This window comes from Toxorhynchites rutilus, chromosome 2 (assembly GCF_029784135.1).
Source record: "Toxorhynchites rutilus septentrionalis strain SRP chromosome 2, ASM2978413v1, whole genome shotgun sequence".
NCBI classification, from domain to species: domain Eukaryota; kingdom Metazoa; phylum Arthropoda; class Insecta; order Diptera; family Culicidae; genus Toxorhynchites; species Toxorhynchites rutilus.
Window position 1 is genome coordinate 330,406,767 of NC_073745.1, and position 144,179 is coordinate 330,550,945.

At 39.3% G+C, this 144,179-nt stretch overlaps 10 protein-coding genes and 2 non-coding genes across 18 annotated transcripts in view; 7 read left to right on the forward strand and 5 right to left on the reverse strand.

Moving 5' to 3' along the window:
- The window catches only part of LOC129769112 (uncharacterized), a 159,841-nt gene extending 158,545 nt beyond the window's left edge, over positions 1-1,296 (reverse strand). The window contains exon 1 of the mRNA XM_055771151.1: positions 517-1,296. The gene's annotated coding sequence lies outside the window, so the exon portion shown is untranslated. The remainder of the gene's footprint in view (positions 1-516) is intronic.
- A 7,330-nt stretch (positions 1,297-8,626) lies between these two features.
- LOC129765510 (ubiquitin-conjugating enzyme E2 C) lies at positions 8,627-11,465 on the forward strand. Its single transcript, XM_055765900.1, has 2 exons — positions 8,627-9,410; positions 9,876-11,465. The coding sequence occupies exons 1-2, from the start codon at positions 9,310-9,312 to the stop codon at positions 10,303-10,305; spliced, it is 531 nt and encodes a 176-aa protein (XP_055621875.1). The 5' UTR covers positions 8,627-9,309; the 3' UTR covers positions 10,306-11,465.
- Positions 11,466-22,263: 10,798 nt separating this feature from the next.
- On the forward strand, positions 22,264-30,514 carry LOC129765444 (EARP-interacting protein homolog). Its single transcript, XM_055765773.1, has 2 exons — positions 22,264-22,444; positions 22,509-30,514. Exons 1-2 carry the CDS (start codon positions 22,394-22,396, stop codon positions 23,568-23,570), a joined length of 1,113 nt encoding a protein of 370 aa, XP_055621748.1. The 5' UTR covers positions 22,264-22,393; the 3' UTR covers positions 23,571-30,514.
- Positions 29,343-37,178, reverse strand: LOC129765443 (splicing factor 3B subunit 2). 2 transcript variants are annotated; one of them, XM_055765772.1, is made up of 5 exons: positions 37,050-37,178; positions 36,246-36,944; positions 35,353-36,182; positions 30,157-30,511; positions 29,343-30,100 (listed from the first exon to the last, which is right to left on the reverse strand). In XM_055765772.1, exons 1-5 carry the CDS (start codon positions 37,065-37,067, stop codon positions 29,465-29,467), a joined length of 2,538 nt encoding a protein of 845 aa, XP_055621747.1. In that variant the 5' UTR covers positions 37,068-37,178; the 3' UTR covers positions 29,343-29,464. The 2 variants fall into 2 exon arrangements, with proteins under 2 accessions (XP_055621747.1, XP_055621746.1); XM_055765771.1 differs by having other exon boundaries at positions 29,344-30,100; positions 36,246-36,947.
- A 5,305-nt stretch (positions 37,179-42,483) lies between these two features.
- Positions 42,484-44,850, reverse strand: LOC129768910 (uncharacterized). The gene is made up of 3 exons (XM_055770853.1): positions 44,780-44,850; positions 43,928-44,715; positions 42,484-43,864 (listed from the first exon to the last, which is right to left on the reverse strand). The coding sequence occupies exons 2-3, from the start codon at positions 44,673-44,675 to the stop codon at positions 43,236-43,238; spliced, it is 1,377 nt and encodes a 458-aa protein (XP_055626828.1). The 5' UTR covers positions 44,676-44,715; positions 44,780-44,850; the 3' UTR covers positions 42,484-43,235.
- Positions 44,851-48,682: 3,832 nt separating this feature from the next.
- LOC129768802 (uncharacterized) lies at positions 48,683-61,453 on the forward strand. Its single transcript, XM_055770689.1, has 3 exons — positions 48,683-48,814; positions 49,030-49,918; positions 60,293-61,453. The coding sequence occupies exons 2-3, from the start codon at positions 49,033-49,035 to the stop codon at positions 61,375-61,377; spliced, it is 1,971 nt and encodes a 656-aa protein (XP_055626664.1). The 5' UTR covers positions 48,683-48,814; positions 49,030-49,032; the 3' UTR covers positions 61,378-61,453.
- Positions 61,454-61,621: 168 nt separating this feature from the next.
- LOC129768803 (uncharacterized) lies at positions 61,622-63,803 on the forward strand. Its single transcript, XM_055770690.1, has one exon. The coding sequence runs from the start codon at positions 61,869-61,871 to the stop codon at positions 63,720-63,722; it is 1,854 nt and encodes a 617-aa protein (XP_055626665.1). The 5' UTR covers positions 61,622-61,868; the 3' UTR covers positions 63,723-63,803.
- A 146-nt stretch (positions 63,804-63,949) lies between these two features.
- LOC129765398 (putative mediator of RNA polymerase II transcription subunit 26) lies at positions 63,950-66,084 on the forward strand. Its single transcript, XM_055765681.1, has one exon. The coding sequence runs from the start codon at positions 64,196-64,198 to the stop codon at positions 65,990-65,992; it is 1,797 nt and encodes a 598-aa protein (XP_055621656.1). The 5' UTR covers positions 63,950-64,195; the 3' UTR covers positions 65,993-66,084.
- Positions 66,085-71,459: 5,375 nt separating this feature from the next.
- LOC129769713 (BTB/POZ domain-containing protein 2) lies at positions 71,460-119,662 on the forward strand. 6 transcript variants are annotated; one of them, XR_008741949.1, is made up of 4 exons: positions 82,224-82,359; positions 101,554-102,154; positions 117,769-118,815; positions 119,066-119,662. XR_008741949.1 is itself a non-coding variant. In XM_055772142.1 (3 exons), exons 2-3 carry the CDS (start codon positions 101,844-101,846, stop codon positions 118,643-118,645), a joined length of 1,188 nt encoding a protein of 395 aa, XP_055628117.1. In that variant the 5' UTR covers positions 71,460-71,650; positions 101,554-101,843; the 3' UTR covers positions 118,646-119,662. The 6 variants fall into 6 exon arrangements, 5 of the variants coding, with proteins under 5 accessions (XP_055628117.1, XP_055628118.1, XP_055628116.1 ...); XM_055772142.1 differs by lacking the exon at positions 82,224-82,359 and adding an exon at positions 71,460-71,650 and having other exon boundaries at positions 117,769-119,662; XM_055772143.1 differs by lacking the exon at positions 82,224-82,359 and adding an exon at positions 71,676-71,793 and having other exon boundaries at positions 117,769-119,662.
- Trnag-ucc (transfer RNA glycine (anticodon UCC)) lies at positions 92,348-92,419 on the forward strand. Its single transcript has one exon. It is a non-coding gene; the product is annotated as a tRNA-Gly (tRNA).
- Trnag-ucc (transfer RNA glycine (anticodon UCC)) lies at positions 93,244-93,315 on the reverse strand. Its single transcript has one exon. It is a non-coding gene; the product is annotated as a tRNA-Gly (tRNA).
- Positions 119,663-136,953: 17,291 nt separating the features above from the next.
- Positions 136,954-139,981, reverse strand: LOC129767105 (uncharacterized protein K02A2.6-like). The gene is made up of 3 exons (XM_055767726.1): positions 139,855-139,981; positions 138,883-139,527; positions 136,954-138,311 (listed from the first exon to the last, which is right to left on the reverse strand). The coding sequence occupies exons 1-3, from the start codon at positions 139,979-139,981 to the stop codon at positions 136,954-136,956; spliced, it is 2,130 nt and encodes a 709-aa protein (XP_055623701.1).
- Positions 139,982-144,179: the final 4,198 nt, after the last annotated feature.

Consider the following 144,179-nt stretch of genomic DNA (forward strand, 5'->3'; position numbering starts at 1 on the left):
GTTACCTTGAAGTTTTAGTTAGCTCCTTCGGATAAGAATGCGAAAATACGAAACAACAAGGAGGCCCACTTGTAGAATCTCCAAGCAGCCGGGGCGAAGCTTGGCTTCCGGATGCCAAGTCAAGCGTGGATAATCCGGGGCATAAGCAATTTCATGAATTAGCTCATTGAGAAATAATTGAATAATTCGTTTCGGAAATGGGATTACCGTGTGATGCAACTAACTCTTTCGAATCAGGTACTTTAAGACGTACTTCATATAGCATAGCTTTGTATGTTCCTGAGGGCAAAAGGGAGACGGTACAATCTGGCAACAATGGAACCGATCCCTTATCCTGGAACATAGCAATTATATCATCCACCCACTCCTTATCAACACGTCCGGTTCAATATAAAAATCCATTGATTAGAGCAGCCCTCAATAACATAAATTGTGGACCCTTTCTTTTCTCCTGTGAATCAAAAAGTTTCAGACAAATAAAATGCATTTGGCAATATGTATTGTCAACACACTCACCGTACAATTCCTTGTTTTTTTGGTTCCCTTATTCCTGCTGATGCTGCTCCTTCCGACCCCTACAAACACTATTATCCAGAGCAATTGATAGGGGGAACTTTCCGTGGCGTTGTACGCGTTTCGAAAATTTCGTTTTGCGACCTCTTTTCCTTTCTTTTTTTCTTTTTCCTCCCCGCACTAAGCAACAGAGCCACTGCTTGCGTGAATGGAAAAATGCAACTCAAGAAACTTTTCACCTTCCCTTTTGATTCGAAACTTTTTCAACTTCCATTCAAGATATAATTAATTCGATCAATATTCATTACTGGCACACCCCGAACGTAGCGTAGGATTTTCCGGGCAAAATTTTGCTCCCCTTTTATCCTTCGCCCACTTTCTTCGCTTCGCTCGGAACAAACTTATTTCTCTATTGTATTATTTCTGCGGCCACACACTCTGCACTGTTTCCTTTTCAATGGAACGTTTTCATTGATAATAACGACCAACAAAACGCTGTTGTAACACACTTTTTGCTTCCGGTGTGCACTATTGTGTACTAACTTTAGAACCAATCACGCACAAATAACTTCAGACACTTTGGAAATGTATGTATCAATTGAATGTTTCCACACGTGAAAAACACAAAAAAAAAGAAAACTGCACAGCAGCGGAAGGTGAAACACGGTGAGAGTAAATATATAACTATATGCAACGCGCACGTTGTAAAAACACTGCGATAGCCGATCACAGCGAACGAACTTTTGTTAACGGTTTCTGGAAAGCGACTGGCTGCCGAACCATGCGAAACTACACCACAGCTCGAATGACGCGAAGCCCAAATCCGAACTGCAGTACGCGTACGCGAGAAAGAAACATAAACAAAAAAAAGGAGAGCAAAAACTCACAGCACCGGCTGTCATCTCTGCGGCATATTTTTGACAGTGGGTTTCAGGCGTTTCATGAAAATGACAGCTGTCGCGTTGTCGGCATTAAATTTCGTGTTCCGTATTTCTGAAGCAAAATTGTAACAAATTATCAGGCTAAATAAACAGATTTCTAAAATTAAAAATAATATTGAAGATTGCCTTTTTTGGTACCAAATACGTGAAAAAATTATCGGACACAAATCAATCTTATCCTAGAATCCGAATCATAATTGGTCGGGGTTCTGCCAAAACCAACCAAGCGCCAAAATCATTATTTTGAGATAATTCAATTTGAAGCTTGGGCTCCCACTAATTGACCGAGGCTTATCAAATCTTTAGGCAGAATGAACACCTTTCAAATAGAAATTGACTTCTCCGTATCAAATTATTGTTCAATGTGAATGAAAAGCTTTTTTTTCTTCATGTGGTAAAATAATCTTTTACAAAAATTGTATCTAGAGACTGTTCTAATTATAATTGGCGATCTAACGTAAAGATCTACACCTAGGCGGCACTGCGGTGAAAATGATGATGGTTTTAAATTTTGCAATGTGATCTTATGGAAGGTTTATTTTCTTTCCATAAATTACAATGTTATAATCATAAAAGATTATTTGGTTGCGATGAGTTTGGAAGAAATTTAATTTTGCACAATTTTATATGTAACATGTTATTTTCTTACCTCTTTCAGTAGTGAAAACAGTATAAATATTGACAATGGTTGAATCAAAAAAGGAAATTGGAGAGCACAATCAAAAGCAAGTTGAAAAATGCATGGTTCCTGCATGTGAGAACTACCTTGGAAAGCCCGGAAGTAAAATATATGTGATTCGTTTTTGAGTTTTAGGTTACCATATCATCATTTTCTTAGTTCAAAAACAAAATCCAGGTGGCTCACCGATCGTTTACGTTTTGCGTTAGATCGCCAATAAGTTTTCGTGGAAAACTAATTTCGTATACAAATGTCGACACCGTACCGTTGTCGTCGCAGGAAAAAACCATTTCGTTTTCAGTGTGAAGTGGAAACGGGAATAAGTGTAATTGTGTGTACAAAAAAAAACTGCGCTCAAAACGATCGGCTCCAATATTAATTCGAGAGATTACCAGAAGGATGAATCTTTCAAGCGGTCTACACGGCTGGTGTGGTGCTGCCAAAGTTGGTCGCTTCATGTCGCTATTGGCATCGCTCTATAAACTCGAAGAAGCTGGTTGAGATGAATTCGGGTTTCCTTGAGATATTTCTCACAGATTACCTTATTGATCAAAAGGTTGCAGGTTATATTTTCTCATCTCTCACGGAGCATGAAGAGGCAGCGAACGATCAAACTATAAACTGCCGGGAGAAACGAAATATGTAGCAACAATCTTTATATATAAAAATCGTGTGTCACGATGCTCATGATCGAACTTCTCCGAAACGGCTTGACCGATTTTGATGAAAATATACCCAAAAATTGTAGGCATGAGAATAAGTCGTAAACTGTATATGATACCGCTAGGATACCGATTACTATATATTCGATACCGATAATGGTGGTCCCATGCCAAAAAAAAAAATCCTGAATTTTTCTTTGTATTTTTTATTTAAATTGGGTTAAAAAAATACATATAACCCCTAATTTTAACCCTATTGAAATTCTTGGATTATAAAATGACAATTACGTATTGTCATCAATCCTGATAAAACACCAGCTGGAAAGCACGTGAGTAGATCCAATCCGCATGTTGACATTGCTGGAATCATGATAGGCGACTGCACAGCGACGCGAGAAATTGTGCTACGAAAAAAGCAATAATCTGAAGTTCATCGTCGACAGTATGGTATTCACGATTCTAATGTTCGCCGTCTCAAGTACTACTTGCGTCATTTTTATTCGTACTTAATTTATATTTCTATGTCATACGTCTTGAATGTATGTATTTTGTATTCTTTTGACGAAAAATCCTTCGACCGCTCCGAAGGGTCAACTCGGATATTGCATAAATATTAAACACTGAGATTCTGCCATAGGTATTTCATTCATTATGAACATCATTACTCATTTTTAATTAATATTTATGAACATGTAGTTAGTGGAGATGAAACAAACAAGGGAGTGCACTCGATGGGTTCTTATAATTATTCGACGCGGTCAGGCCTAAACGCATGCATTGCAACGATATTACAGCACCCAGGCCCCGAAATCTTCGAAGGTGAAAAATAAAGACCGACTCTACTCTCAGTAGCTTCGCTTCGATTAGAACTGCTTCGGCAGTCGCCGTCATCAAAAAGTAACTATGAATTGACTAGCGTTGACTAGCGAGGATGACTGATGAGCTATTCCAGTCAGTGGTTATTCTAATTGACTCGACTAATGAATACAAATCTGTTGATACCTTGCGACAATATAATCACAGTAGGTGTCGATGTGAAGCAAATAACGAAGTAGCCTTATATAACTATTAGCTGAATAAAATTTTCATTACTGTTCCAACTGTCAATCGGAGTAGTTACTTCTACGGCTTTAACCAATTCACAAGAGGTTATGGGCCCAGTCCCAGTGAAATCAAGTTTCAAGCAATTTTTTCAAAAACGAACATGAATTCAACAAGTTTCCAGACAGGCGGAGGAGATGCTGCACCAATCCGGATGTACAATCCAACAAGTCTGCCGTCCATACCACTTCTGCTAGGCCGTGAGAACTGGCCGACGTGGAAGTTTGCGGTCCAGACGTTCTTGGAACTGGAAGACCTTTGGGAAGCAGTAAAACCGAAGCAGAATGAAGACGGAACTATGGCGGTCGTGGATGCGTTGAAGGACCGGAAAGCCAAGGCGAAAATAATTCTCCTACTGGATCCGGTAAATTACGTACATGTGAGGGAAGCTACTTCTGCGAAGGACGCTTGGTCAAGGTTGGAAGCAGCGTTCGAGGACACCGGATTGACCCGGAAAGTTGGCCTGCTGAGAAAACTGATAACAACGTCCCTAGCTACTGGTGACTCCATGGAAACGTTCATCAACAGTATCGTAGAAACGGCACACCAGTTACGAGGAATCGGATTTGCAATTAGCGACGAGTGGATCGGAACTCTTCTACTGGCGGGATTGCCTGAAGAATACCGTCCAATGATTATGGCTCTCGAGAATTCCGGAGTGGCAATTACCGGGGACATAATAAAAACCAAACTGCTGCAGGAAATTCGAGTACCTTCGTCGGGAGCTGCATACGCAAGTAACAGGCCTTGGAAGAAACCAGTCAAGAAGAATGACGAACAAGAACCGAATTCGTCGTCATCCAGCAAAGGACCAAAATGTAGGCGATGTCATAAATTTGGCCATATTGCGAAGGAATGTTATTCAAATCCTGCCAAGAAAGGAAATGCCTGGTGTACGGTACTGTCGGCGTTTAAGGAAAATGACAACGACTGGTACTTCGATTCAGGTGCTTCAAATCATTTTGCCAAATCGGAGCGGTTCTTGGAGAGCTCCTCGAGTAGCAGTGGCACAGTTGTTGCCGCCAACAGAGGAACAATGAAGGTAATCGCAAAAGGAAGCATGAAATTGAAGCCGGAATGCTGTCCAGATGACACTATTGTAGTGCAAAATGTCCAAGTGATTCCGGAACTTTCGACTAATTTACTTTCGGTGAGTCAGATTATCAAACGTGGCCATACAGTAACGTTCAGCAAAGATGGCGTTAAAGTCATCAATCCGGATGGTGAAATAATGGCTACTGGAAGTAGAAAGCGTGACCTGTTCAAGCTGGATCAGCTGCAGTCATCGGAAGCCTTGGCGTGTTCGTCTCAAGAGAGCGCGGAGCTGTGGCATAAGAGACTGGGTCATATCAACTATGACAGTCTGCAAAGGATGAAAGGTGGCCTTGTTTCCGGAGTCGAGTATGATACGTCGTCCAGGAGGAGCGAAAAATGCAAGATATGTGCTATGGGTAAGCAAACACGTTTGTCTTTTAGCAAGTCCGGATCACGAGCGTCAGATCTGTTGGAAGTCGTCCACTCGGATATTTGCGGACCTATGGAGGTGGAATCGCTAGGTGGAAGCCGATATTATTTGACGTTCACGGATGACAAATCTCGCCGAATCTTTGTGTACTTCCTGAGGGAAAAGTCTGCGGAAGGCGTTTACAATGCGTTCGAAGATTTTCGTTCCATGGCCGAGCGACAAACCGGGAAGAAAACGAAGGTGCTCCGAACCGACAATGGTAAAGAGTTTACGAATAGAAGGCTGGAAGTCCATTTGAGGCGTTTGGGAATTCGTCATCAGACAACAGCGGACTACACACCGGAACAAAATGGACTGGCTGAGCGAGTAAACCGAACCATCGTCGAGCGTGCACGGTGTATGCTATTTGAAGCGGATCTGCCGAAGACGTTCTGGGCCGAAGCAACAGCAACGGCCGTGTACCTGGCTAATCGATCTCCTACTAAAGGGCACGAGATTACACCAGAAGAAATGTGGTCCGGCAAGAAGCCTAATCTGGCACATGTTCGAGTCTTCGGGTCAAAAGCAATGGTGCATGTTCCCAAACCGAAGCGAAAAAAGTGGGATGCGAAAGCGTACGAATGCATACTCACTGGATTCGAAGAAGAAACCAAGGCTTACCGTTTGTGGGACATGAAGTCCAAGAAAATTGTCAAGAGCCGAGATGTCACGTTCATCAGCGAGAGAGTAGAGCAATCGTCGTCAACTTTCAAAGCTGCCTCTTCATTCAACTGACTTCAATCCACATTTCTACTCCCCTAGGAACCTAGGAAATGTATACCTGCGTACGCAATCTTATTTCTACGTCCATATAAAGAGGAACGAGAGCATGATTTCTGATGCAAAAAAAGAAGTTACCCTATCAATGGACGGTTTATTGTTTACCCATCGTAGTTGCTCAAACCAACGAACTTAGACATTTATCAAGTATGCTATAAAGGTCCTCGCGTTAGTATTAGTAAATAGCGCACAAAGTAGTGCGCATACACACTGCACTATCCTCAGTTGACTATGACTATGCAGAGCCCTGACAGCACCGGTGTTTATTACAGCAGACCTAACAAAAAAAATTAAATGTTTAATCATTACAGTATTAAACGTATTCGGTCCCACACGTTGCTGGATGTATTCGAATGAATAGCAAAGGCGAGAAATACATATACACATATTTAATGTGGATAGTCGACAGAATACGCCCTGAGGAAATCGATAGTGTAATTTCCTTAGAAACTCCAGATCCTTCTGCTGATCAGTAGACTACTCTCCTGTATTCTGAAATCCAATCGAGCTGGAACTACCCGAACGGATCTCAATATTGTATTTGTAATCTCAAATTCGACATAGACAACATTGAGCTTTGTATTCCATTTTTGTGAAGCGAAAATAGATTTTCGAATGAAATAAACACGCTTCATAATAAACATAATAAACAGATTCTACTGTATTGAATTTTTTCATTTTACTTTTCTACTTTACGATAAAAATATGTTACACTTTTCTCATTACATTTAACTTATAAGAGATCAAACATGTCAGTTACGTAAAAAATACATTGAGTTAATAAGTGGAATGGTTTGTGTTTTTATTTTTGTCGGTGGCAATCGTCTTGGTTTCCATTCAGCGGTATGTTGAACACAAGTATGAACACAAGAATAGCGAACGCTTCCAGTTTATTTATCGATTGACAATTCGTATCGTCATTTTCGGCAGCATAGACATCAAACACACTTTCGTTCAATTATTTCATTCGTTATATTTTATCGACCACATTCGATCAATTTTATAGATCGCGCAAATATTCAAACACACTTAGAGTACATTAGTTTTTTTTATTTAATAACCAACATCGGAAATAATTGATATGGCTGAGCAACGTTTGCCGGGTCAGCTAGTAAAGGAATACTATTTTGATTTATTTTCGCCCATGTTTAGGGTATATGTTGAACTGACGTTGAACCGACGGCTTTTACTGGGTTATACTGTCCGGTTTGATATTTGTTTTCCGATGTTATCGCGTAATATGTGCCAATAATTCGTATTGCAAAAATTGACTAATCAATGGTAATATTTACCAAAAAATTCGTCATATATACCAATTTTCCCTGAAACTCTATAGATTGGTACCAAGGCGCTTGTATAAATGTATAACAGGTGAAGCAACATCATCACTTCAATGAGAAGGGGATTACGGTTTGTAGAGCGGGGGTTGTTTGTTTTGTTATTGTCCACAAACGCCTTTTATTGAACCGACGAATCGCTTTCATTGGGCCGATAATGATCCAACACTGAACCAGTAGTACAGTCCGGATCGTAGTTTCGTTCAAGGCACCTAGAAGTATGGTGCTCCCGTGGCCGAGTGGTTAGCGTCATAACTAACATGCCGGGTGTTCGGGTTCGATTCCCGTTCTGGTCGGGGTAATTTTTCGTCAAAGAAATTTCCTCCGACTTGCACTGTGATTACGCGTATTCTAGAGCTTGCTACTCAGAATGCATTCAAGGCGTGTTATTTGGCATAGAAATCTCAACTAAGTACTAATAAAAAAAAATGACGCAAGTAATACTACGTTGAGACGGCGAAGTTCCTCTAGGAACGTTAGTGCCATTGAAGAAGAAGAAGACCTAGAAGTATATCCTAAGGTGGGCCAACTTGCTGAAAGCACTCTTCAGCCATCTTGTAAGTCTACTGTGTTTTGTTTATAAACAAACCACAATATGCTAGTGCCGAAGCTCGCTCCTGATCAGTCTGTCTCTTTCACGCTTCAAGCAAATTATTCCCCTTCTACTTTCTTCTGTACTGTTTTCATATACCGCTCCCCTAACCAACTTAGTGATGAAACGGCCTCACCTTAGGATATATTTCTAGGCGCCTTGGCTTCGTTTGAAATATACGCCTACCATTTTTTTTCGTAGAATTTACAAATGATTAGAAGGGTAGAAAATCACTCGGGAATTGGTAAAATGTACCAATATTTACTCTCAGTGTAGGATTTAACAATAATATCGTTATATTTGCTAATTATTTCTCTCAGTGTATTTCCTAATTATATTTCTGAGCGTAGCTTTATCCTCCATCTTTGCCATCCGTTATAGTGGGACACAAACAGCTGCTTTGTGACTTTTCCAACGGCTTTGGCTCACGAACTATTCCAGCAATTTACATTGCCTTCCAGTGACGCCAGAATATAGGGGATACATATTCCGATATTTTCGGCAGATGGTAGAATTTTGAAATTAAGCTTCAATAAAAGAATGGAATAGCGATTGTGAATTTGGAATTCGCTCTATAATTAAAAAGTGCACAAATTTTTACACGCCGAGTGAGATTGAGAAAATATTGTAACAACTTGTTAATCAACGATTGTAAAAACTGAAACTCCAGACCAATATATTAAAATATCGAACATTGTGAAAAACATTCATCCGCAAAGCTGGCACCCTGCAACTGTTTTCCAGTGCGTTCAATCAAGTATCAACGGCAACGGATGACAGAGTCTGCAAAAGCAAACGAAATTTTGTGAAGCAAACACACGACTGGAAGAGGGCCTCGTCTTCGAAAGCTGTGAATCTGTTATTGAGATTGTACAAAGTCGCTGTTAAAATTGTCAATAGTTGTATTCGATAAAATTCGCAAATCGTGCGCGATTCAATATTCTGCTTGAGAACGGTTTCAAGCAGTGAGAAAAGGGATTTTTCGCCTTGTCTGCGTAAAAAGAAGCGAGTGTCACAGAAAGGAAGGGGAAGACAGAAAACCTCAACAGAGGGAAGCCATCATCGTCACCTACTAACGTTACAAAGCGCCGTCACAAAAGGTGCTAGAGCTGAAGAGTTTTTTTTTCCGATTTGTAATCCACTGGTTGGAATTTTTTTTTGTTACATACATAATACGGAATAGACATTAGTGCACCGAACATGGCACAGAATATTAATCCGGAACGTGCCGCTTCGTCGAATCCATCAAAACAGAACGACGAGACGTTAATAAATAATAACAGTCATGCCGTTAGCAAAAGGTAAGTTTTTTTTCTCCCTGTGCGATGCCTTTAACGCGATTTCAGTTGATGCTTGAATACGGCTGATATACGGAAAATGTCTGGACAGTGGTGCCAGGGAATATTGATTGATGATGTTTGATCTCATTTTTTTCAATTTGTGCTTCATTTAAATTTTTCATTGTTTTTTTGGTCCTTACATATACGATATACGATATAAAATTTCATCTAGTTAAAAATAAATATTTTGGAACGAGTTTTATTGAAAAATGTAGCCCACTTGAATTTCCAATGTGTTGATCCTTTGGAATCAACACATTGAACCTAACCTAAATTTATTATTGTTAATTTGGCCTTGATACAATCGGTTTTCTGCGTTTGACTTCATTTGTACATGGGTTGTAGTACAACGTAATCCGGAACATACATAGTTTGATGCTAGTTATGAATATCATCGTTCAAGTAAAAAAATCTCCATTTCCATAGGCTCCAAAAGGAACTGATGGCGCTGATGACGACGTCGGAGAAAACCATCTCAGCCTTCCCGGAGGGTGAAAACTTCTTCAAATGGATAGGCACCATTTGTGGCCCCAAGGATACGGCCTACAATGGCCAGAAGTACAAATTGTTACTGGAGTTCCCTAATTCGTATCCGTATTCGGCTCCGAACGTGAAATTCATCACACCCTGCTTCCACCCAAACGTCGACCTGAGTGGGTCCATCTGTCTAGATATACTGAAGGATAAGTGGTCCGCGCTGTACGACGTCCGGACGATTTTGCTCTCGATCCAATCGCTGCTGGGGGAGCCAAACAATGAGAGTCCCCTGAACTCGCAAGCTTCCCAGTTGTGGCCCAACCAGGTCGAGTACAAAAAGTATCTGGAAGAGTTCTACGAGAAGCATAAAGATGCATAAGCGGCCAGCCCGTGAAGGCCACCGTGGAAGTATGAGCGCGATACAATGATGATGAACGAATGCGCGAGAGATAGCATATAAACAGTGAGATAACAATTACGGGACGAGAATCGGTGCACACTCACAAATCACAAACAAAACGAATGCAACAGAGGATAACGTAATTACGAAGAGGAAAGAAGAGAATCGGACAAAAGATGGGTACACTGGAAAACGATAAGTGAGGATGTTCAAATATTTCTTTTGGCTGATCCGTAATAGTTTGTAAAATGAAGCATTTTCTTTTTGTATAGAAACATTTAGAAGCTTTCCAGAACAAGTTGCGAATCGTTTTAAATTCTGATATATTTATTCTATAGAATCGACCAGAATGTTTATTGTATGATTGATTCATGTACTATGATCTGTTTTTTTTTATATATAAGTTTTTCAACAATACGTGTGTCTTGTTAGTATTTGAAACAAAACTGAAAAAAGTCGTTAATCATAATAATATAACGGTAAACAAGAAAAAAACATACATTCGAAATTAGCTAAAACAAAACATTTTAAGCAATTCCAAAACCTACGTTCCGAATATTTCGTCACACAATGTGTATTAAAGCAAATTTCATCGACAGACAAACATCAATCCAATATTTGTATGCCCGACTTTGTCAAGAGAATAGTTCGTAATTATCATAGAGCTAAAGTAAAAAAAAAAACAATTTATTTTAGCTTGAACTAAGGAAAACTTGATTGATTAGAGTCTTGCCTGTTGCATTGAGATTTATCTATTAAAGATCAATCCCACGATCGAAACTCGAAGCATAGAATTCTTCGCAGCGTTTTGAAGCTTATAGCGTTTTGATTTGGTTTTGACCACATGCGCAACTTTCATTGAACAATGTACGTGACACAGTTGCTGCCAGACAAAAGTGAATCGGATAAGCGAACCACGATAATTCTTAGCACACCTGCATTTTTGTTTCTCCCTCTCTCCATCGTTTTAACTGTTTGCATATTTTAATTAGATACACAATTGGTCTTTGTAAACGTAAATAAATTACAATTATTGTACTGTAGTATTGTCCATTGCAGTGTTCGATAGATGACATCCTGAAAACCCACGATGCTCCATCGGTGGAAATCAAGTTAAACATGTGTAAGTAAGTTCTGTACTTCTTTTCAATTAAGGACCGTTGTCTATGTAAATTGAGAAATGTCTATTTTATGACCATATTAAAATGATCTATTTAATAGCGAATTCGTTTTTAAAACTGAGTCAGTGCCAAACTGACTCTGTAATAAAAAAACGTTTTCAGTTTCACGAATGCGGTGGTTTGTTGGTGTGCGTTATATAGTCTGATTTGTTTATATTTACGACGGCAAATGTACAGTGTCGACGTCTGGTGGTGATATTAGTGCTTGGGAGGTCAATTGTTCTCCATCAGATCAGAAGGGCCAAGTGCAGTGTAAACATATAAAAGTTTGAATGAAAATTTTTACTTAATATTGTTTGATTACCTAACACATGTAGTTCTGACACTCACTTAACCATTTGTCGATGCATTTCCTGTTTGTTCCACAAATAATTACTATTATAATATAAAACCATCATTAGACACAGTTTTCGTTCAATATTCTGCGATATCGGAAAAAAAAACTTTTATTTAATCACATAAAATAAATATTCGATACGTTAAAGTAAATTTTCATTCATAATTTTGATTTTGAAATTTCTTCCACCTGAATATCCATCATTATTTTCACCTCCCAATGAAAGCACACGTAGCTTAATGCCGTCTACTCTACTCTTCAAAATCAGAATCCGAATTGGATTACGATTCCAATAATACAAAAGCAAAAGCAGCAGGTTTTCCATTTTCATAGTCTTTATTTTTAGATTTTCCAAAACAATATTCGGAACTTGACAGTTCAGTATAGTTGTATTGGTGAACCCGAGTACCAACCCGTGAAACATCTCAGTGCGAAACTAACAGCTTTCTGGGCGAACTAGTGCGAAACTGAGTGAATAAAAAAACGTTTTGACAGCAGTTAGTGCGGCACTGGGGTTGAAACTGAACAAAAACGAATTCGCTATAAGTAAAAATAAATTGTGGGTAAGCGCAAAACCCGAAGAAGGAATAGTCCAATTTGAACCGGCTTTATTTTGTTGTATTTGCCTCTTTCCGTAGATAAAAATCGGGGAAAATTTTCGGAAAAATCGGAGAAATCCTAAGAAAACTCGGAAAATTAAATTCCCATATGTTTTATGGATACATCGTGATAAGCGTTATAAGTTCATTCGATGTTTACATTAACGAAATTGATGTTTGTTCGAAAGTGGAAATGGATTTTCAAGTGAAATAACGCGTGTTTTAACGTGGTTCAAGCATTCAAATAACATCAAGTTATTCAATAGATAGAGTTAATAGCCTGACATCGCCGCATTTGTCGACAGTCATTGTGAATTTATTGATTTTTTCCTCAGCCTTGAAATAGTCCTTTTTGAAGATCAATTAACGAATAGTCCGGGGATTGAAATCATGAACGTTTAAAGAATAAGAAAACTTCAATTTGGGCAGGACGAAGTTCGCCGAGTCAGATAGTATATAATTCCCCTTTAATCCACGCGGCGAGTGACGTGAGATAGCAAAGTTTCTCGCTTCATTGTGGAGGCTACCTCACCTTTCAATTTGTGTTTGATACCCGAGTCGATAACATATGAGGACATGACTTCAAATCTCACTCAGTGATACACTATAGTGTAAAGTGACCAGATGGTCAGAGGTCTAACGCGGGATACAAAAAACAAAACGTTATGTGAACATAAACCATAGTTTAGCGAGTCTAAACTGATCAGTATTATTTCTTTCTGAGTTTCGGCACTCAGTTGTGATTTTTCGGTGGTTTAGATTTTGTTTACGCCCGAAAATCACTCGCTCAATCAGAGTATTTACGCCTGGCAAGCACGATTAAAATTATATAAATTTCTTCAAATTACCGAATGGAATGCTCGAAAATTTCCATTAATTTTTCATCGATTTTAATGTTAACGTATGCTTTAAAAAAAAAATGGACTAATTTCGGATGGCGATGAAAGATAATTTATAGGAACAAATTTTCTTTGGATCTTACGTTTATTAAGTCTACAACAAAAATGATTCAAGAATGTTGATTCGCAGCAGCAGCTCTGTCAAGCAACTTGATGATTTTTCCATACTGCAAGCTCCACCCCACAGCAAAGGAGTTGGACATCCTGATGCACTTTGTGTCCGCCAGATATAGCCGATCTGGTATTTACAATATCATCTCTTTGCCGCTCCTTAAGCCGGGAGATCGAAGCAACCGGCCAAACGGTGGAGAAAAATCTGGCCAAAATGGACATTTTTATGCGGAAGCCGTATCTGAGCAGCAGGCAATCACCCAGAAGGAGTAGCTGGTGAAAAACTTCTTTCCGGCGAAAGAAGTGAAAAACTTCTTTTCGTACTCATAATGAAAGACGAGACGTACTTGATGCAAGAATTCTACGAATGGCAGGGGACCGGGTACTTTACGTTCCCCAGGTAAGCGGTGACGTCGGATATATCATTCACATCGAGTTCTCGAAGAAGGTCCTTCTCTGACAGACGTGGAAGGAATGTCCAAGCCCCTCATCTTTCGAGTCATATGGTGAACGGGGAGATATATAGTACGAAGTGCTTGCCGGAGTTATGAAGATGATGTGGTCTTTATTCCGAATCTGGTATCAGCCCATTATGCCACGATCACTGGAGGATGGATCGGCTGGAGATAAACATTGTCGCGAAGACCACCAACCTTCCCAACATTCCCCAGCTGCGCCCGATCGAAAACTTTTGGGCGAATGGCCAAAATAAAGAGACAGGCGACCACCAAAGCAACGAAAAGGTAAAATAACATGCCGATATACATCTTTTTATCGGCCATGGTTCAGGTTCCGACCAACTTCCGTATGACCGCCCAGTGCCTCATTTACGATAATGCATCAAACAACTCTGCCTCTTCTTGTCGGGTATACACTAGTTCTTCCGGCTTATTTAAAACGTTAAGCCCTGACCGAGGTAGGGGACCAAAGTTGAACTTTTCATCTGACTCACGTTGGTCCCTGTGGATCAATAGGGGACTATTATAAAAATCATTTTCCAATTTTGTTGCTGCTGCTTCTAGTTGACACTCTTTAAATAAAAAGCCCAATGTCGGTGCGATGAAACCAGCTCAACGTATTAATCTTTGGATGCATTAGAAGCGCTCTTGAACAGTCTGCCAAATAATTTTTGTTTTGGGGTTCATCCATTTAAGAAAATCAACATGATCAATTGTGATATTGAAATATATTGATATCGCGGGACATTTTCGTTTCTTTTGCCAAATGCGGGACATTTCGCGGGACGGAATCTTACGCGGGACATTTCGTTGAAATGCGGGACTGTCCCGCGTAACGCGGGACGTCTGGTCAGTTTACTATAGTGGCGCCATTCGCCTACGGGAATGCAGTGACTTGAGCCATCTCACCTCATTCGCTTTGCGGAATAAGGGGTAATATAGAGGTTTTTCTTCGTAGGTATAGCTCATCATCACATGAGAACAGATAGTTATATTTGAGCTGTCTTTCTAATGTTGTGTTTGTCTTCACCCAAATTAGAATGATAGAATAAATTGGAGAATATTGAAGAAAAATAATAAAAATGGATTATGCATATGTTCTTCAGTGAAAAGTGAATTCAATTGGAGTTTATTTCTGCAATAGGAATGAATGTTGACGACATTAAGTTTCGTGTTCAGATATTGTGAAAATAATAGTACGTTTTATTCGTTCACTAATTGGAATTCGAGAGACGTCGATCTGTTATCGGAATATACGAAAAAACAATTTCAGGATAAAACTCAAGGACAACAACTTTTTGCGAGACAAAGTTCGCCGGGTCAGCTAGTAGGTAATATTATCGCATTGAAAACATTATGATTATTTTGTTGTAACGCAAAATAAGTTTAGGCGAAAATCTACCAATTACTCTTGGATTTCAAAGATGAGCAAATAAAGCTTGCAAATAATGATTTTGTAGATTTGAGAATGACAACTTTAGATAAAATTCACTCAAAAAAAAGTTGAATAGACTGAACCGTCTGATACTAAACTTACCAACAGCAACTATTGTGTTTGATGGTAACTACAGGAGCTTTTCATTATGATACGACCACCCTCGTTGATTCGTTTTCCATGCGTTTCAAGTAGAGCCACCCTAAACGAATGATGACAATCGATGGATTGTGACACAAAACAAACAAAAGATTCAAATAGAACGTTTCTTTCGACACGTGCGGTGAATTCGAGATAAAGTAAGTAAATATTTCCGCTTATTCCATTTCTGAGAAATTCATCAATTATATCACTATCCGTTCACAGTACATTGCTAGTATGGGTAAGCAGAAAAAGCTAAGTGAGCAAGAACAAGGACAAATTTTGACCTTCCGAAAGACAGTGAAGCACGGTACTGATTTCGACATTTGGAAGCCCTTCGTTTAATAAATTTGAAGTTCACTTCACGGTGGAAACGGAATGAAAAGCATTCGCGATAACAACGGTACGGTGTCGACATCTGGATGCGAGATTAGTTTCCCACTAAATTTATCATTATAATATCAAATTATCTTCAGATGAAATTTTTGTGTGAGATTATTATATCACATGAAGAAAACAAAGTTTTCCACTCACATTGAATACCAGTTTGATACGAAGAAGTTAATTTTCATTAATGATTTTTCATTTGAAAAGTGCTCATTCTGCCTGAAAACTCATCATTATCTTCAACACTTCACTAACTCGTAAAACGTAGTTCAATGGCGTGCCGTTTATTTCGTTTCCACCGTGAAGTGTATTCGAGAATCAGGCCCACAATCTCACCTGTGTGGATCTCGGTTTCTCCTTTTATTCTATGTATTGGAGTATGACAACGCGAGTGTCGCTACTCTTTTTATATTTGGTTTCACACCCACACCCACATACCAATGCACCTGAAAGACTGATGCTTTGCTTCTTTCGTTTTTTTTCCGATTTGGATATTTCTGAGGTTTTCTTGTTCTTGAAACCTCAAAAATCCGGCTAGCGACTCGACCTGAACTGTGCTCAGAAGGTTAAAGGTGTGTTAGAATATGAGACAGATGTAGGTACAAGGGAACTTGGCGTGACTAGAGTGATTACTAACTTCGTCAATAATTACGTTGTTCCGGTCCTATTGATTAATGCGCTGAACTAAGGACCAAAAATCATGTTCGTCAATTTCAACTCGGACCGTGGACCGAGACAGGAGTGGTGTTAAATTTGCAAAAGGATAGAGGAGACTGGCGAGAGCAGTCAACGAGTACAGACGTGATGTTGGTCGCTCCGATCCTTTTTCTTTTTTTCCCAGAAGAGTCGGTAGTGTGAAGCCAAAAAAAGGACTGTAATTTTGTGAAAAGTTTGAAGCGCTCGTTTGAAAGTGTATTTTCAGCATTGTGGGTTTGAAGAAATGAACGCTTTCGAAACACAACACTGAAACGCAAAACCTGGATCCGTTCGTTTGTTGACCTTTGTTTAAATTTTCAAATTTAAGGTGAAGGTGGAAGCTAGCCACAAATGACTGCCACAATGGCGCTCATTTCTTTCATCTCCCTCCCTCACCCCTAGCCAGAAAATCAATAATTTTGCGAAACAGTGTGAAGAAAATGATAATTTTCGCACACTTCCTATCAAATAATATCAACCAAATTCTAATCGATTACTCACAAGATATTAAATTTTCATCTGCTGTCGCACTGTATAGTGAAAAACGTCGGAAAACTCGAGCAAGTGCTCTGAAAGTTAAATTTTCATCTTTCAATCTTCGGCAATGGTTTTGTTTGTGTTGGTGAAAGCATCGTTATTTTTTCGACACTGATGCCAGACAACATCAGCGAAATTGCTATAGAAACCACTCAATAAAATGTAATTTCTGAGTCATAGCGTATCATGTCATGAAAATCAATAGAATAAAATTGTGTTGATATCAATACGTTATCAATTTTTTTTTACGTTTAATGGGTCCATAATGTAAGTTTTAGAAACTTTAACATTGGGTAAGAAAAGTGTATTGCAGAGCTCGGAACACTGCCACGGCTGCCTATGCTTTCAAAAGCAGTAAACGGAAAAGTATTACATTCAATCAAAATGCCACGGCCAACGAAGAGAGGGGTCATGGCTCTCCAAAGTGAATATGTGAAAACAATACCAAAAGAGCCCCAATTCGTATGTGTTATAAATTTGCTCATGTTACGCTCCCGTATAATCAGAATTTTACTTCATATGCAAATGCACCTTCTATATATATTTATGTTTGCAATTGTTCATCGGAACATATCGTTCATACATTCTACTTTAGTATTGAATTGTTATTTTTTGATTAAATGTATTCAAGACTCGTGTCAATGATGCGCCACACAGTCTGATAAGTGGATTGATCTATTTGCGTGTGCTTTGCTCTTCTCTCACAAACACTATTACCCCATTTTTACACGTGGGTTTACCTATACTACTACAATGGCTAGCTTCCACCTTCACCTTAATGCACCGAAGTGCTAGATTGTATGCGTGTATAGTGCGGAGCAGTTTTCCGAGCGAAAATCGAAGCGGGAGCGGAGAGCGGAGAATGAGAATCAGCTTTACGGCAGTGAAGATGGATTCTACAAAGCTAAAAAGCTAAAGCTACAAAGCTAAATATCTAAAAATTCTAAAATTTAAATATTTAAAAATTTTCAAATTTAAAATTTTAGAATCACATCACTTACCGCAGTGAATCCTGATTTTTAACCGTTCCCACTAACAACTATTCCTTCCATGATAAACGCTAGGGAACCACGCTATAGAGGCGACCCTTCTGGCCTTCGGGCGGCGAATATCATACTAACATTCCTTCCCTTCCCCTGGTGACTGTAAGGACGTGGCCGGCGTCGTTATTGACCATTCAAAGCTCGGATCACCGAAAATTGCACAACGAGAATGATTTGCTAGTCCCAAGCGTCATTCTATGTGTTCTTTGTGCAATTTGGTTGGTTCAGGTCAATCACGGAGAGCAACTACGAATTGTACAGTCTACCCAAGCTCAAGTTCTAGAAAATTTGTAAAAGGATAGATATGAATATTCAAATAAGCCACATCAATGCCACACAATGAGCTCGAAATAGAGTGTTAACCGACGAGGATAGAATACTATCGGTAAAGGAGAGGTTGAATGCAAAATGAAGAGTTAAGTTAGATAGTATAGTCGTAGAATGCAAACCCCATGGGTCGAGGTTAAAACCGGATATATGTTGAACAAAAACAGGAAGTATGGTATAACTGCAAGGGTTATGTAGGACTATTATTGATTTAGTGATCATTTGTTTTTAGTTGCATCTGAATCAATTCGGAATGAATGAATAAATGAATATTTGGAGAACTTCGAAAACGAGAGCGTAACGTTGGAGGCACAATATTCAGTAAAAGAAGCAATCACACAAAAGTTGTATAATACATAATACATTGCTTGTATTGTGATATGATTTGTATTCCATTTCCAATAGACAAAATATTTGTTGCATCAAATCAGTCTACATAATTTTTGCGTTCGCTCATCCTTTCTCACAACACCCATTTCTCGTTTGAGAAATTGTTGAGTAAACATCGTTTGCCAGTGCGCGTAGAGCGGGAATTCCTTCTTAAGATTCATTGCACCTCTAATAAATTGCCGAAAGATGTGGTCTTACGTTAATCGCACTTGATTGAAAAATCACAAAACCAAATGTATCTGGTCGCAGTGTTTTATGGATAGAAAACATCAAAATAAACTCTTTCGCTTGAATGTATTTTTCAATTCAAGACTATTGAAACAAGTTTTTGGATCAAAAAGTAACAAGTATATAACGCGTAGACATTTCATCTTTCGAATCAAGTGTTTATCATACCATTTCGTTCAGTTGTTTAGGAGCTATTAACGCTCAAAATCTCGATCTCCGGCGAAACTTTGATTTTACACCCCGGTATAGAAATGAAAAACGTAGTCCTACGTCAAAATTAAATGCGTTCGTGTTGTGATTATTGGTGTTAAAACATATTTGTATTTTCCGTTTATGTGGGAATGATAAGTTTTGGTTTGATGTAGTTTTCATTGAGTAAAATAAATATTGCTAAGAAAAGATATGGGCCAAAAAAGAAACTGCCAGAGAGAGATGAGTGTCATATTGTTAAATAAGCATCGAGCACAACGATGAGTTGATCGAGAAATCGAGCAAAGTTTGGCGCTTCTGTTCAGACGGTTTGGCGGCCACTGAAACGTTCCCAAAACATTGTATGATCAAAAATGGTTAATGCACTACATTTACTACCTCGAAACAAAGAAGCAAGGTTAGAGTTCGCACACCGGAACATGTCTCAAGATTGGAAAAAAGGTGTGACAAAGTTCTTTAACATTGTGCTACTTCTTGGTTGCTTTTTGATTTTTATGTGTTCAAACCATTTAACATAAATTCTACTGAAATTGTCACAGGAGATTTCCTCAATTAAAAAAAATCAACTTGGATTTAACGGCTATTGACGAGATTTGCGCGAGAGGAATTTAGAAGGAGAGCTGTCATGATCTAATGGAGTATTTTGTGACTCCGGAAAATTAGAACTCCAATTTGTTTCATACAAAATTAGTAGTTCCGTATACAGTGAAGTTCTTGAACCCGGTTTGCTATCAATGATGCACAGAAGACGTTACGGATTGATCGGCATGGTCTCCCCATTGAGAACCTGTGGGGAATGATGGTTCGCCGGATTTATCTGATAATCGTGCATTTTCAACGGTTGATCATCTCGAAACTGCTATTCTTCAGTCGGGGAATGATCTTGAACTGACAACACTGTAATGATGATGATGATGACGCCTCCTTCCCCTACAGAGATTTGAGCAAGACGAGTTATGTAAAAGATAATTTAGTTATTTTTTTCAGCATTGAAATCAGTTAGGCAAACAAAAAAAAACAACGAACTGATTTTATTTACAGATATAAGTTCAAAAAATTGCAATGTCAAATGACAAGCCAATACTCAGTCATGTCCGCAACAGAGCCGAGTTTAGGAGTAAAAAACTTTAGTAATAAACGGTATGTTGGTATAGGTTGGTATAATAGAGTATTAAAGCGAATCCAAGACTTTCGAACGTGGATGTTGCCAACAAACTCGATGCTGTAACAATTTGGATATACACATTCTGGAAGGTTTCTTCAAGCTCTTAAGAAATCGAACAGAACCGGGAATCAAAGCATTACAGCAAAAACTCGGGCCCGGACGCATTATAACCAGGTGTTGACAAAATTCAGTGCATGCGTTCAGCTTCCGGGACAGAAGTTTTATGTAGTCAGGAGTCGGGAAGATGATCCCAAAAATATACATTTATTTTTTGCGGGCAACTTTGCCGGTAAACCGATGTTTTGGCGGGGAATCTGCAGCTGTTGCCGGAAGACTGCACTAAGAACGCATCACATAGGTATCGCGATAACGGAGTAGACGTCATTGAGAAAGAGATGAATCTCCCAAACTGCCCAGAATTCCCCCAATCGAAATGTATTGGAGTTAATCCGTTGGCGAAGGATGCAGTGTATATAAGGCAATCATTTGATGTATCGTAGAGGCTGACGTCGTTTATATTTAATAGTTTATACTCGGAAGTAATTTATTAGTTTACAGCGGCTGACGCCGTCTAGATACTACAATCACCTAACGGTTTGTAAATACATTGGTGGTGAAGGGTTTACTTGCGTACCCAATTCAAGAAATGGTAGCGAACTCACAGGAAGATTTCGTGATCAATGGTGATCGTGTGTTGTTGCTACGTATGACAACGGATTTTTTACGCGGCTCTTTTTTGAGCCGAGACTCTTTCCAAAAAGCTGCTCTTTTTGAGCCGAGACTCTTTTGGAAAGCGGCTCTTTTTTGAACAGCGGTTCATTTGTAAAGAACCGTGGATCGTACGCTCGTTCTGCTGAACCGGCTCGTGAGCGCTCGCCCATCTCTACCCGATTATACGATTCGCACAGCACAGCGTTGGTTTGATCGATTTCGTTCTGGTGTAGTGGCTGTCAAAGACACACCCCGTCCTGGTAGGCCAATCGTCGTGGAAACCGACAAAATCGTTGAAATCATCCAACCATTTTCAGAAGATTGGATTCCAAAAAAAGCTGGATGTATGGGTGCCACACGAGTTGACGCAAAAAAATCTTCTAGACCGAATCAACGCCTGCGATGCACTGCTGAAACGGAACGAACTCGACTTATTTTTGAAGAAGATAGTGACTGGTGATGGCCGGACCCTCAACTCGGTTCTCTACTGTGAGCAGCTTGACCGTTTGAGGCAGGCATTTGACCAGCAGGCGAAGCGGCCAGAAATGATCAATAGGAATGGTGTTGTGTTCCACCAGGACAACGCTCGGCCTCACACATCTTTGATGACCCGCCAGAAGCTACGGGAGCTCGGATGGGATGTCCTATTGCACCCTCCGTATAGTCCGGAAATGGCTCCAAGTGATTATCATCTCTTCCGATCCATGCAAAACGCTCTTGGTGATAATAAGTTGGCCTCAAAAAATGCTTGCGAAAACTGGCTGTCTGATTTTTTTTTGCAAATAATGAGGGTAAGTTTTATAAGAGGAGAAATACGACATTTCTTTTTCCCCAACCCAATATATGATGGTAATTTGCTTCCACTTTATATACGACTTATAAATGCAAGTTATTCGATTTAATATTTGCTGCGACAATCCAGGAGGATGGATTGTTTTGGTATCATGCGATTTTAATATATACAAACTTAGGATTTCAATGTTTGCTGGGTGGGTTTGCATATAGATCATAAGTATATGATATGAGTGTGTATTCTGAGTGAAAATACTGAAGGGCAAACATAAGTTAAGCAGTGACGTCACTCGTGTAAACACCATTGAATCTGAAAAAAAATCAACCGATTTGGAGTAATACTAAAATGCGTTGACTATCAGCTAGTATTTCATATGAAATAATGATAGTTCTCTTCAATAATTTACTCTGAATTATTGAATGAAAACCATGGATGACAACGACTCTTTAGTGTACGGATTGGAATTTCAGGTATAGTATAGTGCTTATCCTACGATGAAACGACAATCTTACTTGTCCACGTTCACTCCAACAGGCTCGTGCTTTGGCCTCTCAGCAAGCAGAGAGCACCGATGTACGATTCTTCGTGGCCACGCAATCTCTCAAACCCAACAACCAGCTGCATGTGGTTGATATCAACGAAGAATCTTTCACCCTTAAAACAAAAGTATTTTCTCATCCCCTGGGGGAGGTATGGAAGCTGAATGCCAGTCCCCACGACAGGCGTATTCTAGCATCTTGCTACAGTGTGCTTAAAGGCATCCAAACTGTGATGCAGACGGCGATACTCAAACTGCCAGAGCAGTTGGAATCGCCAGAGGACGATCGGGAATTCCTGCAATTTGCTGACGTAGATGTTCTCAACACAGAGGGATACGGTAGCGAAATCCGAACAACAGAGTTCCACCCAACGGACGCGGCTCTTCTAAGTACGGTGATTGATGGCAAGGTACTTCTTTTCAACCGAACCGAATCATCCACCAAACTGGTGGCTGAAATAAATGCGAAAAATGCACCGAAGTTCTCGGGTGGCCGATGGTCGCACTTCAACCATGGGAATCAGTTCATAACATTGTTCGATTGCAGCATCCGATCGTACGATGTGAGGGACCCGAATCATTGTGCGTGGGTAATTGAGGATGCGCACAACCAGCTGGTGCGAGATTTGGACTGTAATCCGAACAAACAGTGTCACATAGTGACCGGCGGAGACGACGGTGTTATGAAAATATGGGATTTTCGCAACACAAAGGAACATATTTTTGCCAGAAGTGATCATCACCACTGGATTTGGAATGTCCGCTTCAATACCTACCACGATCAGCTGTTACTCTCGAGCAGTAGCGATGGAAAGGTTCTGCTAACATGCGCCAGCAGTGTCAGCTCGGAAACGCTCGAAGGTGGAGAGGAGAATACGAATAGCAAGGAACATTTAGCGGACGGACTCCTGCAGACGTTCGATCAGCACGAGGACTCCGTGTATTGTGTGGAATGGAGCACCGCAGATCCGTGGCTGTTTGCGTCACTAAGCTACGACGGACGAGTGATTGTCTCGAAAATTCCCAAACAATATAAGTATCAAATATTGTTCAAATAGAAATACATTCCGGCTATTGAAGGCACTATAATCACTATAAGCCACTTTTCTCTATCTGTACATTTGAAATTGCGTTGAGAAATGAACTCTCTGAGTTTAAAGTCTCTTTAATTCAATACCGTGCCGTGAGAAATAGAAAGTGGTCGTAAATTAAGGATTTCACGCCTTCTGACTCTAATTTAGCACTGTCTTCCACATATTCACATGCGTACCACATACAGTGACTCAAACTCGAAATAGTGTACGGTAGAACAGCCAATCTTTTTTCACTACCTATAAAGGTCGGAAACAAACTTTCGAAACACCATTTTGAAGCTTAAACCTTCAGGAATATTTTACGAACATATTTTTAATTCGATATGTGTAGACGAAGCGGACAAAAATATCGGGAAGAAATAAAAAATCGATTTCTTTCTTGGAACTTGTTGTTGAAGGCCAGCTGTTGGAATATTTGAATCGTAATTCTTTGCTAATACCAGAACAATCCGGATATTGGGAAGGCCATTCCTGTGAAACCGCATTGAACTTGGTGTTAGCAAAATGGAACGAAAAACTAGAAGGTAAAGACACGATTGTTGCTGTTTTCTTGGATCTAAATGATTCAATTCCCAGTCCCGTAGGGAATAATCTTGGAGTACCTCAGGGAAGTGTATTAGGGCCCCTTTTATTTATTATGTACATCAATGGGCCTGATCACGAACGTCACTTCACGGTGAAAACGAAGTGAATTGTATACAACGTTATTACGGCTGCCACCGTGTGTGTAGAATCCGGAAGAGTTCATCCGTCGTGACAACTTTGATGAACTCGGTGTTATTATGAATATCACGATACTGTCACGTCACGGGTAAAAACAAGTATATTTGTCACTTGTGTTTTAGATGGTGAAAGCTAGTCACGCGGAATGGAGTAAGTTTAATTTCGGATTTATTTAGCTTTTTTGCTAACATTTTGAATCTTGTCTTGCTCTTTAAGAAAGAAAAGATAAAAAACAGCAATTTACCCGCTTGGTGGAATTTTTAGAACGAAATCTTGACGTTTCCAGAGAACGTAAATTTGTAGGATTCGATAAATGCACTATGGGATGTAATAGAGGACTAATTATGTAGCTCCCGTAGACCGATTGAAACATGGCGAAAGGTCTAATTTCGATTGTCCTAAATGAACAGACATTTTTTGTTTCTATTTTAAGGATTAGACTGACAGAGAGTTACAACCCCATAAAATGGCAATGGAGGCCAGTGGCCCAAAACGATCAATATGATTGATTATGTATAATATTGATTTGTTGATATTTTGAATGTAAAATAATAACTGTATTGTTTTTCCAACATTGCAGAACTGGTTTTTGTAATTCAAACATTCGCAATTGGTGGACAAGACCCGAATCAGGACGATAGTTACAACCAATAAGGCCATTAATCTTTTATTTTTACGTAATAGATATTTTCGGCGATATTGTTTTGAAGACATACTTTGAATGACAGAATATTTGAGTTTCAAATAAGGAAAAAATGAATCTATCATTGCAAAGCTTTTAAATTAATAATTTTTAAATAATTCTCTAGTTCTTTTTCTATAATTTTGATATCCGTCTCAAGAAAATCTGAATCATTTTCTGCTTTTGGCAAATTCCTTGAAACTCATCAGATGTTTCATATGAAAATTATGCTTCTGACCGACGCTACTGCCCAGTTTCTGTTTAAATAATTATATCAAACCACAACCACAAACCGTTTATCAAATCACACGAAAATGGGAACGATAAGAGGATTAAACTTCAGAATCCCATATGGGAGTAGCTCAGATTATACTGATCATGAGATGGACAAATTCGGGTTTATTCTGAGATAGAGAAGATATTATTATGCACCAAAATTGTAGGAACGGTTCTTAAAAAATGATTCTAACGTTGACCTACACTAAATACTTCTCACTATTCAAACGAGTAAGACAGAGCTGAGTACAAGAGTATGCGAGAAATCGATTGTTAAACTCATGATAGTCATGCTTTATCTCTAGATTAATTTATAGAAAGAGAAAAATTACATTCCCATATGTTCAACAACTACATTATTCAAGAGCAACCTAGTATTCCTCCTCATCATTGAACCAGCGTTTGATTCAGCAATCTAACGCACCAAGCAAATGATTCATGGAATGAGTCCGAATAGTTGGCATTGAAATCATCGAGGTAGAATCGCAAACTTGTCATTCTAAAACATACGTTCGTTATCTACATAACGTTCAGACGCCCGAAATTATGCAACTGACATGTCTCTTATAAACTGGAATGAATTCTTTCTCTTCACAACGTTTATTTTTACACGCAACTGTCTGTGACAATGATGATAAACACTAAAAGATTAAGTGAAGTGTAAGTGACGTGAAAGCGTTTGTGACAGTGATGTTCGTGATCAGGTTCAATGACATGCGACGAGTTTTACGTTAATGCGATATTTATCTTTTTGCTGATGATACTGTGTTATTCATTCCAGCTAAAAATGTATAGGAGGCCGTTTTACACTTGAATTCAGATTTGCGTTCTTTAAGATAGTTGAAGCAGTGTTGTAAACGGTCGACATTTCTCTCAACCATCACATACTGCCCTTGCTCAAGAGTTACGGCTCAATATGTATTGCGAATGTAACCAAGAATGCATTGCTCGGTTCTAACAGTCACATCAGAAATAAACGCACAGCCGCAAACACGACTATCAATTGAACGTTTATATGTTTTCTCTTTCTGTCGACCGTACCCAGAAGAGCGATGAAAATATGCTATTTACATTCTACCATTCGTGCTCATAACCATCCCTCAATTCCGGCTAATATGACTGTAGTTTTAATGTCATTTGACATTAAAACTGCAGTGGTGTGCATTCTTTTTCTCCCTTTATTCTGCATTCAAGCGTAGCTGCACATATACATCCACCCGCACATCCATACACGATGGATGGTATTCAGACGGATTGCTATATCAAAGCAACCGTCGAATTCTCCCCTATCAAGTGCGAATGTGTTGAATGAACGTTTTCAGCGGTAGCGTTCCCCGTGAACACTGTTGTTTAATTACGGGGCGATGGATATCTAATGTATAGGACGAAAAAAAGCCGAAATGTCATGACATTTTTAGTTCGACGGTTGTTTGACTGTTCATTTTATGATGTTCATTAATGACACAGCACATACGTCTCCATGAACAGTCATACGATGGTGACCATTAGCAACACTGAGTTGAAGTATAAGCAATTGAAATTGAACATAAGTAAAACAAAATACGAGGGTCGTTCAAAAAATAAGTTTCAGTGCAAGTTAGGAAAAAAACTAGGTGATTTTCGTAATCCATGTTTTATTTTCTACATAATACATAATCGCATAACGTTCGAGGCCTTTTTCATAGCGTGGCACGTGTTTTTCTATTCCGAGCGCGAGGTGCGTAGCGTCCAACTTTTTTAAGTACGAAGTAACTGCGTCACGAATTTCTCTAGTGTTATCGAAACGTTGACCGCCGAACACCTGTTTAATCACCAGAAATAAGTGATAGTCGGCGAGGTTTGGGGAGCAAGGAGGTTGCTCGAACACAGTCCATTTTTTTTAATTGAGTTACGCGAGCAGAATGGGGCCGCGAGTTATCGTGGATGAAGAACACTTTCAATAAACCTTGCCTTTTGTTCTTAACCGGTTTCTGAGGCACTGAAACTTATTTTTGAACGATATAGTAATCACGCCAAATCGAATAAATGAAAACGTCTCGATTGTAATTGAAGATGAGACCATTGATCGCGTTCGGGAGATTAAATATCTTGGCGTGATTATTGATGATAAAATTAAGTTCAGTACTCACATTGACAATGTCATCAAGAAAATTGCCAAGAACTATGGAATCGCGTGTCAACTAAGAAACGATTTAACTATTTGCAGTAAAATACAGCTATACAAATCAATCATCTCTCCTCATCTGGACTTTTGCTCTTCCATTTTGTTTTTGGCCAATGAAACACAAATATCGAGATTACAGCGCTTGCAGAATAAAATAATGCGTTTGATTTTACAATGCAACGGGTTCACTTCCTCATATTTGATGCTGGACGCTTTGCATTGTTTATTCAACTATGGTGTTCATTTAACAGTTTGCTGCCTCGATATTTGTGTGATCGAGTTGAAGGAGGAAGTGACTTTCATAGATATAATACTAGAAACGCGGATGAAATAAGAACACCACATTTCTTAACATGTGCTTCACAAAATTCGCTATATATTAAAGGAGTAATGTTTTCGACTCGATGCAAACACATATTAAACGTACAACACTAGCAGAACTTAAGAGAAACTTTATTTCACACGTTAAGGCTGTATTTTGCTAACAGCCAAAAGTTTTTTTTTTATTGACAAAGATTTTGACTTTTGACGAAGTTTTATATGAACGGATATCTTAATGTCAACAGTTTTTTTTTTTGCTTTTTGTTGTTGTTTTTATTATTTTCAATGTATGACCTGATGAAGTTTTTTTAACAAATTCAAAACGTTCAAAATTGTCTAAACAATATAATTATATTGTTTAGTCATTATGTGTAGTGCATAATGACCAGTGATAGCATCTGGTGTTCGACTGACTGTCGAGGGTGGGCGAGGATGAGGGGACAAGTCAAACAAACTAATAACGAAAAGGAAGAACACAAAAGCATTACATTTTTATCTGAGACATTTTTATATTAGACTCTTTTACAAACACATAGATCGACTGCATATAGCAGATGTCGCGAGTCCTCAACACATCTCTGATAGGAACATAGGGTTGTCTTTCTTGAGCCTCAAGGGTATCCAAAAAGTTCTGTTCTGTCCTTGTTTTCGAGGAGACTTTAACCCAAGGGTCATTCGGCTCTGTATCCAAAAGGTACTCTGGCTGTGTAATTATCCGTACATTGCCAAACTGCGTGATCGATGTCATCATAACAATTTCCACACCGACAGACATTGCTTTGGACAAGATTTATTCTGTGGTGATGCACATCTAGCGAATAGTGGTTGAACATAAGTCTACTCATTACGCGAGTGAAGTCACGACTTACGTCCAAACCTTTGACTCACCCTCTCAAAGACACATTTGGTATGAGTGAATGTAACCACGGCCCAAGACTTCCAGTGTCCTGAGCTGCTGAGAGAAAGCAGAAAAAGCCATACTCCAGAATAGATAGAAACGTTGTTTTATAAAGCGTTATGAGATCTTCCGGATGAGCTCTTCACCACATGCCACAAATCGAGCGGAGAAAGTTGACCCTATTTTGAAACTTTTGCTTCAAATACATAATGTGAGTATTCCAAGTGTCTTTTGAATCAAACAAGGTATTTGAAGGTGATTGGATAATGATTCTGCCCAAAAGCTTAAATTTCAATTGGGCTGGAAGCCGCTTTCGAGTAAACACTACCAATTTCGTTTTCTGCGGCGAGAATTCAATTTCTAAATTCCTTGCCAAAGAAGACAAGTTGTCTAAGTATTTTTGCAATGGTCTATGCAAGTTTTCGGCTTGTGGACCCTTCACAGAACAAAACAACTGTCAATATCTTTCACATAAAAATTATAAAGAACTTATACATGAGCCTTGGGGAAGACCCATATAACTATTTCTGGAAGTTACCAGTTGGCCTTCATAAAATCATTATCAGACACAATTTTGTTTCACCTCAAGGCAATGTTGCCACTTTTGCATATATCGATTGGGTTTGAATCGGATGAATCGGATGAATCGTGCTAATTTCAAATTTGATCGTGTTCCGGAATAAGGGTGAAAATTATTTGGGCCTCAAATGAAAAATTCTCGATTTTTATTGCGATAGCTTATAGTGAGTAATATATGTGATATTTTAATTGATGCTCCTCTTCCAGACGATCATCTAGAACTTGAACTCCTTGTACTTCTTAGTCTGCTTGCTAGTTGTGTCCGTCTGCTGTCGTTTCCGCTTCGATTTCTGTCTTGCCACGTGCTCGGCCAACATATCGGAGAGATCCTCTTTCTGCAAGTGACTCTGCTGTTCGCGCATCTGCTGCTCGTAGCGCTGTGCCATCGCATCGTTGTCCATATCCAGCTCGGATGGATCCAGTGCCAGCTCAACCATACCTTCGCGATCGATTGCTCCTCCGCGAGCGCCTCGTGGACCTCCAGTGGCACCAGCAGCAGTTGCCGCTGCTAAATCGTACACGTGGGTAGATCCCATCATCGATGCACCGATGCGTTCGTTGCGCTTTTCCTGCAGCACTTGGTACAAAACTGGAGTCTCATTGTCCTCCATCTCGCTTTCGATCTTCTTTTTGCGCAGTTCGATCGTGTCCGGTGTTTCCATACCCGCCGGTACACCACTCGTCAGACCGGAAGGCGTAACCAAACCCTCCGCCGGTGTGATCAGTCCACTCTCATCCGCAGGAGCACCCAGATCCTCGCCATCTTCTTCCTCTTCCTCGGATGATTCTTCCGATTCCGATTCGAGCTCACCCCACTGCGTACGATCGATGTCTTCCTCTCCAAGGCCATTCTAAAAACAAAGGAATATAGTTTATCTAGTTTTTCAATTGACGATTAAAAACTTACATCTAGCTCGGTTGCGCTCATTCCGAACACATCACCATACAAAGGTTTGCCATTTTCGTCCACAGGTGGTTTACCCCAACCGCCAGCGTGATAACCAAATGAACACCCTTCCGGAATTGGAGCATTCAAGCCGGGAATCCTCAGATTGGGGTAGCTGGGTGGTGGTCCATAACGTTGCTGGGCAATCAACCACGGCGGAGGAATTTTGTGACAGGCGGGCCCAATCGGCATACCAAGAGCCACTCTCAGTTCCTCAGATAAGTCCCCGGGTTTCTTTTCCTTCAGCCGAGTTTCGAATTCTTTACCCTCGTAATACAAATCGCCATGGATGGTCATGCGAGGCTTTGTTTGCCATCTGTGGAATAAAGACAGTTGTCACGATTATACTATAAATAAGTAGGGTAGATAGGGGCAATATGACCAGGAGGAACGGAACGGGCCACCCTTCGTTCGGACTTGTTATTGAACCAATAACACTTATTTTCCAACAATCGTTTTAGAAATACTTTTATTAAGTATCTCCGTGAAAACCGTATTCAAATTCAATTGTTTTATAAAGATATTGAAAGAAATCTCACACTGACTGATTATCACGAAACTAGGATTGGGCGATCTCGGATCGATTCTTAGAAGATCGATCTTTTCCATTCCGATTTTGACGTAGGACTACGTCTTACATTAAGGGTGAAAAATCAGAAAACAGGTCACGTTTTTATGAAATAAAGTTAACGTTAATAACTATTTTTGCTGCGAACGGATTTTAACGATTTGCATACCAATCGAATCGGAAATTTTCTAAGATTTGTTTGATATGCTATACATTACAATCCCATAGTCTGTATATGGTTTAAATTAATGAAAATTGGAATCATTCCCATTTCCCCATTCTTTTTTTTCTGTCCATTTGTGTGCTTTCCCGAACAGAGCTGTCAATAATGGGCTACTTATGCAGCCGCTAGAATAGAAACAACGAAGGGGGATAGCGAAAAGAGAATATATGCGAAGTAAACTCCACCCTTGCATAGTAAGTGAGCTGTCGCTAGCGTATAAGTATTGTATGTCTTCTGAGGAAAATCATCAGAATCTTTCTGTGGTCAAAGGTCGCTTATTCTGCTCGTTTTTTGTTTTATGTTTCCCCTCGAGCTTTGAACGCTAGCAAATATTTCACTTGAAGTGCATCTGGCATTGCAATTAACACAACCATCCGAGCCATGGCAAAGCTTGCAAAAAAAAAAAGAGAAGAGTGCAAATGATTACAGGTCGCTTCTAGCCATCAGTTTTTGGCTTTGTGTGTGTTGCTTGTTTACGTTGCACGAAACTTAGAACTTCATTTCCTGTACATAGCATAGCATAGCACACCTTCGATACTTTTAGTTGCCATGAGTATTTGCTCTCGTGCGCATAGGCTCTGTTCTGATGTTTCATTTTTATCGCTGTAACTGTGTGCATCTGTTAGCCGCGTGTTTGATGCTTGTTGAATGGCGATGTACGGAAGATGCTTCTCATTAAATACTCAGTTCCATGCCTGCATTGATATAAAGAGAAAAAATTGCAACATACGACCAATAAGTGTATTGTTCTCGTAAAGGCAAGAAAGAATCGTTGCTTCTCGAAATGCAAAAATCACGCAAGCCTTAAACCTTTTCGGGGCCTCCGGAACTTTTTACTAAAGAGTTATTTATGAAATTTCGACGTATTCGCGAATGATATCCGAAATGATAAACCAACAAATTTAAAAAAAAGATTGCGTAGTCCTAAATCGATTTTTTTATTTCGATCTTAGAAACACTAGATTTGTTTTTCTGTACGAAAACAAAAACATCGAAACATTTATCTCATCAAAAGTAACATTTTTTCAAACATAATCGCTTCGCTTCTTCTACGATTAATTTCGGTACAAATGCTGACAGAGACAGAGCTAGCGGCAGCTACTGAGGGGATGTACTGTAACCAGTTGCACATAGGATCATACAGCGACTCAAACTCGTAATCGTACTCCACCATTCAGATCTCTTTTCCCTTCTTTTGAAAGTCGCAAACTACCTTTCGGAACATTCTATTTAGATAAAGCTATAGTGTCATATGAGAGTTGAAAGTTTTGCTATCTGTTTTCAGAATGATGGTTTTTATTTCTCTAAAAATTACGAATGTATGTGCTAATGTATGAAAATTGACTCAAACTCATAATCGTACGCTGGTTGAAATCTCCACTCGATTTCGAAGGCGTTGGCCAATTTCCTAATTACATCATTAGTATGTTCATTGTAACTATTTTTAGCTCTCTTTGGCCTTATCTACGAGTTTTTTTTGTGTACGGAATAAATATTTATCCATTTTTTCATTAAGTGGTTTTTAAAATCGTTTTTTTTTCAGAAATTAACTTCCTCAGTTTTTTTTACTGGGATTGATGTCGGAAGACTGTAGAGGAATGTCAATAACTTTTGAGTAACTTTAATGTAACCATGTGGGAACTTTATAGGTCTTGAGCTTTGCGACATTGTCTTGGCAAAACTTGTAACCTCGATTCCATATCTCATTTTGTTTACACTTTGCTTTATATTTTCATTCAGGATGTTCAAGTTAACTTTCTGATCCAATACACCATCGATGAAAAACAAATTGCTCATACATGCACCCTTATACCTTGCCTCCACCACCACCATGTTTAAACGTTACTTTCAGATTTTTGTTACGTTTAATTCATCGTTGGCTTCCTCCATACGAAACGATAACCATCGGAGCCAAAAATATGAAATAAGGACCCATCTACGGAAATAACATCTTACCAGTAAGACATTGATGTGTTTCATGCTGTTTGGAATAATCAAATTGGAGTTACTGATTTTTTTTGCTGAGATACTGTTTGTCTCCCTGTGCTCGGGCATTCAAGTTGCCCTTCCTAGGCACATTACAAACTTTTTGTTTACTCAATTTGATTTTTATCGATGGTGTATTGGATCAGAATGTTTACTTGAACATCCTGAAGAAAAATATAAAGCAAAGTGTCAACAAAATGGGATGGAATCGAGGATACAAGTTTTGCCAAGACAATGACCCAGAGCTCAGGACAGTTGCTCAAAAGTTATTGATATTCATCTACAATCTTCCGACATCAATCCCAGTAAAAAAATTGAGGATGTTATCTGTGTAAGAAATTTAAAAACCATTAAATTTCTAAAAATAACGATTTTTAAAAACCACTTAATGAAAAAAATTATAAATATTTGTTCCGAATACACCAAAAACTCGTAGATAAGGCCAAAGAGAACCGAAAATAGTTGCAATGAACAAGGGATACCATACTGATGATGGAATTCGGAAATTGGCCAACGCCTTCGAAATCGAGCAGAGATTTCAAGCAGCGTACGATTATGAGTTTGAGTCAATTTTCATACACTAGTACATACATTCGTCATTTTTAGAGAAATAAAAACCATTATTCTGAAAACAGAAGGTAAAACTTTCAACTCTCATATGACACTATAATCTACAATTATCTAAATACAATGTTCCGAAAGGTTGTTTTCGACTTTCAAAAGAAGGGAAATAGTTCTGCATGGTGGAGTACGATTACGAGTTTGAGTCACTGTAGGATCATGTTGACATCAATTACAGGTGAAATGTTGTTTTTAGAACTGGCGTCGTATATGGCACGATTGGCTCTTATGTGATCATTGTCAGCTGAGTTGAATTTCTTATAATGCTTTTCCAATTAATCTAATCAGACGGTACAAGACGAACGCCCTGTGGCTGTGGCATTCATGCTGAGGAACAAAACAGAATCCTTTCGATGTTTGAATAAAAATACGAAATTGGTATACCATGTTGAAAGAAAAGACGACATTCTTATAGAATAAGCAGATAAATCGAAAAAAAGCTTTTAATTTTTAACAAAGAGGATTCTTTGGTATCGATTTATTCAGTGGATCGATCCCTAGGCCGTTCGGAAAATCGATTCGACAAGATCGATCTTTCTATAAAGATCGCCCAATCCTACACGAAACCCATATGAGAAAAGCAAAAAAAAAACCCTGTACGCTTCATACTAAAATATATGATATTGCTCTTAATATGAATTCGTACTGGTATTTTTTTGAACATTTCCACTGATTTATTGCGCTGCTCTGCCGTTTCATGTAAAAGATCAGCAAATTTTTATTGAGCGTAAATGTACGAGACGGAATGAGCATACCTGCTTGGGGCAATATGACCAAGTATTTTTTCAACATAACCTGTAAATATAGTTGTCAAAATTTGTAAACATAGTTGGAAATAGCTAGATGTGGAATCATGGAGAAAGAAGTAAACTAAAAATTATTATCTTCATTCAACAGGTGCAGACCAAAAATTCCAAAATCCTAGCAATGCGGGAAAAAGACAAATGAGTGCTGGGTGCTGAGCACGGAATAACGATTATAAAATCTTCCACAGACACCCTATGTTGCTACTGTGGGACACAATCCAGCTCTTCTACGGACAACGATGGATGGAACCAATGCTATCAATGCCACTGACTTCAAAGATATTCTCTGATCCTGGATCAAAACCAATGAAATATACGAGATACAGTAGAACCCCGGTTATCTGCGGAATAGTCTGGCTGGCTCATCGCGAATCACGAAAATCGCGGATAACGCAATAAAGGACTAAAATGAGTGCGAAACACGAAAAAAGATATTTCAGCATGAAAACTATGTTTTTCAATACAAAATAATTAAATTATCCATCTACAAGGTCGTGTACATCAGTGGTCAGATAATGTGAAAGCCATGACCAAAACAAAAGTGAATGAAACTATCACCCGGAAAGGCCTATGGATTTACTATGGAACTCGCTGTCGCGCATAATCCGCACCGCGGGGTTCCACTGTAGTTGCAAAATAGATTAAACTTTCCTTTTATGAACTTGTTACGTTATTTCCTAGCGATAACATGATTAAAAGATTGAATCAACTAACATGGTCATATTGCCCCGTAGTTCTTACGATCGACGGAAATGGAACACTTTTTTAAAAGTGTAAATTTTCCACATAATCTTTTTTAAAGCATATTCATACCATGTACATCGATCAATAAGGTTTCAAATCGTGAGGTTTTAACATGTAGCATAATTTAAAACTGTTCCTACATGATTTAGGACGTTTCGTTCTTTGGGGGACCATATTGCCCCTATCTACCCTATTTATATTATACTAACTTGAAAAAGGCATCATGTAGCTTTTGATAATCGATATCGATTTTGCCCATCTTCGGTCGCGCGCGTTCTCGCATCTTTGCCTTCAGAGTCTTGGCCTCGTCCTTCTCTTGCAGCGAGGCACGCATTTCCATGATACCAGTTTTCTTGATGAAAGCTGGTAGCTCAAACGGAGGCTTTTCGATACCTCTCTTACCTTGAAGATACTTCCGCTTGAAGCACCAATGCCTTGGAACTTGTACCGTGTTCCGATGACTCTTCAACTGAATCAGCAGTTTCGGGTCGCGAGCCGTTACGTCATGCATTTCCACAACATCCGGCCGTGCCACCAGCTGCTTCAGCTCGGCAACACTCAACCGGGTCAATTTCTTCATCTTCCGCTTCGAAATCTTCTCCTTATCGTCCTTATCATCCAGATCCATCCCATCATCGTCGTCATCATCATCGTCCTTCTCGTTAGCCTTTTTAGTAGCAGCGGCTTTTTCACTTTCCGTGGTTTCAGATTTAGCAGCCTCTTTTGCCTTTGTTTCTAGTTTGAATATTTCAAACACTCGATAAAACTGACGATACATTGGCGCCAAGTCCGCGATTGTTACTTTCTCGGGTACGTATTCAATCTCAACTTTGTCCAACTCGTCCTCGATCAGCGAACTGTTCTTTTCTTTGTCCTTCTTGCTCTCCTTATCTTTTTTGTTTGTTTTGTCCTTACTTTTTTCCTTGGATTTAGTCTTCTCTTTATCCTTATCCTTTTTTGCATCTTTGCTACCTTTTCCATCGCCATTTTCATTGGGCAACTCCTCTTCATTTTTCTCATCCTTTCGATCTTTACTATCCTGTAATTTCGGATTACAAAACATTGAAAATACAATGATACACAATGTAAAAATTTGCATTACCTTCCCGGATTGTTTCTCTGGTGAAGACTCTCCCTCATTGGCCGGCTGTCCCTTCAGCCCTTCCTTATCTTTCTCTCTTTGTAGCAGCACCAGGGCACTTTGTTCTCGTCTAGCTTTTCTGTTCTCCTTTTTGCGCTGCTTCCTCCTGCGGTTACGATCCAACCTACCCTCGGCTTTGGAGATGATTGGCGGGTGGGGGGCCATCCCATCCACGTTGTCATCATCCGAATCTCCGTCCATATCGAGATATGAGCTCATAACTCCCGCTGGCGTTGCTGGTGCTGAGGCAGCCGGAGGAACGACTGCTCCAACAGCAGCCAGCACTTCTTCAGCACCCAATTCCTTAGCGCGAACGGTTTTCATTGCGAGAACATCTTCCAGCGCTTTCGGGAGGATCAATTCCGATGGTTTTTTGTTTGCCTGGTCCTGATCTGGGTTTCCCACAGTTAGCGACATCAGAGGCGGTAGACTCTTACTCTGATCATCTAGCAACGGACCAGACGGGGGTCCCATCAGTGATGGAGGTGGCCCTCCCGGGGCACCCATTAGGGACGGTGGTGGCCCTCCAGGTGCTCCCATCAACGGAGGTCCACCTGGTTGCCAATTTGGCGGGATACCCGGTGGTCCACCCATCAACATCCCAGGAGGGGGTGGCGGAGGTGGCAACATTGACACCGGTGATGCATTCGAATTTTGGTTCTGCTGTGGTTGTAAAGTGTAATACAAACATAACCTTTTGTTAGTAAATTCGATAGAAATACCAAAACACATAGGCGTATACGCCACTATATACACAATTCTCACCCCAGAGTTATTTTCCATGGTAGCGAACAAATATAAACATTAGAGTTCACTATTTCACTTCAATTGTAGTGTATTTACGAGCAAATCGATTTCTGTTGCATCGGTTTGGAATTGAAAGCAAGCTGAGTTGACACTTGACAAAAATTTGTAGAACCCTTCAGAAAGGCTTTTTAACCAGGGGTGTTGAGACATACACCGATTGTAATGTAACTTTTCAACATTTTTGTTCGCAATAACCGCTTCGTACAATTTCAAATATGGAGAAACTGGAGGAAATCTTAACGACGTGGAAGGATAATTTTAATGGGATTACTGGAGTGAATAGAAGATTTGAAAATATCCACACTTGTTCACGGTGAAGGGTCCACGTGATACGTGAAAAAATATTCTTGAAAATATATTTGTATTAACCAGGGGTTATACATCAATTGAATATAGGCTACCCAAAATCAAAATCAATATGGCGTCATTTGTTTACCAACATATCATTTGCGAGGATTGAAATCTAAAAATGCGCTGCTTTATTTCTAACTGCATGAGAGATTTTCATATTTCGGATTCACATGAAGGTGTTCACATTTAACATGGAGTTTAAAGTTAGCCACTATTCGACCGGACCGAGTTGTAAACAACAGTAATTGACAGAACCAAAATGTCAGTGAACCGCAGCAATATTGGGTACACTGGCAATATGAGGGATTTGACATTTTAGTAATACCTCTGGTATTAACAATAAATGAAATTTGTTCATCCTGGGTTCTCCGCATTTATCAACAAAAGGGTTGAGCTACCTCACACTCATTTCAAACAAATTTAACTCCGAGAATTTCTAAGTATAACACAAAAAAAAACAAAAATATATAATCGGCCTTCACGATATTCTCGTTCTAACTAAAATCATCAATTTTAACCCCGTATACTTGCGCATACAGTCTCACAGACCGTAAATCATAACTTTGTTTTGATGAGGCTGGCATTTAAAATTACATAAAGTTGAAAAAAAAAATCTGGACTTTTTTCGTTTGCTTACATATTTTTCTTTGAATAAATACCCATAACGCCTAAAATACATAATAGTAATATTATAGACACCCCAGCAAACATTAAATCGTATATACGGCATCATATATCCCATATTTTGGGTGGTATATGATACGTCAACTGGCATATACATGCAAAATGAAGGTGATATACACAGCAAACATTAACCTTTCCACTACGAAAGGCGTATATACACGCTCTCTCTAGTCTTATATTGAAAGACTATACTATACGAAAGGCGTATATATACGCTCTCGCCAGTCTTTCACTTCTTCACAATAGTCACTGGTCTGGCGCAACACAACGACTGACATGCGCATAACGCGCCGTACCTGCTGATGGTTTTCTCCGAGATTGGGCCGCAGTTTATAAGGTTAAATCGTATAACTTTTACACAGGCTAGGTCGCATATATATTCGTATCAAATTAGAATCGTATAAAATATCAATCAAAGGATGCATCATGTGTATCTGAAATCGTATAAAATGCAAAAACACGAGTTTCAAATTAAATTTCTTTATGCTTTCGCCAGGTGCATATTTTTGCAAGGGCGGAATTCGATTGCAGTGGAACAACCGGACTGTGCTTTCTTGTTTGTATTAAAGCATCACCACCAGTGGGTTGCTATGAACGTTGGTATTTCCTCAACTTCTATCGTTGCTATTTTGGATAGTGTAGTATCTTACCATGTACCTTAAGAGGGTTTCTCCGAAATTTCTGAAGTACAACTCACAAATATATTTTTATTCCACTTGTTTATTTTTCAACCGACTTCACGTGCTGTTCAAACTCGACTAACTACTCCACGCATCTTCTCTCGACATCAACCTCGGCTCTCCGATTCCCTAATCCTCTCCCTCTCTTATTATTGCTCATATCTCTGAACTCTACAGATAGCAACCCGTTTTCGCACCGGTTATTGTAGTTGTTTTAAATTATTGAGCTGAATGATAGTCGTTCGTCTCTTTATTCCCCCTTACACACCAGAACAACCCCTCAAGTTACACAATACTTGTAGGCAATCATTTGAGGTGGGCGCAGGCGCCTCTTTGTGGTTACTCTGGTACATAATACAGTAATCGTTCCCTAACTGGTCTGCTTTTTAACTGGGCAAACGTTAACTGGTCCTTGGACCAGTTGAAAAGCAAAATTTCGTGAACAATCGACGCCATATTCAAATGGAAGATCCGCTGTGAGGAGCATTTGAATGTATCTTGAAATGTTATGAAAATTGACATTATTTTCGCATGACAAAAGCATTGATTAAATTACAGAAAAATAATTTCCTCAAATTAGATTCCATATCTGTTGTTGCACTCAATGCGAACCTTCCATTGAAATCTTTTTGTTTATCCACTAACATGATCAACGTGAATCAAACGATTCGTTGAAGTTCCCCTTGATTTTATTTGACGTTCAACTAGTGATCCCCGATTTTTGAAATTAATCGTTCATCAGCTTTTCAGCAGTTTGTTATTCGCGTTGACGGCATTGAGCTTCGTATTACGAAATGGGGGAGTTTGCATGATAATATGGATTTGCAGAAGAAATTAGCACACTTTTCAAATCAAAATTATGAATGAAAATTGTTTTATTTTTCAAATCAATTCAGTACTCCATGTAAATGAAAATCACTTTTACTTGCAAGTAGTGAAAAAATATCATACAAAAATAGTGTCTATAGATAATGTTATATTATAATGATAAGTTTTGGTTAGAATTTCTTAAAATTCATAGATAATAGTTTAAACTAGGGTCAAAGCAACATATTTCTAGTAGGCAAATAACGCAAAGAAAAATTTTTCATATAAACTTTAACAATTTAAAACTGCCTTAGAACCGACTAATCTGATAGAGAATAGTTGGCCTCATACAAACTAATGTCGTATCTAGATGTCGACACCATTCCGCCGTCAACGCGAATTCGATACGATTAATCGCCCCAAATAATCGATTAATCGGGAGAGCGGGAGAAATATTTAGTTAGACTAATATTTCTCATTTGCTAGAAAGCCATCTGGAATGAAAAAAGTGTTCATTCCGACTGAAAATCAATTATTATCTCAAAGACAATGATTGAATTTCAGGATAAAACTGCAGCAGCCGTACGTTTTTTTTACTCTGGATTTGGGTCGATTAATCGACGTCAACTATTCGTTCGCTTCGATTATTGGTTGCGCAGTATTCGTTCGATTAATAATCGATTTCTTTAGGAAGTATTCAATTAATCGATTTATCGAACGATTATCGGGGATCACTACGTCCAACATGCCGGACTAGTAGAAACGCCAATTTCGATAACTGGTCTTCCCTTTCCGCCCAGTTAGTGAATGTTTACCGTACCAGTATGTGAGCGTTCAAATGTGATTACAGTATCAAATGTACTGAATCAGGTTAGCCTCTTCAAGGAAATCCAGAGAGTCTCTTTCTTTCCATGTGTCGTTTTGCAATACGGCATCTAGGCCACCGGTTAAGCCGTACCTCCTACGAAGGTCCACAGTTCGCAAGAATTTCGTTAGAATATGTCCCACTGTCAGGCGGGCGCCGCAATAGGTGGGGTCTCTTTTTTCATTGCTAGGAAGTTATGAGTCAACCACGTATGTCCGATACGAAGAGGTGAGAGAATGCGCTGTGCATACGTGTTGGCTCTATCCTTCCTCATTTCTAATGAGGTCCTTACCAGTAGTGATTTATGATAATCATTCGATTAATCGAATACTTCCTAAAGAAATCGATTATTAATCGAACGAATACTGCGCAACCAATAATCGAAGCGAACGAATAATTTACGTCGATTACTCGACTCAAATCCAGAGAAAAAAAAAACCTACAGCAGCTGCAGTTTTATCCTGAAATTCAATCATTATCTTCGACACTCCCCTAAACTCGTAAACGAAGCTAAATTCGCGTTGACTGCATTAAGCTTCGCTTACGAGATTAGGGGAGCGAAAATAGATAATAATTAATTTTTCAGGCAGAAACTGGAGAAGCAAAACTTTACAGTGTTCCATCTTAAAATCACTCAATATGGTACGATCAAGGTTATTAGGAAGCTTAATTACCCCCATGTTACTCCGGTTTGATTTGTTAGAATTTCCCCGGGGTTTCATTTTCCCATCTACATTAATCTATTATTATTCAAGAGTATTTAAAATATTTGCTCGCTGTTTGGGCTGACTAAGCAGTGCTTGAAAGTTTATGCCAAAAATTGATCGATAGCAGGATATTCTCAGAAGACGAGATGGAATTCAAATGCCAGAAATATGGAAAAGATAGTGGCCAGCAATGAAACATACTTTCCGCGACGTGTTTTCGTTAACTTTTTTTTCAATAAAGCCCTTGTTCTCACAAAAAGTAGCTAGCAATATCCCATTGAAAACTATTAACCGTGCAATGGAACAATTAAGTGACAATTTGCAAAGTAATTGCTCCAGAGATGGACGCCTTCGATTATCAGCACCATGCTGACAATTTGCTATTATTGGAACAGTCAGTTAGGCTAGGCGCAAATTGAGACGCGTATGGCGCGATATAGCGCATGTCTTTGTGGATAATGAAAACAGATGGAATGGCGCAAATTGGTCAGATGACGCGAGATGGAGGAGCGCTCGTGAGACACGACTCGCTCGACGCTGTGACTGAGCCACAGTTTCTCGTGCTGCTCATGCTGGTTGTGTTGGTGAACAATCATATAGCGCCGTGAGTCGTTGCTGTCATATAAATGAAACACAAATTTCAGAATTACTCGAGAATTAATCAATCAAACGAAACCAAATTTGGCATGTGGAGGTTTTAGGATGCAATAAATAGTTCTATGATGGTTAGACACTTCTCCCGCTCTCTAAGGGTGGGCTGTCATACAAATGAAACACAAATTTCTGCATAACTCGAAAACCAATCAAGCACAATTTGGGATGTGGGGGTTTTTGGGTATGAGAAATGTTTCTATAATGGTATGGTACCCTCCCTCCTCTGGAATCGAGAGGGGGTCCTATAAAAATATACACATATTTGAACCAAAAATATTCCAACCAAACATGACAATTGAAAATTTTCGGAAAACTTTGAAGGAAAAAAGAAAAATCGGAAAACTAAATTCCCATATGTTCTACAATTGCATAGTGACAAGTGCTGTTAGTCCATTTGATGTTTGCGCTAGCGAAATTGATCTTTGTTCGAAACTGGAAATGGATTTTAATGTGATGAAACGCACTCTTAAATCTTCTTCTATCTAAACAAAAAAAAAAAAAGGATCGACTGATGTGTTGATATGAGCAGAACTCGAGGAAGGAATTGTCCGATTTGGGGCTGTCTTTATTCTATCAAATTTTCGTATAAAACATTTATTCCATGTAACGGAGAAACATGTTATTTGCAAGTGATTGAAAAATCTTGAACGAGAATTGTGTCTGAAAATAATCTGATATTATAATGATGAGTTTTGTTAGAAATACTAGGAATTTAATAGTAAAAAGTAAAATCAACGGTGACGAATAAAAAGATCAATCAATGAACAGTTCTGCGATTGGACCCATGAACTTGTTCATAGTAAGAAAACGTGAATGTTTGAATTGATAACAAAAAAACAAATTTTGGGCGGGACGAAGTTTGCCGAGTCAGCTAGTTAAATATAAAAATACCCATGCGCCCAAGCAACTATCATTGACTAGCGGTAGTCCATAAATCTAATGATTCTCTGATGTCGATGTCCCCAGGCACGGACATTTATTATCAACCTTGAATCATTCGAAATATTGTCTATAAAGTCAGCAACTTTAACAAGCAAGATTGAGCCTGTGTTCTGAACTGTATGAATAATTTCGATAGGTGCAACTTAAACCGTCGGTAATTAATAATCAGATGATGGCTTGACACCTTTTATCCTAAGCCAAGTAATCTTGTTTATGTGTGTGATTCGAATTAAAAACTCTAAATGCGACGCGTTATACCTACAGACTAAACAAAGGAACTTAAAACGAACCTAATCAATTGAAACATGAATCCGGATTTTATTTATCTGAGTCTATTATAAATATCACTAAACGTAATCAGCTTTCACTGGATGTGGATTCGGCCACTTATGTACGGTTTTTTTAGCAGTGATTAGCGCTAATACTATTTACAATTAAACAGCATAGCTAAGAACTAGGTCCGTCTCAACTTTCTCGTTAAACTTGGTTCTTTCAAGGTCTTGGGCGCAGCCCTCCGTCGCGGCCTCTTTGAATCGCTAGATTCCAAACTAGTTTGATCACTCCGATCCAACTCCTCCTGTTTGAGGCTTTTGTCCTCTTTCCCAAATAGGGATTCGTAGGAAATGTTATGCTGACTGAGGTTCTCCTTGGTCAGTGGTTTCAGACGCACCAATGGGACAGGAGATATCGGTGGAAGATGCTGGTTGGCGTTCTTAAGTTTACCCTTCCTCTGTTTGGACAGAGGAGTCGAACAGGTCGCATTAGAAATTGTATCGTTTATGATGGTATTCTCTTTGTTCGTTTCACGATCGACAATGGTGGATAACATCGAATCACTGGCCATGCGTTTCATCAGTACGGGTCGAAGGCTTTGGTCGGTTGGGGGATTCAACTCACTCTGAATACTATGGTCACTTGGAGCACTAGAGTGCTCGGAAAAACTGCTTGCTTCAAATTTCGGTGCTAACGGTTCAGCATCGTGATCGGAAGTCGTGTCTCGTTCACTTAAAGCGCTACGATCGCTCGGCATTGTGGATGAATAGTCTTCTACTCGTGTGTTCCGAAGCGTTAAACTGTTGTCAGCTGATGAATGAATATATCCCATCAAAATTATAAATACATGCAATATGAAACAACATATATTACCTTCCATTTCTTCCGATACAATACTTGGTTGCGCTTCCGCGATATGATTCGTTTCTATAACAGTCTGACTAATATCCATGTTCTCTATACCTCCGGTATCATCCTCGCTGTCCTTACTATCCTTGGATTCTCTGCCTGACAGATACTCCTGACTTCTGCGAGCAGCCTTAATCACTCGGTTCGTATCAATCGTCTCGAATGACTCGTCAAAGCTACGGTTACGCGATTTCCGCCCCAAACGCCTAATGAGTGGACTTTTTGGCAGTGAATTAAAACTGAGCACTTGGTCTGTCTCGAACTCATCATCATCGTTATCCTCGTCTTCCACATTAAGTGCAGTTCGGTAGTCCTCCATTGAATGGTCCTCATCCTCGGCTTCAGCGATTGCCGCCTCATCTACGTACGGAGGACACTCGGCGCGATGTTTCTGATATATTAACGCCGCTATCGGTTTGCGAGTCTGCTGTTCAGTCTCCCGCGAGGAGTGCTGTTTGAAAACTACATTTAAAACTGATTCACTCTGATCTCGTACTGATACCATTATTGTGGTGATAGTTTTGAATTGTTCCACCAATTTTTGTACCATATCACGCAATGTTTTGTTTTCTTCTCTGTATTTGAACAGTTCTTCATTAATTTCGTTGATCATTTCAATCTTCTCTTTGATTTCTTCCTTCAACTTCTGATTGCTCAAAACCAGTTGAGAGTTTATCAGCTTGTACGCCGAGAGGTAATTATTTTCTCCCATCGTCACCACAATTACGTTCACCGAATAGTGGGAAACTATGCTGAAAACGGGAAACAAATATTTAACAAACAACTCTCGGCAACATTAAAAAAATGCTATCGTACCGGTCAACTGAAAACAGATTTGACAGCTTTCAGCCCCTTCGCTGTAAACGATTCAAATTTGAACGATGTTTTTCTTCTGTACCCTGTTGCTGAAGATATCAGTATGGCAATCGAAACAAGGTATTTAAAAAGAGTAAATAAATACAGTAGAACTCCGATTATCCGCGGGATAGTCTGGCTAGCTGATGAATGATAAAATGAATGACTATGTAATTAAAGGCTGCTGATTTATTGAGCAACCCGAAACCGACAATATTATTTAAAATTTGAGACCAATGTGTACACTGATGCTCTGATTAGCTAGGTAGATTAAGTGCGTGCAAAAAAGCGTAATCTCGAGCAAATGGTGAGAAAAAAATAGCGTAATTTCGAGAAAAATACTTTTAAAAAGATTGCCCTGTCATCGGCGTGCGCTCATCACAACCAAACTCGTACATGCACTGGCGGGATATCTCTGCCCAACGAGGCAACGATAGGCAGTGCCAAATCGCGTAATTTCAAGAAAATCGTGTAAACAAATCACACAAAAAAAGTTGCGTAAACAAGGATCTAGTGTAATTAAAAAAGGGAATGAAGCATGAATAGATCATTCAAAGAAACATTCTTTTCTTTGTTTCTTATTGGAAAATAATTACAGAAACTTCCGGAATGAAAAACATGGACGATGACACCAAGCGTTTCAATGCCAATCCTCCTTATTCTGTCTTTATCCAATAACACTAAAAAATTAGTATTATCAATTGTTTTTCAGTCTTTCTGAGCGCTGTTTATTTAATCAAATATGTCAAATGATCACATCGATACATTTTTACCTGGGTCTTGCGGAGCTAATAATATTTATTTTTCAAGTGCATTTAGCTTGAAAAATGAATTTCTTGCTCCTTTTTTGTGCATGCTGTGAGATGTTTTTCCTATAGAAGGAGCAGGAGGAGTGGATTATTTTAAAAAAGTAACACTTTTTTCCCCTCTTGATTATTGGATCTCTTTTGACATTTGTATTGGATTCTTTTTGACAACCAATTTGATTCTATCCGCATGACCCAACTTTTTACGAGTGATATGGTTTTCGTAGTTTTAATCTAAACATTCGTAAATTGTTTCCAATACTTCCAACTGCAACGTTCGAGAAACTGTTGCTTGCATCTGACGCATATTTCGCTCAATGAATTCGGATGTCGTAAGTCTTATGAACTCATCCACCAATTTCTGGCGATTTTCACCTAAAAAGAGTTGCTTCACGGAACACTTTTTGTAACTTTTTGAAATTCGAGATGACCATTTTCATTGGCACCCTAATATGCACCCTCAAATCGTCAGTTGATCAATCAATCCAGCAAACATTAATAGCTTACATGACGCAACGCATTACGTGTAACACTAACAAAACAAACAACCCCCGCTCCACAAACCGTAATTCCCTTCTTATTGAAGTGATGATGTTGCTTCATCTGTTATAAATTTATATCAGCACCTTGGTACAAACCAAGGCGCCTATATCAATGTATAACAGGTGAAGCAACATCATCACTTTAATAAGAAGGGGATTACGGTTTGTGGAGCGGGGGTTGTTTGTTTTGTTATTGCTAGGATACGCTATTTTTGCATTTTCACATGCGAGAGTGTGGAAATGAGAATGAAATACTACAAAATCATCCCTTCTATTTCACATAAATTCGCAAAAGCCGAACATAGTAGGCATCGTCCGAATAAGCGTCGTAGCAGTTTGTAGAGAGCCGCCGGCGGCGTTCTGATGCTGTTTGTAAACAATACCGACAGCAATTCCAATATGGCTGAAAATGCATTTCATATGATTGTTTCACCTGGTATATATAGAGGCGCCTTGGTACAAACTACTCAAACCAGTTTTTTGACATTTGTGATTGTTGAGATTGTTGAGATTATGACATCCGAAACATGATCTGGCTCAAGGAGCTGGAATTGACAGGTGGTTCGTTTCCGACAGTATGATGATGAAGCATGGAAGTTGCGAGAGGAGATGAAAGATGACAGCGACTATTTTTGTTTACATATAAACCAGGCCTATTTTTTATGCTACAGAACGTTTTCTCCACACAACAGAACCAGCTGTAGTGTCTCAAAACCTGCAAGATCAGTTTAATCTCCAGCTGAAGCAGCAGTCGACGGGAAACGTCATGCCTGAATATCCATGGGTGAACAGTGTACCACTGCGCTCACTCAATCGTAATGGGACACTAACAACTAATGTGAGCATAGGGAATGGAACTTAGAGTCGGGAAAAGCCCGTCCGTAGTGGCTCTTCCATATACCCACCAGTACAGCTCTTGCCAATCCCAGCAGCAACGGCAACAACTAGCGCGATAAGAAATGTGTGCGATCGTTTTTGTCCCTTTCCTTTCACTGTTTTATTGCACCGAGTTCCCGATAGATTGTTATTTTAGGATCGTACATTCGGCTCGCGTTTATCGTGTAATGTTTTCCTCCTGTCTTTCTTTCGATCATTCACGATATTAAAATTGAATTGCCTAACTCTTTCGATTTTTTACACATAGTATTATTTTCATTGTCGCTTTTCAAGTTCGGAATACGAAAATCCATGTCTTCAACGCGAATAGGATAAAATGTTTTTAGTTGAAATTTTCTCCTTCGAACATTGCACCTCTTCTAAAGATGGCCGTACACTGTTTGTCGGGAGATCAAATAGGGCGGATTCTCAAATACACTTCGAATACACTTCACGGTGGAAACGGAATGAAACGTATCCGCGATGTCAACGGTACGGTGTCGACATCTGGATACGAGATTAGTTTTCCCACTAAACTTATCATTATAATATCAAATTATCTTCAGATGAAATTTTTGTATGAGATTATTATATCACATGAAGAAAACAAAGTTTTCCACTCACATTGAATACCAGTTTGATACGAAGAAGTCAATTTTCATTGATGATTTTTTATTTGAAGAGTGCTCATTCTGCCTGAAAACTCATTATTATGTTCGATACTCCACTAAGCCGTAAAACGTTGTTCAATGGCGTACCGTTTATTTCGTTTCCACCGTGAAGTGTATTCGAGAATCAGGCCCATATTTGATACTTTTTGACAGATAAAGTTTTTTGCCACTTTTTTGCCACTCTTAACAATAGTGGCAAACAATATCAAACATCGAACATGGAAAAAAAATCGACTGAAATATTTATGGTAACCTAATGTACTGGCATATTCAAAGAACAGACCGAATAAATATTTTAGGCATCCAATATTGGATATTTGCTTGTCGTGTTTTTTGTCGAATATATTTGATCAGTAGGTACACGTTTTTTATGTTTCAAAAAGAGTCAAATATTTGGCTTCGGTCAAACGGTGCATGAGCACCTCAAATAACTTTCATATACTTACCCACCTCGGGGCAAGGAAAGTGAAGTGGAAGGTAAAACGTAATGTCATAATTGCCGTTCGAGCGTATCCCGTAAATTTGAATTTATTTACATAGATGGTATCCAAACAACACTAAACATTGACCACAGTTTCGCCGGCACGGTTGATTGCCGTTATGAACCAGCACAAAAAACAAAGCTGCAAATTATACGCCAGTGGCGGTACCACGATCAAAGCATTCCCTGAATAAATCATATCACATTAGCCGAGAAAGCTGGCGGAAGCATATGTATAAAGGTTACTAGGTTACTATTTTCAACGACAACTGTTTATTTATTATACTGCTTCAAATACCTTCGACGAAATCAAATGTAACCATACCAACGTAAGTAATAACATAAACAAATCCAAACCTTTCGCTTGCCATTCCTCATTCGTCTTTTAAAAATAGTGTAAATTACGAGCCACCTGTTAACTCCACCATCTTGCCTCGGGGTACGTTCATCGTGGGGTGAAGTACCGCTAATGTTCCCAGTTTTAGTAACCTTGTTCAGGTTGAATGTGCTAAAAAGTTATCGGTGCTAATTTCGGCGTCGCATTTACCGCAAGAAGCACATTGGCAATTTTGCAGTCAAAGTGAACGTATTATGGCGCTGTGCTGTTGATTAAAGAACGGGTAAGTTTAGTTAAACTCTAATTAAGATAGATTTTCTTTTATTTGCAGTATGTAGGTACTATAATTCTGGGGAACGATGTATATTATTTATTGTTGTGGAAAAGTGAAAAATGTTGAATAGGGGTTAATGCGAAATATCGATCTAGGACGCCATTTTATAGGCACCATTTGCAAGCGTTTTGTTTGACTTGGTTGTAATTTCTTTTCTTTTACAGTAAATGAAAGATACTACTGGTCTCAAATCGCTCTCCAGTGCTGGGCGCAATAGCAAGAGCGAGCAACGGTTGGAACGCAAGAAACGAAAAATTCTTGCGTTGGCTGAAATGATGCAGCTGAATGAGCAAAATCGTACCCAACCATCATCCGCCATTGCTAAGCCGCCCGAGAATCAAGCCGACAGTTTGGATCCGACAGTGGTTGTGAACGGAAGTAAACAGGAGGAACCAGATGAGAAAAAGCTTAAACTAGCGGACATTGATTATCGCACTCTGAAGGTAAACGTGAACAAGAAACGAGATAGGATGAGGAACGTACCGAAGTTACGATTGAAGGAGATCGGTGAAGAAGCTTTATTGAAGACGAAGCCGGAGGATCGCGTCCCGTTGATTCTAGATGACATTCAAGCGCTACTGATGCAGATTATGCTTCGAGCCGATTCTCCCATGAGTGCTAGTCGTTGGGTGGTGTTAGAAAAGTCTGCCAAGCTGACTCATACGACGGTGCTTTTCGTTGAAGGACTAAATGCAGATGATTTTGTCACGTACGAATCAAGTTTCAAAGAGTGTAGGAAAATTTTCCACAATCCGCTAGAGGTGGTTACTCCTAGCGATCGCATAGTGGATGAGCTGGCGTGCATACCGCTTAGTGACACTCACAAGGATATACTGCTGGCGGAGTATGGGTCTTTGGAGGCGGCCATGTTGTCGTGCAAGGATCACCTGTTGATTAGGAAGAGTATTTTCAACAACATTGACAGCATTACGGATGACTCGAGTGAAGACTGTATCGATATCGATCTACCTCCGGGTGATAGATTTCCACGGACACAGCTTTTGTTGTCGCCGGTTCAGATGATCAATGAAGATTACCCACTACCACTCACAGGTGAGTTTCATTTTGCTTTAGTAGTGAAAAGTATATAAGAAGCTAGCAAACTACATGAAATCTTGTTTTCGAGACAAACGAATAATCGTGAATCATCTCACTCAAACATTTGCAGCGAATTGCATTTATGCTGACACAAAGGCGGGTGCGCTTGTAAACTAAATGTTTTGTTTAGTCTCGCATCACATTACAAAACTTTGTTCTACACAATGTGTAAGATTTTTATGAAGCATAATGTTATTGTTACGTCTATAAAGCAGACGACGTTAGCTTAGGAGAATGAAAAATAAAGCAATGAAGTTCTTCATAACATACATCTGGGATAAGAAGGTTCTTATGCTTCGTTATCTACGGAATTTCTTTAATTGTATTTCTTGATTTATGGTGCTTTTAGTCCTAAATCTAACGTATATTGAATTCAGATTAAAATACCAGAAAATAAAAAATTCATGAAAAAATGAAAATGAAAATTAAAAAAAATAAATGAAAATGAAAATAAAAAAAAATAAATGAAAATTCACATATTAATAAGTTACTTACAATATAGATATAAGAGAGCTTAGGAAAATTAACATTAGGGCACCATTTTTAATTCGCTACCGAACAATATAATTTTCTCGTGGGCCGATGATCATTGAATTGTTGTTCTCTTGTTGTTGTATTGGTTCGCTCCATCAACGACAGCGAACCTACCGTTGATGGAGCGAACCAACCTTCGATAAGTCGGTTACAGTTAAGGCGCTGTGGGCCGGGTTGCCGTTGCTGTGATCGTTCCAACACCGTTCAAGCCCGAGGAATATCGGCAGTAATTTGTTCCGCATTTGTCGACATAGTTTTATAAACTGCCTTACTTATGTAACCTGCATTAAAAAATGAACAATTCGGATTGCGAAAAAAGACAACAAAAGATAATTTAATGAGATAAATTTCCCATTACCCCTTTAATGGGCCGTGAGAACTAGGCATGTAATCAATGCAAACTCCAATACAATGCCTGATTCTACGCGGCGTGTGAGGTGAGATGACAATTGTCACATCACCATCACGCAACTCTCCTCATTCTATTCCTACAGTCGTTTCGGATGCCGTGAGAGGTTCATTTGATGTATGTGAGAGGATGAACAGCAAGTGACAAGGCGTTCATTCTGCTGGTTGCCAAATCTGATCAGAGATGCCACATTCGCACATGTGTTCACGAATTTGCAGACATTTAACTTTTATCACAACCTTTTATTCCTGCTGCAGGCTATTTAAAATAGTGACAAAACATTATTGATTCCATATGATAAACGAAGCTGGTCAGTATGTCAGACATTAGCACATATTTACAAATATTTCAGATTTTTATCGCATATATTTGAGAAAAAACATCTGGCATCCCAGAATTTTATTTGTTTCGCTCAGAGAGGTCAGATATTTGTTTTGCTGCAGTCAGTACCGTATCTATAGATCTGATTTAACCTGGCCTGTTGTTAGTGTATCAGGACATTCTGCCGAATTTGCAGGTATTTGATTTAGAAAACATTTAGAAACTGGTGAAACAGTTGATTGCATCCTGTAAAGTTTAGCATTTTTGTTTGTTTTGGTCGTAGTTGCTGCTGCTCTCTGCACTCTCAGTGTTAAATTGTTGCTCTGGCTCCGGCTCGGGCATATACCACGGCTTCTGAAATGGATATGCAGTTCGGTGACGATGACTCGCGGATAGATAGATGAAACACAAGACCCATATGATAGATATATTTTAGAGAAAATAAATAGATTTCATGAAATGAAAATAATTTCGGTGTGCTTATTCGTCCAATTGAGGAATAACAGACTCACTACCGCTTTCACGAAAAAAAAACAAACTACTTGCAATTTGTCTTTCGTACTGTGAAAATTGAAGATAAATTGAATTTATTGATACATATAATACCATTACTATCGATTCTATACGACCCAAAAAAACACTTATTATTCCTCTTCCTTTTTTCATTTGTTTTCATGCACTGTCGACACCTCAAGACATGTCGACGATTGTCACCTAGAAATCCCAGTTCATGTGACAATCGTCACGTATATTTGAGAGCGGGAATAAAGTGAGAGTTCATTCAAGTGAGATTTCTCACGGCATACGCCTGGTGGAATCGCGTGACATAAGTGACAATTGTCATCTCACCTCACACGCCACGCAGAATAAGGCCGAACGACATATTTACATGCTTAAATACACGAAACCATTTTTTTTAAAATGCGAAACAATCAAAAACGTTGAATAAATTGGTGGCAATATAGTTGCCACTGTTCGTCTGGCGGAAAATACTTGATGATAAAAATGATTTTTTGTATTTGAATTTTTGATGTTGGTTTCAACAAAAACAACTAATAAAACTCATGATCAGACTCAGCAGGTCCTGAACAGTTCATGTGTATTGAAAACTTTAACAAAATGATTGTTTTTCAATGAATTTAAGGGGGTATTCTAGTGTAGAGACACGAATTTCGGACGTTTTTTCGAACTCCGTAAAAATAAAACAAAGAATATTTTTACTATCCATTATATCATTATTCGTTTATCTATCTTTCAACAATAAAACAAAAATAGGACGGAAAAAAATATTCATAATTAGAATAGTTACATGCTGGTGAAGTGAGGGTGTTCAAAAAAAAGTTGTGCCATGGCGTACACGATTCCAGTCCTTCTGGTTATCTGAAACAAAAAAAAATCGAACAGATTCTGAATCAGTAAAGATGTCGCTATGGCATGAACCTCGGACAAGTCAAAAACATGGGTTTTAACAAAATGGCGGCCGTTTGAAAACAAAAATGCTGTTTAAAACGTTTTTTTTTTGCGTTTACCGATTTTTTAAAAATAGTAAAATTAAAAAGTTATAATTTTTTATTGGTTCATGCGATAGAGAGATGTATGCAGATTATTTTCATATAAATTTGACATAAATCGGTTGAGTAGAACTTGAGATATCGTGTACGCCAGTTAGAAAAAAACTAGTTCCGAGAGAAACGCGTTTGAAGTTCATTGTGATGGCCGTAACAGGTTAGATACCACATCACTAAGATGGCTCTAACTAGGTAAATAATAGGATTTTCGATAAGTCCTTTCTAGAGTATATTCTTGAATGCCTAAACTACAGAAATATGGTAAAAAAATTTCGATTTTTTCAGATTTCTAGACTAGAATACCCCCTTAAGGGAAATTTGCTCTTGCTGCTCTGAATTGGGAGTTAACACGAAAATGGCTCTAAAATGAAGTTTTTGATTTTTTCACGCTCAAAAAAAATTTGGCATATTGCTAGACATCAGAACAAGTTTTTTTTATCCCATTTATTTATTTATTAGGCTCATTAGCATTTTATCTAACAGAGCCGGGTTTTTATCGTGTACATGTGCATATGTTAATGTTTCTATAAATTGTAAATTACACAGTAGTAGTGGTAGCCATTTAGGCGTTAGGTTTTCTGTTCCATTACATTATGGTAAATTATACTGTAGTAGCCATTTAGGCGTAAGGGTATTCTATCTGTTCTTCCATTGTTCAGCAGACCGGACAGCGGAGACAGTTGATATTGATCATTGTTGGGTTATTTATAGAACAGCAGCCCGATGCTTCTTGCAGAGCAGAACAGTTGTATGGATGAATCGATCTTATTTTGACCGTGGATCGATCTCCATCGCTGATGATGGTTGCGTGGACGTAGTTATTCTATAATAACACAAAGATGGTCAATTGAGGACCCTGAGTTTGAACTCACGATCGATCGCTTAGCAAGCGAACGCGTAACCAAGTGGCTACGAAGACCCCCATTAGAACAAGTTACCACATAAGATTAGAGGTGATAATTTATCCTTAAAGGAGAGATAAAAATGAAATCGTTGGTGGCAATATAGTTGCCAGTACCCGTTAAAAGTGTTAAACATAATTTTATTAACAATATTACAAGAATATGTCGACGCCATGTCGGATGACCTTCCGGCCGATTTGTCGGAACTTTGCCCATTGCTGTCGAAAACATTCTTGTACGTATGTTGGAGTATACCCTCCGCTTCAGGTTGGCTGGGGCGTTCGGAGGGTTGGCGGACTTCGGAACAACATCTATATTCACACAGCTTTGTGTTCCGACACGGCCGGTCTCGACTTACGTTTCCGGATGATAATGTCCATCTTCGCTAGGTACTTTTTTTCACTTTTTGACCCGTCGCTCCGACCTGCCGATCCAAAGCCCGGAACGATGTAGCCACCTTTCTCTCAAAGAATTTGGCGATGGCCACTTTCTTCGCAACCGAATGGAGCTCCCAGTATGCAGTGGCTTTACTGTTTTTGCCATAACTTCCGTAGTTCAAATGAAAGAGCTGTCGAATTTTGTTTGAAAATGAGTTATTCCGGTTGACGATGCACAAGTGGTATCATCATCGTTAAATTTTACACATGTACGGTTGGTCAGGACGAGCACAAAATTTATCATGTATCAACAGCTGACCTATGAGGTCACCAATATTTATAGACTTTTGTGATTTCAATAGTTTGCTTTCATAGTAATTTCTGTTCTGTTAGCCAGCTTTGAACGTTTCTGGTCAATCGCTAGCTTCAAATGGTCCATATTGACAGTAGAGATCTCAATTTAGTATACAGCGCGGACTCGATTATATACATTATATAAAAACTTAAAAGTTAACATTTTTTAATGTGTTATTATTAATTTCATCCTAAAAATTTATATTAAACTTTTTAACCGCTCTACAATTTGTTCTTTGACACCCAATTTCTATCTTTCTTAGCTTGGCTGCAATATCGATATAAACAATTCCTGGTAAAAATTCAAGCAAAATTCTCAAAAATCACGATTTTTACCGCATTGTACATGTAATAGCCACTTAAATTACACCTTAACGTTGAAAGGCTACACTTCTTGAAACAAGTCACATTTGAAATATAAAAAAAAATATTTTTTTTCCAAACTGTATATAATCGAGTCCACAATTGTATATAATCGAATCACATATAATCGAGTCTGTATATAATTGAATCACATATAATCGAGTCTGTATATAATTGAATCACATATAATCGAGTCTGTATATAATTGAATCACATATAATCGAGTCTGTATATAACAGGGGTACGACTAAAACGTCAAATCCCTCATATTGCCAGTGTACCCAATATTGCTGCGGTTTATTGACATTTTGGTTCAATCAATTACTGTTGTTTACAACTCGGTCCGGTTATATAGTCGAATAGTGGCTAACTTTAAACTCCATGTTAAATGTGAACACCTCCATGTGAAACCGAAATATGAAAATCGCTCATGCAGTTAGAATAAAGCAGCGCATTTTTCGATTTCAATCCTCGTAAATGATATGTTGATAAACAAATGACGCCATATTGATTTTGATTTTGGGTAGCCTATATTTAATTGATGTCTAACCCCTGGTATATAATCGAGTCCGATCCGTATTGCAAAAAAAATTAAAATAAAAATGTTTTTTTTTATTTTTTTTAAATTAATAAATTAAATTAATTTTTTTCTTATCTTATCTCACTTATCTCACTTCTTAACTAGGCGAACCTAGCCAGAATTTTCACCTGCCCCCGGGCTTCTGAATGCCAAAGGGGGACTAGGCTCTGCGGAATGCACGTATCTGCATGCTCGTGCTGTTTCAGTCCTGACCGAGAAATTGTCGGACAATCGCGCAGGTGCTAAGGATGACCGACTTTTGGATGCCGGCCAATTCCTTCTCCATGTTCAACACCTTTAGCGCTTCCAGAAGTGTCTTCGGGATAATTCCAGTTCTAGAGAGAACAACTGGAACAATTCTTGGGACCTCCCTTAGCCCCCACAGTTCCTTGAGCTCCACGGCCAATGGTCGGTACTTGCAGATTTTGCGACCGTGGGTCTCCTCCAGATTCTGATTCAGTGGAATCGCGACATCGATGATGGTGACTTTGCGGTCGCTCTTGTCGTAAACCATTATATCTGGGCGGTTGTGGTGGATCGAGAGGTCGGTCAGAACAGTGCGATCCCAGTACAGCTTGAAACGGTCATTTTCCAGGACAGGTGCAGGCAGGTACCGGTAGTTTGGTACGTTGTCTTCCAGTAGAGCACATTGGAGCGCCAGTTGTCGATGAACAATACGGGCCACGTTGTTGTGGCGCTCGGTGTAGGCTGCGTTGGCCAAAACGGGACAGCCTCCCATAATGTGCTCTATGTTTTCACCTGGTTGATGGCACATCCGGCAAATGTCATCAACGTCTTGATGCCAGACGTACCGCCTGCAGTTTCTCGTCGGCATTATCCTGTCCTGGATGGCTATCATGTCGGCTTCTACTACTGAAGAGAGTTCACCACGCGTTAGCCACAGATTAGATGCGGCCTTGTCGACGTGTGGCCGGTCCAGTTGATGGGGGTGGGCACCATGCACTGCCTTCTGCTTCCAAGCTGCAATCTTCTCCTCCTCTGTCTGCAGATTGCAGTTGAGTTGGTACTCCGCTTGCGCCAAGTCTAGAGCGCTGTATCCTCTGTCGGCGGCGCAGACAGCCCGGTATAGCGCGTTTTGGTTGGCGCGTTCTGCGAAGTACTCGCGCAGTTGTCGTACCTGGGCAACACACAGTGCAGATATGTCGACTATTCCAAGTCCCCCTTCTTTGCGTGGCAGTGAAACTCTCTCCAGTGCCGATTGAGGATGGTGCATTCCGGCCTCTTTAAATGCTTTCCTCATCCTCCTCTCAAGGTCCTCTAGGTCAGTTTTGCTCCATTTGACTACACCAAAACTGAAGGTCAGCAGGGGAACCGCGAATGTGTTGATCGCGCGTACCTTGTTCCCCGCGTTGAGGAAAGTCCTCAGGACACAGTTCACTCGACTCAAGAACTTGTCTCGCAGCTCCGTCTTGATGTCGGAGTGGCGAATCCCGGTGAGCTGTCGGAATCCAAGATATTTATAGGATTCGCCACAAACCATGTCTCTTATGAACTCGCCGTCATAGACCTCGTAACCTCCGGATTCGGTAAGCTGCCCTTTCAGCAGATGGACACAGCGGCACTTGTCGAGGCCGAACTCCATGCAGATGTCCCTGCTTATGTCTTCGACAACCCGGATAGCTACACCTAGACGCTGACGTGAATCAGCGTAGACCTTGAGATCATCCATGTAGAAGGTATGGGTCACTTCTTCGTGGGCGCCGTCGCCATACCTTATTTTATAGCCATGACCGTTTCTATTGAGCGTCCTACTGAGGGGGTTCAGTGCCAGACAAAACCAAAGCGGGCTGAAAGAGTCGCCTTGGAATATCCCCCTCTTTATCTGCAGCGTTCTAGACTGCAACACATTTTCCCCATCACTAAGGTGCAGAGACGTGCTCCACTGCCTCATCGCATGCTGCAGGAACCTAACGACGACGGGATCAATCTTGTAGAGCTCCAATACCCGGACGAGAAACGAGTGAGGTATGGAGTCATAAGCCTTCCTGTAATCGATGTAGGCCATACTTAGGTTCCGCTGGTTATATACCGCCTGGCCGACTATGGCTGCGTCGATGATGGCCTGGTCTTTGCAGCCATGCGTATTTTTCCTGCATCCTTTCTGCTCTTCTGCGATGATGTGATGCTGTTCGCAGTGAGCAGAAACTTTGGCGGTAATTATGCTGCTCAGTATTTTGTACAGACTCGATAGGCACGTTATCGGTCTGTACTTTGATGGGTTCAATGTGTTGCTGTCTTTCGGGAGGAGGAAGGTGACGCCACGGGTGGCGAATTCAGGAAGGTTGTGTGGGTCACGTAGCACCTTGTTGAAGCACTCAGCTATCTTTGGATGTGCGACGGTCAGCTTCTTGTGCCAAAAGTTCTGGACACCATCGGGGCCCGGTGCTGCCCAGTTCCTCAGGTACCGCGAGGCTTCGCGGACATCGTTCTCTCCGACGATGATAGCTGGCATCTCTCCAATTTCACCACAACTCTCCTCCTCCCGTCTTAACCACATTTGCCCGTCGCGATGTTCTACTGGGGTATCCCAGATACCAGCCCAGAAGTTCGTCACATCGCTAATATCTGGCAAACCTTCGCGGTAGTCGGGCTTCTCGTCGCTAATGTGGTCGTAGAACGCTTTCTCGTTATCTCTGAACATCCGATTTTGTTCCTGGCGCTTTGCAGAGTCAGAGTAACGTTTCAGCCGTTTTGTAAGGACGCTCAATTGCTGTACCAGTGTGTCGAGTTTTTCCGTCAGCTGGTGAGCTCCCAGCTGGCGAAGTTCAGTAGGCCGCACGATCACAGCAACTTGGCGACATAATTTCGCCGATCTGCTGCCTCTTTTGTACGCCATCAGTCTTCCAATTGCGGCGCGCTTGTTTAGGATCCGTTGCTCCAATCTCCTTCGCCATGGAGGCTCACGCCTTTCACGGAGATGTTGGAGCAGTCTGCCTCTTGGCCTAATACGGTATCCTAAACTTTTGGCGGTCGCCACAGCAGCACAGTAAACTTTCAGTTGCAGCTCCTCCATGTTCTCAGCATCAACCAAGTGCAGCGGAAGAACGTGCTCGTTCATGAGCTTTACTGCACTTGTCAGCCTGCGGGAATGCTGTAACTTCGGGATCCTGGGGCGCGACAAAGGGTCCGTGTCGCGGAACTGTGAGATCGCCTCGTCGTAATGGAAGACCAGATCGCGTAGTAGTTGTTGATCTGGCTGTGGGTCTTCCGGCTCAGGGGGTTGTTGTACTGTGGCCTCCACTGGTGCTGATTCGCGTGCCCCACTCGCGAATGAATTGCTCAGCCGTACTGAACTTCGTCTCGACACATCGCTTGCTCTGCTTGTTCTGGAGCTTAGTTCTCTCTGCACCTGCTGCTTGATCTCGTCGACTTGCGTTTGGGAGAGCATATTGTTGCGTACAATCGCTCTACGCCTCGCGTTCATCGCATTTTGGTCAAGCCTCCCGACGAATACTCTGGATACGCTTCCTCGAACATTGTTAGTATTCGAGGGCGACCGCTCATGTCCGTCTCCAAAGCAGTGCAGATGTAATAGGCGCGGATCACGAATTCGTTCATTTCGTGTGTCCACATGATCCGTCGCCTAGTAGTACCCACAAGTGTGGACGACTGTCGTCTGACAGTCGCAACACGCCTCGTAGGCGCAGCGTTTCGTTGGTGATGTCGATGGCTGCTGTTTCCGTGTGGCGGTAGCTCTTCGGGTTGAACCCGGCTGGTGGCCCGCTCTTGCACCTCGCCCTCCAGCCGCTGGCCGCTCGCTCTTACTCCCGTTCCAGGACCAGCTCCAGTTCGGGGACCCTCCTCGGGCGATCGCATTCTAAGTATTCTTCGTGAACGTAGCTCCATTTTCTGGGTGTATCTCCTTTGCCCGGGAGACAGCGGGTTGGCAAGGCCTCCATGACCCGGGAGGCCTTCCCCGGGAGAGATATAGCGCTCTGACTCGCTCGCACCCCCTCACTTAGCCACTTTCGACACCCGTTCTCGGAGCCAAGACCAGGTGTGTGTTTCCAGTTCACGCCCGATCTAAAAATGTCGTCATATGATCTTCGTGGAGGCGTGAGATAGAAACATTTGAGACCAACGGGCAGGCTCCTACCCTAGTGTTGATCCCCATTTGAGAACCAAATTAATTTTTTTTAATTTTTTTTTATTTTTTTAAATTTTTTTTAAATTAATTTTTTTTAAATAAATTAAACTGCACGTATTCTGCATCTCCGAAAAAAATCTCTTACACCTCCATGAGGAAAAGACTTCAATCCGACAAAATTATACCCGTTGTCACGGTACCACTGAAATGTGTTTCGCTATAGTGGCAATATTAAAATCCATCGTTAGGTACATTTCGTAATGCACGAGTAAACAGCTTTGGTACTTCGGTAGTATTTTGCTGGATAATTCCTGAGAGCGTGTTCTAGATTTAGCGCCCGGCTCGTATGTTTTTTGACGCATAAAGAACGATAACCGTCTCGCAGACGTATTTTCCGGAAGATAGCTCTGTTTCAGTTGTATTTGAATACCTTCCAATGCAGCTGCCGATCGGAATTTCCACTACGCATACTTTAATCCATCCGAATAATACGCTACTCACAATCGGTTTAGCCAAATTCAGCGGGTTTATTATTTTTTGAAGATGACCATGTCCGTTTTCGATAGAATACCGATAGAATAAATATAGAATTTTTTTTCTTTCGACTTCCATTTGACAGTATCGCAGAAAAAAACCTCCACTTTTCAAAAAAAGAGCATTGATTTCAAAAACATTGTTTTTAATGTTGTTGTCAAAACATTTCTAACAGAGCAAAGCTTTATCACAGAATTTATAATCGATCATTAATCAATCAATTGAACTCCAATCCTCCGCAACAAATATAGCTTCAACGTTTTCCTTCTTGTTCTGCAGGAAGCCTGAAACATCGCTACGCGGGCTACATCACCACGAACGACCACTACGCACCCGTTACTCCCCGATCCCCCATGTTCGCGCTGGATTGTGAGATGTGCAAAACTAGCATCGGTGCTTCGGAACTGACGCGAGTTTCGATCATAGACGAAGAAGGTAAGGAGTTCTACGAAACGCTGGTTCGTCCCGAGAACAAAATTGTCGACTACGTGACTCAGTTCTCCGGCATCACGCCGGAGATATTGCGAAACGTCTCGAAGACGTTGCGAGATGTGCATGTGGATCTGAAAAACAAGCTGCCACCGGATGCTATTCTGGTGGGTCAATCGCTGAACTTTGATTTGAATGCATTGAAGATGATGCATCCGTACGTGATTGATACGAGTATGCTGTTCAACGTGACCGGAAAGGCCGGCACGAAGACGAAGCTGAAGGTACTCGCCAAGACATTCCTCCACAAAGATATCCAATGCTCGAGCGGAGGCCACAACTCGATCGAGGATTGTCGGGCATCTTTGGAGCTTGTGAAGCATAAATTGTCGAAAGATATTTACTATGGCGATCAGTGTCTGCTGGATCGACAGTCTTATCACAAGAGAGTAAGCAAGATTGGAATCGCGACAAAGGAAGATGTTGAGAGCCTCGGGGTTGCTAGTCCTAACGAGTGTGAAATAAGCGCGACTTTGTTCGGTCACGCCCGGTCAAGAAACAAAACTTCTTCCATTGTCACTAACGCTGACAATTTGGATAATTTTCGCAAGTATTTTGGTGACTCGGTTGAAGCCAACGGAGGAGCGAAGAAGTTGCTGAGCTTCGAGAAACTAGCAACCGATGCCGCAGTCGTAAACCAAACTGTAGCCACGTGTATAAACCATGACTTCAATTTGTGCTGCATTCAGCTCAAAGAACAGGATCTGTCGAGTGGAGAGGCGAAGCGCGCTAAAATCGAACAGATTGATGGCTGGATTCGAAATCTGTTCGATGCACTTTCGACGAACGGATTGCTAATGGTGCTGCTGGCCGGCGGAGAAGTTAACCGAGCGAACAGAATGGCTGTTGCAATGCTTCAAATAAGACGGGGTTAGTGAGCAAAATATCGTTGTTGAATTTCTGTTTTGTTGAACGGAATAAAAAGGATTTTTATGATCTGTTGAATGAAAATCGAATCTTTGTGTATCACACTGGTCCATATGAACGTGGTGTTGGACCAGTCAGGTAACCTACAATTTCTCCTTTGTTTACATCCCGAATTTCGTATACTTATAAGCTTGCTTCTAGTGATTAATTTATAAAAAGTTGATAGTTGTCCTCCGCGTGTGGGCTGCAGCGTAGTCCGCCTCCGCGTGGTGCAGCCTGGGTAATGCTAAATGGACTACACAACCCCTAATCCAAGATGTGATGCGACCCTTGTCGAGGGATGGATGGTGAGGGGGGTTTCATCAAATACCTAGCCGCTAACGGAGCCTATGGGGGTACCAGAGCGCAACCCATCAGTAATAAATGCTCTTACTGTGTTACGGCAGGGCACTGACGCAGTGGACCGTATATTTCCCTAGCGACTCGTGGGATCCAAACAATGAGCACAACAAACAACACAACAACAAACCAACAGGGTCCCGATGCACCCCAAGCATCGGAAAACAAACCGGATGCTGAAAAGCTTCCAAAAATAACAACAGTAGCACCAGAGGCTGGGGAACAAGCGATAAAACAAGAAGTGGTGCCTGCAGTGGAATCAACACCTCAAAGTGGCACCACTGTTGAAGCTGAGATGGCAACGGAAACGAAGCCGGATACTGCTTCCAACGAAGAATCAAAACCGGAAGCCATGGAAGTTACTTCTTCTGAAGAAACAAAAGCCGATATTGCTTCATCGAGTGAAGTAAAGACTTCTAACGCTGGTGATGCCACCGGAGCGAAAGATGGGGAAACACAGCCCCGACCTCGTCTTAATGGTGCGGCAAGGAAGCGCTTTAGATGGTTGATCAAAGAGGGTTATAGCCGCGAAGAGGCGATAAGCTTAGCGAAAGAACCACTCAAACTCAAAGCGATTCGCGAAAAGAAAGATTTTAAAACAGACCAAAAGAATCTCAGTGGAGCGAGCAAAAAACGTCTGAAGTGGTTAGTGACAAACGGCTATACCATGGAGGAGGCACTTAAACTAGCCCGCGAACCACTGAAACGATCTCGAACGGATGGCCCGTCGTCCGAAGATCCGCCGACACCGAAACGAATGGCTGTCGTTCCGAAAGATTATCCGGTCACGCACCTCACGAGAGCACAAGCTGAAAAAGTCAAATCAGCAATACTGAAACAGGTCGTTTTGCAGAAAGATGCCGACTTTAAGCCACGATTCGAGGATTGCGAGTTTGTCAATGGTTACCTCTTGGTTCAATGTGCAGACTCTAAAACACCTACATGGCTGGTAGGAGCCGTACACAAACTAGAGTTGTGGGAAGGAGCTTCTCTCAAAACGTTGTCTGAGCAAAATTTATTGAGGTTGGAAGTTTTTGTTGGCCGTTTCGCTGATAGCCACCAGGACAGCAACGAAGACATTCTCGACTTTGTAAAGTGTCAGAACGACGGCATGAAAACCTCGAAGTGGAAAATTATTCGCCGCAAAGATATAAAACAGGGTAAGGTTGTCGAGCTGATGTTCACTATGAGCAAAGCGTCTGCCAGAATCCTCCACAACCAAGATTATAAATTGAATTACAAGTTCGAAAAAGTGTTGATTAGCAAGAAGGATAGGGCGGGGACCGGAGGGGGGACAAGAACAACAACAGCAAGCAACACGAATCAGAGTAGTACCAACCGAGTTCCGCCAAGAAGAGGTCCTAGAGAACATAAACCATCCTCGTCTTCTTCATTTGTTCCCATTTGGGACAGTAATCTACCAAAGGGTGGTAACTATATGAGAGCCCCTAATTCACAAAAATGGACTGGAACTGTTCAAAGTCGTGGCCATGTCGGAAGCTCAAACCGTAATAACAATAGCAGCCTAAACGATGGTAATTCCCGTAACGGAAGTTCATTCGGTAGCAGCTATACTGGGGGAGCATCGTCTCAATCGGGCAGCTTGCATTCGTTGAGCCTAATCGACAATTTGTATGATCAGCTCAGTCGCACCATAACCGGTTCCATTGGAGGCAATTCCAGCCTGCAAGAAACGGGTGGCAATTTTGATCGAAATAGATCCCAAAGGGGCTCAGAACCCTATGATCCCAGCGATTGTTTCCGTGAGAGCAGATCTCGTGATAGCTTCGATCGGTACGGATCTCGTCGCGGCAACAACTTCAGCAGCAATTTTAATAATCCATCATCTGGTCGGGCCACCAACGGTGGCAGTAGCTCATATAACCCTTATTCCAGGCGGAATAGTAATATCCGAGAAAAAGGAAATATTTTCACATCGTCGCGATTTTTCTAGCTGTTGTTTGAAAGAAATGCCATTTCAGTGACATAAATTATAAATGAAAATTTGGGAAATAAATCTAGCGATGCGGAATAATTTCAAAGTTTTGTTATTTATTGAAATATTCCGAAATTGCCTTTGGTCCTGATCAGAATTTCTTTCATCTCCAATGTTTGTCTCTTCCGGTTCGTTTTTCGAAAAAAGTCGATTGTTTTCCTCCCCTTTTGTGTGGGCTGCAGTGTAGTTCGCCTCCTCGTGGTGCAGCCTGGGTAACGCTAAATGAACTACAAAACCCCTAATCCAAGAAGTGACGCGACCCGTGTCGAGGGATGAATGGTATGGGGGGTTTCATCAAATACCTAACCGCTAACGGAGCCTATGGGGGTACCAGAGCGCAACCCATCAGTAATAAATGCTCTTACTGTGTTACGGCAGGGCACTGACGCAGTGGACCGTATATTTCCCTAGCGACTCGTGGGATCCAAACAATGAGCACAACAAACAACACAAAAACAAACCAACAGGGTCCCGATGCACCCCAAGCATCGGAAAACAAACCGGAAGCTGAAAAGCTTCCAACAACAACAACAACTGTAGCAACAGAGGGAGAAGAACAAGCAACGAAACAACAAGAAGTGGTGCCTGCAGTAGAACCAACACCTCAAAATGGCACCGCTGAAACGAAAGCCAACGATGATTCATCAGCAGACGCAGAGAAAACGGCAACGGAAACGATGCCCGATGCAACTGCTCCCAATGAAGAATCAAAACCGGAAGCCATGGACGTTACTTCTTCGGAAGAAACAAAGCCCAACATCGCTGCTAGTGCAGAAGCCAAACCGGTCAGTAACAAACCGGCGGCTAAAACTGCTAAACCTGGCAGTGTAGCTGAGAAAAAGCAGATTCGTTACATCAAAAAACGCGAGAAATGGTTGCTCGAGAATGGTTACAGCGCGGATGAGGCGGAAAGCATATCGAAAGATCCGTTCAAGTTCAATAGGCTTCGAAGACAGCAGGAGCGGACTGAGAAAGATTTGCCGAAACGCCTATCATCGGTTCAAGGACCGCCAAAGAGTGTCGAGGGTGGAATCCCGATGGCTGTCGCTTCGAAAGATCATCCGGTAACTTTCCTCACAAAAGAGCAGTGCAACACAATCAAATCCGCTATACTGAAACAGGTCGTACAACAGAAAGATGCCGCCTTCAAGCCTCGCTTCGAGGATTGCGTTCTCGCCAGCGGTTATCTATTGGTTCGTTGTTCAGATCATCAAACTCGCCAATGGCTTGAGAAAATCATACCGACACTGGATTTGTGGAAAGATGCTTCTGTCAAAGTGATGTCTGAAAAAAAATTACTGAATGTTGATGAGTTCGTAGGCTCCTTCACCGATAGCCTTAAGGACAGCAACAAAGAAATTTTTGATTTTGTTGAGTGTCAGAATGATGGTATAAGCACATCCAAATGGAAAGTTGTCAGTCGTAAAGAGTTTACTCAAAAACAAATCATCGAACTCACATTCATTGTGGATGCTGCATCTGCCAAAATGATTCACACTAAAGGATACAATTTGAATTACAAATTCAAAAAAGTCGCTCTTAGCAGGAAAATTAAGCCAGTTGCTGGTAGTAATGGTGGTCGTATCGCCAATACTAATGCTAATGCTAACAGAGTTCAGAGTAATAACAGAGTTCCGAGTAATAACAGAGGTCAGAGCAACATTAACCGAGCTCCAGCAAGACGAGCTCCTAGAGAACAAAAACCTTTCTCGTCTTCTTCATTCGTTCCCATTTGGGACAGTAACCTACCGAAGGGTGGTAACTACATGAGAGCCCCTAACCAGCAAAGATGGAGTGCTACTGACCAAGGCCGTGGCAATGTAGGAAGCTCGAGCCGTAGCAATGTCGGAAGCTCGAGCCGTAACACCAATAGCAGCAGCCACCCGTACGATAGTGGTTCCCGTAACGGAAGTTATGGAGGAAGATCGCAGGGTAGCAGCAGCTCTGGTGGTACAGACGCTCAGTTGAGCGCTATTCGCTCGCTGAATCTGATTAATAGCTTGTACGACCAGCTGAGGACCACTGTGACCAGTTCGCGGGGCAACAACTCTTCCTCCAATCCGCCAGGATCTAGTAGATCTCGCGACAATTCCGATCGATACAGATCGCGGCGCGGTAACAACAACAGTGGCGGTGGTGGTGGTCGGAACTCGTACAACTCCAATTCCGGACGCAGCAGTAATTCCCAGAACAATCGGAATAATTTCAAGCCCTCAAAGTTTTTCTAACTATCAACGATTCCAGAAACATTTCAGCAACATCTAAGCAACAGAATTCATGAAGAATCAATGTAGGAAATAAATCTGCTATAAATTGGAAATATGTTGGTTTAGTTTTTTGGTTTTCACAAAACATTCCGAAAACATTTTTGATTTTCAGGCATCGACAATTTCTATCGTATCTCGTATTTTCTTTGATTTTTCTGTGAACATCGTCTAAATTGTATTTTAAAGGTTTTTGGTCATTGTCGTCATTGAGAAAAAAATTGCACGCAATTAGTACATTTTATGTGATTCAAGCTTCAATACGTTTATTGAATATGCGATACTGCAACACCATCGGTCTTTTTACATTACAATGTTGAAGGCTTGTAAAAAGCTTTCCAAATTTATGTAATATTAGCAGACCTGGCAAGCTTCTTACCGCTCACAAATATTTTTTTTTGTATTAACCGAGCGTCGGCTACCTGGAAAACCTTGAAAATCAGGGAATTTCGTCACTTTCGTAAAATGAGCTTTATAATACAGTAGAACCCCGGTTATCCGTAGATTAGTCTGGCTGGCTACCCGCAATTAACGAAAATCGCGAATAACGCAATAAAAGACTAAAAATTAGTTTAGTTTTGAACACAAAATATCTCAGCTTGAAAACTATCATTAAACTAAACATTAAACATTAAAATCATTAAACTATCCATCTATGAGGTCGTGTACACCATTGCACAAAGGTCCAGGAGGTGAATTTAAGTGGAAATAAGCATTTGGAACTGTCTTCGGCAAAGTTGTTACATATGATAGAGCGCTCATCTTGTTATCAAAAATAGGGTGACCAAAATTATCGATTAAATAAAAAATATAACTTTCTTATCTTTATACACTCGACAGTAACAGAGTGCTTGGTGTGTGTAAGTGTAGGGCCCTATTCCAGAAAACGAGACGAGCAATTCGCTCCCTCTCGTCTCGGCTTCAGTAACTGTCGAGACGAGCAAAATATCCTATTCCAGTACACGAGTTTCATTGAAATGTTTTATTTGGTAGACTGGAGAGATTTCAGCATCCCAGGACATGAGTTCAATGTTTACATTTGGTTGTATTTGGAAAAGCCCTTTTGAAAATCTGTAAAATCTTGCAATTACTAAATTGAATTTGATGATTGCAGTTGAAAACATACATTGCTTATGCAATACTAGTTTAGCCGAAGATAAAGGCGGAAGAGAAGAATACCGTTGCTTTAAACCAACAAGATGTACAAACATATCAAACAAACTAGATGATTCGACAGATTCCTCAGCGAGCGCAGCTAAACGGTCGTCGAGCCAGACGAGCTACTCGTCTGTTTTTAGTCGAGCTCGACTTCTGGAATATGAAAACAAACGAGACGAGCGCTCGTCTGCTCGTTCCGTACTTATCGAGTTTTTGACGCGTACATAAACGAACATAAACGAATATATATATATATATATATATATATAAATTTTAAATCACTTCGAAACACAATTTCAGCTTATGATTTTGTCAAACACTTGGAAAAAAGATGTTTCTATCACATAGAACACATATTCATTACTGAATAGTCGATTTTCATTACAAGCTGAATTTCAGAAATGAGCAATTCCAAATGAAATCGACAAATGACAAAACATGAGTATTTTTGATTCGAATGAAAGTTTGTATTCCGTTTGGGTTGAAGGAAATATGAGTTTTCCACAGCAATTGGGATTTTTTTTTGACTCAAACGTAACTTTTGAAAAGGGCGTATCGATTTCAGTAGGAGAAATCTTTATAATTTAAAGATAATTTATATCTCAAAAACTATGAGTCGTACCGAAATAGTGTCTTAGAAAGAGTTATAGAGAAAAAAATATACACAGAGAAAAAAAATTAATGCTCTTTATTTACAAAAAAAACTTTAATTTGCAATATCCAAAATACATATTTTTAATTTTTATCATAAAATAGAAGTCATGTAGAAAATTTCAAAAATGGGTCCAAGATGGTAAAACTATTTTTGATAAACTTTGTGGAACATCGAATTTTTATGAATATTTGAAACTTCGAATTTTTGTATGTTAACAATCATTTTTAGTCACAAATTATGATTCCTGATGTGATTTAAAACAAAAAAGCTCATTACAAATCTACTTCTAAATGTAGCCATTCTTGAGATATTTTCAAACATATTTCTAACTTATTGTCTTTTTTATAGTAAATATTCCCTTTTAATATGTTTGTCGTGTTACACATGTGTTCAAATGAATTTCAACGTAACTCCTAAACATATATTTTTACTATGATGATGTATTTGGAAAAGTTGTTGGAAATTATAAGAAAATTCATAAAATTTCATGAACATGACGGTATAACACGACAAATATATTAAAAGGGAATATTTACTATTAAAAGACAATAAATTAAAACTATTTTTTTAAATATCACGAGAATGGCTACATTTAGAAGGAGATTTATAATGAGCTTTTTTGTTTTAAATCACATCAGAAATCATAATTTGTGGCTAAAAATGATTGTTAACATACAAAAATTCGAAGTTTCGGAAATTCATAAAAACTCGATGTTCCACAAAGTTCGTCAAAAATAGTTTTACCATCTTGGACCCATTTTTTAAATTTTCTACATGACTTCTATTTTATACGAAAAAATAAAAAAATATGTATTTTGGATATTGCAAATTAAAGTTTTTTTTTGGAAATTAAAAAAAAGAGTATTTTTTTCCCAATGTATATTTTTTCATGTTTAGACATCAATACGCTATAACTCTTTCTAAGACACTATTTCGGTACGACTCATAGTTTTTTAGATATAAATTATCAAAGATTTCTCCTACTAAAATCGATACGCCCTTTTCAAAAGTTACGCTTGAGTCAAAAAATTCCCAATTGCTGTGGAAAACTCATATTTCTTCCAACCCAAACGGGATACAAACTTTCATTCCAACCAAAAATACATGTTTTTAAAATCTGCATTTTTTGGACGATTTCATTTGGAATTGCACAAATGTACTCTGGTCATATATAAAATAATTTATCTTCAATTTTTCCAATTTTTTATGCCGTAACAACACTCCTTGAAGTGAATTGTATATTGTGTCCAACTTTGAGCTCAATCGGTTCCGTACTTTTCGAGTTTTGACGCGTAAGCATTCTGACATATTACACTAAAATGTTCATTGGAGACGATTTGGCGAAAAAATATCCCCATCAACCGTACATAATTTTGCTAGTGAATCCCTCTCATTGTTCGGAATTGAGCAAAGTAAAAAATTACGTATCTAGAAAAAAGTTATGCCATAATTGCGACTGAATAATGTGCGCTACACATAAAACGTCGCGTCGCCGTTCCGTAAACTATTCTCTTGAACTTATTTTGCCGACGGCGAACTTGCCGTTGGTGGTGTATATAAATATTTCCATAAGAATTGCATGGGAGTATAATTGACGTAACGTGACGCTACGTGACGTGGATGTTGTATGTGAATCGCACTTAAAGCGCGCAATTTTTCTCTGCAGTGTCAGGCAAAACATTAAGACCAATGTTCAGGCAAAAAAAGACAGTGACAAAACTTTGAGAAAAAATAATCCAATCCATTGCTTCAATCCATTTATAATAATTTATTTGCATTGTTCGAATAAATTTATAACATCTGTAGTTAAAACAATAATCATTCATTAAAAAATGTGTTTTAAGCATACTTAACAACTAAAATGACGCGACAAAACTTAGGACTTTGTTCCTGTTTCGAGTGTTGTTCCGAGCGATTTTTGAAGAAAATTTATTGTTTCTCGGAGGTATTTTGTGTTTTTCGGATCCTGGTAAGTATTTATCATGTAAACAAAAATTATGTAAGGTTTTAATTCTCGAATTCTAGTTGCAGTCGACTAAAAATGGGTCGCACGCATAATTGCACGAAATCACAGCGGATGGTCATCCGCAAAATGTTCAAGGCAGGCAGCAGCCAACGAGAGTACTTGGGACGATCCAAAACATTCGCCCTTAAAACGCATTGTTCAATGAATTACTATTGTTTTAAGTACATATGTTATAAATTTCTTCGAACAATGCAAATAGATTATAAATGTATTGACCCACTGAATTGAATTATTTTTTCTAAAAGTTTTGTCAATTCAGTAAAGTACAAATTATCACAATTGATTGAAAACTTCGGAACAATTTCCAGACGCAGTGCAGCACTCACCATCCTGCGCATGATTACATTTTTAAGTGAAGTTTCACCATAAATCAGTGAATACAAGACGCACTTGATATAATTGGTTGTAAACATTATCTGAACATCAAATTCTAGTCTAGCATCAAATTCTAGTATTCTAGTCTAGAATTTAAAAAAAAATCCTTAATTTTTCTGTAGCTCAGACATTCAAGTATTGAATTCGAGAATTAAAGTAGAAAGGACTTTTTGAAAATTCCATTATTCATCGAGTTATATCTATTTTAGTGATGCAGTTCTTATCTAGTACGGCCATAACAATAACCTTCAAATGCGTTTTTCTCGAAACTAGTTTTTTCAAACTGGCGTACACGAATTTATACGAATATACAGATTGTATTCATATAAATTCTCTATCGCATGAACATATTAAAAATCATAATTTATTAACTTTACTATTTAAAAAAAACCGGCAACCTAAAAAAGTTTAATAGCATATTTTTCTTCAAACGGCCGCCATTTCGTCAAAAACCATTTTTTGAACCCTCTCACTTCATCAGCTTGTAACTTATTATTGATTTTTGCTTTAAGATAGATAAACAAATAATGATATGATGAATATTAAAAATATTCTTTGTTTTATTTTTTTCGGAGTTCGTAAAAAAGGCCGAAATTCGTGTCTACGCTAGAACACCTTAAAACGGATTCAATCAATCTTATTGAATCCGCTAAATTAAAATGTCGCTTCTAGGTTTCGATTAAGCATCGTGAATGTTTGTTTTGGGAGCTGCCAAATTTTGTTTTGTTCAAATTCATAGTGTGTCCAAAAGAATTGTTGGAAAACTCCGAACCATGCAGGATACAACAATCATCTTCATTTAAACGTTGTTTCTATGTTTTTATGATGTATTTTCACGTTCTACGTTTCATGTAGTGCTACTATTCATCCGCGAGCCGATCACTCATTCTCCCGATTCTCTGCGATGTGCTGAGTTACTCTTTCTCTTCCCCACAGCGCCACGCCAAGCACTCACTGGTTTTGTTTACACCATGCACTCCGTGCGTGTGCGCGCGTCTCCATCGCTCGTTTTTCCGTTTTATTTTGATCTTCAAGGCAAATGTGTGTGTTCATTTTTCACCTCTCGTTCTGAGCTGAATTTCCACATCTATGTCTGGCTCTGTGCGGCAAAGCCAACAACTGACCACGCTTAACCGAGAGTTCTGCCGCGAAGTTCGGATCAGTTTCCTTGAAGCGATTGGCGTAGATTGGCGCGCGCAGTGGAAGGTTTTTTTCCGGTGTTGGAAATAATAACGGTTCTGGTTCTGGTTAATGTGTGGGTGGTAATGACTATTGGTTTTTGTTTGTAATCGACCTCGTGTATTTGGCAGTGACCACAAATTGAAACAGTGGTTTTTAATTATTGAAGTTTGGCTGATAACGTGAAAGTAGGGGAGAGAAAAAACAAATTCGGAAGCCAGTAACAGTGGTACGTGATAACAGTATTAGAGGTGTGTCTTGATTGTTATCGACCAGCTGCTTTTCGGTTCTATTTCGTCGATATGTGGAGCCGATCCCAGAAACGTTATTAACAGGAAGAATCATCAACTTGTTTGAGAAGTTATTGATAAGGTACCTAATATCAGATATCTTCTATTAGGTCACTAATTAATTTCATGTCATACTATCAGACTGGCGTGAAAAATACCAACATTCATCAAAATTTGTTCGATGACTGATGTTATTATAAATCAAAAGACCCAGAATGGGGTTCGATTTGAAAAAATATCTAGCGACACCGATAAAAATAAAAACAAATTCAGCTAAATCACCCCATTAAACGACGAAACAATTGATAACTCTGTCATTCATTAAGCTTTGCAAATTGTTTCAAGCTTCTCGGTACTCATCGCTCTTATTGGCAGTTGGCATTCGGTTTGTGATGACGATAACTAAACCAATCCATCAGTATAAGCTATATCACCTGGTATTAAAAGTTACTTGATCGTAATACGCAAAATCTTTAGAACCCAAATGACGCTAAACTGTAAGCTGTATTGATTGATTATTCTTTTTATTTATTTATTCATTTTCTTCAAACAAATGTAGACTACATACTTATATATTATTGTTACAATGTTTTCTTAAGTTAAATATGATTCCTACGGTACATGTTTCTTTTTAGCTGTTTTTCATTTATTGTTGTGTCAATTAATTCGCAGTGCTGATTGTATATACGCATCATGCGATTGATAGGAACGTTGTTTGCATTATTTTTTTTTTTTTTTATCTTCGCTTATTTTTCGTCGGCCTATTTCCGCCACTTTTAGTGCCAATCACCGACATCAGGGAGGCGACTCCACCTGTTCCTACCTATCAGACTCAACAACTCATGAGCCGGGCCAACTTCTTTTACTTCCGCTCCGAAGGAAGACGTAACCAGAGATTTTTCGCCTCAGAAAATCCCAACGACGCCAGCTGGGATTGAACCCAGGCCGATCGGATTGTGAGGCTGTTACGCTAACCATACAACCACTGGCGCCGTCATTTGCATTATTTGTTCTGGATGTTTTGGTTAGAAACAAATTGCGTGTTCTTAGTTGACACCCAGGTACATAGAAATTTAATTTTTCTAGTAATTCAGCTGATTGTACTCGTTGCGAAATTAGATCATTAACAAAAGAAAGCATTGCAAATTTACGGTGTTCCTTTAGTGCTTGGATATTTATGAGCATGCAGCGTGCTTCATATGAAGGAAGTGGAAATGAGGTCCAGTTCAACTTACGGAGTGCAAATAAGAGAAACTGTTTCTGGATTGACTCAATGCGTTCTTCATGTACGACCATATACGGGTTCCAAACGATGTTACAGTATTCCAGAATGGGCCTTACGTATGTGATATACAAAAGCTTGATTGTGTATGGGTCCTGGAAGTTATGTGAGAAGCGTTTGACAAAGCTTAACACACTATTTGCCTTATTGATTACAGAGTTGTAGTGTTCTATGAATGTGAGTTTACAGTCCAGGACGACGCCTAGATCTCTCACTGTTTCACATTTCTCTACATTTTGATTTCCAAGACGTATTACAATATTTGGTACATGATTTTTTCTGCTAAATGTAATGGAATTGCTTTTTTTTACATTCATTTTTAGTAGATTGTTTTTTACACTAAGTATGGAATACATGTATTTCGTTTTGGAATGCTTCGATGTCGTTTTCATTACCAATTTCCGCGAAAAGCTTCATGTCGTCTGCATACACAAGTACATTTATACGCTTGAGATCGAAGGAGATGTCATTAACGTACAGAATGAAAAGAAGAGGACCAAGATGAGAGCCTTGTGGGACTCCCGAAGTGACTTTTAATGGATTTGAGAGAGAATTTTGAAAATGAACTATTTGTTCACGATTTGTTAGATAAGAATTCAGACAGTTTAAGAGTCCTTGTTCCATTCCAATTTTCTGCAATTTGAAGAGTAGTAATGAAATGTCGATGCGGTCAAATGCTTTACTGAAGTCAGTGTGAAGAGCTTGTACGTGTTTGCCATTTTCCATTGCATTCAAAATAAAAGTCACAAATGTCAACAGATCAGTTGCAGTTGAGCGGCCTTTGAAGAAGCCATGTAGCATACACGTAATTCTTTTCTTTATTTGTTGGAAGACTTTTTCATTCACTATTGCTTCGAATAGCTTAGGAATGCAAGAGATAATGGCAATTCCACGATAATTACGTACGTTAGATTTAGCGCCTGATTTAAAGATAGGTACCAAAAAAGATTGTTTCCATTTTTCTGGGAATATTCCAGTTTGTAGTGACATATTGAAAATGCAATATAAGGGAAGGGTGAGTTCCTCAGCCAGGTTCTTCAGAAATACAGGTGCTATTCCGTGAGGTCCTGGTCCTTTCGTTCCATCTAATTTCTTTAATGCATGGCATATTTCTTGTTGTGAAAGATAGTTTACCGATATGTCATTTGGATGTTCCGGTAAAAATGAAAAGTAGTCCCGATCGCGATTTTCTTCGGAAAATTTGGTATATACTTCCTGAAAGAAATTTGCAAAGAGATTACACATTTCGTTCGAAGAATTCCCTACATCTTCATCGAGATGCATCTGCGATGGAAAGTTATTGCTTTTGAGCTTAGACTTTACGTAATTAAAGAATTTCTTCGGACATGATTTGACTTCTGTTTCGACATTTCTATTATACTCTTCATGTGCACTTTTAATGGCAAAATTTAGTTCTTTGGAAATATATATGAAAATAATAATAAAATATATTTATATTTGGAAAATTTAGTTCTTTGGAATATATTTTCCAAAGGAAAAATGAAAAACTGTGGATGATAACAACGAATCTGTGTGAACCTCTCAGTAGAATGTTTTCCGTGAGGTGAAAAACCATTATTTGTTCATCTATCTTTTAACAATAAAACAAAAATTGAACGAAGAAAATATGTTCATAACTAGGATAGTTAGGAGCTGGTGAAGTGAGAGAGTTAACAAAAAAATAATGGTTATTTGAAAAACAACAAAAAATCGAACAGATTCTGAATCAGTAAAGATCGCATGAACCTCGGACATCTTTTTTGACAAGGCGGCCATTTGAAAAACAAAATGCGGTTTAAAATGTTTTAAACGTACGTTTCCCGATTTTATAGATATAGTAAAATTCAAAAAACATCTTTTTTAGAGGTTCATGCAATAGAGAGATGCCTGCAGATTGTATCCATATAAATTCGACACGAATCGGTTCAGTAGAACTTGAGATATCGTGTATATCAGTTTGAAAAAAACTAGTCTCGAGAAAAACGCGTTTGGAGTTCATTGTTATGGCCGTACCAGGCTAGATATCGCATCACTAAAATGGCTCTCACTCGGCAAATAATAGGATTTTTGATAGGTCCTTTCTAGGGTATATTCTCAAATGTCTAAACTACAGAAATATGAAGGATTTTTTTTGAAATTTCTAGACTAGAATAATGCCTTAAGTTCCACAATCGTTTTACACTTTCCAAAGTAGTCATAATGATCACTTATACATTTTTGGCAGCGAAAAATAAGTTTTCTTCCATTCTATCACTGAAGAAAAAGTCAATGACGAGAATCGATCAAAGCAGATTGATTCTTATCAAAAGTTACGCGAGAGTTCTCCTGTTTCATTTCTGCTGTCTTTTCTTTCAATTTGAAAAATCGATGCATTCTTTGACGATTGGACCTTCTCGAATGGTTTCTATTTCTTTTCATCGTCAAAGTGCTTCATTTCGCATGTGAAGGGACGCTGGCAGCTGTTTAATTGAATGCTTCTTTTCTCTGATTTCACCAAAATGGATTACCCCGGATCGTCGTTCGAAAAATCATCACTTGCTATCGCATGCTTTCGGAAATAGCTGTCAAGATTATTCAATGCAGTGACAACGGGGAGTCCATACCAACAACTTCATCAGACTTTTTCGAAAATTAAAATGCGACGCATGTAAAACGTTTCACAGTGGCTGGCCAAACTTACAACAATGCAATAATGGAGGTTTTTTATATGCTGTCTTCTAATGTGTCAATCGCCTGCGGCTTATCGGCGTGGACCAAAGACTTCATGTAGCCGCACAAAAAGTGAAGAAATGGTGTTAAATCACATAATCTTGGAGACCAATTCACGGGTCTATTATGCGAAATTATTCTTTCACCGAAAGTTTCTTTCAATAAATTGTGGCTCGCGCGATGTGGCATGTAGCATCGTCTGGTTGAAACCCCAGCTCCACATTAACAGACCTCATTTATGGTTCATGTCATGGTTCTGTAGGGATTACAGTTACAGATGTTGAGTTTTGGCTGACATCATTTTTGAAGAAAAACGGGCCAACGATTCTACCTACCCATAAAGCACACCAAATAGTGACTGTGGGATATCGGTATAATATGGTCCAACCCTGGTTCCTCTCGTATGACACGACACACACACCAACGCGAGCGGAAGCTCGACTCGGGGACTACCGACCCGAAGTGCCTGCATCGCTCGCCTCCTCTCTTTCGCAGTGCATCGAGCAGGTAAGACGTGCATTCCAGAAGCTCCGGTGCGTTGGGTTATTTCCCTATGAATCGGTCGGATTAGTTCTCACATTTGGCGATCCTGCCAGGAGAATATTAATTTTCCTAGGTAGCCTATCTGAGATTATCCCGATATCTCACAGTGACCTTTTCATGAGGCAGCAGTGTTTCGAGACGATAGCGCGAGGATTCTCTTTGCTCCAAATGTGGCAATATTGCTCTTTGGTGTTTCCATTCAACCAAATATGAGTTTCATCGCTGAACAAAATTTTCTTGTGTAATTCGCGATGAGTTTTTTTCGAGCTGAATCATAGATTTCAATTAAAAACCGCATTATTTGCAAGTAAGGATACTGATTCACACTTAACCACTCTTCTTGAAAAATACGATACGGAAAACTCGCGACTAACTCTTCTAGTTAGCGGATTCACTCGACCGAGAATATTTGTTCGAATTTAATGTTTCGTTATTGTGTAAATAATAACTGATTGTCAGGTGGAATATGCACATCTTATATAAATAAAAATGAATGAAAATGAAATGTATGACATAATTTATCTTGAGAACAAATCAACAAATGTCAAAAATAATATTCTCGGGTCTGATGCATTTTGGTCAGGTTAGAATGCCTAAGAAATTATTAAAATGAATCAGGAAGTTGGTATAAGACATAAAATAAAAATGTTATTTATCCAACGAATTTTGCTCATTTATACAATTTTAAAAAAAATTGGCGTTCCGATGTCGGTGATTAACTCGAGAACGGATCAACGGATCTGAATAATTTACTGTTTTTCTGCTATTATCAATCTACTGAATCAAATTTCATTTTGTTTTGCGGTTTGATGTCCCCTTCAATTTTGGGGAAGTAAATTCAAAAGTGTATGTTGAAATCTAGACTGAGTTCGTGGAATTCATCAGATTCAACCAAGCAAATCCGAGGAGATAGAATAAGTTCGGAGGGATATGTAAAACAAAAACATCGCTTGTTTGACAATTATTTCGTACATTTATACCGGCCCACGGTATTATAATGAATATACTCAAGTCGCAATAAATCACATGAGAAATTACGGACGTCCAAACTTCTTCATTACTTTTTCTTGCAATAAAAAACGTACTCTACCACAAAGGATTCAATTGACTACATGTGATTCGCTCAATCTGTTTTATTTGCAAAGTGTTGTATTCAATCGAATGCGAAATGTGTTCCAAGAAATCACAAATGCTATTAAAACGGTGTTGTTTATTATCGATCGCGAATGTATGTTCAGAGACGTTGATGATGCATCACAGTATGAAACGCAAGAGCTCCTTTTGCAGACCAAATCTACTGAGCAGCTAGATTTGTATTTTGAACCACATTGTTCACCATGTATTTGGAACTTGATATCAGTTGAATATTCTTGCAACGATTCGGTGTTGGATATGTTTTTCTGAATCAGATTTACATGTAATGGTTTATTGTTGATTTCAAACTTCTGTTTCAACAAAATTGTGATGGTCACCATTGATCTCAAGCGAACTCTTCGACCATCTCAAGCTAATCGCCGTTTACAATGACCCTTGCTGGGAGATAATATTGATCTCTTTGGAATCATTTGTCCCATATATTTTGTTTCTGACCCATCGAACAGTAGACTGATTTGACCAGTTTCCGCTTTTAGTCTGATGTAGGTATTCTCTACTGTCACGAAATTATGTGTTATCACATTGAAGTCAATGGCAAGGCTTTGAAGCTCGTTCATCTTTGATATAAAATAATGCCACACGTGTTTATGTCTCCTCTCCGTATCATTCATTCAATTTTATTCTTCACTTATTCAGACATTGTATCGTTGTGATTCCAAAGTTTCGTTCATTGTAACAAAAAACCTCCTGATTATACTGAAACAGCAGTCTCTTAATTATTCAATTAAACTCATTGCTTTATATACAGCAGGGCAAACTTTTCGTTGAGAAAAATCAGCATATGAACAACTGCGTTAGTTGCTGCGTTGTTGAGCAATTGTCGTTTTGTCAATAATTCAGACGTTTATCCATTATTTCATGAATATTAAGAGTATGGTCACTCGATTATATACAGTTTGAAAAAAAATATTTTTTTATGTTTCAAATATAGTAACGTTTCGATTATAACATTTTCAGTGATAAAATCGAAAGTGATAAAAACGCCCAGTGATTTAATCGAAACGTGACTGTATAACTTATTTCAAGAAAAAAATGTAATATATCAACGTTAAGGTGAAAGGGTGTGTCACATCAAATTGCATCACGGAAGACACGCTGTAGAAATTTAATTTTTAGGAATTATATCTTCAGCTTTCGCTTATAATCAGATAAGAGTGTATAGATCACGTTGGCCATGCTTCACTGTCAATTTTTCGTAAATTTGGAAAAATGTCGTCGAACGAAAAAGAGCGTTGTGAATTAATCCTGTGCACTCATTTCGAGAATCCGGAGTTGTCACATCGGGACATCGGTAAGATGCTGGGAATCGTCCAATCCACGGTCAGCAGAGTACTAAAACGATACTTCGAGAACCTAACCATCGACCGGAAGGTGAAGAACGGCAAAAATGGATGCTCCGTCAGTGAAAAAGATCACAAGCGCATAGTTGAGCAGTTTAGACGTGATCCGAGAAGTTCGGTCCGGGATGTCGCCAATAAGCTGAATTTGTCAAGTTCATTCATCCAGCGGACCAAGCGGCGGGAGGGGCTGCGTACATACAAGGTTCAGAAGGCTCCTAACCGCGACGAAAGGCAAAACATGGTGGGGAAGACGCGAGCCCGGAAGCTGTACACCGAAATGCTGACGAAGCCGCATTGCCTGGTAATGGACGACGAAACCTACGTCAAAGCGGACTTTCGTCAGCTGCCGGGCCTGTTGTTCTTCTCCGCAGAGGACAAATTCAGCGTTCCGGAGGAGATTCGCAAGTAGAAACTATCCAAGTTTGCCAAAAAGTACATGGTGTGGCAAGCGATCTGCTCTTGCGGAAAGTGGAGCGCCCCCTTCGTGATGACCGGCACGGTAAACGGGCAGGTTTACCTTAAGGAGTGCCTACAGAAGTGCTTACTACCACTATTGAAGCAGCACGAGGGCCCGACTATCTTCTGGCCGGATCTCGCTTCGTGCCACTATTCAAAGGACGTGTTGGAGTGGTACGAAGCCAACGGGGTCACCTTCGTGCCAAAGAAAATGAACCCGCCCAACGCGCCGGAGCTTCGCCCAATAGAGAAATATTGGGCGATTATGAAGCAGACCCTCCGGAAGAACCCAAAAGTTGTCAAATCGGAGGTGGACTTCAAGAGAAAATGGATTTCTGTTCAAAAAAAAACTTCAACCTGACGTTGCACAGAACCTTATGAACGGGGTAAAGGGGAAGGTGCGAGCATACGGGCTTGGGCTCGAAGTATGAATAAAAAGAAAATGCCAAAAGTTGTTTAATAGATTTTATTTTACTGTCTAAAATTTTCAATAGGATCGGTCTACTGGGCGAATTTCTACAGCGTTTTTTCCGTGATGCAATTTGATGTGACACACCCTTTACGTACAGTGGAGTAAAAATCGTGATTTTTGAGGATTTTAAATGAATTTTCACCAGAAATTGTTTCTAACGATATTGCAGCGAAATCAAGAAAGATAGAAATTGGGTGTCAAAGAACAAATTGTAGAGCAGTTTAAGCCATTGTTGATAGAAATAATCAGGTTTTGAAGATTTTTTTGATAGCAATAATCAAGTTTTGAAGAATGTTTTGGGTTAATAACACCTTCAAAACCATTTTTCCCTCCCAAAATGTTATTTAAATCCCCTAATTTGGATGTTTCACAACTATTTTCCAATCTAAAAAACTAAATTTCACATCTTTCAAATGGAAACAACAGAATTGTCCTACGTAGCGTACTTTTTGAAGTAGAGTAGATCCCGGAACAATAAAAAAGTAACTCTGTCTTCGCTGAAATTCGACCGTATGCATAAAAGGTTTTTTTTCATCAAATATGATCGTCTATCAAATTTATTTTTTCCGTGTGAGAAAGGTGTTTTCTGATGTTGAAGGGGTGAATAAAAACTCAAAGTCTTCTTTTATATTCGAAAAACGAAAAGTATATGTATTAAAAAAAATCGATTATATATAGTGAAAAGAAATTAAAAACTGTATATAATCGAATGCCATGTGGATGATTTGTTCAAAGCTTTATATATACCTCAATATTATTACCAAAAATTTTCAAAATACAGGTTGGACTCGGTTATCAGCAGTATTGATTTTTTTGCACTCCGGGTAATCGAATCCTCCGGGTAATCGAGTCAAAACATTTTTTTTTCTTTATTTGGTTTTTTTGTATGTATTTTTCGTTTTTTTGAAAATAAAAGAGGAATTTGATTTTTGATTCATCCCCTTAATGTAACAAAACACCTAATTATCCAGATTCTCTCAGGAGGTGATAGACGATCATATTTGATGAAAAAAAATCCTCCTACGCATATGTTCGAATTTCAACAATGACAGAGTTACAGAACTTTTTTTTTTCGGACTCTGTTGCTTCAAACTGGCTCTACATTAAAAAGTACAATACGGAAGACGATTCTGATGCTTTCATTTGAAAGATGAGAAAATTTAGCACAGTATATAGTAGTGGAACAACTAAATTAGTGAATCTTAATAACATTTTGGAAGTGAAACACTTAAAAGTTAATCATTTTTAATGTGTTATTACTAATTTTCCCCTAAAAATTTATATTAAACTAGATTGTTTCTATCAATTAAAATGAATTTCTTTAACCGCTCCACAATTTGTGCTTTGACGCACAACTTCTATCTTTCTTAATTTGGCTGCAATATCGATATAAACAATTCCTGGTGAAAATTCAAGCAAATCTTTAAAAATCACGATTTTTACCCCACTGTACATGTAATAGCCACTTAAACTTCACCTTAACGTTGAAAGGTTACATTTCTTCGTACTGAATATAATTGAGTCTAAAATTGTATATAACCGAATCACATATAATCGAGTTTGTAAATAATCGAGTCCGACCTGTACTATATTCTATTAGTCAAATCATTTCATTTGATACCAATATTGAGAGGACTACAAAAAATACATAGTCGACCACTTTGTGGCGGCAACCTTTTCGAATTTATGTTGTTCATAGTGTAGTGCATTCTGCAAATCAAGCCATTCAGCCATTTTTTTGCTGCGGCTAAATTGAATTTTTCAAGATGGAATTCGCAGTTTTATAATCAGATCAATCATTCAACAGGAACGGGGTTAATTTTCTATAAATGTGGGACAACCCAGCATTCAAACATACATAGAAACAGGTCAAGCTGAATGAAACCATCCAAAAAATAATTAGTTGTTTGGGGACTGCGGTCATCTTGAAATTGGATTTTTCATTATCTGCTATGTTCTACTAGTCGAGAACTTTCTTTTGATACATTTTTGGGCATTTTTCATAAATAACTGTGTTCTACTAGGCAAGCCTTTTCATTTGATACCCATATCGATGGAGTTCTGAGAAAATATGCAATCCGCCATTTTGTAGTGGCCGCCATCTCGGATTTGCATTTTTCATAAATATCTGTATTCTACTAGTCAAGCCCTTTCGTTTGATACCCATATTGGTGGGGTTCAGAGAAAATATGTAATCCGCCATTTTGTAGTGGCCGCCATGTTGGATTTGCATTTTTCACAAAAAAACTGCATTCTACTAATCAAGCCCTTTATTTTGATACCCATATTAGCTATTCCATATAGAATTATTATACAATTTATTTAAAATTTCCGAAAATCAAAAATATAATACTCCGGGTAATCGAGTCTAAAATTCCGGATAATCGAATCTCGGATAATCGAGTGTCCGGATAATCGAGTCCGACCTGTATTATTTTTCCGTTATCCATTTTTCCGTTAACAGTTTTTTTTCTCTCCGCGACTCGCCTCATCACATGCTGGCAACCCTGTGAGTGCTTTGTAAACAGAAGTTCGGTGAGTGCGCAGGTCCTGACCAGCTGTCAGAAAGGACACTCATCCGCGAATGAATCCTATTTTGAATAGATGGAAAATTAGTGTGAGCGTGTGTGGTGGTTTGAACAGGAGACTCTCCGAACCTCTGGCTGTAAAAACGGAATTTTCTCCACAAAGGTAACTGTATTTGCTTCAATTGTCTGTTGTTTCGTACCCTGAATAGATTATATTCAACCAAAAATGCGAAATCTATTTGATTACTGATAGATTGTGGGAGCTAAGTTTTATCGAATATCCTATCAGATGGTATTGATTTTATTCGGTCTGTGTTTTTCTTGTGGTGAGTGCTATCTAATTGTCGTACCAACACATGAGAAGTACAGGGAGAGGATCATTTGTTCGTATAAACAAAGCATATCACTGAGGACTCGGTCAAGGGAAGAATGGTTGGTTGGGGGCGGAATGTGGTTTGGCGAAATAAGTAGGTCATCGAACTGGATTGGAATGAGTGTTTCAATATTGTTTTTTTCCTGTGGAAAATTGTTTAACTTGTATTAACTTGCTGCTCTTTTTAATCACGAAGTTGAGAATTGTTTTTCATGAAATTTCACATTAGAGAAACGCATGTGAGGAAATGAGGGTAGCAAATATGTGATCCAATAAGAGATCGCTAGGAACCCGCAGTGCACTTAACGATGTCTGGAGTGGCTAATTGGTTTACATTTTGGATCCAATTCCGTTAGTCACGCTTCTTCGTATTTGTTGCTGTATTACCATCATTCTCAGTGTTTAGCGGCATTAAATGATCTTTTTTATTTGTAAAGCGTTAATATTCCGCTAATGCAGAACGATTCAGTGAATAAACTAAGAAAATTTACAGAAACAAAAAAAAACATCTCAGAGTATTTCAGTACCATCCATCAAAAATGCAAGTACGTCGGATAGCAGTTCTGTGTCAAGGTTTATCTCGGAGTATCTCGTTAGCAATTCTGAGTGACTCATGGGTAATCTTTGCGTGGCGAATTGCCCCTTTTTGCACATGCTTCGCGCTCGAACAGAAGTTTACGGCGAAATAATTATTTTATTTTGCGTGCAAAACTCGTAGCGAATTTGGGAAAATCAACATCCAATCCGATGAGCTCATGCCGTTTCGACTGTCTTGTTTGCAACGGAACGTGCGCACCGAAGAAAATGCTCTCCTCCCGCTCAAGGAGATAGGCGGACCGCTGTAAAGCTATAAACTTTGTGATGCTCTGTCGGTGAGACTCACGAATCCGACGGTGGTAACATAAACCGCGTTAGGATGGAAATTCTCTTCTGTACCTCCCCCATCCTCCCCAGTAGGGGCAAAGTGATGTTTCACGGACGAAATGGAAGCGCATGGTGGTTGAAGTGAATTCCGGGCTGTGTGTTTTGTAGCTAAAATTAAAACTCTGTTGAGGAAGGTGGTACCGTGTTGCATGATTGTGGATAAATAATTTCCTAATGTTTAGAAAGGGCGCCGGCGGGAAATTGATACCGGTTTTCTTTCTCGTTTCTGTAAGTGATGATTATATTCACGGCCGACGAAAGTGGTTTTATTTATATTACGGTTTTGTGCTGATTTATGTAGTCAATTGCAAAAGTTTACCTACATATTAGTAATAACTGTTTACGAGAAGTTGGAATATATTAGGGATATTGTATATGAAAATGAGCACGTAGTTCCTATGTAGTTAGCGAGTAAACCATAGGTTATATTGACCAAGTACAGTAGAACCCCGATTGACCGCGACAGCGAGTTCTATGGTAAATCTATGGGCCTTCCCGGAATTTGTCAAAGAGTGGTAGACTCATACTACAGGAAAACCTTTTTAGTGCGGTCTTTTTTGTGCGATTTCCTGTTCTTGTGCGGTATATACAAAGAAGCATATTTAACGAAGTTCATTTAGTATTTTCCGATGTTTTATATGCTTTTCAGTGCGAAAAAAGCATATTTACAGTAATCGTTCGCTAAATAGTCTGCTTTTTAACTGGGCGAACGTTAACTGGTCCTTGGAACAGTTAAAAAGCAGAATTTCGTAAACAATCGACGCCATATTCAAATGGAACGTTTGCTATGAGGGGCATTCGAATGTAATTTGAAATTTTATGAAAATTGATATTATTTTCGCATGACAAAAACATTGATTAAATTACAGAAAAATAATTTCCTCAAATTATATTCATACCTGTTGTCGCACTCAATGCGAAACTTTCATTGGAAACATTTTGTTTATGCAATTTCATGATCAACGCGAATCAAACAATTCATTGAAGTTGCCCTCGATTTTATGTGACGTTTTACATGCCGGATCAGGGAAATGGGCACCCTAATGAAAAATAAAAAAATGCGGGTCTAATAGTTTGCGATAAAGAACAAAACTACCACTTTTTATGAAAATCTGAGCTACTATATCGGTTTGACATGGAATGGCTGTATATATGGAAGGTGTATTTGCATATGAAGTAAAATTCTGAATCAACGCGAGCATAACATGAGCAAATTTATAACACATGCTAATTGGGGCTCTTTTGGTATTAACAAGTTCTTCCGCAACAAGATCGTATTTTTTTCATATATTCACGTTTCTCACATATTCACCCTTCTCTTCGTTGGCCGAGGCATTTTGATTGAATGTAATACTTTTCTGTTTACTATTTTTGACAGCAGAGGCAGCCGTGGCAGTGTTCCAAATTCTGCAGTACAATTTTCTTAACCAGTATTAAAGTTGCAAAAACTTACATAATATACCCATTAAACGTGAAAACAATAATTGTCTTGTTATCAACAAAATTTTATTTTATTGATTTTCATGACATGAAACGCTATGACTCCGGAATAACATTTTTGTTGAGTAGTTTTCATAGCTGTTTCGATGATGTTGCCTGGCATCAAGTATGGAAAAGTTCATTCGCTCATTTCTCCACACCTAAATATGAATCACTATTGTATCTGCTTGGAATAATCATGGCGTAAAGAATGCAGCAAACAATCATGAGATTGCACGATGAATCATTTTACACCATCCCTGTCAGCATTCAAATGTATTTATTATCGGCAATGCACATGAATCTACCTTCCCGCACACCAATAACTTGCGTTAATATGGTCTTTTGCGTTGGCTTAGATCATTCCATACTAGAAACAAAAAAATGCCATTGCAATAGCGCACAGGAAACAACTCGAATTCAACTATCTACCTATATTTTACTGCCGCGATCGAGGCTCAATGAGTGCTATTTGAGTGAAAAACGAATGATTTTACAGAGACACTCGCTGGTTCAAGCAACAGTTTGCAATTTGATTCTATCACCATCTAACGTCATTCCGAGAGGCAAATGAGAGAATGCAACATTCTATGAGACTAGATGAGCGGAATCGAGACAGTATTTTTCCGTTTAACTCGAGAATAAACTTTGCGAAGATGATAGGGGAATGTTTTCTGTCTCAAATAAAGTGTGGCATAAACGGGGAATAGAAGGGTGAGTTTTATCTGTGAATGAGTGCTTATTTTTTGAACGACCCTTGTTTGAACGACCCTTGTCCCAAGATTCAAATACCTTTTTGTCCACCTAGACTCTAACTTATCCATATCAATTGTTTACAAAATAAAATTTCTTCGTTCAGCGATGTTTTGAAAAGAGTGTCCTCTTTTGTGCCCCAAATAGCATTAATAAATTTCTATTTTGCAAGCATACATTCACAATTATAATATGGAATTTTAGTATGGGGGCATGTATGCAAAACAAGGCTCAAGAGATTGCAGGTATTGCAAAATCGATGCTTGAAAATAATCTACAGGCTACCGAGTCTACATCCTATTCTGGAGCTGTATTCAAGAGACTCTCACTGTATATTGGCACTCTTCGGGCTGCGCGATTTTGAGGTTAGTAAACTCGTACACAGTTTGATACATTCGAATAATATTCACCATAACATAATAATACCTACTGTAAACCATGGACATGAAGCACGGGAGGCTCAGAATTTCATGCGTAGTCAAGCAGCATCGTGTATTGGTCAAAAGCGTATTCTGTATTATGGACCGTCTCACTTTAACGCATTACCACTTAAAATTCAAATGATAACACGTCGTGACCACTTTAAAACCTTCTAAAATCTTCGCATGCCAAATTTCGTATTTCTTGATTAGTTTTCGAGTTATGCAGAAATTTGTCTTTCATTTTTATGGTGAGCCCCCCCTCCTCTTAGAGAGGAGGGTGGAGTGTCTAACCACCATAGAAACATTTATTGTACACTGAACCCTCCAGATGCCTAACATGGTTTCATTTGCTTGATTAATTTTCGAGTAATGAAGAAATTTGTGTTTCATTCACATGCCAAATTTGGTTTCGTTTGCTTGAATAATTCTCGAGTAATGTAGAAATTTGTGTTTCATTTGTATGGCAGCCCCCCCTTAAAGAGGGGGTGGAGTGTCTAACCACATTAGAAACATTTATTGCACTCTAAAACCTCCATGTGCCTAATTTGGTTTCATTTGCTTGATTAATTCTCGAGTAATGCAGAAATTTGTGTTTCATTTGTATGGCAGCCCCCCCCTAAGAGAGAGGGGGGGGGGAGGAGTATCTAACCACCGTACAATCATTTATTGCACTCTAAAACCTCCAGATGCTTAATTTGGTTGCATTTGCTTGATTAATTCCAGTCTTCCATGTTTCACAAAAAACACTGCGTCCCTAATAAACATGTCCACGCTGCTGTACGCAGTTTTATGTTAGCTATTTGAACAAGTACTAAAATTGAATAGAGCGTGACGGAGATGTTTAGTTACCCACAACAAATTTTGATTACAATAATTCTCGCTTAACTTTTGAAAAGGTCCTATTTGTTACAGTAAACAAATCGAGTTAATGGATGCACGTTATCAGTTTGCAATCATTGAATGCATTACAAAAACAATCGTTCATGTATCTATCTTCTTCATCTTTTTATCGCCGATACAAAAAATATCCAATGTGCAGATTCGGATTTTAAGCACTCGGCTGTTACTTCGGACGCCACTTTCCTCTAACGCTCGGTACGTCCGAAGTAACAAAGCAGTCAAAACAACACGAAGTCGTATTCGGTCGTTTTGAGTTTTTGTTTCTTACAGGAGTTGTTAGCGATTTCAGTGCAATTCAACAAGTGATAACAACAATAATCTGTGTTTAGAACGAAATGCTGATATTTGGATTGCTGTTTAGTAGTTAGTTTCAGATTCTCATCGTGCAACGTAATATGTCCAATGTGAAAACGCGGCAGTCAAAACGTCCAATGTAACATTTTTCGTTCCTAGGCTTCAAATTTAAGCTCAAATCACGGAACAACAGTTACGATTGGTTTTTCAGAGTTATTCTTAGCTGCTAGTGGTGAAAGTAGTGATAGAGATCGATACCTTTCAAGACCATTCGCGGATTAATGTTTGATTCTTCAACTTCGTTTTACTCGATTTGACGAAAATGTTACATTGGACCTTTTCAAAAGTTACGCGAGAATTCTATAATTTTAATCGAATGTAAAGTACCAGAATTATTCAGCAGTGACGTGTTAAGGCCGTTTTATATTATCAGGCACGTAGCGTAAACGGCACGTACCGACACCGGCAGACAAATACATGATGTATTCATATCATCAGGCATAGCAACTTCTCTGTACGGACCGGCAGCGCAGACGGAGCGGAGAAATGCTACTGGTGATTGAACCGATGTCGTACCGAAGAGCGACGAACGCACCCACACCACGAACTTCGACGTTGGGTTTGTATGTATGGTGCTACTCGCCCATGTAGTTCGTGCCCGGCACCGGCAAAATATTCTTTTCGAGAAATCCTTCATGCATTTGTCTGAAGCGTGCTGTGTATGCCCGGAGCCGTTCCGCTATATATACGCATACACATTTGAAACACACGCAATAATATTTGTCTTGCATGAAACGTGCCGTGCCGGTTACGCTACGTGCCTGATAATATAATATTACCTTTAGGCGTGACGCTAACCACTCGATCACGGGAGCAACAATTTTGGATGGATCTTTGAATACAAATGGCCAATGCTGCTTGTTCGCGACGAACGCGACCCGAGCTATAAAACGAGCGAAGAAGAGGAGAAGAAAGGATTATGCGATCGCATGCACACATAGCATATGTAAGTGTAGCTTTAAGTTTTTTCGTTTAGAGGCGAATGAACTGCAAAGTTTAAAGCCTCTTAAAAACAAAGAAAGAAAGAAGTTTTTTCTTTCATTCAGTTTGTGATCAGGGGTATGACTAGAACGTCAAATCCCTCATATTGCCAGTGTACCCAATATTGCTGCGGTTCAATGACATTTTGGTTCAGTCGAATAGTGGCTAACTTCAAACTCCATGTTAAATGTGAACACCTCCATGTGAAACCGAAATTTGAAAAATCGCTCAGCCAGTTAGAAATGAAGCAGCGCATTTTACTTTATTTTTACTATCTCCGTGATTTCAACGATTTCAATCCTTGCAAATGATATGTTGGTAAACAAATGACGCCATATTCATTTTGATTTTGGGTAGCCTATATTCAATTGATGTCTAACCCCTGTTTGTGATAACATCGAGAAATTAATGGTGTGTTTTAGCCGCTGAAATTTCTCTGCTGGTTCTGTTGTGTGCCGCTGAAGGTTGCATCTAAAACTAATTTTTGGGTATTTTTTTGTCAGCATTTGTACGCCCGCTGTGCAGTCGGTTCCCCAGACTTCAATTGCCAACATGCACGCAAAAAAAAATCTCATAGAAAGCTTCTTTCTATTCAGAGAACGATTTCTTTGCACGAAACCAAGGATTATTTAATCAGACTTGCAAAATGTGCATGAACTCATAGCCTCTTAGTTCGTGCAACTTTTGTAGTGCGAACTAAATTCCAAGTTCGTTACTGTGAAAAAGTATTCTACGAAGAAGTGTTCTGGGATGATTAATTTCTTTCCGTGCATGAAAAGAAACGAAACGAAAGCAATGAATACTGCGACATCGGGTGATATGTTTGTACATGATGTTCTTGAATGATAAACATCGTGTTTGTTTTCACATGTTTATGTTTGTGTATCATTGTTCGTGTTTGGGATAGACATTCAACACTAGCGAAAATCATGTTCGAATTCAAACAAAAACATGGAATTTTCACATCGCGTAATTTTTTTTTGTGTAATTTTTTTTCGGAAGACTGATTAATTCTCGAGTAATGTAAAAATTTGTCTTTCATTTGTATGGCAGCCCCACCTTAGATAGGGGGGAGGGGTCTCAAACTATCATGAAAACCTTCCCCGGCCCCAAAAACCCCTACATGCCAATTTTCATGTCGATCGGTTCAGTAGTTTCCGAGTCCATGAGAATCAGATAGACAGACAGACAGAAATCCATTCTTATATATATAGATACTATCTTCTTTCAATATGATTTTGCCATTGTAGTTACTAAATTTTGTGTTTTTATTATTTAATATTCCCAAATATCATTTAAAAGTGGATCCCTTAAAAGAAACAATATTTTCACTGGGATCCAACTGACAGTGTTCTAGTAATTTTCCGCTTGCTTCCATCCTACTAACATTTTCATTGTTTGGTTTTTTTTATATGTTTTTAATCAAATAGAGCCCATCTCCAGGAAGCTCAAGTGAGAGTTTCTTCGAGATAGGGGTAAGTGGAGGGAATATAAAAAAAAAGAAAAAAAAAAAGAAAAGTGACTAACTGTTTTTAAATCAAAAACATAGTCATACGTTGGAAGATCCAAAAAGTATACTATTCTGTCAGTGATCGAGACAATCCCTGTGCTGAAGCAGAAAAAATAATGATAGACATATAAAACGCATTCAATAATAGTGTCAGCTGAAAGGTACTGCGTAGAGTTCTGATACCGGAACCGAGTTCTATTTCCCAGTGAAAAGAAGGGAGGGATATCGATCAAAATCACAGCGATTGTTTCATAAAGTTCCACCCTTGTCCCAACTCTGTGATACAAAATATATTACGGAATTTTGATGTTAAAATTACATCATAAATCACTGGCTTCACTGGCTTCATACGAGAGAAGATCAATGAGATATGAGGGTCTCGAGACAAAACTGAAACTAACGCATAACAAAACTGAAAGCGTTGATTTGCAAGTTCAAAATTTTCAGAGAGTATGAATCATTGTACTGCCCAAATACGCATGGTTGACGTAACCAACACTCAGTTATGGGAAACATATTTTTTCTTATTTTTAGCTGAATAATCATGACTGTGAACTATTTGTATAAAATAACGGGTCTATTTAATAACTATTAAGTGGTCATTAGAGATTTTGTGAGTTTTTTTTTTGTTTCAATTTAATTGAAAAACGCATTACGTTAGTTTATACGTTTATGTGTATTGGCGAATGTTTATTCGCAAGCTTGACGTGAAACTATGTTCCAACGTTATTCACCTGATAACGATCAAAACGTCAGTTTATCTCGGATGGTCACAATTCCAATGATTGCAGAAATGAAACGAATTTGGAAGAAAATTCATATAGTGTTCGGAAGAGGTGTCCTTTGCTATGATAGTTCCGAAGTAGAAACTGAGAGTGATACGGATCTGCCGATCACGGATCAAGACGTGCAATCACAACTGGTTATTCTGATTGGAAGCGACTTGGTCCATCTTGGCGGGTAGCGAAAAAATGCAAGCATAACGAAACGAAAATCGTTGCGGTACAGTAAACGTGCCCAGTTAAACGATGGTATGGTCGGGATAATAAAATCAGTTCAGATCAAGATTTTCAGAGACAATCAGCTGGAAGCTCATTAACAACTATTGAAAGATAACAAATCTTTGACGCTGGTAATTTCAGGATTATAGTCTATCGTTACTACGATCCGGCGCATAATGATGGTGCGACGTTATTGTTGCATACAAATGGCTGTTACGTCAAAATTGTTTTTTTTTTCTATAATTCTCAAATGTTTTCGGACAATATAACTATGCTTTATGTCTACCATGTATACGTATACATGGTAAAGTAAGTATCAGTAGAATAAGTGGGTTTCGTTTTGGTCGGCGCTTAAGTCAAAAATGCATATTTGGGCAGTGCAGTATATCTCACTAATATACCCAGACATGAGCTAAGACTCAATTTGAGAATAACAACAATGAGCCATGGTTGAGAGAGGACAATAGTCATATTGCTAAAAGCTAATATTTTGCCAAATTACGTAGGGCTAAGCAGCAACAAGATGAGATTTCTGACAACCATATTCACCTCAATTCTCAGATGTGTTTGTCTAGTGTCTAGTCTGGACGATAGCGCTCAGAAACAAGTAAAACCGAATAAATTTGGATTTTTAAATAGATTTTTATCTGCAGACTGTTTTAAACAGATATGTGATAACGCTTCATTCAGTGATTGATGTATGAAGCTATTAAACTGGCTCAAAGTTGGAATGACATCTCATCGCTATTGTTGATCCTAATTATATTTGCGATTTCTCTCGAAGCAGTTCGATTAGAATAGGTTTTGTTTTGATTTCAATTCAAGAAGTCTCCCACGATCAATACATACCACGGTTTGGTGAAACTTGGAATATGTGTTAATGGATCCGTTAAAATGTTTGTATGTTTACTGATTGGTTGGCTTGATTATTGAGGCCGGTTATTTCGCATTACAGGGAACCCTACCCTTCTTTTTGAAGTCGGCACACTGCCCGATCTATTATCACCACCGTGTGAACGCAAGCAGCGAAACCGCATGCAACCATCTGTTCGACACATCTTGAGTATAGATTGTGTGTGGCGCATCCCAGTAATTTTTTTAAATTCGCCGCTACCGAAAACGTGTTTATTATGTCCAGCTAACCGGTTGGCGCTTGGAAGCATTATCACTCACATATTGGCTGATAACATCACCAATGCGTATAATTATTCTTAACAACTTTGCTTCGGATGCCGATTCTGTTTTGGCATCAATTTTGATGAATTATCACTTTCCTGAGTATGTTGACTGGAGCTCTGGTAGGAGTTCGACAAGTTGGTGGCATTCAAGGTACTTCCGATCTCCGAAATGCCAATATGTTAATATGTACCTCAGTTGGAAGATGATTTCTTTCGCCTCAGTAGCACAATAGGGTGCCAAAATATTCGACAACCGGTTCAGGAAATACATCGACAGCGTCGGTGGTGTAATGGTCAGCATAGTTGCCTTCCAAGCAGTTGATCCGGGTTCGATTCCCGGCCGACGCAAATATTTTGCTTCCCTCATCCTTTGTCTGCAAGTGTAGCATCTGTTGTTTTAAAATACAATCATTTTGCCAACGATTTAACCCTATCGTCTGGGTTCTTCATGGGTGGGTGGGTAAAATGCATATATATCGGATTCAATGCATGCACTTTATCGTGCACCGCTGAACACGAAAGAGGAAATAACACCTTCATACGAGCCACGTGTGCGCCCGGTAGGGATTGACCCTGGTATTGAACTTAGGTACTAATAACCGAGTCAAAACAAATCGGCTTTTGTGTCCAGTCCCGTTCAAGCGTTCGTGCATATGGAACTATTAAAACATTGCCACCAATCGGTATGGTAATAATTACAGTCATATTTTTTTTTGCTGAAGATGACCCAATATAACAGCGTGGAAGGGAATGATAATCAATGATTTGTTTCTAGCCTCCACATTGAGCGCCACAATTATTCGGCGCAGTTTTGCTACAGCTGCTAGACATTGATGAAGCGAAATCACCATTAAATTCGAGACCGCTCGAGCGGTCCCCCTCTGTTGGTTCACATGTTGGTCGATGGAGGAACAAGTTAATGTAATCGCGCCACGATACGAGTACTGTTCTTGGATAAGGGCTACGCAGATTCAATTAAAGTGGAAAGAATCTATTCTGGTGTCAAGTTATCCGAAAATGCGGGTCTTAATTTGATTGGTTTAAAGTGTTCTGGAGTAGAATGAATAAAAAGAGGGGAGCTGTAAGGCGAAATTGCAAATATGAAGGAATGATTAAGTTTACACAATCATTAAACAGTTTTCAACGAGTTGGTGATGCATTCAAAAAAAAAATGCGTCGGCCGGGAATCGAACCCGGATCAACTGCTTGGAAGGCAACTATGCTGACCATTACACCACCGACGCTGGATGACTAATACCCGAAGTTCGATTATTATCGGCAAAAATCAAGCATACATTTTGAAATGTTTTTGAGATGATTCCATTCCGTCGTGTTGCGATTTACATACCGAAAATGCTAGGAACTATATACTTTGACATCTAACCGGAATGAAAACCTAAACACAGAACATGCAGGAACAAATGAATGATTTCGAATGCTTATCAGGCGTCGTGCACAAATAACGTGACGCTTAAAATGCGACGACGACGCCTTACGGAAGTTCCTTAAGGTGAAGGTGGAAGGAACACAAATGGCAGCCACAATGGCGCTCATTTCTTTCGTCTCCCTCCCTCACCCCTCGCCCGAAAATCAATAATTTTGCGAAACAGTGTGCAGAAAATAATCGTTTTCGCACACTTCCCATCAAGTAATATCAACCAAACTCTAATCGATTACTCACAAGATATTAAATTTTCATCTGCCGTCGCCATGTATAATGAAAAACGTCGGAAAATTCGAGCTGATGCTCTGGAAGTTAAATTTTAATTTTTCAATTTTCCGTAATGGTTTTGCTTGTATTGATGTAGCTTGATGATGTATGCTTGTAGCATCAATAACATCATTGAATCAGCTATAAAAATCACTCAATAAAATTATATTTCTAAGTTCCATCCGAGCTCCCGTAGCTTCTGGCGGGTCATCAAAGATGTGTGAGGCCGAGCGTTGTCCTGGTGGAAAACAACACCATTCCTATTGATCATTTCTGTCCGCTTCTGGTCTATCGCCTGCTTCAAACGGTCAAGCTGCTCACAGTAGAGAACCAAGTTGAGGGTAGTTGAGCAGCTCATAGTGGATGATTCCCTTCCAATCCCACCAAACACACAGCAAAATCTTCCTGGCCGTCAATCCGGGCTTGGCGACGGTTTGGGCCGGCTCACCGCGCTTCGACTACGACTTTTATCGCTTTAGCTTGTCGTACGTGATCCAGTTTTCATCACCAGTCACCATTTTCATCAAAAATGGTTCGAGTTCGTTCCGTATCAGCAGTGCATCGCAGGGGTTGATTCGGTCTAAAAGATTTTTTTGCGTCAACTCGTGTGGCACCCATGCAACCAATTTTTTTTCGGAATCCGTATCTTCTGCAAATGGTTCCAAACGGTTTTACGGTCTACTAGCTAACCCGGCAAACTTCGTCCCGCCCATTTACTTGATTAATTCTCGAGTAATGCAGAAATTTGTGTTTTATTTGTATTGCAGCCACCCCTAAGAGAGGGGGGAGGGGTCTCAAAATATCACGAAAACCTTCCCCGGCCCCAAAAACCCCTACATACCAATTTTCATGTCGATCGGTTCAGTAGTTTCCGAGTCTATAAGAATCAGACAGACAGACAGACATCACTCCATTTTTATATATATAGATACCCAGTTCCTGGCCAATCGAGCGAGTGCTCACATGCCGGTCTACTTGGATGATTTCAACGATTTTATCGGTTTCCACGACATTGGCCTACCAGTACGGGGTGTATCTTTGACAGCCACTACACCAGAACGAAATCGATCAAACCAACGCTGTGCTGTGCGAATCGTTAAAGTATCGGGTCCATAAACTACACGAATTTTATCAGCCGCCTTCGTTGCAGTTTTACCTCGCAGGTTGTAAAAACGTAAAATATGGTGAGTTTCTTGCTTGGTGGACTCTATCTTTGACGCGCTATAACTTGAGACTGAAAAGGACAATCACAACACTGTCAAAACGACACTTGTAGCATAGATTGTCGTCTTTAAATAGCCGTATAGTATGATCCGATGCGATATGTACAACACAAGATATGTTTAAGTGTTGCCATATATTGACAATATACGACGTTTCTTTTCCCCAACCCAATATATAGATAGATATAGCGCCCTTGGTCCCGAGACTATGAAAACAATAAAAAACGTATATAATCAATAATAACGAGAACGAATTCGAATTTTCAATCTCGCGTTACGTAATTTGTGCACGACGCCCAAAACGCAGTCGTGGTCAATAATTACATGGAATAATCGCTTCAACTCAAAAAAATAAATGACAAGGATTGATCCCCAAGAATATTTTTTTTTATTTTGACGTAGAACTACGTCTTTCAGAAAGGGTGCCAAATCAGAAAACAGGTCACGTTTTCATGAAATAAAGTTAACGTTAGTAACTATTTTTACTGTGAACGAATTCTCATGATTTGCATACCAATCGAATCGGAAATTCTTGTTTGATATGCTATACATTACAACTCGCTAATCTCTAAACGGTTTAAATCCATGAAAACTGGAAGAACTTCTTTTATTCCCATACATTTGTTCTGCCGATTTGTGTGCTAACTCTACTCGTATTTCGAATGCTTATAACTCGAACATTTCTTAACAGATCGGAAAGATATTTGCATCAAGTGATAGGAAATATTTCTGCGCGTCTATGTTATTTTGTTATGAGATGAAAATGTTATTTTTCATGACATGAACAATTGAATAACTGTAAAATGTCAAGCGTTATCTAAACCGCCATGTTTTGATTGGCCCGATTTATGGTTTCCCCAACACAGACTTCAAATTCGATGTACCTGTGGAAATCCGCTTTGCAAATATACATGCAAGTCGGGGGTATTTTTGTTCCCACCGAGCTGTGTTTCCCTAACACGTTATTCAAAATTAATGTGCCTGGGGGAATCTGCTTTGCAAATACATGCAAGTCGGGGGTAATATTTGGTGTTGAGTACTTTTGTACTCGCTTTGTACCGAGAAACCTGGGAAAATCGTCATTTCAGATACTAGAGGTGAATGAACTTTCACGGTTCGAGAACTACGTAAACATGAGATGTGCAATAATTTCAGAGGGAAATGTAAAATACAATGATTTTTCCGTTCAAATATTTTGGTAGTCCTTGGCATCATACCAAACGTAAAAGGACGTTCATCAAATTTATTTGTAACGAAGAACATAACATGTGATACAGATGTGTTACATAATAGCCACAGATTTAAGCAAAATTAAATTCTCGGGTTTGTTCACAAAATCGATCAAGTGTTAGAGAAATGGAAAACGGTATAGTATACTTATGTTATTCCTATCTTAAATATGCTACTTTCTTGTATGTTTCAATTTCAACGCAATTTCAACATGTAACCAAGCTTTTCCATCGCGGAAACTTTTGAATGACTGCGCGTCTACACCGCCTTTTGTCACCGTCAATCATCACTGAGGATACAAAGTCTGGGACGGTATTTGTAAACTCCATCTCAACAGCAGCAGCACAGGTGTCAATACGAGACGCTTTCCGAACGACGCAGCAAGCAAAACTGTTAACAGTGAGGCGGTTTCGTGGACATAATTTGGATCTAATTATATTAACCTCCCGTGTATTCATTCATAGCAAATATGTTTACTCTCGGTTCGCTCAGTTCGATAGCCGGAAAGCAATCTCAGCCACGACGGCGCAATTGAAAGAAACAACAAACGTCGTTTCGAATTACCCACTGCTTGCCGATGTTTGCACATTGATACCAGCGACCGACTGTTGTTGGCTTCATTATCATCGACTGCGCTCTTATGTTTGTTCCCAGACGAAAGATGCACCCTGTGAATGTGATATGTGCAACATTACCGTTCACTCGGCGGAGATTGTGTCTTATTTTTATTGGAGAGCAGGGGTTGACCGTAATACATTGGATGGACCTCAAGAAGCTCGAATGAGTGGTAGAATCGAGGACACAAAATACAAGCTAATCCATTTGTTTTGTCCTGAAAACTATGAAACGTTCATGTTTACAATGAGAAGGAGGCACAAAACTAGATGCAGAAATCTGACCGTAAAAAAGCTTGCATATGGATGCCAAAACTTACGTTTAGAACGACTACTACCAACTCACTAGACCTAAACATTTCGTCGACCAGTTCATTTTTGTCATTCTGAAGCATACTTCAGAGAACAAAACGGAGAAGAAGAAACCGTCGCTGACAATTACACAAAGTGTTCTGTTTTGAGCTATAATTCGGTGTGCCAGTTTTTTTTTTCGCAAATCAGAAATTGATAACGCTGCATGGTTCGGTTGATTAGCTATCGCCCATTGGGCGTAGCGCAAATAATGTACGAGCGAACTTATGGCTCATATCATGAGCTGCGTGGGGTAATTAAAAGAAAACAATTCGTCATAACAAACATAATCTAATTGATCAAACGATTGGAAGATTGCATTTCAAAATTAGAGATGATTCGTTTAGAGATGACATTTCCATTCTGTTTCAACTCGGTTATGAACTGGTAAGCAGGCTCCGAGCTTCAGTGCACGAATAGTCACATTGAACAGGCCCTATCGTTTCGAAGTGGCGCTCCTCAATTGTTATACCGATAAAGGCTCAAGTATGAGACTATCAGAAGTAGCTATCATTTCACCATATTGAGAAATCAAATTGTTCTAAGTGGGATTTACAATACTGCGACACAGAACCGCGATGAGTCGAGTTGTACTAGCCGATAACAATGGCTAACATTTATATTTATCATACACTACGGCTGCAAACACCCAGGCGAATCACCCATCATCGATGAAGTGTTCGAACGGGATTATTCTTGTAGTAGTTCTTTAGTGGAAATTATACGTCGTTTAAGATAACTCGATTGCTCCAAGTGTAAAGTTGAGTAACAACCGATAAAGCTTTCTTTTCTGGTTCAAGCTAATAACCTCTGACCAAATAAACTCGATTTTAAGTTTCTTTAGTTCTTTCATTCTATCTCCAACATTGTCCGGGAAGTTATTTGTATCGCTCTTTAATTTCTTCCAAATTCCATTTATGCTGTCTTGATGATTTTACCATTCTTTACTATTCTCGGACATTCTTTATTATGGTAAATGATCTTGGTTTGTCCAATTTAGGGTGTTTTCACGCAACTAGTAAATGCAAATATTCCTTCATTAAAAATCAATTCTAATCGAATATAGACAAATTATTACCTAAAACCTCTCGTCATATTTCTGGTCATCTTATACATACATCCGCTTAGAACTTTTGTGGTTAATAGCGAAAACTTTCCAAATGATTTTCGTTAGCTCTTATGATGGATAATGTTTTCATGTCAACAGAGATCTACAGATATCCAAAGAAATGGTAGTCAGACGATGCATGGTCTGGGCTCTTCGATGGATGCATCAGAATATCCAAACCAACCTCCATCATCAGATATGTGTGTGATCTCACATTGTCATAATAGAAGACAACACTTTTATGTTTATTAATTCTGATAGTTTCTGCAACCTCGCCTCGTAGCTATATCCAGTTGTTAACAACTTTTTCTTCTTAGATGGCGCTTACGTTCCCAGTGGCACTGTTGCCTTTCCAACGTAGGTATTACTTGCGTCATTTTTATTAGTAGTACTTAGTTGAGATTTCTGATTTCGTCTTAAATGTGTTCTGAAGTGGCAAGCTCTATAATCCATGTGATCTCAGTACAAGTCGGAAGAAATTTCTTTGACGAAAAATCCATCAATTTAACTGATAGAAACAATCTAGTTTAACATAAATGTTTAGGATAAAATTAATAATAACACATTAAAAATTATTAACTTTTAAGTTTTCACTTCCAAAATGTTATTAAAATCCACTAATTTAGTTATTCCACTACTATATTCTGTACTAAATTTTCTTATCTTTCAAATGAATGCATCAGAATCTTCTTCCGTATTGGGAGGCGATCTGGCGTAGTGGTAACATCCATGCCTCTCACGCTAAAGGTCACGAGTTCAATTCTCACTCCCGACATTCTTCCAAAAATGGAAGTAAAAAGTGACGAACCAGCCAAATGAGTTGAAAATCACTATAACACATAAAAAAAAAAAAAAAAGTCTTCCGTATTGTACTTTTAAATGTAGAGCCAGTTTGAGGCAACAGTGTCCGAAACAAAAACAAAGTTCTTTAATTCTGTCATTGTTGAAATTTGAACATATGCGTAGGAGGATTTTTTTCATCTAATTTGATCGTCAATCTCTTCCTGAGAGAATCTGGATAAATAATTTTTTTTCATGTGAGAAAGCTGTTTTTGACTTTAAGGGGATGAATCAAAAATCAAATTCCTCTTTTATTTTCAAAAAATAAAAAATACATGCAAAAAAAACAAATAATTTTTTTGTCTCGATTATATAAAGGATTCGATTATATACAGTGAAAATCAAAATTTGTATATAATCGAGTCCGCGCTGTATATAATTAACTGTGAAACATCACTGAATATTACTAACATTTTTTTTCAATTTTCAACTAACTTACTATTTTATTTCTCAGTAATCCTCTACCACCTCTCAGCACTTCCTCCAAAATTTGAAATTTGATTTGTTCCGACGCGCACTTCTTACTTCTTTAAAAGTTTTAAGTCGTTTGCCGGCATTGGTAATTTACTGAGCTTTCTTCTTTTTCCAGCTTGCAACCAACGGTTACACGTTTCAGAAGAAACGTCGGGTACACGGGTATTTCTCGTAACTCTGCTTTTTGGTCTATTGCTATACAGTTGCGAGATATTTAGATTGCGAGTATAAACCATCGCCTCGTCTCCAGTAATCTGTACGATGAATGTTATGTCAGTTTCAAGCTTGAAATTCATGCTATTGATGATGTGAACACGGTCATGGAGCAAAACTGTTAACTACAACGTCTTGAATGGGTCCCTATGCAATGTACAAGACTACATGTCTCTCTGGTTGATTTATCAGGTTAATTTATCATTTATCATTTTCATTGTCGTTTGTTGAGCAAATTTTCATCGAATTCTGATTAAATCGGACCACTGGACAACTACTATTGTTTCGTTTCCATTGCACTATATTACTCAAAATACCTTCTCATACTTTCTAGGTTTCTCGTGCCATTATTTTTTCCGAACTGCAATAGACTGAAAATATTCTTAGATACAAATGTACTTTGAATGACATACAGGAGGTACTTTTTCAAGTCATGAGCAGACAAATTCCTTCCCAATCGTGAATTCAATTGAGGGGCTCGCGGCAAAATGGAGTCAGCTGCATTTTTTAAAATTTCGCGGGTGTTTACAGCTACATAAGTAAAAAAACGGTCCGGATCGAATGGCATAGAGGAAAATCTGTTTGGAACACTCCTAGCGCAGCTACGAAGTTCCACATTTTTCTAAGAGTTCAACATACCTTCTACATCGCAATGACCAGGCTCCCAGTTACCAATCGTTAGTTAGTTAGAGTTGCTTGGCTATCTTAGAAAATACAGATACTGGAATACCTGTATTTACTAGCCAAATAAATATTTGTACATGTTTGTATCGCATGTATCTCTGCTTGAACAGTTGTAGGAACAATCCCATTCGAACTGACATGCCGATCCCTGGTCCAATAGTCCTAGCTTCTGTAGATTTATCAATTCTAGACCCATCCAGATGGAACACCAGTTGAGACCTGGGGAGCCTTACTTAGGTTCTGGCATCGAAAACGATCGCATTAGCATTAGCGATTAGTTGTAGGAAATTCAATGCAAATGTCATGAGTTTTGGGTTCAATTCCCAATCGATTGAGTATTACTCTGGTATTCCTGACATGTCATGGATACAATGCGTTAAGCCAATTTTGTATGAAGATAAGCAAATAGGTTTCTGTGATGTAATCCTGCTTAGGAAAAACGACCAATTAGGGTGAATGGCATAAAAAGGAACCAATCGATAAAACACAAAATAACATTTCGCAACGCAAAAAACGGTACTTTTTGTTTAGCGATATGATTATTGTGACATAAATCAAGTAATGGATTTCCGTGGATTCGAATACACGCACCAGTTGAAATCATAGTCCACGATATCTGTTACGCAAAATCACACATAGATTAATTGCGTTCGAATGAGCTCACGGCTTCACTCGGTGCTGTGCCTCCAACAATCCATAGCAATAATTCGCATTCGCACATTTTTGCCCAATCAATACATCCGACTAACCCATCTCTTATCTCATCATATCCAATGTTTTATCAGTGGGAACTACCCCGATAATACACGACCCACGCTTCCTCATCCAGAGCTCCAGAACCCACCCGCCACCGGTTGCACGGCGCTTTTGTTCTGTAATCAGTTTTACGTATTAGTTCAAACATATCTCAGTTTACCTAATCTTGCGCGTGTAGAACACAACAACGTGCAGACGCCCGAAATGGGTAATCGATAAACGCGCTTTATCAAGTTTACTCACTGCCTCCATTGTTTTTCCTCCGGTTCCTTCCGCAGATTTTCCAGCTCGCTAAACATCGTTCGCTGCCCTGTCTCCGCGCGGAATACCGTGTGTCCGAGCCAGAAGAAGCCGCTCACAGTTCGCCGCTAGCCGTGGATTCGCCCAGACGTCGCCATCCTCGAGCCGGGTGCTAACATCGATTGAAGTGAAGCAGCGGAGAAGCACGCGATTGTTTTGAACGCGCCCGTTTCTTGTTGTGTTACTCGTTTGCATGACTCACCACGAAACCGGCAAACTTTATCCTCGACAAAGTTTGACCTGCAAGTGTCGATAGAAGTGACACACGATGGTGCGGCCCTTCAACACCTCATCGGAGAACGGGGGAGATCAGGCCAGGGCGCTACTGCGGCCCACGGCACCTCCGCTGATTCAGGTCAACGCGGAAGGGGATGATTTCAGCGATCCGGACGCGTATGTGGAGTTTCTAGTGCTCGGCAATAAGGAAAATTATAGCGTGCGAGCCGAGAAGAAACCGATCCTCGACTCGAACACGCTGCTGGCGCATATCATCAACGGAGCGGTACCGTCGACGACTATCGTCGATGGGAAGTTTGTGGTGCGGGATGTTGACAAGGACATTTTCGAGATTTTTGTGAGGTGAGTTCAATTGCTTTTTACATATGGCAATGTGCATTGTGTTCTTCAAAGTCATTGGCAGCTGTTGTTTTTGTTCTTAAAGTGATGAAAACTGAAGATTCTTCTTCTTCTTTCTTTGTTTTTAAGAGGCTTTAAACTTTGCAGTTCATTCGCCTCTAACATCTGAAGATAAAATTCACCGAGTTTATGGGGAAAAGTATGGAAAGCTTTTTAAGAAATGAAAGTGTTGTGTTAATCTTATGATCTAAATCTTGGATTTACAGAGTTTAGTTCACTCGCATTCAAATTTGCAAATCATCATGTGAATCTTCTATTTCTTGTGATATTCGACCAGATCATCATTTTGAAATTATTTTTGGAGAACTGAAATCCGTTGTTTGATAGCAACATGCAGAAATACTTCGTATTAAACTTTATTAAACTAACTTTTAAAAATGCTTCCATTTGAAGCGTTTGTATATTCTATATATTACAGAGCAAGGGGTGTGTTTAACATTGTGATCTAAACAAGTTTCATTAGTGCTTCTATATTGAGTAAATGATTCCATTACCCAAAATCATTATTAACCTAAAGTCACTAGATTGTCTAAGCTTCAAAGATTCAACTAAAACGAAAAAAAAGACGAATGGGTAATGTTGGGAACATAACCGGAGATACGTAGGACTACACCAAAAGCTGTCAATTTAAATAAGTTATCGAAAATCCGAGTATTTTCTCTGAATCTATTAGCAAAATTACATCTCCAAGCGATGAGCCCTAAAACACTCCCAAATTTACAAAAGCTCTTCCTAGGTTAACAATTTATAAAAAATCAATTTGCTTTTTATTATCGTTTTTTTCGAATTATACTTAGAAATGCATCCAACTGTTGCATTGACTAGTATTGAAATGACTCTTTAGTGAAAGGTTCCGTGGCCCTGAAAAGCGCCAGTGGATTCACTTTTGTCCTCGCGAGAGCAAACTGCCGTATGTGGAAGTTTGTATCCTTATCTTGCTAATGCATTCTCCTAGACAAACTGAACGCAGGCACAGGCAAATTTGCATTTTGTATCATCACTGTATGCTGGATCGATTACACGAAAGCGATGGGTGACGGATGTTCGTTGAATGGCAAGAAAATTAAATCTCTTTGACTGCTGCTACTGCTAGCCGCTGCTGAATGAACTTTTCGGAAAGTAACTGCGAAATTTATTCGATTTTACTGGCGATAGAATGACAAGGGGTGGGGCTTACGATGCAATGTTTCGCTTGTATTCAAACCAAATTATTCCTCTTCTTGTTTTCCTTTGTTTACGGAGACTTTAAATCATACGATTCATACGGTTCCCGTAAAAAACGCCGACTACAACAGAAACAACCACTCAGAAAAAGTGTAGTAGGCGTTTTCTGAAACTATGATCAGCAGCACCAAGCGATACTGCGGCGTAAAAGTCGTCATGGACCCTAATGTTGCTTTGCTCAAATGTAAGAAATTTCACACGCGGAAAAAAACTGTACATTTCCAGATAAATCTGTGCGTGTGGTAAAACTGATCCCTATTACTACTAGTTCAAAAGAAGTATATTTATAGAATCATCATTCATTGGCACCCTGGATTTGAATACTTCCACTTTAGTACGGGAGCTTAGACTACCACTATCAATTCCGCCTTTTACTCGTGTTGGTGGATCACACCATTGAGGAAAGGCGGATTCTTCGGTTGAAGGAGGCCTGGATGTTGATAGCTCAGGATTTTGGAAACTTCTTACACATGGAAATTAAACACAGGAATACTTCTGAACACTTGTGGTTTTATTGGCGATGCTTAGCTTTCAAAGACCTTTGAAAGTCTTGGAATGAATGTATGGCATTGGTACTGAATTGATGCACTTTTCGTTTGTTCGTATGCGTTCGGCTCCTGTTCGGCATCGAGACATGCTGCTGTTGTAGTTGTGTTTTGCACCACACACTGCATTTCGGGAAGGAGAAAGAAGTTTGGATGGGAAAAAGGATAGGGATGGACATTAAAAAATTGGAAATTTGGAACACTTGCTCCTCGTTCGCACTGTGGGGCGCGAACACCTGCAGACGCTGCCTTCCCAGTCTCCTTCACCATCAGGGAAATATTTGTATGCTTCAATTGTAAACGGTTTAGCATATTCGATGAATTTCGACAAAACACAATGATGGTTGAACAAATTTTGCACTGTATTTTTCGAAAAAATGGAAAAAAATCGATACAAAATTACTCGATTAAAATTGCAAATATTCAATTATATGTATTAATCGAACGATTAACCGACGTCTCTACCAGTTAGCGAAGGTACATTACGGACTAAAACTAGTTGAGGGCGATTTGATGCTGATGAATATCGCCTTCAACCGCACCCACCTTTGCTTATGAGTCAGCCCTCTCATTGACCGGGATTGAGCAATGTGAAGAGACCCCGACAAAGGCGATAACATAACAGCGTCTGGATAAAGCACTCAAAATTTCTCGTATCCTCTCAAGGAAGTACAGCGAATGCCTTCCCGGCTGGACGAATAGCTTCGACTGAGCTAAGATTATTCGTTACAATGTAACGTGAGGCGACGCTGTCCAACACCCAGCGTATTGCTGCCAATTTAGCAAGATGGCTGAAGGATACTGAAGATTGTGAGGATGCTGAAAATTTCGTTGAACACTCCAAATCCTTTGGACTCGTTCATAGGGGAACCGTCAGTAAAGTACATATTATTACAATTCATACACCTATACTTTGCTTCGAAGATCGTTGAAACGATCTCCGATCGATGATTATCAGGAACTCCATGGATTTTCCGCATCATGGACCGATCAAAATGGACAGAGGAATTGTTTTTTTTACTAGTTTTGCTATTTTCTCCAATAAGCACGTTTTTAGATTGGGAACAATTTAAGAACTTGACCAAGTTTCTTAATTGATTCTCAAGGTCTAAATATGTTTAAAAATCGTCAATGGCTCCAACTTCCCGAAAAGCTTTGAATGCATTCAATTTTTCTACATAAAACTTGGCACACTGGCCTAACGGAGATGTTTAGAGCTAGTATGGTACTAAGCTACATTCCTAGTTAATGGCGAGAAGTCCGGGTTATATTTATTCCCAAGGCTGGCAAACGTGACAGGACGACTCCCAAAGCGTATAGACCCATTAGTCTAACATCTGTCATCTTAAAAATGATGGAAAAGGTTATCGATCTCCATATCAAATCATCATATTTGAACAGGAGACCATTGAGCAAATTTCAATTTGCCTGCCAAGCAAATAAATCAACTGAAACAGCACTTCACACGTTAATTTCAAAAATAGAGAAGTCTTTTGATGCTAAAGAAATCTCACTTACAGCTGTTCTTGATGTTGAGGGAGCATTTGACAATGCATTCTACAACTCTATAAATAAAGCTATGAAAAAATGTAGTTTGGACATGTGCATCTCCAACTGGATACATGCCATGCTAACCAACCGACTAATAAGAGCTAAATTAGGAGGATCTACTCTAACAACGAAACCAACTAGAGGTTGCCCTCAAGGAGGGGTTCTGTCTCCTTTGTTGTGGTCCCTAGTTGTCGACGATCTTCTTAATAACCTAGCTAATTTAGGATACGAAGGCATTGATTTTGCTGATGACATAATCATCTTAGTGAGGGGTAAATGTGAGTATACTAAAGGGTGTGTCACATCAAATTGCATCACGGAAAAAACGCTGTAGAAATTTAAGTTTTAGGAATTATATTATCAGCTTTGGTTTTATAATCAGATAAGAGTGTATAGATCACGTTGGCCATGCTTCACTGTCAATTTTACGTAAATTTCGAAAAATGTCGTCGAACGAAAAAGAGCGTCGTGAATTAATCTTGTACACTCATTTCGAGAATCCGGAGTTGTCACATCGGGACATCGGTAAGATGCTGGGAATCGTCCAATCCACGGTCAGCAGAGTACTAAAACGATACTTCGAGAACCTAACGATCGACCGGAAGGTGAAGAAAGGCAAAAATGGATGCTCCGTCAGTGAAAAAGATCACAAGCGCGTAGTTAAGCAGTTTAGACGTGATCCGAGAAGTTCGGTCCGGGATGTCGCCAATAAGCTGAATTTGTCAAGTTCATTCGTCCAGCGGACCAAGCAGCGGGAGGGCCTGCGTACATACAAGGTTCAGAAGGCTCCTAACCGCGACGAAAGGCAAAACATGGTAGGGAAGACGCGAGCCCGGAAGCTGTACACCGAAATGCTGACGAAGCCGCATTGCCTGGTAATGGACGACGAAACCTACGTCAAAGCGGACTTTCGTCAGCGGCCGGGCCTGTTGTTCTTCTCCGCAGAGGACAAATTCAGCGTTCCGGAGGAGATTCGCAAGCAGAAACTTTCCAAGTTTGCCAAAAAGTACATGGTGTGGCAAGCGATCTGCTCTTGCGGAAAGCGGAGCGCCCCCTTCGTGATGACCGGCACGGTAAACGGGCAGGTTTACCTTAAGGAGTGCCTACAGAAGCGCTTACTACCACTATTGAAGCAGCACGAGGGCCCGACCATCTTCTGGCCGGATCTCGCTTCGTGCCACTATTCAAAGGACGTGTTGGAGTGGTACGAAGCCAACGGGGTCACCTTCGTGCCAAGGGAAATGAACCCGCCCAACGCACCGGAGCTTCGGCCAATAGAGAAATATTGGGCGATTATGAAGCCCTCCGGAAGAACCCAAAAGTTGTCAAATCGGAGGCGGACTTCAAGAAAAAATGGATTTCTGTTCAAAAAAAACTACAACCTGACGTTGTACAGAACCTTATGGACGGGGTAAAGAGGAAGGTGCGAGCATACGGGCTTGGGCTCGAAGTATGAATAAAAAGAAAATGCCAAAAGTTGTTTAATAGTTTTTATTTTACTGTCTAAAATTTTCAAAAGGATCGGTCTATTGGGCGAATTTCTACAGCGTTTTTTCCGTGATGCAATTTGATGTGACACACCATTTATTTCCAATAGAATGCAAACAGCCTTAACTACACACTTAAATGGTGCAACTTGGAAGGACTTAGAGTTAATCCTTCAAAAACAGTCATAATTCCATTTACCAGAAAAAGAAAGTATAAGATTCAACCTCTTAGATTGGGAGGTGTACAATTGGAGCTTTCAAAATGAACCAAATATTTAGGTGTCATGCTTGACCAAAAACTAAATTGGAACGACCAACTGCAGTATGCAATATCTAAAGCCCAGACTGCTCTCTGGAGTTGTAGTAGTATATTCGGGAAAAGTGGGGACTAAAACCGAGAATGATTCACTGGATTTACTCGGCAACTGTGAGACCCAGACATATGTTGCGCGAGTGTGGTGGCCCAAAACTACACAAATATCAGCTCAGAAAAAGCTCGATAAACTACAACATCTGGCATGCTTATCAATAACTGGAGCAATGCCTTGCGCACCTTCCAAAGCCCTAGATGCTCTTTTATACCTTCTACCCTTGCACCAATATGTGCAACTTGAAGCGGAAAAAGGTGCTCTTAGGCTGAAACGTATAAAACATTTTCTAGAAGGAGATCTCACAGGGCATTTACAAATCCTGAAAGATTTTCAACTGAACACTATAGTAAGCATGAATGAAGACTGGATGGAAACAAAGACAAATTCAGTGTTCCCTTCAAAGTGATTGAATTCAATCGCAACGAATGGGAAGAAGGTGGTCCCAAATTTCGTCCATGATCACTCTTGTTTTATATCGATGGATCTAAAATCGGTAAATCTACGGGAGCTGGTATTACTGGACCAGGAATCGACATGTCAATTCCAATGGGACAGTGGCCGACAGTTTTTCAAGCAGAAATACAAGCTATACTAACATGTACAAATATTTGTTTGACTATAAAATACAGGTATGTCAATATCTGTATCTTCTCCGATAGCCAAGCAGCTCTTAATGCAGTAAAAGCATACACATGTCAGTCAAAGCTAGTTTGGGAATGTATTTTATCCTTAAAACTACATCATGCATGAAATCGGAGCTCAAAACCAGGGAAATATCAATGATTGAAGCCAACTGGAGGACTCTATCAACACTAAGACAATCCAAATTATTCATTACACCTTGTAACAGAATAACACGCAACCTACTCAGCTTGAATAAGGTAGATTTGAGTACATTAGCCGGTCTATTGACCGGACACTGTCCGAGCAGGTACCACCTTAAAAAAATCGGAAAACTGGCAGATGATAACTGTCGTTTCTGCAATTTCGAAGCTGAGACTTCGGAACATTTACTGTGTCAATGCAGTACACTAATTCAACGAAGACTGCGAATTCTTGGAAAGGGCATTCTTATGCCTAACGAGATTTGGTCTGCTGAACCAAAACAGGTAAGGAACTTCATAAAGGAAGTCATGCCTTCGTGGGGGAATATGCGAAGTCCTGGTGCGACTATCACTTATTCCCTGAGTGATGGAACGAACTGACACTGCATACATAGCAAACTGGAGTGCACTACAATAGATCAAGCTAATGGTCGCAGTGGTACAATGCTCCTACAGAAAAAAAATCTCACCATGGATTGGGAGGCCTTCGACGAATGGTGGAACCTGGGATTAGTTTCGTTTGAGTGCTGTCGTAGATCAAACCATCTTTGAGGTTGATGGTTAGAGCAATCACGTCCGCATATTGTTTCTAGTCAATGTGTCTTGTGAGGTCATAATCCATGTTTATTGATTCAGAAGAATTCAACCCATTGGTGATAGAAGTTATGATTTGCAAGTGATCACTACTCCCGTGGCCGAGTGGTTAGCGTCACACATTCTCATGCCGGGGGTTCGGGTGCGATTCCCGTCGACTTGCACTGTGGCCACGCGTATTCTAGAGCGAGCCACTCAGAAGACATTCAAGGCGTGTTATTTGGCATAGGAATCTAAACTAAGTACTAATAAAAATTACGCAAGTAATACTACGTTGAGACGGCGAAGTTCTTCTAGGAACGCTAGTACCATTTAAGAAGAAGAAATGATCACTACCTTCGTGATCCTGGATTACATTCCACAATCTAACGATAGTGAATTCGAGCAAACCGAAAGTGTTCTTGGGTTGGCAGGAGGTAAAGGTACACGTGTTGTACCCCTAGTGTTCAAAACGGTCATATTGAAGCTGTTACGAAGGTCATACATCAACAATGTGCCGTTGTCGTCGTATTGTTCCTCCCAGGCAATTTCGTGACAGTTGAAGTCTCACAAGATCAACCGTGGTCCAGAAAGGAGTGAGCACATGTCAGCAAGTTGCCAACTTCAACTCTCGGAGGCCAATACAAGCTGACAATACAGAGATATTTGCCTCTGATGTTTGTATGACAAGCTTCGATCTCTACAATAGGTGGAAGATCGATTCTAAAAAATGAGTAAAATTTAGTGATCCCCAGTGACACCCCTCCGGATCTGTCATCACGATCTAAGCGTATAATATTAAAATCGTGGAAAGAGTGATCATTTTGAGAAGAAAGCCAAGTTTCGGACAGAGCAAAAAACATCACAATTGAAACTATGAATCAAATTTTTGGATGTATCCAATTTAGGGTAGTCTTACGACAGTTCCGCTGTGAAATAGTGATATCTCATTCTTCTCCATTCAAATTCGAAATCGAAATTCATCGAAAGAGATAATCAATGCAAGAAGGGCTATGTTTGCATCAATTACTGCAAAAAGGTCTTTACTACTGGAAGCATTATGATGACAATGGTCCTGATTGAGTCGGAAACAGTATAGAATGTGCAGATTTTATCCACAATGTCAGACATCTATATAGATCCCGATTGGGAAGTTGTGTTTTTATGTCCCCTCGAGTGTTGAGTGGTTCGACGGTGAACTATTCTCACGAAAGTCAAAAGGAACCTAATTTTGCTTGTACGCTGCACTCAACATTTTAGGCAAGCTAACAGGGGGTATCACCGGTGGGACTTGTGGTTGAACTTTGAGAGTGGATACATTTTTGCGCCGGGGATTCCCTTGGAAAATGAACGTTGTGTCCTCGTTAGTTGTGTCCGCTTCCAAACCATCAACTGGCAACGTTGAAAAGACATTTTATGTGGAGATCGTTTGTTTTTGGGCCAGTGGAGAAGCGTCCTTCAAAATTTCCGCAATGTGTTTTTGCATTTCGAGCATTCCTTAAAAGAGCGCTTCTGTTTCTCCCAACGACTTTTGTAAGTTTCCCATGCCGAAAGCTTCTGTTTGGCTTTGGCACAAAGAGTCGCATCGGAAGCCTCAATTTGCCCACCAGAACATAGTCAGTTAGGGTGGAACCAGCAAAAGTAACTTGAAACGAGTCGGACGGCGTAAATTTGATGAAATCTGTATTTTTGGTCTCAAAAAATCTTTTTATTGGAGGCGATCTGGCGTAGTGGTAACATCCATGCCTCTCACGCTAAAGGTCACGAGTTCAATTCTCACTCCCGACATTCTTCCAAAAATGGAAGTAAAAGTGACGAACCAGCCAAATGAGTTGAAAGTCACTATAATACAGTTAAAAAAAAAAAATCTTTTTATCTGAGTTTTTGACGTAGGACTACGTCTAACCGGAAGATATAGGGGGTGAAATGGAAATCTAGGCACTGAACAAGTAGGAAAAAATGCAAGATTTGGAACGCTTATAACTCGAGCATTTCTCAATAGATCGCAAAGGTTTTTTCATCAATTGATAGGAAATATATCTACGCATCTATCATAACGAATAACATTTAATTTTTCTTCAGATAAATAATTGAATAATTGTGAAATATCAAGCATTGTCCAAATGCACTATGTGCCCATTTTTGATTGGTCCATTTTGTGCTCCTCAAATCGTACCGACCAAAACGGGCAACCACAGCAGCAGCGAAATACAATGAAGCACGATTGGAAAGGAAAAAGAAAAAAAATAGTGGGTTATATCTATGATATAACCGCAAGGTTCACGTGGAACTACCTTAGCTGAGCAATCATTCGTTTGTATTGATTAAATTCTTGATTGAATGAAACAGTTTCCAAATTCAATTGAGTTCAATATATTTGCTCTGTGAGTGAAAAAAATGAACAAATGCCGTGTAAAGTCAATTCATTTATTGTGATTGATTGTTCTTCGTTACAAGTAAATTTAATGACGGACCTTTTACGTTTGGTATGATGACTAGAACAAAATATATGTACGGAAGAATTATCAAACGTTTGATGAACCAGCCTAAGGCTGAAAATCTTTCCAATAAAGACAAAAAAAAATTATCAAACGATTATTTTATTTTACATTTCCCTCTGAAGTTTACATCCCAAAAGTGTACATACTTCTGGAATCTCGAATTTGCTTGAAACTGGGAAGTTCATTCGCTTCTAGTGGCTGCACGATTTTCCCAGGTTCCTAAGTTTAGAAGATTATGTTAGGACAGACATATTCCACTCTGCACAAAGGCAAGCGAGGACAAAAGTACTCGCAGTTTGCATTTATTTGCAGAGCCGATTTCCCCAGAAACCTCGGTTTTGAAGTCTGTGTTAGGGAAACACATTTCAATCGGAACAAAAATACCCCCGATTTGTATGAATTCGCAATGCCGATTTCCCCACGCTTCATGGATTTGAAGTCTGTGTTAGGGAAACACATTCCAGTCGGAACAAAAATACCCCCGACTTGCATGAATTTGAAATACCGATTTCTCCAGGCACCTTGGTTTAGAAATCTCTATTAGGGAACACATTTCGGTGGGAACAAAAGCTCCCCCTACTTTCGTGTGTTCTTTTTCTTCTTTTTGGCTTTAAGAGGGTTTAAACTTTTCAGTTCACTCGCCTCTAGGCTCTTTCGTGTGCTTGCAATGCCGATTTCGCTGCTTGGTTTTAAAGTCTGTGTTAGGGAACATTCTTCGATGAGAACAAAAGTCCCCCTACTTTCATGTATTTGCAATGCCGATTTCCCCAAGGCTGCTTGGTTTTGATGGCTGTGTTAGGGAAACCGTAAATGGGGCCAATCAAAACGATGCAGTTAGGGCGTTTAGATAACGCCTAATATTTTACAGTTATTCAATTGTTTATCTAATGAAAAACAACATTTTGTTAGTTGCGATAGATGCGTAGAAATATTCCCTATCAAGTGATGCAAACATCTCTCCTATCCAGTACGAAATGTTCGAGCTATAAGCATTCGAAATCTTTCATTTTTTCCTGCATGTTCTGTGTTTAGGTTTTCATTTTACCCTCCATATATTCCGGTTAGACGTAGTCCCACATCAAAAAATGAACGAAACATTGGTCGCAGTCTCACACATGCGTAATTCTCGAGCCAGCCAGTCAGCTTAAAAATCCCCGCTCCGCTGCCGTAACGATCATTCTTTGTGTGGACACCGACTGGACAACATCGTTGCTGGACGAGCTGGACGGCGAGGGATCGAGTGCCTTTCTCAAGGCAAGAGGGCGGAGGTGGTAGCGCTGGAGTAGAGTAATAGAGTAGAGTAGAGTTTTCAAAGGGCCTTTCTCAAGGCTAGAGACGAATGAACTGCAAAAGTTTAAAGTCTCTATAATACAATACCTTCCTTCCTTCCTTCCTTCCGTAACGATAATTCTCATTCAAACCGTACACCACATCGTTTCGCATCACATCACATCATCAAACTAACACAAGCAGCCATGTCTGGACATGGCAAAGGAGGAAAAGTGAAAGGAAAGGCAAAATCCCGCTCGAACCGTGTTGGACTGCAGTTTCCCGTAGGTGTATTCGCCAATTGCTCCGCAAGGGTAGCTAGGCCGAGCGCGTTAGTATCAGTGCACCAGTCCACCTAGCAGCCGTTATAGAGTTTCGGCTGCCGAAGTGATCGAGTTGGCTGGCAAAACTGCTCGCGCTTTGGTTCGGTGGACATCAAGACCTCAACAGGCAGACGCAGAAGAAAAAAAGTTTGTTGTTTATACAAACTGCTTTGGTGGCAAATCCAGAACAAGGCGGCATCGAGGGTGTTCGAAATGGCTTTTTTTCAAAACCACGAGTACTAAGTTTTCTAAATTGGAACCATTCCATAAAACACGGCGCTTATCAGGGCCATTAAACCTTTCAAAAAAGAGTTTACGAAATACAGTTCAATGCTTTCTAAAACAATATCCACAATAATAATAAAACATAAATTGATTTTTTCATAATCCTGTTTTTCAGGATATGATGAGTATGAGAATTTGGCAGTTGTTCTGAGCTTATTGATGGTTGGGGACTTTTCCGATTATTCAATTTTCACCAATTCTTAAATTGTTTCCAGATTGAAAACTTATTCGACATTTAGCTAATTGGACGGTCATGTAATGCGACATATTTAGTTGGACATTTTTGTAAACATAGAGTGCAGGGTCCAAATTATGACCCCACATTGAAAGTCGACACTGTACCACTGTCATCGCAAATGCAAAATTCAATTACAGGTTAAAATCGCCTCCAATGCGACACTGAGCGGTGCTTCGGCACGTCGCATTAAATGTAATTTACTGTACAACATGTCACAAGCTGGATGGGAAGAAATTTTCCAACTGTGAAATATGTGGCGAGTGGTAAACGCAATCGCTAAACAGGAAGGTTTAGCCGAACAAGATGGGGATATCGAATAATAACAGAACAATAAACTCTTTAGATTAAAGTACAAAACGCGCAGATCCGCTGAAAAATATATCATTATTTTTCAAAACGTAAATCAGTGTGGTTGTATGGCATCGTTTCACATCACAATATACCTAATAGCGGTTATAGAATTTCGGCCGCCGGAGTGCTCGAGTTGGCTTGCAAAGCTGCTCACGACAATAAGAAAACCCGTCTACAGAACAGAGCACATTCGGTTCGGTGGCAACAACTAGTTTCAGCGAGTGGCAAACGCAATCGCAAAACGGCAGCAGGTAGGAGAAGGAAAAAAAATGTTTATACAGACTGCTTTGGTGGCAAAACCAGCCACCGTAAAACACGGCGCTTTTCAGGGCCATTAAACCTTTCAAAGAAGACTTATTAAAAGTTTTCACAATACCAAAGCATTCTAGAGTGACATAATATGACATATAATATAAACTGATTGATCATTCAGTTTTCACAAACCCATGCATGGTTTCCGAATTAAAAGTGGCTTCAAACTACAACACATTGTATGCAGGATGGCATTGACGAATTTTCTCGGTAGCAACAACTGCTTTCTTTGGTTGATAACTGATGTTGAAAATTGACTGACGTTACATCTGCATTGTATAGAAACATAACTAAGGAGCAACATGATGAGCTATGTATTTCCTGCTGCTCTGTTCTTATTTTAAAGGACTTTAATCCTGTGTTAATTTACTGTTGGTTTTTCAGAACGCTTATAGCTCGTTTAATTCTCGACAGATCGTAGAGTTCGTCTCCAAAACCTCAGTTCTTTTTCATTTCTACGAGGGTCACTATTTATATTTCGGGAATTGACAACACTGATGTCATGTGAGTCCATCTGACGGTTCCATCGTAAAGTTTGACATTTTTGACGATATACGTACTCAGAACATTTTGTCATACGGACGCTATTTGTTCATTTTATATTTAGTTGAAAGTTTGGTCTCGGCAAAAAAATGGAACTGAATCGTGAACATTTTTGTGCGATGATTTTTTACGACTTTCGACGTGGATTATCACAACAAGAGTGCGTCAATCAACTTAATTTGACTTTTGGCGATGAAGCTCCATCAAAAACCACTGTGTATCGCTGGTATAGTGAATTCAATCGTGGTCGTAGTTCGCTGTCCGACGAGTTTCGTGAAGGTCGTCCAAAATCGACTGTACTGCCAGAAAACATCGATGCTGTGCACGAAATGATTAAGCAAGATCGTCATGTAACCTATTGTGAGATTGAGGCATCCCTAAGCATTAGTTCCACCAGCATATATGCGATTTTACATGAACACGTGCGAAAATTATGTTCACGTTGGATCCCACATAATTTGACAATCGCTAAAAAAAGGCTCGTGTCGATTGGAATGAATGCTTTGAAAATTGGTTTAATCTTAGAGGCGAATGAACTGCAAAGTTTAAAGCCTCTTAAAAACAAAGAAGATAAGATTGGTTTAAGCGCATGCAAAAGTGTATCGATCATCGTGGAGAGTACTTTGAAAAACAATAAAAATATATTCGCAGCTTAACTATTTGTTTTTGTTTCTATTCCCGAAATAAAAATAGTGACCCTCGTATTTACTTTGTTTGCGGAGATACAAATCTTACAATTCATTCGTCTACGAAACCACAGTTTAAGGTACGGTAATGTGCTGAATAGTGAAATATATGATAGTGAATGAGCTGATGACCACCTATGCATTCCCTATCACAGCCATCATTTTGATTGTACGATATGTGCATACGCCAAAAGAAGCCCGGCGTTGAACATTTAATAAGTACAAAGCCTTCAGAAAAAAATCAAGAATTAACTATGAGATAGTGAGAAAAAATTGAGAAAGTTGGTAAAAAAAAGCAAAAACACAACACAATAGGTTCTTTTCAGAACCGCCAACATGTTCATAAAGAGTAAACAGTAAACTAATCCATTTTTCAGGTAGATAGGTCGGTATTCACGTAGGAGAAGGAAATAAAACAATATATTTTAAATATATATTTAGCAAAAGCTGTCCCCTTTGTATCGCCATTCTTTGTGTGGACACCGACTGGACAACATCGTTGCTGGACGGGCTGGACGGCGAGGGATCGAGTGCCTTTCTCAAGGCAAGAGGGCGGAGGTGGTAGCGCTGGAGTAAAGTAGAGTAGAGTTTTCAAAGGGCCTTTCTCAAGGCTAGAGACGAATGAACTGCAAAAGTTTAAAGTCTCTATAATACAATACCTTCCTTCCCTTTGTATAGTCCTACGTCACTCCGGTTATGTCCCCGACATTACCCACCCGTCTTTTTTTTCAGAAAATCTGTATCGAAATCTGACTGACTTTAACACTTTCGACGCTCCGTCACCCAGATATGGGTGACACTTTCCTCGCTCGAATTGAGTAGGATTTTTAGAAGGTATTTGATAGAATAGGCTCCTAAATGTAACTATAGGATATGAAGAAAAATATTAAAATTATAACCATAATATTATACTATTTATACTATAATTTTTATTAATTTATAGTACGGATGGTTTGTACTGCAGATTTTTGCAAAACCCCTATACTATGACTTTGGCATGTGTTATTGTCATCAATTCGTCTTCAATTGAAAACAAACATTGCTAGATCATGTAAAAGTTATCTATAAACTAAGTTTGATCTTCATTTAATAATTTAATCGCAAGTTGGGCTCTGCAAGAAACTCAAAAACGCCGCGTTGGGCGTCGATCGTGTTAAGTATACTAATATTATAATTTATACAGCATTGTATCAGTTCACACTTTTTTTATTTAAAAAAATAATGTGTTGTGAACTTATTCACGAACCAAAACGGTGCTACTATGATATGATTACGGTACTCAGTATAAACAAGATTTGTCATCCATGCATGAGGAAAGGATTAATGGAAAACTCCATGTATTGCGGCACTGTGTAGGTATTAAGAGCATTGTTGTGTATGTTCAAGCAGAAAAATAAAAAGCGAAAGACGTCAAATTAATTGTTTTTGTGGCATGAGCTCACAAAGTTATACATCACTGCTTTTTAAAGTAAAACTTTCAAGTAAAAAATAACACACATGGCAAAGGGTTAAATTTATAAGCTCAATTTTAAATCATGATCTTAGCTTTAGAATCATTGGTTGACATAGCTATTATGAATTTCACAAAATCTACGTAAAAATTAATTATTCGACTAATAGACTAATTCGAATGTTATATTTTATTCATATAACATTCGAATTAGTCTAGAGTCATTTTGGTGAGGTGAGGTGGGAAAAAATATTATTGAGATCAAGTCATAACTAATATTAGATCGTCATTCTGAAAAATCTGTAAATCTGTATGAAAACCTAAAAAATCTGTCATCTGTATCTACAGATTTTTGGTTTCAAAAAGCGTGAAAAATCTGTATAATTACAGATTATTCTGTAGATATGGTAACCCTGCTCATGGGAACCTTCACCGAGTTAGCGACAGTCCAAAACATTGACTTCCATCGAGGGGACTTCATTGGACTTCCCCATTCCTTTGCTCTTTGCAGTTTCGTACGTCAGATCCTTCTTCTCTGCCTCTTGGAAGGAACTGTATGCGCGATATTCGATAGTGAAATGCTCATCAGCAACAATCTCGTTTGTGCGCTTCCGGGTAATCACTATAACTCACAATTTCTTCGGTCTAACCCTACGAATTTTAGATACGGAAGTTTATCTCTCCAGATCTTTTCTGAGTCACATTAAGGCCTTTTACATTTAGTTGAGTCGTCCTCGAAAGAATTATCCTCATAGAGAAGCTTTTACTTCTTTTAAAATTCACCTCTTGTAGTTCTGTTTATCAAAATAATTCAGATATTTATTTCTATTCTTTTTAAATTTGAACGCTTTGTCGGGTCTTTTGTATTACTCGTGCCTTCATATTTTGGACCTCTGACTGAAAGGTGTTCCATGGTCATAACTAAATTTAGATTCGTCAAAACGGAAAAAATAACAAAAAGATGCGTCTAAATTGGCGGACCAATTATTTCAACCAACTATCATCTGCTTAATTTCTCCCCCAGATACCTCGAGACCAAATACATCAAATTTATCTCCGCCTCACACACGCTACAAACTCTTGAGCTCGCCTCGCGCTTCCAGTGCCGTCAGTTGGAGATTTGCTGTGTCAAGGAACTTGATCTCAATCTATCGATCGACTGTGTGCTGGAAGTCTTCCGGGCGCTTTGGTACTACAACTCGTTCACACCTGCGGGGGCGATAACGGACCAGCGGAAGAAAAGATGGCGTCCCTCTAGCAGCCGCAGCAAGAAAAATGAAACCGTCGAAGATAGGCCCCTCACACCGGAAGAATACTTTGCGGCATTGCTTAACAACTGCTTGCAGCTGATCGATATGCACCCGGAAGATGTTTTCGCCCAGCCGGCGATGCTCGTGCTGAGATTTGAGGAGTTGGAGATGATTGCGAAACGCGAGGCTCTTCAGATGTCCTCGGAAATGGTTTTACTTGATCTCTTGGTGCGTTGGAGTCGTGAGGAGTGTTCCCGCAAAAACCTTGAGCTGACGGCGGAGAATCGACGCCGCGTGCTTGGCGCATTGTGCTTTTCGCCACGTTATCTCACCATGTCACGGAAGGAATTCGAGGGCGCCAGGGATCGAATTATGTTACTGGATCCGGTTGAGTTAAAACTGGTGGGCGATGTACTGAATGGGAAGCGAGCAAGCAGCTTAACGCCCGAACAGCAGACAATGGTTGCCAACTTCAAGCGACCGCGACCAGCCTTCGCTCCAATGCCGATACAACTTAGTGCTAGAAGTAACCCCAAAAATTACCCCAAGAAAATGCGAAAAGCCGCTGAGGAAGCCGCGAGTGACAAACACAGCTGCTGCGAAAGACTGATAATCGGCTTTGTTTCGGTATTTGCCTGCATCTTTGACTAGCCGATTTGGCTTTAAAGGCGTTGTAATCTCAGCGGAAACGTTTGATTTTTAATCCATCGAATGCGAATGCAGAGCCGGAAGAGCATTCGAGTGTGAGAGTGTGCGCATAGATAATGTTAGTGTTCATCATAGTTTAGCTATTTAACTCTAAAGCTTCCCCCATTTTGCAGGTAATTTTGCAACAGCACATAAAATTTTAAATCATTTCATGTTCCCATTCATATCTGTTGATAACTGTTAGGTAACTTGTAGAGAAAATTTATTCTGTATCAAATACAGAACGTTTAGTGTTTTTTTTTATTAAACAAAGAAGGGAATCAAATTTGACTTTGACTAAATATATATGTCTGCTAAGGAGAGAATAAGTTACAATCGTATCGCACTAATTTCGCTGTTGAAATTGTTTCGTTTTATTTACAGTTATGATTGGTTATCATAGTTTAACGCTGATAGCGAATAGTGAATTGTTTATCCTGCCAGTGTAAGGTAGAGTGTGTTAACGAGGAAAGATGAATGTTCTAGTCTAGTCTATAGTTTATTTTAATCACTGCAGCAATCAAAGCAGCATTTTACACCCACCAAAGGAACGTTTTCTCAACACAAATGAACGAAAGTATTCAAACCTTTTAGAAGTAAAAAAAAAGATATAGTTACAAGCATACACAGTTCGATTAGTTGAAAACACATTTTAACGCAGAGTTTATATTACCCAGATGGAAAATTTTAACTCCCTTAGTGAATTCGATCGCTTTCTGAAAGCAACGCAAAGCAGCTAGAGGTTATCTGTTACATGTTGAGATTTTTGGGATTAGTTAAATCGAAGCCTATCAAAGTATAAATTTGCTGTATCGAAATTGTGTTCGTATATAAAAGGGAGGAGAATCACAAAGAAGCGCACGCACGCTCTATCTATTTGTTGCCATAACTAATAGTATGTAGTTTGAGGTATATACACAATTCTCGTTGCCATATTGCCTACCAAGTATATAATAACAGTAATCCACATATATATATTAATTTCATTTTATGTGTAAACGTGTACGTAAACATAACCTTTATCCGTGGCATCCCCGAAGTTAGTGTTTAGGAAATGATGTGTGAATGAAATAATGGGAACTCAATTACAAAGTATTAACACGGGATTGCCGAAAAGATGGACATAATAAATGCGAGTGGAGCAATTCTACTGAACTTGTGTATTTTTGACTTCCCTCTTAAACAGTACACCTGCGTAAATATTTTGAATCTGTTTTAATGGTTTTATTCGTTTTATTGGACTGCATTCCATCAAAATGTTTCGAGAAAATTTTGTTATATCGTTTTGAATCGGCTTGAATCGAAGCAACCGATGAATTGATTAAACTGTCGCATATCAAAACGCCAGTCGTTTTTAAAACCGGGGCTCTAGCAACCCTATCCCATCCAATGCAAATTGAGCGTAGGCAGCATAAAACAGGGCTCGCGCTTAGGGGGCTCACGTATTGTTTAATGTTTGGAGTCATATATGTTAATATTTGATTACGTTGGATAGTTTCCTTTGGCAAGCGATGTTTGGATACCCATCCGGAAGATTTCTTGACGATTTGCAATTAAAATCACAGCTGAAGAATCGCGCGGAGCACTCCATTTTCAATTTTAGGTTATGATTTCTATGTTCATGATTTTCTATGCTGGCTACTAAAAGGCGGCCATCTTAGCAATCCCTTGTTTAAAACAATGATTGCAAAGAATTTCGCTTGTTAATCTACGAGAAAATACTATAAAATCAAAACAGTGGCTTCGAAAGTGTTGTTTAGGCGATCTCGGTACCATGTATACCGATGATGCAGCTACTCCAGAAAATAGTTAAGATACCTGCAGAACAATTGACGTTTCGTGAACCGAAGGTAATTTTCTTTCAACTTTATACTGAAATTGTTCTGGCTGCGCTTTCCATTCAGCCCGCATCAAGAGCGTTAGCACAATATCAGTGTCAGTGTCAGTGGACCCAGCTCCCAAAGACACTTATTGTATAAATACAAAATGATCAGAAATTCGACTAGAAAAAAGTCGCATTCAGAAGAACATCCGAAAACAAACCATATATATTTTTATTTTCTTATTTTGCAACTGTCAGTCCCAGTCAGTCAGCGCTTTCCTGCCAAAAAGTTCAACGTCGGCCCAGAGAAGAGAAGTGGAACTTGAGAGAAAAAAGTGGCAACGATTTGTGGCAAGAAAATGTAAACAGTGAAAAAATTGACAGATAGTTTACGCTCTAAAAATTGAACATAATGTTAAGATGTCTCTAAAAGGGTGGGAGACATCATATATAAGGTGGGAGGTTCGTATATAATGTTATTAATGTTAGCACCATGATGATAAACACGGCGAATGGGATAGAAATTACGAACCGAGATTGAATAAAATATACATATAGACGCTAAAACGCTGTGGATAGATATTATAATGCATTTTTATCGGTTTATGTATAATGCATTATCAAAATAAATCCATATGTATTTTAATCATAACTTGCTGTACTATTCATAACAACATTTATGATCGTATTCCACCAATGATGACAAATGTGTAATTTACGAATCAAGCTTCGCCATAGAAACTGAACATTGAATAAAAAAATTAAAATGTGGTGAGAGCATCAGTTGAAATATTTTAAAGCTTTCTCATCGGAATAAATTGAATGATGCAATAATTATACGACTAAATAATGTATGTATGCTTAAAAAACAACATAAAAATATGATTTCTGATAATTTTTTTTCAGTTTTGAACTATGGGGTGTGTTCAAAACTGAAAAAAAATATCGGAAATCATATTTTTATGTTGTTTTTTAAGCATACATACATTATTTAGTCGTATAATTATTGCATCATTCAATTTATTCCGATGAGAATGCTTTAAAATATTTCAACTGATGCTCTCACCATTTTTTTTTAAAATACCCTCTGTTGGTATTGTATCTAGAATTCACAATGTAATAAAACGTTAACGTCAATTAGTTTCTAGTAATCAGTTTTTTAGTTGCAGGGGAAATTAACACCAAACTATATTTTTTTAGTATTATATATAGATTCCATGCCAAACCGACATAGTGGTTCTCAGATTTTCGTGTAAATTGGTAGTTTTGTTCCTTTTCGTTAAATATTAGATCCCATTCCATTTTAGGGTGGTTCGAAAAATCTAGTTTTCTCCTTTTTTCCAAAAATATTTTTTTTTAGATTCTTATCTTTTGAACTACTAAACCGATTCAGATGATCGACATATCAAATTGTCCAGTTAGCCAGTTTTTTTTTAAATACTATACTTGCAAAAACAAAAATAATTTTGTTTTCTTGATTATTGATCGTAATTGTTTTTTATAGTTTTCATTCAAGGGCGCTATGTTTTTTATATTTTTTCTCGAAAGCTGAGGATTTTTTAGATAACATATCCAAAAATGTATTCTTCGTTTTTAAATTGTGATTTTGCAAAATTAACCGATGGTTCAAAAATTCATTTTTCTCCTTTTTTCCAAAAATGACGTTTTTTCAAAATTCATAACTTTTGATCTACTGAATCGATTCATATAATCGACATAGTTAATTTAAGTCAATAATTTCACACTTGCAAATTTTTTATTTATTTATGAAAAACAGATACAATTATTAATCACGAAAACAAAATAAATTTTTACGCAAGTGCAAAATTTTTCCAAAAAATTCTTGGCTTTAATTTGATATATCGATCATCTGAATCGCAGCAGTTTAAATGTTATGAATTTTTGAGAATAGGAAAAAGGGGAAGAAATTAATATTCCGAACTATCGGTTAACTCTAAAAAATTATAACTCAAGAAAGAAAAAAGAATATATCTAATTTTGAGTAAAAAATATAAATGTGTAAAAAAGTTTTCAAGAAAAAATATACAAAAATATAGCGCCGTTGGTCCCGAAACCATGTAAACTATAAAAACGGTTACAATCAAAAATTACGAAAACAATATTTAAATTTCTTGGAAGTGTGATATTTTTCCAAAAAGACTAGCTAATTTTCTTCAATTTGATGTATCGATCATCTGAATCGGCTCAATGGTTCAAAAGTTATGAGTTTTTGATAAAAGCCATTTTGGGAAAAAGTGAAAAAATCGAATCACCCAAAAAAATAATAATACAGGTTCAATGTTTTATCTTAACGAAAACAAGCTACCAATTTTCCAAAAATCTGAAAACCACTATATCAGTTTGGCATGGAATGGCTGAAGTAATACTGCAATAGTTCACAAATTTCAAAGTTCGCGTTTTTCTTGTTGTTTTTCATGTCTTTTAGTGTGGCCATAATAATAATTAGAATTACTGCATTTGGATTGATGCTAGAAAATATCATTAACGTGAATTGAATAGTGGATGTGATATAATTCACTTTATATATGTATATATATTAATAAATGTTTTCAAACGAATACATTTGCCAAACAAACTGCGAAACTAAATACTTTTATACTGTGCCTTCATTTTTTGAGTTTAACGTTCAAAGACCCTTCAATAAAAATGGCATTGGAACAACAGAGTAAAACTGACATACAATTATGACAGATGATTGCTTTTTGATTGGCGCGTGCTCCAACTGGTGAACCGCCAATTAAAAGGCACTCCAGCTAAAAAACGCCAATAAGCAAATGGTACTGTAAAACTGTGAAAAATATATATAAAATATACAATCTAAGACTCTTTATGTCGTTTATGAGTTTTGTGAGGTGCGTAGAAGAGAGATTAAATGCACAATGCCCTACCCGTCGCAGCTGACAGTATAACAGTGATGTTGGTGTTATATCATAGCAACAGTTGTAGCACACATGTCACATCATTTCCTCCTTCAGCAGACAACGGTCGAATAGGTAAGCCACACTTAATATTTCCTCTCTGTATCGGGTGATTTCACTGTAGGATTATACTACCGGCATTGAGGAACCCTTGCAGTGAATATCGGAAGCTCCACAAGTTTGTTTTTTTAAGTTACTGCTTGGCATGTTTGCGGATAACGGAAAGATATGATATGTTGGTTTGAAAGTGAAGAATTGGAAAAAATATAAAATTCATGTGAATGGAGACAACTTTTGTGTACAGCACATGCCACTAGGACCTTTTGCTGATTAAGTAAGATATCTTACAAAACGTCATAATTTTACAACCATTGAGTCGATTTCAAAAATCGTCATATCAAATGATATCTTATTCTTTTATGAATCAACTTTAATCTGTCATTCACACAAACTCAAAAATTAAATACTTATTTCTCTTTAAAATTTTGATAAAATTGCACTGAATAGTTAAATAAGAGCAATATTAATATTTGAATAAACTTATGTAATTATAAACATGTTTATATAAACCTTCCCATCTTCTCATTCTTCATTAAAGACCTTGCGTCAAGACAGCTAGAAATCCATACACTCTCAAATCAAGTGTGCCTGAAAAAATTATATTCTTCACGTAAACAAGCGATGAAAATGTGGACACTTTTTAGTTAGTGAATTGTATAGAGTTGCACTGCTGTGGCCCCTAGGGACCGACGCGGGGCTCAACGTGTCAAGTTTCTCTCGGAGTAGGTACAGTTTTGTCTCAAATTCCGAACACTTAAACTTTGTTGCCCATTAAAAAGTGTCTCATTAGTCAAAATGGTACTTTTCAGCGTAATTGATTTGGTTTTTGGATACAATAGAGCCCTTTTTTCATTTGGCTACAATAACATTGATATACAAATACATATTTATGGTGAAAAACTAAATATATGTTCAATTACACTTGTCTCAAATTAGGAACAGCAAAACCGCAATTTAAAAAAAAACATAACTTTTGAACCACTGGACCGATTCAGTTGATCGTCATACCAAATTAAAGCCAATGAGCTAGTGTTTTTGGAAGAACATTACACTGGTTATTATACTTTGGATTTTGTTTTTGTAATTATTGATTGCATTTGTTTTTTTGTCTACATGGTTTCGGGACCAAGGGCGCTATATATTTTTTTATATTTTTTTTCTTGAAAGCTGACTTTTTTTTTACATCTTCTTCTTGAATGGTGTTAACGTTCCCTGCGGAACTTTTGCCGTCTCAACGTATGCATTAACTAGCGTCATTTATTAATACTTAGTTGAGATTTCTTAAGCCAAATAACACGCCTTGAATGTATTCCGTGAGGCAAGCTCTAGAATACGCGTGACCACAGTGCAAGTCGAAGGAAATTTCTTTGACGAAAAAATCCCCCGGCCAGAACGGGAATCGAACCCGAACACCCGGCATGATAATGTGAGACGCTAACCACTCGGCCACGGGTGCACACTTTTTTTTACATCAGATTTCGAAAAATCAGAGATGTGATTTTTTTTGTTTGAGTCATGATTTTCAAGTTTAAATGTTTTGGTTGCGATAGCTTATTGGACAGAAAATAGGAACATGGGAAAACCCTATTTTTCTGCGAGCGTAGACGCTCTTTATTGACTTGATTTGATATATCTGGTCTGGTCTTTATTGACTTGATTTGATATATCGATCAACTGATTCGGTCCAGTAGTTAAAAAGTTATGAATTTTAGAAAAAAGACATACCGGGAAAAAGGATACATTGATTTTGGACAATTAGAATGTGTTGAATACTACATGGAGATAAAAATAGGTATTGGTTTTGAGCATTTAATAATGCTGTGTGTCTTGTATGTCGGAATATCACATAAAGATACAGAATTTACAGATTTTTGACGTAGGACTACGTCTAACCGGAAGATATAGGGGGTGAAATGGAAATCTAGGCACTGAACAAGTAGGAAAAAATGCAAGATTTGGAACGCTTATAACTCGAGCATTTCTCAATAGATCGCAAAGGTTTTTGCATCAATTGATAGGAAATATATCTACGCATCTATCATAACGAATAACATTTCATTTTTCTTGAGATAAATAATTGAATAATTGTGAAATATCAAGCATTGCCAAAATGCACTATGTGCCCATTTTTGATTGGTCCATTTTGTGCTCCTCAAATCGTACCGACCAAAACGGGCAACCAGAGCAGCAGCGAAATAGAATGAAGCACGATTGGAAAGGAAAAAGAAAAAAATGAACGAAACATTGGTCGCAGTCTCACACATGCGTAATTCTCGAGCCAGCCAGTCAGCTTAAAAATCCCCGCTCCGCTGCCGTAACGATCATTCTCATTCAAACCGTACACCACATCGGTTCGCATCACAACACATCAACAAACCAACCCAAGCAGCCATGTCTGGACATGGTAAAGGAGGAAAAGGGAAGGGAAAGGCAAAATCCCGCTCGAACCGTGGTGGTCTGCAATTTCCCGTAGGTGTATCCGCCAATTGCACCGGAAAAGGTAGCTAGGTCGAGCGCGTTAGTACCTGTGTACCAGTCCACCTAGCCGGCGTTATATAGTTTCGGCCGCCGGAGTGATCGAGTTGGCTGGCAAAGCTGCTCGCGACGATAAGAAAACCTGCATTCGGAACATAACACATTCGGTTCGGCGGACATCAAGACAACAGGCAGTTGCAGCGAATGGCGAGTGGCAAACGCAATCGCAAAACGGCATCAGGTAGCAGAAGAAAAAAGTTTGTTCTTTATACAAACTGCTTTGGTGGCAAATCCAGAACAAGGCGGCATCGAGGGCGTTCGAAATGGTTTTTTTCAAAACCACGAGTACTAAGTTTTCTAAATTGGAACCATTCCATAAAACCAAAAAACCTTCCAAAAAAGAGTTTAGGAAATAAAGTTCAATGCTTTCTAAAACATTATCCAAAATAATAATAAAACACAAATTGATGTTTTCATAATTTGTTTGCCAGGATTTGATGAGTATGTGAATTTGGCAGTTGTTCTGAGCTTATTGATAGTTGGGGACTTTCCTGATTATTCAATTTTCACCAATTCTTAAATTGTTTCCAGATTGAAAGTACAGTAATCTACAATTAGTTCGACATTTAGCTAATTGGACGGACATGTAATGTGACTTATTTAGTGGGACATTTTTGTAAACATAGAGATCCAAATTATGATCCCACATTGAAAGTCGACATTGTACCACTGTCATCGCAAATGTTCAATTACAGGTTAAAATTACCTCCAATCCGGCACTGAGTGGTGGTAATGCGACGTGCCATTGAATGTAATTTACTGTAAAATATGTCACAAGCTGGATGGGAAGAAATTTTCGAACTGTGAAAGCTGTGGCGAGTGACAACAAATCGCTAAACAGGAAGGTTTAGCCGAACAAGATGGGAATATCGAGTGATAACAAAAACACAACACCAAAGGTTCTTTTCAGAACCATTAACATATTCATAAAGAGTAAACAGTAAACTAATCCATTTTTCAGGTAGATAGGTAGGTATTCACGTAGGTGAAGAAAATAAAACAATATATTTAAAATATATATTTAACAAAAGCTGTCCCCTTTGCATAGTCCTACGTCACTCCGGTTATGTCCCCGACATTACCCACCCGTCTTTTTTTAATCAATTTTGAATATTAAATTTATTACGTTGCATGGGAGTTCCGATCGGGCAGTCGTCGGGTGCAGACGCATTTTAGTTCGCTCCGCGTTTGGTTTTTTTCGTCGTGCAACATGTTCAAACGTGTTTCGGTTTCATCCACCGTGTGAAAATGTGTCAAATGTCGGAGTATCTTCGAAAAGTATTTGCTCAGAAAGGCTAAGTGTTTTTTTCGTTTTCTCGCCAATTTGCCAGTTCATCGAACCGGCTCAGACTTGTTCGCGTGTTTTCTCCCCATCAGTTTTAGTGCGAAGTGTTTGTGTGTGTATATGTCGTAGTGCGTTTATCACCGCGGGAGAATCAGCAGGCGTTATGCCACATCGTGAGCTAAGTGCTTCTCTTCATTATTTTTGTGGTTTGAATTCCCCTTTTTCCCATTATAATGGGCTCGCCCAATCATTATAGTCATATCCAGAAAACATGTTTTATATAGACGGAAAAGTTTTTTGATTATCGCCCCACTCACACATGGCGTTGAAAACTAATCGTCGCGCTCTCTGTGTTGATAGGCGACGTTCCTCTCTTGGACGTGTATGTGTATGTAAGGTGGGTATAGGGCTCTTGCTACACATACATGCAGAGCATGTGTTGGGCACACATTCGCTTGTTTACATTCGTAGTGTCTATGCAGCAGAAGCGGATTTTTATCAATCGGCGTTCTTGTAGATGATTTAAATAGAGTTACGGTCATTCTAATAGTGCATAGAGCTAACATGAACTTTGTGAAACAGTTAGGCAAGCTATTTTATGAACAAGAGTTTTTGTGTAACGCATATTATTTAGTTTACTAGCACCTATTTCGCGATGTTCATTGAGCGACTCTCCCATTAGATTGGAATCGAAAAATTGGCAGAAAAAGGATTATCAACATTTTCGCACCTAGATCAAAGTCACAGAGTCTCGAGCTCACGTTTGAATGCTTCCTTGTATTTCCATGAATTGGTCAATCGATGGATTTTTTCCGTTTCCGATAAATTTTCTTATACACGTATTTAGCTTCTCCGCAGAGCATTCGGGTACTCGGAAATCATATCTGAGAGTTGGTTGATATTTCAGGCTGAAAATGTCCTTAATTTCAACATAATCAACTGCTTTTTTGGCGGAACTAGCCGCCGATTAAGGATATCTGCACACGAATATTCATTATAGTTTATTCTTTCACGAGACCAGCAAAAAGCTTAAAACCTAAATGGGAGCACACTTCACCTAATCCGGCTATACAATCGCAATGTGCAGTTTGCACTATTTCTGTGAAAATTTTTGAATAATCAATCTGCTTCCATTGATATGAATCATGGCCAAAACAGAAATTTCTATTTTTCCCCGTGTGTATGGCTTTGACGCTAAAAGTAAATATTTTTATGTGAAGAAACATATATTCGCATGTTATTCATATAGATTAGCGCGTAATCTTTATAACTATTTCGCTAAAATAATTATTTAAACAAAGCTCAATCTTGTCGCTCCATATAATTCCTATGGAGCGATCACTTTTGCCTGCCCAACAGCCCTATAGGGCGCTTGCAGCGTGCATATGTATTAGTGATCTGTTGGGCAGGCAAAAGTGATCGCTCCATAGGAATTATATGGAGCGACAAGATTGAGCTTTGTTTAAATAATTATTTTAGCGAAATAGTTATAAAGATTACGCGCTAATCTATATGAATAACATGCGAATATATGTTTCTTCACATAAAAATATTTACTTTTAGCGTCAAAGCCATACACACGGGGAAAAATAGAAATTTCTGTTTTGGCCATGATTCATATCAATGGAAGCAGATTGATTATTCAAAAATTTTCACAGAAATAGTGCAAACTGCACATTGCGATTGTATAGCCGGATTAGGTGAAGTGTGCTCCCATTTAGGTTTTAAGCTTTTTGCTGGTCTCGTGAAAGAATAAACTATAATGAATATTCGTGTGCAGATATCCTTAATCGGCGGCTAGTTCCGCCAAAAAAGCAGTTGATTATGTTGAAATTAAGGACATTTTCAGCCTGAAATATCAACCAACTCTCAGATATGATTTCCGAGTACCCGAATGCTCTGCGGAGAAGCTAAATACGTTTATAAGAAAATTTATCGGAAACGGAAAAAATCCATCGATTGACCAATTCATGGAAATACAAGGAAGCATTCAAACGTGAGCTCGAGACTCTGTGACTTTGATCTAGGTGCGAAAATGTTGATAATCCTTTTTCTGCCAATTTTTCGATTCCAATCTAATGGGAGAGTCGCTCAATGAACATCGCGAAATAGGTGCTAGTAAACTAAATAATATGCGTTACACAAAAACTCTTGTTCATAAAATAGCTTGCCTAACTGTTTCACAAAGTTCATGTTAGCTCTATGCACTATTAGAATGACCGTAACTCTATTTAAATCATCTACAAGAACGCCGATTGATAAAAATCCGCTTCTGCTGCATAGACACTACGAATGTAAACAAGCGAATGTGTGCCCAACACATGCTCTGCATGTATGTGTAGCAAGAGCCCTATTTGTTTTGTAGATGACTGATGCTTCTCCAATTTGCGAGTAGCGAGAGCGGAGTAGTACAATGAGTTGTTGGCGGGCCTGAACAGGCCGGATGTGGCGATATGAGGTACAAGTCTTTCTGATTCTCGCGTATCATGGGCTCTCTGTTCCTAATCGTCACACGCAGTTATTTGCTATGACGTTCCTCATTGACGCGTGTGTATGTGTAGAGAGGGTGTTCGTGTTGTGGAGCTAAGGGAAACTGTTCTTCTCAAGTTCTCTCTTCTCTTCTCCAGCAAGGTTCTCTTTTCTCTTACACATACATTAAACGGGTTTCATTTGGTTTCCACTGGCAGCCGCATCACTGCAATTATGTGTAGCCATTCACTTTTCGCAATTCCCAATAATTCGTGCAGCCGCATTTTCGCTGCATATTGGGGAGTTTTATTTTGTTTCGTCCCAATGTAGTTATTCAATTCCTTTCTGTAGAATGGGGATTCTGAAAGTAGTGGAGGATTTGACAACGGCTTTCTCATGCAAGCAGCTAGTGTCGGGAAGTCTTCTTCATCACCTGTGACATGAACCGACATGGAACGATTGAGATTGCTATGCAGTGGTGCGGAGAGGCGGTTTTTCAGATGTGCATTTTTGACGTAGGACTACGTCTAACCGGAAGATTCTCAATAGATCGCAAAGGTTTTTGCATCAATTGATAGGAAATATATCTACGCATCTATCATAACGAATAACATTTCATTTTTCTTGAGATAAATAATTGAATAATTGTGAAATACCAAGCATTGTCCAAATGTACTATGTACCCATTTTTGATTGGTCCATTTTGTGCTCCTCAAATCGTACCGACCAAAACGGGCAACCAGAGCAGCAGCGAAATAGAATGAAACACGATTGAAAAGGAAAAAGAAAAAAAATGAACGAAACATTGGTCGCAGTCTCACACATGCGTAATTCTCGAGCCAGCCAGTCAGCTTAAAAATCCCCGCTCCGCTGCCGTAACGATCATTCTCATTCAAACCGTACACCACATCGGTTCGCATCACAACACATCAACAAACCAACCCAAGCAGCCATGCCTGGACATGGTAAAGGAGGAAAAGTGAAGGGAAAGGCAAAATCCCGCTCGAACCGTGTTGGTCTGGAGTTCCCCGCAAGGGTAGCTAGGCCGAGCGCGTTAGTACCAGTGCACCAGTCCACCTAGCCGGCGTTATATAGTTTCGGCCGCCGAAGTGATCGAGTTGGGTGGTTAAGCTGCTCGCGACGATAAGAAAACCCTCATTCAGAACAGAACACATTCGTTTCGGTGGACATCAAGACAACAACAACAACAACAGGCAGTTGCAGCGAGTGGCGAGTGGCAAATGCAATCGCAAAACGGCAGCAGGTAGCAGAAGAAAAAAGTTTGTTCTTTATACAAACTGCTTTGGTGGTAAATCCAGAACAAAGCGGCATCGATGGCGTTCGAAATGGTTTTTTTCAAATCCACGAGTACTAAGTACTTTTCTAAATTGGAACCATTCCTTAAAACACTACGCTTATCAGGGCCATTAAACCTTTCAAAAAAGAGTTTACGAAATACAGTTCAATGCATTCTAAAATATTATCCAAAATAATAATAAAACACAAATTGATTTTTTCATAATTTGTTTGCCAGTTTGCCAGTTTGAGTATGTGAATTTGGCACTTGTTCTGAGCTTATTGATTTTCACCAATTCTTAAATTGCTTCTAGATTGAAAGTACAGTAATTTACACTTATCTCGACATTTAGCTAATTGGAAGGACCTTTAATGCGACATATTTAGTTGGACATTTTTGTAAACATAGAGTTCGGGGTCCAAATTATGACCCCGCATTGAAAGTCGACACTGTACCACCGTCATCGCAAATGTTCAATTACAGGTTAAAATTACCTCCAATCCGATACTGAGTGGTGGTAATGCGACATGCCATTGAATGTAATTTACTGTAAAATATGTCACAAGCTGGATGGGAAGAAATTTTCCAACTGTGAAAGCTGTGGCGAGTGGCAAATGCAATCGCTAAACAGAAAGATTTAGCCGAACAAGATGGGGATATCGAGTGATAACAAAACAATAAACTCTTTAGATTAAAGATAATTTTGTGATCCTGAAAAGGACCCTTTTCAGCCTGCATGTGAATCCAACGAGCGAACAAATCGTAATGAATGTATTTTTTTTGCCATCGCTCCCTTTTAACGCTCATTCGTTCGTCTCGTTGGACTCGCCCCTTTGGCTGAGTCTGCCGATTTGTCTCTATCCTGTGAGTGTGTACCGCTAGAGTATAAAACGCGCGGACCTCAAAAAAAAAATCTCATTTTCTTTCAAACCGTAAACCAGTGTGGTTGTACGGCATCGTTTAACATCGCATCGCATCACATCATAAAAAGAAAACAAGCAGCAACGTGGACGTGTGGACGTAACAAAGGAGGACAAGTTAAGGGAAAGGCAAAGTCTCACTCGAACCGTGCAGGTCTCCAGTTCCCAGTTGGTCGCATTCACTGATTGCTCCGCAAGGGTAACTAGGCCGAACGGATTGGTGCCGGAGCACCAGTATACCTAACAGCGATTATAGAGTTTCGGCCGTCGGAGTGCTCGAGTTGGCTTGCAAAGCTGCTCACGACAATAAGAAAACCCGCCTACAGAACAGAGCACATTCGGTTCGGTGGCAACAAAAAGTTTCAGCGAGTGGCAAACGCAATCGCAAAACGGCAGCAGGTAGAAGAAGGAAAAAGTTTGTTTATACAGACTGCTTTGGTGGCAAAACCAGTCACCGTTAAACACGGCGCTTTCCAGGGCCATTAAACCTTTCAAAGAAGAGTTATTAAAAGTTTTTCACAATACCAATGCATTCTAAAGTGACGATAGAATATAAACTGATTTTTTTTGTTTATGCTTGTTCTTGAACTTATTGGTGGTTGGGGTCTTTTAATTTGATCATTCAGTTTTCACAAACCCATGTATGGTTTCCGAATTAAAAGTGGCTTCAAATTACAACACATTGTATGCAGGATGGCATTAACGAATTTTCTCGGTAGCAAGAACTGCTTCCTTTGGTTGATAACTGATGTTGAACATTGACTGACGTTACATCTGCATTGTATAGAAAAATAACTAAGGAGCAATACGATGAGCTATGTATTTCCTGCTGCTCTGTTCTTATTTTAAAGGGCTTTAATCCGAAGGTCATCCGTCGCTGTATTTACTGTTGGTTTTTCAGAACGCTTCTAACTCGTTTATTTCTCGACAGATCGTATAGTTCGTGTCCAAAACCTCAGTTCTTTTTCATTTTTATTTACTTTGTTTGCGGAGACTACAAATCTTACAATTCATTCGTCTCCGAAACCACAGTTTAAGGTAATGTGCTCAATAGTGAAATATATGATAGTGAATGAGCTAATGACCACCTATGGATTCCCTATTGTAGAGTCCACCCTTGAAGCTGGCGATCGTAGAACTTGTGTTTCTAATAAAACACGTCCGTTGTTGCTCACGTTTGCTACTACTCTGAAACTAGAGATGTGCCATCCGCTCATGAGCTGTTCCGAAGAATCGACTCTTTGAAGTGAGTTGACGCGGAACAGCTCGCAAAAAAAAATCAAACAGCTCTTCAGCTCACTTTGATGATGATGAAGGAGAGAAAAGAGCTGTAGAATTGAAGAGAGTGTGTGAGCTGTAAGATTCAAATGAACTGACCGTCTCTCGCTCTTCGTGTTAAGACATCAGTTTAGTTTCATTTGTCCCTCGTCTTTTCAACTGTTATATTCGCGTTGACGGCATTGAGCTTTGTTTACCAGTTTAGGGGGCGCCAAAAATAATAATTGGCTCTCAGGCAGAATGAACACGTTTTTAAAATTCAAATTATTAATGAAAATTAACTTCTGTGTATCAAATGAGTATTCTATTTCAATGAAAAACACTTTGTTTGCAGGCGGTGCAAAAATCTCATAAGATTTTTTGACGTAGGACTACGTCTAACCGGAAGATATAGGGGGTGAAATGGAAATCTAGGCACTGAACAAGTAGGAAAAAATGCAAGATTTGGAACGCTTATAACTCGAGCATTTCTCAATAGATCGCAAAGGTTTTTGCATCAATTGCTAGGAAATATATCTACGCATCTATCATAACGAATAACATTTCATTTTTCTTGAGATAAATAATTGAATAATTGTGAAATATCAAAATGCACTATGTGCCCATTTTTGATTGGTCCATTTTGTGCTCCTCAAATCGTACCGACCAAAACGGGCAACCAGAGCAGCAGCGAAATAGAATGAAGCACGATTGGGAAGGAAAAAGAAAAAAATGAACGAAACATTGGTCGCAGTCTCACACATGCGTAACTCTCGAGCCAGCCAGTCAGCTTAAAAATCCCCGCTCCGCTGCCGTAACGATCATTCTCATTCAAACCGTACACCACATCAGTTCGCATCACAACACATCAACAAACCAACCCAAGCAGCCATGTCTGAACATGACAAAGGAGGAAAAGTGAAGGGAAAGGCTAGTTTCGGCCGCCGAAGTGATCGAGTCAAAGCTGCTCGCGACGATAAGAAAACCCGTATTAGGAACAGAACACATTCGGTTCGGTGGACATCAAGACAACAACAGGCAGTTGTAGCGAGTGGCGAGTGGCAAACTTAATCGCAAAACGGCAGCAGGTTGCAGATGAAAAAAGTTTGTTCTTTTTACAATCTGCTTTGGTGGCAAATCCAGAACAAGGTGGCATCGAGGGCGTTCTAAATGGTTTTTTTCAAAACCACGAGTACTAAGTTTTCTAAATTGGAACCATTCCATAAAACACGGCGCTTATCAGGGCCATTAAACCTTTCAAAAAAGAGTTTACGAAATACAGTTCAATGCTTTCTTAAAATAATATCCAAAATAATAATAAAACACAAATTGATTTTTTTCATAATTTGTTTGCCAGGATCTGATGAGTATGTGAATTTTGCAGTTGTTCTGAGCTTATTGATAGTTGGGGACTTTCCTGATTATTCAATTTTCACCAATTCTTAAATTGTTTCCAGATTGAAAGTACAGTAATTTACAATTAGTTCGACATTTAGCTAATTGGACGGACATTTAATGCGACATATTTAGTTGGACATTTTTGTAAACATAGAGATCCAAATTATGACCCCACATTGAAAGTCGACACTGTACCACTGTCATCGCAAATGTTCAATTACAGGTTAAAATCGCCTCCAATGCGATACTGAGTGGTGCTTCGGCACGTCGCATTGAATGTAATTTACTGTACAACATGTCACAAAGCTGGATAGGAAGAAATTTCCCAGCTGTGAAAGCTGTGGCGAGTGGCAACAAATCGCTAAACAGAAAGGTTTAGCCGAACAAGATGGGGATATCGAGTGATAACAAAACAATAAACTCTTTAGATTGAAGATAATTTTGTGATCCTGAAAAGGACCCTTTTTAGCCTGCATGGGAATCCAACGAGCGAACAAATCGTAATAAATGTATTTTTTTGCCATCGCTGCCTTTTAACGCTCATTCGTTCGTCTCGTTGGACTCGCCTCTTTGGCTGAGTCTGCCGATTTGTCTCTATCCTGTGAGTGTGTACCGCTAGAGTACAGAACGCGCGGACCTCAAAAAAATATCTCATTTCGCCATCGGAGTGCTCGAGTTGGCTTGCAAAGCTGCTCACGACAATCAGAAAACACGCATCAAGAACAGAGCAGCTTCGGTTCGGCGCTCATCAAGGCAACAACTAGTTTCAGCGAGTGGCAAACGCAATCGCAAAACGGCAGCAGGTAGAAGAAAGAAAAAGTTTGTTTATACAGACTGCTTTGGTGGCAAAACCAGCCACCGTAAAACACGGCGCTTTTCAGGGCTATTAAACCTTTCAAAGAAGAGTTATTAAAAGTTTTTCACAATACCAATGCATTCTAAAGTGACATAATATGACATATAATATAAACTGATTTTTTTGTTTATGCTTGTTCTTTGTTTATATTTTGTTTTTATTGGTGGTTGGGGTCTTTTAAATTAATCATTCAGTTTTCACAAACCCATGTATGGTTTCCGAATTAAAAGTGGCTTCAAATTACAACACATTGTATGCAGGATGGCATTAACGAATTTTCTTGGTAGCAAGAACTGCTTTCTTTGGTTGATAACTGATGTTTAAAATTGACTGACGTTACATCTGCATTGTATACAGAAATAACTAAAGAGCAACACGATGAGCTATGTATTTCCTGCTGCTCTGTTCGTCCCTGTATTTACTGTTGGTTTTTCAGGACGCTTATAGCTCGTTTATTTCTCGACAGATCGTAGAGTTCGTCTCCAAAACCTCAGTTCTTTTTCATTTTTATTTAATTTGTTTGCGGAGACTACAAATCTTACAATTCATTCGTCTCCGAAACCATAGCTTAAGGTACGATAATGTGCTCAATAGTGAAATATATGATAGTGAACGAGCTGATGACCACCTATGCATTCCCTATCACAGCCATCATTTTGATTGTACGATATGTGTATACGCCGAAAGATGCCCGACGTTGAACATTTAATAAGTACAAAGCCTTCAGAAAAAAATCAAGAATCAAGTTTGTAAAAAAAAAACGCAAAAACACAACACTAAAGGTTCTTTTCAGAACCCCCAACATGTTCATAAAGAGTAAACAGTAAACTAATCCATTTTTCAGGTAGATAGGTAGGTATTCACGTAGGAGAAGAAAATAAAACAATATATTTAAAATATATATTTAGCGAAAGATGTCCCCTTTGTATAGTCCTACGTCACTCCGGTTATGTCACCGACATTACCCACCCGTCTTTTTTTTTTGAAGAAAACTTTCTATTGTAATGTAAAGCCTCAGTAAAAATGTCGGAAATGTTGTACTCGCCGAGTCTGTTGTAAATAATAGTCTGGAATACGTGTTTCAAGTAATTAATAATATGGTGTGAAAAATTTCATTTGAATTTTAACATTTTCAAACTGGCTTCGTGGCTATCGAGTTTGGGACCCAAATTGAAAGTCGGCTCTGACAACTGAGCTGAAGAGCTGTTCATCATGATGAGCTGATTTGCACACCTCTATCTGAAACCAACACGAAGATGCTCGTCCCTTCTTGCAGTCACTTTTCATTCATTCCTCCGACCAGGGGCGAGACAATGTTATTATTACGTTTATATCTATTCTACATCTCTCATCTAGCCCATAGATAAAACAATAAATAGATAAAGCTATCTTTAATTTGGTTGTTATGAAAAAATAGAGAAAAAATGTATACAATTATTTATTATATCGTGCTGGCACCTTCATTGTTCGTTTTGGACGCTTGATGGGTGGAGATTTAGTTTGATCCGAGCTCCGAGTTGGATCTTGTACAATTGCTGACCCTGAATCAGAATCCGTTTCGAATTGTAGCTGCTTCAAACCATCTTGTTTGTCCAGAATTGGGTACTTTTTCAAATGAGTTATCGGTCGCCTATATTTGACACCGTCTTCGCATAGTATGACCACGTCGCTTCCACTTTTTTTTATCACGGTATACTTCTCCGGTCGAAAGGCCGTCTCTAATTTTCCAATTTCGTAGTTTTTAATCATAACGGTATCCCCAACAACAATTTCTGACGTTCTAGCATGCCGACGTTTATCGGCGTAGAGTTTACCCTGCATTTTCCTGATTATGTCCTTATCCCGTGTTTCCTCATCACGATTCCAGTAGGGTTCGGTTCTCAGTGATGGGAGTAGGTCCTTCACTGGTCGTCCAGTAAGCAACTCCATCGGTGACTTCCCGGTGACTGAATGTGGTGTAGTGTTATACGAATATACATATTCCTCAACGGCTTTTCGCCAGTCCTCCTTCATTGTGCGAGCAATTCTCAAGGTGCGCAGGATCCCCTGGTTTTGTCGTTCAACCAAACCGTTCATCTGGGGCCAGTACGGAATGCTGCGTACAAGTCGAATATTTTTACTGAGACAGTAGTTCGAAAACTCTTCGCTAGCGAACGGAGGTCCATTGTCAGTTCTAACTGTCTCTGGATATGTGTGCTCGTTAAACACGCTTTCCAAAACCTCAATAGTTTTTCTTGCATTAGTAGACTTCATTTCAGTGACAGATAAAAATCGGCTATAGTAATCAACTAGTACCAAGAACGTCGCACATTCCTTGGCAGAGAGAAAATCTATGGCCAAATCCTGCCATGCACGATTCGGCATTTCTTTACGGTGCATTGGTTCCGGTGGTCCTTGTGAACTCACTGAAGCACAACCCGCACATTCTTGTACACGATGCTCAACATCTCGGTCCATATAGGGCCACCACACTTTCTCCCTGAGATTTCGTTTCATTGAAACTACTCCTGGATGGCCTCGATGCGCGATATCTAATGCTCTTTGTCGCAGTTTTGATGGAAGAATAATTCGGTCATCTCTTACTACAACGCCTTGAATCACCCCCAATTCTTTAGAGAAAGCTTGATAAGCGAACAAACTTGATGGCCACACCTGCGTTTTAATGGATTCTACAACTTCTTTAAGCACATCATCAAGATTTGTTTCTTTCCGAATGTCGTCCAGCGTAATGGCTGACGGCCCTTCGCCTATCCCACAACCAAAATGGTCTGAAGATTCATCAAATGCTGCATCTGTTTGCGGACATAATCTTGATAAAATATCAGAGATATTGTCGTATCCTGACACATGTACCACTTTAAAATCATAAGGCTGTAACCGCAACGCCCACGCCTCAGCCCGAGAGCAAGCTCGCTTCCCCTCCTGATGTTTTCCGTTAAATATATATTCAAGTGTTTTATGGTCAGTAAACACAGTAAAGTGCACTCCAAATAAATACGCATAAATTTTTTTCCACAGCCCAAACAATAGCTAAGGCTTCGCGTTGTGTTTGCGGATAAACCCTCTCCGTCTTAGTGAGACCTTTCGATGCGAAACTGATAATCCTTGGTTTTTCCCAAATATCTCTCTGGATTAAAACAGCTCCAAGACCCACTGCGGATGCATCAACGTATAGCTCTGTCTGGTCCTTTGGGTCAAAGAATCCTAAACGTTGTACGGTGTTCGAAAGCTCATTGCGCAGATCATCAAAAGCTGTTTGTTGTTCTAAACCAAATGACTCCACTTCCCCTCTAATAAGTCGTCGAAGGGCTTCTGTTCTTGATGACAAATGCGGTATGAACTGTCCAACGAAATTGATCAAACCAAGGAAGCTTCGGACCTCCTCCTTTGTTTCTGGCATTCTGAAGTTCCGGATTGCTGCAACTTTGGCATCCGTTGGGCTGATTCCATCCACGCCTACCTTGAAGCCCAGTATTTCGAGCTCTTTCACGCCAAAAACATACTTTTCTTTGTTTAGCATTGCCCGGTTATCCTCAAGAATATTTAGTACTTTTTGTAACCGTTCATCATGTTCTTCTAGTGTTGATCCCCAAACAACAATGTCGTCGATATACACCACAACACCTTCAATACCAGCAAACATTCCACACATTATTCGCTGAAATAGCTCAGGTGCGCAGTTGATACCAAACATTAAACGCTTGAACCGCATGAGACCTCTTCCCGTCATGAACGTTGTTATTTCGCGTGACGTTGGATGTAATTCTACATGATAGTATGCCGAGGTGATGTCAATGCTGGAGAATACAACCGCTCCCTTCAGCTTGTTTAACAGTGTATCAATGAGTGGTAATGGATAATGTTCCCGCTGTATCGCTTGGTTGGGATATCGCATATTTATGCACAAGCGGATATCATCTGTTCCTTTTGGAACTACAACCATTGGCGAGATCCACTCGGACGGACCAAAAACAGTGTTGATTGACGCCCCAGAGTCAATCAGAAACTCTACCGGGAGTTGATCAATAAATCCCACAATTGTTCCATCATGTGCTGTGTTTGCCTGGCAAAGCAAATAATTTGAAAGAACAAAATGTTAACATTAGTTTTGATTAGCTTTATTTATGTCAAATTAATCGTTCGTTTCAGTTAATCTTCGTGTTAAGAATATAAAATAAGAAACATAAAATAGAAAGGTTATTCTACCTCTTTATTCTCGTCAAAACGGGACGGATATTCCTATCTTGATCCCTGGGCACTTCCATCCCGCGCAGCATTAGCCGTTTCCGATTTTTTCCAAGAGTATCGGATTTCTGAGGGCTCATTCCGACCAACTCTGCACTTCCTCGCGAAGTGACCTTGGACCCCCATTTGTTGCACGAAGCGTTTCGGGCGATGCAATCTTTCGACTCTCGATGGTGTCGCCATGATCCAAAACGGCTGCATTCTGTTCTTCCAGCATTTTCCAATCTCCGATCACGCTTGAACAATTGTGTCGAATATCCCCTCTTTGGCATCTTCTTTGTCCAATCTTGTTTGACCAAAGCCACCGTATTGGTTTCAGATCTGAACGGCTGCATTTTTCCTTTCTGCTTCAGCAGGATCTCGCGCATAATTTACGATCTCATCTAAATCCATATTTCCTTCGATGCCTTTATCTCTCACCCTCTCATCCAGTGCACCCACCGTTATCTGTTGCAACAATTCTTTTTTCTCACGGTCACCGAAGTTACAGCATACAGCCTGAGTGCGCAATCTCAAAATATAACGGTTGAACGTCTCTTCAGTTGTTTGACGGAGAGAACGGAAAACTTCCAGTTCAACCCTTTCGTTGCGTTTTCCAACGAAGAAGGCATTGAGACGCTTGACAGCGTTGTCGTACTCCGGAATCTCCCGTGGCGCGAATGGAACTTTCGCCGGTTCTGGATAGATTTCTCCAGCCACTGGTGCAAGATGGTCATAAATTCTCTGCAAACCTCTACCTCCTCGAGCCAACAGAAAAAGGAGCCTTTCGTGCTGCGATTCAATCTTTTTCAGTTCCAATACTATTTCACAGGATCTATGCCACTCCTCCCACTCCCGACGTAGATTGGAAGCATCGGTGGCATCATTGAAAGGATCCAGTTGAAATTGATTTTCCGAATTCATCTGAAAGGTAAATAAAACGAGCCATTTCAGTCACGCAATTCCAATATCTTCTGCATTATATTTGTACGTTTTAATTCAAAATCACTGGATATTCACTGAATATTGAAAGCCGAATTAATTTATTCGAAAAAAATTAATCGATCGTCAAAGGAACAACAAAGAACTGTCACACCATTGTTTTTGAAACGCGTTGATGACTCGTACGCATTGCTTGTAGTTGTACTTTTCTTCCTTATAATATCACTAACACACGGCAGTCGTGACATTCAAGTCTCAGCATACAGTTATCTCTAAAAGTGCATAGCTACGCTGTATGCACACTCATGTCATTTTCTCTCATTCTCACTAGTTTCAATATGAGTATGTATGTCGTTTGAAATTCAAAATTCTCAGTCATGGCATAAATAAGCAAAGCAAGAAAATGCTTCTTATGGGAGCTTTGTTATATAATCAAACAGTCCTGGATAACTGGATCATACACAAATATCACAAACACAAACTTCTTCACTTCTTGGTGAAAATCCTCGTTGGTCAAAGAGATTTTTTTAAGCTCTATCTCTATATCTGTTAAATACAATCACTATGATCAGTATCATTAAATATCCTCCTCTTGTATGCACTGATGCGGTCTCGCATCTTTTCTAATTAAACTAGCCTTTCAGTTACATTAATATTTGCTTTTCTGTTTGGCGCTACGGTCTTCAACCGGACCCGCATCTTTTCTCCTCTCGTGTATACCGTATAAAACCAATAAAAATCTCTTGAAGAGAAAAAAAAAGTTATATCACTCATTATAAATCGCATAGCTGAAGTCACGAAACACAATTGATCAGAGGGAAAAAAACCGCCATTTCCTTTTTCAGTCCATCATTTCTCACTTAGTTACGCTTTATATTTTCAACCTTGCTGCAAATATACTCACCATGTAATCGTACCGGCTGCGCCAAATTGTAGAGTCCACCCTTGAAGCTGGCGATCGTAGAACTTGTGTTTCTAATAAAACACGTCCGTTGTTGCTCACGTTTGCTATACTCTGAAACCAACAAGAAGATGCTCGTCCCAAGGCGCGTAGAAGTATATCCTAAGGTGGGCCAACTTGCTAAAACCACTCTTCAGCCATCTTGGAAGCCTACCGTGTTTTGTTTGTAAACAAAACACAGTACGCTTGTACCCAAGCTCGCTCGTGATCAATCTGTCTCTTTCACGCCTCAAGGAAATAATTCCCCTTCTGCTTTCTTCCGTACTGTTTTCATATACCGCTCCCCTAACCAACTTAGTGACGAAACGGCCTCACCTAGTACCATAGACCCATCTTGGCTCGTCCCTTCTTGCAGTCACTTTTCATTCGTTCCTCCGACCAGGGGCGAGACAATGTTATTATTACGTTTATATCTATTCTACACCTATCACAGCCATCATTTTGATTGTACGATATGTGCATTCGCCGAAAGATGCCCGGCGTTGAACATTTAATAAGTACAAAGCTTTCAGAAAAAAATCAAGAATCAAGTTTGTAAAAAAACGCAAAAACACAACACCAAAGGTTCTTTTCAGAACCCCCAACATGTTCATAAAGAGTAAACAGTAAAGTAATCCATTTTTCAGGTAGGTAGGTAGGTATTCACGTAGGAGAAGAAAATAAAACAATATATTTAAAATATATATTTAGCAAACGCTGTCCCCTTTGTATAGTCCTACGTCACTCTGGTTATGTCCCCGACATTACCCACCCGTCTTTTTTTCATTTGATTAGATGGTGTCAGCGTTTTTGCTTGCTTACTTCACTTGTCCTTGGTGTTTGTGCAATTTTTTTCTATGTTTCGAGTTCATCGCTGTTATTTTTTTTTCAATGTTTGTTTTTGTTTTTTTGTTTAGGGATGTTTCAATATTAGTTTTTGGTTTTTCAATTCCAGCCACTAAATTGAGTTTATAAACTCAGACTATAGGTTCTTCATCCGTTTAGTGCTCTTGGTTAGCTTCTCAGGTTTCCGAAACATAACTCCCTGCCATCGTTATTAGAGTTCGATACAGAATACGCGGGATGAATAAAGTAATATATCGCCCGTCTTATTGGTTCCATAGGAATTCCCTCGGTTACCTTTTCAGGTACCCCAAAGAGACTCTTCGCCGTCATGATTGAATTTAGATACGTACGTACGATAAAATAACAAAATATATAGCCAGTCCAATCATACTAACAGGTTTTCCTTTTTAGAATACCTAAAGATAATCTCTGCCGCGTGTTATGATTTTCAGAATTTTGGTTCGTCGAGTGGTCGATAGTTCGCCTATATATAATCATATCACTTACCACAGTGAATCCTAATTCTTACCTCTCCCTACTAAAAACTATCCCTTCCATGATAAACGCTAGGGAACCACGCTATAGAGGCGACCCTTCTGGCCTTCGGGCGGCGAATATCATACTAACATTCCTTCCCTTCCCCTGGTGACTGTAAGGACGTGGCCGGCGTCGTTATTGACCATTTAAAGCTCGAATCACCGAAAATTGCACAACGAGAATGATTTGCTAGTCCCAAGCGTCATTCTGTGTGTTCTTTGCGCAATTTGGTTGGTTCAGGTCAATCACGGAGAGCAACTACGAATTGTACAGTCTACCCAAGCTCAAGCTCAAGCTAAATTTATTACAGTGCATGATTTGATTTATAAAAATGTTGAACACAACGCAACGAGATGGCTTCCGTTGGAGGCAGTTGTTAAGTGAAATCTTGAGCGTTTAAAAGAGCTTAAACTTTTTTTTTCGTTCCATGTTAAACATGATCATAATCAATCCGCTAATTATATATTGACTCAATTAAACGATCCTATGACAAAACCACTTATGCTGTTCATAAACTTTGTTCTACCGCTCATCAATCACGTCAATTGAATTTTCAATCAGAAAGTTCTCAATTTTGCGAACTTTACAATCAGACATTGTTGATCATGTGTGGAGAGCTACATGCAACAATTCGCTGATGTTGATTGTGATGTGAACTAAAAAGAATTTCTGAAGAAGCCTGAAGATGTTGAAGCTGAAAAAGGATTGGATGCAGCTAGGAAGCTAATCTTCAAATCGATTTGTCGTGACTTCTATATCGTGAAACAGATTTCAAAGCAATTTGATTTCAGCGATCCGGTTATCAAAACTGCGGCCTTGATAAACCCTCAAAATTTCGTCAAGCTATCAAGCTGTTAACCTAAAGTGACCAGACGTCCCGCGTTACGCGGGACAGTCCCGCATTTCAACAAAATGTCCCGCGTAAGATTACGTCCCGCGAAACGTCCCGCATTTGGCAATAGAAACGAAAATGTCCCGCGATATCGTATATTTCAATATCACAATTTGATCATGTTGATTTTCTTAAATGGATGAACCTCAAAAACAAAATCTTTTATTTGGCAGACTGTACAAGAGCGCTTCTAATGCATCCTAAGACTAATACGTTGAGTTGGTTTCATCGCATCGACAGTGGGCTTTTGTTTGAATAGTGTCAACTGGAAGCAACAGC

Coding starts and splice junctions, on each gene's coding strand:
- LOC129765510 (XM_055765900.1), top strand. CDS start 9,310: ATGGCACAGAATATTAATCCGGAACGTGCCGCTTCGTCGAATCCATCA. Junction 9,411..9,875: donor AGTCATGCCGTTAGCAAAAG/GTAAGTTTTTTT, acceptor CCATTTCCATAG/GCTCCAAAAGGAACTGATGG.
- LOC129765444 (XM_055765773.1), top strand. CDS start 22,394: ATGAAAACCATGGATGACAACGACTCTTTAGTGTACGGATTGGAATTT. Junction 22,445..22,508: donor TGTACGGATTGGAATTTCAG/GTATAGTATAGT, acceptor TCACTCCAACAG/GCTCGTGCTTTGGCCTCTCA.
- LOC129765443 (XM_055765771.1), bottom strand. Junction 36,183..36,245: donor CAGAGAAACAATCCGGGAAG/GTAATGCAAATT, acceptor CCGAAATTACAG/GATAGTAAAGATCGAAAGGA. Junction 30,101..30,156: donor TGAGCGCAACCGAGCTAGAT/GTAAGTTTTTAA, acceptor CTTTGTTTTTAG/AATGGCCTTGGAGAGGAAGA.
- LOC129768910 (XM_055770853.1), bottom strand. CDS start 44,675: ATGGGAGAAAATAATTACCTCTCGGCGTACAAGCTGATAAACTCTCAA. Junction 43,865..43,927: donor TGTATCGGAAGAAATGGAAG/GTAATATATGTT, acceptor TTCATTCATCAG/CTGACAACAGTTTAACGCTT.
- LOC129768802 (XM_055770689.1), top strand. CDS start 49,033: ATGAAAGATACTACTGGTCTCAAATCGCTCTCCAGTGCTGGGCGCAAT. Junction 49,919..60,292: donor TTACCCACTACCACTCACAG/GTGAGTTTCATT, acceptor CTTGTTCTGCAG/GAAGCCTGAAACATCGCTAC.
- LOC129768803 (XM_055770690.1), top strand. CDS start 61,869: ATGAGCACAACAAACAACACAACAACAAACCAACAGGGTCCCGATGCA.
- LOC129765398 (XM_055765681.1), top strand. CDS start 64,196: ATGAGCACAACAAACAACACAAAAACAAACCAACAGGGTCCCGATGCA.
- LOC129769713 (XM_055772142.1), top strand. CDS start 101,844: ATGGTGCGGCCCTTCAACACCTCATCGGAGAACGGGGGAGATCAGGCC. Junction 102,155..117,768: donor ATTTTCGAGATTTTTGTGAG/GTGAGTTCAATT, acceptor TTTCTCCCCCAG/ATACCTCGAGACCAAATACA.
- LOC129767105 (XM_055767726.1), bottom strand. CDS start 139,981: ATGCTGGAAGAACAGAATGCAGCCGTTTTGGATCATGGCGACACCATC. Junction 139,528..139,854: donor ACTTCGCGAGGAAGTGCAGA/GTTGGTCGGAAT, acceptor AACTCCCGGTAG/AGTTTCTGATTGACTCTGGG. Junction 138,312..138,882: donor GGAGGTCCGAAGCTTCCTTG/GTTTGATCAATT, acceptor GTCCGCAAACAG/ATGCAGCATTTGATGAATCT.